General features: G+C 46.5%; 1 protein-coding gene and 1 long non-coding RNA gene across 3 annotated transcripts; one reads left to right on the top strand and one right to left on the bottom strand.

Annotated features, from left to right (window-relative positions):
- Positions 1-31,258: 31,258 nt before the first annotated feature.
- On the bottom strand, positions 31,259-108,623 carry LOC141157306 (uncharacterized). The gene is made up of 3 exons (XR_012247781.1): positions 107,773-108,623; positions 107,093-107,160; positions 31,259-32,172 (listed from the first exon to the last, which is right to left on the bottom strand). It is a non-coding gene; the product is annotated as an uncharacterized lncRNA (long non-coding RNA).
- Positions 108,624-108,738: 115 nt separating this feature from the next.
- PVALB (parvalbumin) lies at positions 108,739-132,252 on the top strand. Of its 2 annotated transcripts, none has more exons than XM_073644370.1 (5): positions 108,739-108,872; positions 117,889-117,962; positions 121,040-121,172; positions 128,491-128,600; positions 132,057-132,252. In XM_073644370.1, the coding sequence occupies exons 2-5, from the start codon at positions 117,902-117,904 to the stop codon at positions 132,083-132,085; spliced, it is 333 nt and encodes a 110-aa protein (XP_073500471.1). In that variant the 5' UTR covers positions 108,739-108,872; positions 117,889-117,901; the 3' UTR covers positions 132,086-132,252. The 2 variants fall into 2 exon arrangements, with proteins under 2 accessions (XP_073500471.1, XP_073500472.1); XM_073644371.1 differs by having other exon boundaries at positions 108,846-108,919.
- Positions 132,253-144,179: the final 11,927 nt, after the last annotated feature.

The following is a 144,179-nucleotide window of genomic DNA, read 5'->3' as shown; positions in this document are numbered from 1 at the left end:
GTTGGGAAACTGCTACACTTTCAGCTCTGTGGTCATGTTTTTAGTCACGTCTTTTAAGACACCTTATAGGAAACCTAGAAAGCATCAAATTCTTAGTAAATAGTGTAACATTTGCATTGCCACATAGCACTCCTCAATTCCCATTTTAGTTTACAGTAAGCAAGACAAAACGACGTTAAAATATTAATGTGCTAAACGGATATGATGTACAATGTCAAAAGTTACACATTGCAGGCAAATATTCCTTGGTGGTGTAATGCGAGGCAGTCCAATGGCAACTGTGGGGAAAATTCCCTAATACTACTGTTCTGGTAATGGTACCCCAGTTTATGACTTGCATAGGCATATTCACCGGGATAGGTCATGTCAATTGTGCAATGTGGCACAACTACTAGGCTACTTTTATGCACACAAAAAAGACACAAAGGCCCCTACACATTAAAGCTTTTATGCCAAAAAAGTAAAAGTTTTGAAAAGTTGTAAAAGGAAGGAAGACAAAGATATTGACTACGACCAAGACACATTTGAGATGGAAGGCGATGAACTGGAAGTTGTAAAGGACTTCAACCTACTCAGATCAATGATAACTCAAGATGAAGCAACGACACCGGAAGTTAATAGGAGAATAGCTATGGGTAAATGAACAATGAACACACTGGATAAAGTCTTCAAATTGAGGAGTATTTCAATGGCGACGAAGACACAGCTCGTACATAGTCTGATCTTTTCAGTAGTAACGTATGGATGCGAAACCTGGATGATAAAGAAACACAACAGAAGAAGAATCAACGCCTTCAAAAAGTGGTTCTGGAGAAGGATGCTATCAATACCATGGATGGCAAGAAGAACAAACAAATCAATTTTGGAACAAATCAAGCAAGACATGTCACTGAAAGCAAGGATCACCAAGCTACGACTTGCCTGCTTTTAACACATCACACGAAGAGAGCGATCACCTGAGATGGACATCATAGTCAGAAGAATAGAAGGAACAAGACAAAGAGAAGACCAGCAACTAGATGGCTTGATACTATCAAGATAACGGAGGAGAAGACCCTGGTGGATCCATCTAGGCTTGCAAAAGATCGATCTTCCTCCAGAGCGTTCATCCATCAAATCGACATGGCTGAAGATCGAGCTGAAGGCTGTTAATAATAATAATAATAATAATAATATTATATATATCCTTGTTTAGTGCAGTGTAGGGAAGGGAGGGAGAAGGAGGATGGTCCACACACAGATCTTGCACATAGGTCCTTAAACACAATGTTTTTTAATGCAAATACAAAAAATATTGGCATAAGGCTATGTGCCCACGATGCAGAAATGAAGCAGAAAATTTCTGCAGCATTTCTGCATCTCCCTGGCAGAAAAAACGCATGCAGATTGTGCATGCGTTTTTCCTGCAGAATACATGCGGATCCACGGCATGGATTTATACAGTGTGAACCGTAAAAATTAAAACAAATAAAGCTATACTCATCCCCGAGGCCCCGGCGTGGCTGCAGCGCTCATTCCTGTCTGGTTCCCGGCTCCCGGCATATCGCGAGACAGAGCGGTGGAGGGCCTGCGGTCACATGACTGTGACGTCACCGCAGGTCCTCAAGCGATGCCGGCATTCAGAGAGAAGCCGCCGGACAGGTGAATATAACTTTATTTGTTATTTTATTATTTTTTTACAGGTACAATGGTACCCAGGTCTGGAGGAGAGTCTCCTCTCCTCCAGAACTGGGTACCATCCGCACATAGAAACGCATAGAAGCCGCTTGTAGAAATGTACAGTCGCGGTTTCTATGCGTTTCAATGCAAGTCAATGGCGGGAGTTCCGCTGCGCTACCGCAAAATTAAATGACATGCTGCGGATTTTTGTACGCAGCATAGAAAAATCCGCAGCATGTGCATAGAACATGCGGAATCCCATTGGGGACCATGGGGAGTGGATTATGTAGCGTTTCACAAGCTTTTCCGCTGCGGAAATTCCGCAGCATAAATGCTTGAAAAACGCTACGTGGGCACCCAGCCTCACTGTACTGTTTTAATCTGCCCCATTCCTAAGTCTTCTAGTGATCATATTTACTTAACAATAAATGTCATATGTTAAATGTACCTGTACAGATTTTATTTAACCCTATTAGTGTCTTGTGTATTAAGTAATAATCTATATATAGCCATCCATAACCTTTCTTCTCCTTACATCTCTGAACTAATCTCCCGATATATTCCCTCACGTAATCTCCGGTCCTCCAAAGACCACCTCTTCTCCTCCAAACTTATGTATTCCTCACCCAATCGCCTCCAAGACTTCTCCCGAATATCCCCCATCTTCTGGAATTCTGTGCCTCAACACGTCCGATTAGCTTCCACATTTGGATCCTTCAGACAGAACCTGAAAATCCATCTCTTCAAGAAAGCTAGAGCCTGCAATGACCACGCTGCCTCCTCACTACCACCGCAGCTGCTGCCTCACCACCTCCGGAGCTGCCGCCTCACCAACACCGGAGCTACTGCAACCCTCCAACCTACTGTCTCCTTCCCTATCGTCCTGTAGAATGTAAGCACGCAAGGGCAGGGTCCTCTTCCCTCTGTACCAGTCTATAATTGTTAGTTCATTTACTGTAAGTGATATCTGTATTTGGTATGTAACCCCTTCTCATGTACAGCACCATGGAATCAATGGCGCTATATAAATAAATAATAATAATAATACATATGCTTATGAATACAAGACATTCGTTTCACCATGAACGTTCTTGGAAATGTGATTTCAACATCTCCATCCCTTAGTTGATACATCTTAATTTGATACATGTTACGGCAATTAGTTGAAAAATTACAGCTATTTTATTTCATCACCTAAAGGCTAGGTTCATGTGACTGTATTTTCGGACCGAGTGCTGTTCATTGCAAAACTTGGCAACACTTGTTCCAATGTTATTCAACTGGGCTGCTCCGATGACCTTTTATTGTCACGGACCAAATGTCCACATGAAAAAAAAGTCTCAGCATGCAGTAGCCTCCATATTTTGAATGAGACTCGCCTATTCAAATATATGGGTGCGCAAAACAAAAATTGTATCACATACTGATCAACTGTATAGCATCCAATTCTTATGGATACATTGCAATTATTTAACATAGCAAAGTGTATTTTATCTTGTAGATTTTTATAATTGGTCATGTACAAATACGGATGACGAGACAGAGAAGAAAATATCCATTTTGTCTGGATGAAAACCAGACAATCTTTTTATACGCTTGTATGAACTTAGCCAAAGGCAATCTGTCACCGTGTTTCTCCTTTGTAACAATATAGAATAAGTAATGGGTTGACATGTTTAGGACTGAGCCACTTTGTAGGTTAATGACCGGGCCAATTTTTTCAATTTTGACCACTGTCACTTTATGAGGTAATTAGTCTGGAAAACTTTGACGGATCCCCCTGATTCTGAGATTGTTTTTTCTTGACATATTGTACTTCATGATAGTGGTAAAATTTCGTCGTTATGATTTGTGTTTATTTGTAAAATAAAAACAGAAATTTGGAGAAAATGTTGAAAATTTTGCAATTTTTAAACTTTGAATTGTGAGATATGTCACACAAAATAGTTAATAAATAACATTTCCCCCATGTCTACTTTACATCAGCACAATTTTGGAAAAAAAAATTTTGTTAGGAAGTTATAGGGGTTAAAAAGTTGACCAGCAATTTCTCATTTTTCCAACAAAATTTTTACAAAAACATTTTTTTTAGGGACCACATCACATTTGAAGTGACTTTGAGGTGTCTATATGATAGAAAATACCCAAAAGTGACACCATTCTAAAAACTGCACCCCTCAAGGTCCTCAAAACCACATTCAAGAAGTTTATTAACCCTTTACGTGCGTCACAGGAACTGACGCAATGAGGAAGAAAAAAATTAACATTTAACTTTTTTTCAGAAAAAATTAAATTTAGACCCAATTTTTTTTATTTTCACAAGGGTAACTAGAGAAAATGGACCTCAAAATGTATTGTCAATTTCTTCTGAGCATGCTGATAACCCATATGTGGCGGAAAACCACTGTTTGGGCACATGGCAGAGCTTGGAAGGGATGGAGCGCCATTTGACTTTTTGAATTCAAAATTTGCTGGAATAATTAGTGGATGCAGTGTCACATTTGGGGAGCCCCTGATGTGCCTAAACAGTGGAAACCCTCCACAAATGACCCCATTTTGGAAACTAGACCCCTCAATGAACTTATTTAGATGTGTGGGGAGCACTGTGAACCCCCAGGTGCTTCAGAGAAGTTTATAACATAGAGGCATGAAAATAAAAAAATCACAAAAATTTTCTTTTAGCCCCAAATTTTTTATTTTCACAAGGGTAACAGGAGAAAATGTACCCCAAAAGTTGTTGTGCAATTTCTACTGAGCATGCCGATACCCTATATGTGGCGGAAAAACACTGTTTGGGCGCACGGCAGGGCTCGGAAGGGACAGAGCGCCATTTGACTTTTTGAATTCAAAATTTGCTGGACTAATCAGCGAACGCCATGTCGCATTTGGAGAGCCCCTGATGTGTCTAAACAGCAGAAACCCCCCACAATTGACACCATTTTGGAAACTATACCCCTCAATGAACTTATCTAGATGTGTTTTGAGCACTTTTAACCACCAGGTGCTTCACAGAAGTTTTATAACGTAGAGCCATGAAAATAAAAAAATCACAAAAATTTTCATTTAGCCCTAATTTTTTTATTTTCACAAGGGTAAGAGGAGAAAATGGACCCCAAAATTTGTTGTGCAATTTATCCTGAGCACGCCGATACCCTGCATGTGGATGAAAACCACCGCTTGAGCGCACAGCAGGGTTCGGAAGGGAAGGAGCGCCATTTGACTTTTTGAATGCAAAATTGGCTGGAATTTAGAGAGGATGCCGTGTCGCATTTAGAGAGTGCCTGATGTGCCTAAACAGCGGAAACCCCCCACAGTTGCCCCATTTTGGAAACTAGACCCCTCAATGAACTTATCCAGATGTGTGGTGAGCACTTTGAACCCTCAGGTGCTTCACAGAAGTTTATAACGTAGAGCCGTGAAAATAAAAAAAAAAATCACAAAATTTTCTTTTAACCCCAAATTTTTATTTTCACAAGGGTAACAGGAGAAAATTGACCTCTCATTTTGTTGTGCAATTTCTCCTGAGTGCACCAATACCCTATATGTAATTGGGAACTACTTTTGAGGCACAGTGCAAAGATCAGAAAGGAAGGAGCACCATATTATAGTACAGATTTTACTGTTATGGTTTGAGGGTGCCATAACCCACTAGGAGATCCCCTGAGGTGCCAGAGCAGCAGATTACCCCATAAATTACCCCATTTTTACAAACTACACCTCTCAATGAATTAATCTAGGGGCGCAGTGATCATACTGACACCACAGGTGTGTCACAGAATTTTATTCCATTGGGCAGTGAGGAAAAAATATTTACATTTCCACCGCAAAAAATTTGTTTTAGCCCCAGATTTTACATTTTCACACTGGGATAATGGATAAAAATAGCACCAAAATTTGTCCCATAATTTCTGCTGAATGAGGCAACACCTTACGTGTGGTTGTACAGTACTGCTTAGCCATACCGCAACACTAGGGAGGGACTGAGCGCTATTTGCCTCCTGGAGTGCAGATTTTCCTAGAATAGTTTGCAGACTCCATATACAGAGCTCCTAAGTGCTAGAAGAGCAGAATCCCCCCTCAAGTGACCCCACTTTGGAAATCATACCCGTGCCAAACACGTGGACACTAAATGTGGTTTAGACACACTGTGGGGCTTAGAAGGGAGTAGGGATTTGAATTTGGGAGCGCAAAATTTACTGAATTTCTTTTGGGTGGCGAGGAGCCATTTAGTTTTTCCAGAGCATTTGTACTACCAGTAACGTGGAAGCCCCCTATATTTCCATTAACACATGACAGACCTGAGTGGGGGCTTTTATGTGAAACTTTTATTGGGAACATTTTACATAACATTTTAGATCACATTTATCCGGCGCTCTACCTGAGCACTTACTTTGGGGTTTCCATCTAAATCTCTGAATGACGTGATTCAGATTAAACCCCTGAGGGATCCATTCACTATAATGAGATGAGGCAGCAGAGTTACGCTGGACTCCGTATGGCCTCTGTTCAGTGTTGTCATCTTTTCAGAGGTGCACAAAACTGTGGCCGACCGCGCTTTTATCTACGCCTAAAAAGAAGGACACCGCCGGATCATAGGTCAGACAGCGTCCACAGTGTCTCCATCTGTCTCATTACAGGGAATCTTCCGCCGGGGAATCACATATTTCAGAGATTTACATGGAAACCCCAGTGTAAGCGCTCAGCGTAGAGCGCAGGATAAATGTGCGCCGAGCCTTACTGCGATCTTTGGGAGGCAGAATAAACAAATCAGCAGAATTGGTTTTATTGATTTTTTACGCCGTTCCTTTTGTAGTATAAGTGATTAGACGTCTTTATTCTTCGGGTCGGTGTGATTACAGCGATACCAGATTCATATCGGGTTTTTATGATTGACAGCTGTCACACACTAAAAGACGCTTTTTTTTGCAAAAACTAATGTTTACATTGCCATATTTAGAGAGCTATAATTCATCCATATTTTTGCCGACAGAGGCATGTAAGGGCTTGTTTTTTGCAGGATGAGTTGACGTTTTTATTGGTACCATTTTCGGGCAAATTTAATTTTTTGATCGCTTTCTATTCTGATTTTTGGGAGGTAGAATGAACAAAAAACAGCAATCCAGGAATTTTTTTTGTTTTTTTTTGCTATTGTTACTTGTGTGGTAAAATTGATAAGGCAGCTTTATTCTTCGGGTCAGTACATGTACAGAGGTACCACATTTATGTAATTTTTTTATGTTTTGGCGCTTTTACATAATAAAAACTTTTATAGAAAAAATAATTATCTTTGAATTGCTGTATGCTGAGAGCTGTAACTTTTTAATTTTTCAGCTGATGGAGCTGTATGGCGGCTTCATTTTTGCGGGACAAGATGACATTTCAGCGGTACCATTTTTATTTACATCCTTCTTTTTTATCGCGTTTTATTCCACTTTTTTCCAGCGGTATGATGAAAAGGCATAGTTTCTCATGTGTTTTTTTTTTTTACGCTGGTCACTGAAAGTGTGACACGTTTATAGATTGGGTCGTTCCAGGCGCAGCGATGCCAAATATGTGTACTTTTTTTGTTTATTATAATTTTTTTTAACGAAAAATCTGTATTTATTAGTGTAATATATTTTATTATTTTTTTTATTTTTTTTTAGATTTTTACAATTCTTTTTAACTTTAGTTTAGTCCCACTATGGAACTTTCACTTTTTTCACTTTTTCCATAGGTATAATGTATTGCAATGCACTAGCATTGTGCATTGGTCTCAGGAGCTTTCCGTAGCTTGGTGACTCGGGGGTTGTTATGACAACCCCGAGTTATCATGGCCTCGGTCGGGCCCCCGCGATGTCCGATCTGAAGGCAGAGGGAGCTCCCAACCCTCTGCCTGCCCCCTGAATGCTGCGATCGAGCTCGATCGCAGCATTCAGGGGGTTAACAGCCGGGGGGGTCCTGACACCGCTCCTGGATGTTTAGTGCCGGAGCTCAGCCACTAGCAGCGCTGACCTCCGGCACTGATCGGGCAGGAGACACTGAAATTTCAGCGTCTCCTGCGCGATCATGCTGTGATCGGTCAGTCAGATTGACTAACCGATCGCAGCGATCTGGGTGCAGGGACCGTCGACATGGGTCCCTGCACCTCTGCCGCTGCCTCTCAGCTGTCACGGGCAGCTGTCATTGACGAGCCCCCTGGGCCGTGGGGTACTCGGTGCCGGGCCATTCGTTGCTAACGGAGATGTCACAGTGGCGGTGACCCGGTCCGTGACCCAGGGCGGTCAATCAAAAAGGGGAATATTTACAGGGGATTTATGTACAAAGTTCGTGACGCCACCTGTGGTATGCGGCTAAAGGGAGCCGCCGCTGCGGAGCAGTCCTCTGGAGCTGATGTTACTGCAGCAAAGCTGGTGTGGCTCTCCACGGGTAGAGCTTAGCTCCAGGGCAGTGTAGATGTATTGGGTTGTGCTGGGCGTTGTAGTGCAGGGGTGATGGCACAGTTAATAATCACAGAGACAGTGGGGTGCAGTCCTCAGGGTCTTTACTCACGGTTATTGCAGTCCAAGTTACAGGTACCAATGTAACTTCCCTCGCCGTGCTGTGCTTACTCAGGGAGGGGTTCAGTCCACCCTCAGATATCTCCAGAGTACTTAGCGGGACCCCCTTCTGTGTGTTCTCTCTCTGGCCGTTTCCCTGCACCTCATACCAAGTGTCCCAATCCGGTACCTGCGGGCCTTGTCGGGCGACGTCTGTTCCGTCCCCTGGGTCCTATGGTACTCTATGGCTACCTTCTTGATGAGACTGATAAGGACTGTTGGCTGCAGGACTTGAAATACTGCAGCCTACGGTTTCTAGTTGAGACATAAAGTGCTCTGCTAGTTGAGGGACCGGTCCCCTTTGTGTGGCCTGACCCCTCCACCTTCCAGTAGATTCGGGCGTACGGGTGGCCTCCAGCACTGCCCGTACCTCTGGGGTCCCTTCCTTCGTTCCTGGAGCCCTTCCTGCTCTTCTCTTCTCCTCGTTCAGTCCTGGGCCTCTCCTCAGGCTCTCTGCCTGAGCAGAGCTCCTGCAGAGCCCTTCCTGCTCTTCTCTTCTCCTCGTTCAGTCCTGGGCCTCTCCTCAGGCTCTCTGCCTGAGCAGAGCTCCTGCAGAGCCCTGCTCCACTCCTCGCACTGTAGACTGTTCTCACTCACTGCTCACTGTTCTGACTGGGCTCGACTCAACAAGATGGCTTCTCTATATATACCTTCCTCTCATGTGCTCCACTAACTACGTCCTCCACCCACACCCACTACATAGCTCCTCCCAACAGCTAGGGACCCAGGACTGTGCTCTCCATTAGGAGCAATCTCGCCCTACCCCCACTGCGGGTATGTGTTGGATGCAGGTGTTAGGGTCCCAAGCTGCACTCCTTCCTTACCTGAGAGTGAGATACCACACCTCTGGGTGAGATGCAGTACCTCTGTGGCGACCGAACCCTCAGGGGCGCCACATCAGCACTGAACTGTCACAGAGTGTTTACACGCTGTGACAGTTTAAAGCCATGACGGACACTGCACAGCAAGGAGCAATAACTAGCACTTGCTCATGCCGTGCAGTGTCCGTCATTGGGCATTAAGGGGTTAATGTTGTAATTACTTTGTAGTCCCATACTTCTTCGAGTGGGCATACGGACCCTGGGCGTTGATGCAGCAAGCTCAAAGGCACATGGGCAGCGAGGACTTGGTACACAGGGAGGATGAAGGGTAACCAAGCAGGGATGGATGAAAGTAAACTTAGTATGAACAGAAGGTGGATCACACCAAGCACAAAGGTCTAGACACTCAATTCCTAGATACATGTGTGTCAATGGGCCTTAAATAGGTCTGGGGAGATGATTTCATTGATCCTTGCCGGGCAACCTACAAAACCCAACATGAAGCACAACAGAGGGCAGCCGACCCAAGAGAAGCCCGGGATACCCAGGACAGGTGTGTAATATAGACCAATTTATATAATGGTAACCACTAGTATCATTCAATATGCTCTGTTTGTATCATAGAGGAGTATTGGCCCATTAAACGAGCACCAATCAACTATATATAAGGCAATTAATGTTTGTGTAAGGGCCTAATGAAATTCAGTGGCAGCAGAACGATCGTCAATACAATCCTTCTGCCCCCATAGAGCATCACGTTGTAAGCAAAACATTCCCAGACAAGGAGCGATGTGCTGCCGATAAGGATGACTTTTATGCTGGAACGTAAATGATCTGATCACCTGAAGAACGAGCGTTCTTTATTCTCCGATTATTGGATGGTCTAAATGATCCCTATGTGTGCTTGTACTCATGGGCACATATGTGATTTGTATTAATTTGATCCTTCTCCACAATTGAGACATTTCTTTTCACCCTCCCTACTTCCTGAACTCATCATCTATTCTGGAAAAAAACAACTCAAATCATTTTTGGTCAAAGCAACATTGCTTTCTCCAACACATATTTCAGCACTGCGCAGTGAGGTGTCAGGTTACACCTGCTATTATGGAGAATGGAGGGGAAGGAGTAGAGGGAGGCACTGGCTCAAGCAGAGAAAGAGATTCCTGCAGCATCTTCTCCAACAAAGTGATGTATCTCACCCCCATGCTTGATTCACAGCTACACTGCTTGGTACTGCTGTATAATATCCTCCTTGATGTTGCTGCGTTTGAGACATGAGAGTACATATTGCTGCATAGAGACTAGAGAGTGGGAATTCCTCGTGTCGGTGAGCGCTGTGTATAGAAGATATCACAGCAGACAAGTTCCACCCAATAGCTTAGAGACAACTGAAAAGTGGAGATATATCGTGCAGAGAAGAAAACTAGTGAAAATTCAGGATACAACTTATATCATGGCCAGAAATAGTGTTATTCCTCATGGACACACATGGCAGCTTATTCTGAAAAGTCACTTGGAATGACAGGTAAGCTTTATCAAATTTCTAGAAGTTATATTTGATTGTATTTTTTGTTCCAAAATCAAGAATTTGAGTCAATGATATAACCCTTGGTGACATCTGATGTGGATGTGAGCACAAACTTTATGGAGTGGGATCAGGAGTTAAGCTCAATCCATATAGTGTGGGTGCTGGCTGCTTTATACAGCTGGCACCCAAGAGTAATTGCTACATCAGTTTAAGTAATGGTACCTTGAGCAGCTCAGACTCTACCGTATTCCTCATGTATTGCTACATCAGTTTAACCTCTTAGATGCAACTGTCAATTGTGACAACAATATTTAGGAGGTTAGTAACGGGGGAAATGGATGGGGTCACTTCTGATGCCCATCGGCTGATGAGTTGTCTTGGCTGCCAGATATCTACCTAAGGCCCTCGTGTCAGCTATGTTACCAGGCTGGACTTCGTAACAGACCAGTTATTATACAATAGTGGCTCAGTGCATCATAGGGTCCTGGGTTCAAATCCCACCAAGGATTGTTTGCATGGGTTTCCTCCGGGTTCTCAAGTTTCCTCCCCCATTTAAAAAAAAAGACTTACTGATAGGGAATTTAGACTGTGAGCCCCAACAGTTGGGGACAGTGATGATAATGTCTGTAAAGTGCTGTGGACTTAATGGCGCAATATAACTGATATATAACTAATTACCCCTTTTCGCTTAGTGCAAATAGAAAAATGTAAGAAAGTATTGCCACATGCGTAATTGATTGAACTAATAAAATTTTTTTTAAAAATTACAAAAAAAATAAATGTCAGAAGAAATGTTTTTGGTTGCCTCACCTGCAAAATAAATAGAATAAAAAGAAATAAAAAAATCATATGGCCTGTGAGAGAGTCACTGCTGTTATATACAAGGGGAGGTATGTGTCACTCTGGCTGCTAGCCTGTGTAAACTGAAACCTACGAACTTTCTACCAGCATGTTATATAGTTCACTTAAAGGGCGTGTTTTTCTGTGAATGGCAAAGAGGGTGGGAAGCCATTTACACTACCTCACCTCAGGGTGTGGCTGAGCAAGTTTAAATGCTCAGTCACTGTTTTTTTTGGGCAGTGTGTGGTCTGGAGAGTGAAGTCTCCAGGCTGTGTTTGTTGAAGTCAGAGAGCAACACCGAAGAACAGGTGTTTGGTGAGTCTTCACGGTGCTACCCAGAGCGGCTGAAGCCCCGCTTGCTAATGGACTCTGTTATACTTTATCTTTTGTGTTTCCGTTACCTCGGAGAGGGTCTGTTTATTTTTGTGGAACCCTGCTGGAGCTTATGCTGTCTAAATGATCCAGCAGGAAGTTAACACAAGACGTGTGTCCTGTGTCTGCCTCTGAGAGAGCTGAGCAAGTCGCTTTACCACAGGCCCCATAAATTGTAACAATAAAAAATTATAATACACCGTGCATAACGAAAAAACTCATATAACTCTATCGGCTCAAAAATAAAATAATAAATAATTACCAGACTACGAAAATCGAAGACAATTTTTTTTCACTTGTTTCCCTTTTTTAAGTAGCAAAATAAGAAAAAATTACCTATGTAAAATTGGTATCACCATTACTGACCGACAGAATAAAGTTACTAGACATTTCACAAAGTTAAAACTAAAAAACAATGGCAGAATTGCTGTTTTGGGGGGATTTTTTTTTCTGTTTTTTTAATACATTATATGGTAAAATGAATGGTGTTATTCAAAATTACAACTTGTCCAGAAAAAAAACATGCCCTTATAGGCCTTTATTGACAGAAATATGAAAAAGTTATGTTTCTTGGAAGAAGGAGAAGAAAAAAAATACTGAAAGCGAAAAAAATGAAAAATTGCCCCAATCTACCAGGAAGATTAGGATTGACAGTGAAATGAATCACTGCAGTATTTGAATCTTTCTCATGGCAGAAAGAACTTAAAATGGTTAAAGATGCAACTGTGGATGATCTTGCAGTAAAGGATTTGTCGATTCTTTTTTATTTCTCAAAATGTGTGTTCTCACTTATCATCAAACACCTTTAATAATTTATTTCAAGCAGTTTCTGGCAGCCCTGTTCTCCTCGGCTGCTGCAGTGCTCAGACTCACCTGCAGATGGCAGTAGGGAGGTGATCCATTCTGCTGCAGACCGAGTCTGTAAACTGCTGAAAATGAGAAATTCAATCGGAGATCACACTCCCGTCTCAGAGTCAGACACATAGACATGGACTCAATGACACACACAGTATGTATTCAGACACAATGTCACCGACGTGCAAATGGAATAAAGGTAACAAACAAATATAGTCACTTATTAAAGCCAACGCAGGCAAGCTCAGGGTAAATGTGATATAGGGAAAATATATATTCTTGTACCGTGTTAGCCAGTAGATAGAAAAATATTTAGATTTGAGAGTCTTCAGTGGTTGATACCTTTTAATGGCTAACTGAAAAGATGGTAACAAATTGCAAGCTTTCGAGACCACTCAGGTCTCTTCATCAGACAGTACTACTGCGCCAGATGAAGAGACCTGAGTAGTCTCGAAAGCTTGCAATTTGTTACCATCTTTTCAGTTAGCCATTAAAGGGTAAATGTGATGGATTTGTGCAAGTTAAAGAACACATACTTTCTGACAGGCACAGTTTCCATTGGAAACCAGAGATAACCAGGATTCACCCACATAAGGATTAGATAAATGCATAAGGAGCTGGATATATAATCACAGAAAAGACAGATAAGTGCAAAAAAAACAATGCAAAGTATTCCGCATTTTATCTTAGAATATATAGGCCAATGAAGTGAACATGCCCGATATTGTTTTTTTTCATTTTGGGCTAAAAAAAATTGGGTTTTGTTACATATTTTGCACCATTTGCCTCTGTGTTGCACTGTCTGTTGCTGGCTGCAGAATGGAATAACTGAGTATCTATCAGTGAGCTCGTTCTAACAAACAATCTGATGGGATAGGAGCATTTTTAACCGTTTTATCTGTCTTTTTCTGAGCTCCTCTCAGCTGATTTATGACCCGAGACCACATCAAAGTTGCATGTGTAGGGAAGCAAAGAGCATATAATGGTTTTCGCAGCAGTAAGTGCCACTGCGGATATTGTTACGACATCTCTGCTACGAGATGTTCTCAGTGGAGATGCTACATCGGAAAGTAGCTTTAATGACACATGGGATGGAAGGGGGGATCATGTTACATATTTTGCCTTGGAGCCAAGGAGCTCCGAGTTACACATTTGGGAGTGATTAAGCCTTTATAAATCCCTTTTTATAGTCATCTGATATTTGGTTCAGCACAGAGACACCCGATTCGCTATATTTGCCCCTGTGCCCCTTTATTTGCTGCTCGGCTCAGGAGTCATCGTCTGGCACAGGCTTTAGCTGAAGTCTAGAAGAGCATGCCAAGGAATCTCTGTAACAGGCAAGCAGCTAAATAAAAAACTAAGCACCCTACAGTTACACCCACCCAAATCCAAAATCTTCTGATATCCATCTTTAGTTTGATTTGTAAGGGGGCCGAATATTTAAAGGACAGCTCAGTCCAAATACATTTCAGTTTGAGTTTAAGAAATTTGATAACTAAGGTGTTGAGGAATTTTGGTTAGTGGCATGCTGTACATCGAGAGGGGGCACTACAACAAAGATCAACATGGTCCCCTTGTTATGTTGTTGATTTTTGCCACTGGTGTTTGCTTACCTATGCCATATTCATGACCGTTGGGCCAATTTCCTGCCCTATTGTCTGCTAAAAAAAGCAGTTTTTCCTGTAGAATCCCGCAGAGGTTCTTGCACCCTATAGTAAAAATGATGGGATCAATCAAGGCTATATGGGTGCTGCACAGGTTCAACCACCCTATAGTAAAAGTGATGGGGTTCAATCAAAGCTGTAGAAGTTCTGTATAGGTTCTACCATCTTATATTAAAATTGATGGGGTCAATCAAGATTGTAGAGGTCATGTATAGGTTCTACCACCTTATAGTAAAAGTGATAGGGTCAATCAAGACTATAAAAGGTCCTGTCCAGGTTTTACCACCCTATACGGATGGGATCAATCAAGGCAGTACAAGTCCTGCAAAAGTTTTACCACCCTATATTAAAAGTGATGGGGTCAATCATGGCTGTATGGGTCCTGCACAAGTTCTACCACCTTATAGTAAAAGTGATGGGTTCAATCAAGACTATTGAGGTCCTGTATAGATTTTACCACCTTATAGTAAAAATGATGGGATCAATCATGGCTGTACAAGTCCTGTACAGGCTCTACCACCCTCTAGTAAAAAATGATATTGTCCATCAAGGTTGTATGGGTCCTGCACAGGTTCTACCACCCTACTGTAAAGTGATGGGGTTATTCAAAACTATAGAGGTCCTGTATAGGTTCTACCACCTAAAAGTAAAAGTAATGGGGTCAATCAAGATTGTAGGAGTCTTGCACAGGTTCTTCTACCTTAAAGTAAAAGTGGTGGGTCAATCAAGACTGTAGATGTACTATATAGGTTCTACCACCTTATAGTAAAAGTGATGGGATTAATCAAGGTTCTACAAGTCCTGCAAAGGTGCACCCACATGATATGAAAAATGGTGGGCTAAATTAAGGCTGTATGGGTCGTGTAAAGGTTCTACAACCTTATAGTAGAAGAGATGGGCTCAATCATGGCTGTATAGGTTCCACCACCCAATAGTAAAAGTCATGGGATCAATCAAGGTTGTAAAAGTACTGCAGAGGTCCTACCACCCTATAGTAAAAGTGATGGGACCAATCAAGGCTCTAGAAGTCCTGCACATGTTTTACCACTCAATAGTAAAAGTGAAGGGATCAATCAAGGTTGTACATGTCCTGCACAGGTTCTACTACCCTATAGTGAAACTGATTAAATCAATCACGGCTGTAGAGGTCCTGCACAGGTGCTATTACCCTGAAAGCCCCCCGAAACGCACGTTGGGGCTGGCGTCATACTGATCCAAGTGGGGAACAATGGGTAAGATTTAAATGGAGCTTTATGTGATTCTTTGCTTCCTTAAAGGGATATACTACACTCTTAAGCACAGTGGGCCCTAGTGCTGATATTTTATAGTCACTACCTTTATATGGTGGTCTAAATAGACATTGATACACTGGCATCTGAGGCCACAATAAAAAGAATGCATTGATATTACTGATGATAGGAGCACTGGCACTTTATATGTATTTTGATTTTCCATTTTTTATTCGTCCCACCCACTAAATTTGGTTTTGGACAGTATGTCTTTAACACCTGTATCCTACCATTGACTGTCTATTTTGAATGTATTTACTACATGTATGACTTACTTTCTCTTTATTCTAAATACATTTTGATATACTGTACGTACCTGTGTTTGGAGTATTACTCCATGTTTTTTGTGTGTATATTCCAATGTGGGAGTGTCCTTGTAAATTTATTTTTTGGGTCCTTAGATTTTCTGGCATAGGACCATAGTGACTATTCTTATTATGAATTCTGTTCTAGTGATTCTGTTTCTTACAGGTTCTACTGCCCTGTCATGAAATTGATTAAGTCAATCATGGCTGTAGAGGTCCTGCACAGGTTCTACTACCCTGTAGTGAACTTGATGGGGTCAATCAAGGCTGTTTGGGTCCAACACAGATTCCACCACCCAATAGTAAAAGTGATGGTGATAGAACCCGTGCAGGCCTTTCTTACTGCATGTGCCCCATAGCAGCTGCATAGGCAATCTTTATGATTTTAAGCAGTCATTGATCCACTAATAAACCTTTTAGCTTCAGTCAAAAATAAAATTTGTATTTCAATTCCTTTAGTGACTTTACATGTCCTTACAAATGTCACCAGCTTGAATCACAGTCATGGATATAAGATTACACATTACGCGCATTTCTCTCTTGTTTGTTGTGATATAAGCCAGTTAAATTAAAAGGTATAATTTACTGGTCTTATAAGGATAATCACACTAAATTACACTTCACTTATTGCTAAATCAACTGTTAACTCATTCACCGCCGCTTTGTTGTGCTATCAGCTGCCGATGTCTGCATACAGTGGAAGCAGTCAATTAGAGGCCTGAACATACATGAAAATGTCCTCTGCTCGGTCATTGGAAAAAAAAGTGACATCCCTTACATACTGCAAGACTAATAAAAGAAAAAATGACAAAGGAATGTGGTATTAGTATAAATGACGACTAGCCAAAAAGATGAGTATAAGATAGCACTTCGGAGGAATCATCCACTTGTGGACAACCTTTCTTTGATATAAGATGCCAAGCATGATCTTCTACATAGGAAATGGTCAACCCATCCATGATGCTTCAATCACTATGTGGTTTGTATATCTGATGGTGCTGTCAATCTAAGGCCAAAGAGTTTTCCAATGGTGATGTCAGTTTAAGACTATTTATAGAAGAGAACCATGCTACCCAGAGTTCTTCTTCAATGAATAGATAATAGCTAGTGAGAGTTAATAGAACTAGCAATGGCTTGGGGCTACCACCAACCACTATCCTGCAGAGAAAAGTCCTGAAGATCTCTGCAGGGATGGTGGTTGATGGTAGCCCCAATGCATGTGCCCCTTCTATTAACTGCCATTTTTTAGCTACTCCCATGACATTCACTTTTTCTACAGGTAGTGTATCTAAAGTTCATCTTGCGGACCCACACCTTTCAAGAAAATAACTGGCTGTTTCATGATCCAATCCAGCAAAAAAACGGGTGGAGAAATCATGCATGTGTGTGGGTCTTACTATTAAAGTCTAAGAGACTTTATAGCTTGGCTGCCTCAATAACTCTCACAACCTCAGTAGAAAGGTCCATGACCATTTGCGGTTTCCTCTCCTAAATGTGGCAGCCATAAAGGCCCTCACACACAACAGCAAAGATGTCCAAACCACCTATTTCAGGATAACAGGCTGACCATCTAATCTAGACACGTGGTCAAAAGTGTTGGTACCCCTCATTTAATGAAAGAAAAACCCACAATGGTAACAGAAATAACTGGAATCTGACAAAAGTAATAATAAATTAAAAATCTATGAAAATTAACAAATGAAAGTCAGACATTGCTTTTCAACCCTGCTTCCACAGAATTTAAAAAAAAATTAAACTCATGAAATAGGCCTGGACAGAAATGATGGTTTTCTTCTTAACTTAATATTTTGTTGAACAACCTTATGAGGCAATCACTGCAATCAAACGATTCCTGTAACTGTCAATGAGACTTCTGCACCTCTCGGCAGGTATTTTGGCCCACTCCTCATGAGCAAAGTGCTCCAGTTGTCTCGTGTTTGAAGGTTGCCTTTTTCAGACAGCATGTGTCAGCTCTTTCCAAAGATGTTCAATAGGATTTAGGTCAAGGCTCATAGAAGACCACTTCAGATTAGCCCAATGTTTTCCTCTTAGCCATTCTTCGGTGTTTTTAGCTGTGTGTTTTGGGTCATTATCCCATGACCTGCGACTGAGACCAAGCTTTCTGACACTGAGCAGCATATTTCTCTCTAGAATCCCTTGATAGTCTTGAGAATTCATTGCACAATGCACAGATTCAAGACACCCTGTGCCAGATGCAGCAGAGCAGCCCCAGAACATAACAGAGCCTCCTCCATGTTTCACAGTAGGGACAGTATTCTTTTCTTGATATGCTTCATTCTTCCGTCTGTGAACATAGAGCTGATGTGCCTTGCCAAAAACTTCCATTTTAGTCTCATTTGTCCATAGGACATTCTCCCAGAAGCTTTGTGGCTTGTCAACATGTATTTTGGCAAATTCCAGTCTGGCTTTTTTATGATTTTTTTTCAACAATGGTGTTCTTCTTGGTCGTTTCCCATAAAGTCCACTTTGGATCAAACAACGACGGATGGTGCGATCTGATACTGATGTTCCTTGAGCTTAAAGTTCACCTTTAATCTCTTTAGAAATTATCCTGGGTTCTTTTGTTACCATTCGTATTATCCGTCTCTTTGATTTGTCATCAATTTTCCTCCTGCGGCCACGTCCACGGAGGTTGGCTACAGTCCCATGGATCTTAAATTTCTGAATAATATGTGCAACTGTAGTCAAAGTAACATCAGGCTGCTTGGAGATGGTCTTATAACCTTTACCTTTAACATACTTGTCTATAATTTTCTCTTTCTAATCTCCTGAGACAACTCTTTCCTTTGCTTCCTCTGGTCCATGTTGAGTGTGGTACACACCATGTCACCAAACAGCACACTGAGTATCTGTAGCCCTATATACAGGCCCACTGACTGATTACAAGATTGTAGACACCTTTGATGCTAATTAGTGGACACAACTTGATTTAACATGTCCCTTTTGCCACATTCTTTTCAGGGATACCATCATTTCTGTCCAGGCCTATTTCATGAGTTTAATTTTTTTTTAAATTCTGTGGAAGCAGAAAAGCAATGTCTGACTTTCATTTGTTCATTTTCATAGATTTTTAATTTATAATTACTTTTGTCAGATACAAGTTATTTCTGTGACCTTTGTGGGTTTTTCTTTCATTAAACGAGGGGTACCAACAATTTTGACACGTGTGTATATGGGGACATCCTAACTCTCCTCCAACAGATAATGTCAGGAGACAGAAGAATTGGAAAGATTAAATTTAGACAGTTAATCCTTATGTTCCATGTGAGATAAGTCGCCTTTAGAGGTGTTTGCCAGCGAATTTCTCCCCTCACTAATGATCAGGTGTATGGGGGTCAGGAGAGATAGCAATAGGATGAGTAAGTGTTCAGCCAAAATCTATCTCATGTGTATGGGCACCTTTAAGAGGTATTTAAATTTTGAAGATATCCCCTATCAATTGGATAGGGAATATCTTCCCAATCGCTATAGTCCAACCACTGATCCTGTGAATTTGGGCACGGAAGAGCCCATGTGAATGGAGCGGTAAGCGAACATGCGCACCTCCGCTCTATATGGGACTACTAGATATACCTGAGCGCTGAGTTTGGCTGGTCTTTAGCACTCCCATAAAAATGAACTAAGTGGCAGTGCATGTGATCGACCACCGCACCACTCACATGGGGCTCTTAATTGTCCCAGTTCTTGCAAACAGTTTGGGTCCCAGTGGTCGGACATCAAGAGATGTTGAAGTTATTCCTTATCCAATGAATAAGGGATAACTTCCAAACTTGAAAATACCCATACACGGTGTTTAGTGGATAGTGTCTGGTGTGCCCCAAAGATGGGATGAGGGATGCGACTACAAGTCTGGTGTGCCCAAGAGGTGAGATGATGGATGCCACTACAAGTCTGGTGTGCCCCAGAGGTGGGATGACGGATGCCACTATAAGTCTGTTGTTCCCTAGAGTTGGGATGAGGGATGCCACTATAAGTCTGGTGTTTCCCAGAGGTGGGATGAGGGATGCCACTATAAGTCTGGTGTTCCCCAGAGGTGGGATGAGGGATGCCACTATAAGTCTGGTGTTTCCCAGAGTTGGGATGTGGGATGCCACTATAAGTCTTATGTTCCCCAGAGGTGGGATGATGGATGCCACTATAAGTCTGGTGTTCCCCAGAGGTGAGATGAGGGATGCCACTATAAGTCTGGTGTTCCCCAGAGGTGAGATGATGGATACCACTGTAAGTCTGCTGTGCCCCAGAGGTGGAATGATGGATGCCACTATAAGTCTGGTGTTCCCCAGAGGTGGGATGAGGGATGCCACTATAAGTCTGGTGTTTCCCAGAGTTGGGATGTGGGATGCCACTATAAGTCTTATGTTCCCCAGAGGTGGGATGATGGATGCCACTATAAGTCTGGTGTTCCCCAGAGGTGAGATGAGGGATGCCACTATAAGTCTGGTGTTCCCCAGAGGTGAGATGATGGATACCACTGTAAGTCTGCTGTGCCCCAGAGGTGGAATGATGGATGCCACTATAAGTCTGGTGTTTCCCAGAGGTGGGATGAGGGATGCCACTATAAGTCTGGTGTTCCCCAGAGGTGGGATGAGGGATGCCACTATATGTATGGTGTTCCCCAGAGGTGGGATGAGAGATGCCACTATAAGTCTGGTGTTTCCCAGAGGTGGGATGAGGGATGCCACTATAAGTCTGGTGTTTCCCAGAGGTGGGATGAGGGATGCCACTATATGTCTGATGTTCCCCAGAGGTGGGATGAGGGATGCCACTATAAGTCTGGTGTTCCCCAGAGGTGGTGACGCACCCCTGGGCCTGTGTCGCGCAGCGTTGCGCACGCGGGAGCTTACCCGGAGCCGGATCTGTTGAGGGTTGTAGTCTCGTGGCGGTGACCCGGTCCGTGCCCAGGGAGTCAGACTAAGTGGCGCTGTATTAGTGGTAGATGTTGTACGACTACGCCACCCGTTGAATGCAGCGAAGGAGCTGCCGCTGCAGGGCAGACCGCTGAGGCCGGTGGTAGGATTGTGCAGCGTGATAGTATCACCCCCAACGGGAGGGGTATGGCCTCAGGGCAGCCGACGTGGATGATGGGGGTAGCAGGAACCACTCGGAGACGGTACGGTGTAGTTCAGGGTCTTTACTGGTGACAAAGATAGACCCTCCCGGAGTACTGGCTAGCGATTGGGGCCTGGTCAGTCCTTGAGCAGATGGGATCTCCCCTAGCCAGGCGGAGTTGTAGGCCTCCCAAACTAACTGTACTCTTCTGGCTACCTTGCTAGAGGCGGGTATAAGTAGCCCACGTCCCTGAGTGTACCGTGTGGTGCTCACCCGTATGGCCGGTGACTCGGGGCCTTCTAGTAGCTTCCGCTCCACGACGGCGGTGCTGGTCCCACGCGTGTGACCGTGCCTTCGGGTTTCTTGGCCAGAGGACCTGAAATCCCCTGCCGGTCGGTTTCTGCTGCTGGATAGGAGTTAGTCCCCACAGCCTCGGACTCCGGGTCCGGTGATAGCTTCTCAGTCAGGGCGAGCTCTGCAGCTACCAGCCCCTGACTCTTTGTAGTACTGCTCCCACAGAGCTCCTGTTGTTTCTTCCTATGCTGCTTCTCTTCTCTGTCTCTACTTCTTCTCTACTCACTAACCCTGCCTCAGCCCTAGGTTTATATAGGGGAAGTTCTTCCCCTCCCAGGACTGGGCAGGAGGTGTGGCATGCACAGGATCCCTGACCAAGAGACCTCCCACCTGCTCTCAGACATAACATTGCCGTTACTGTGGAAACCAGACCCCTGGGGTGCCACATTCCCCCCTAGTGAAATTTAGTACTCCGGGACTAAACATATTTTTAGAAAAACATAACAAGGTATAAACAATAATAATACAATAAGAAAAACACATAAAGATGGTTACGGCGTGTCCGCAACCGGGTGCAGTCTTTGAAGAAAAGCAAGGTGTCCATTTCACCAAAACAGGGAGACGTAACCAGGTAGGGGTCTGTCCTGCCCCGAGTCCTTAACAGTCTTTAGTCCATTCCTAGGTTACGCTCCAACCATGTACAAGGATTCCCGGTAAATCCACCAAGGACTCCTATAAATAACTAGAAACACATAATTATACACAAGCAACAAGAAAAACAGGTAACCACAAATAAAACAATTTATACACTTCAAATCCTCCAACGTGCGGGTAACTGGCCTCTAGTGGCCCTAGTGGACCTACGGAGCTGACTGTCTAGCCCTGAACTACAGGGTGTAGGAGCTGTCAAGGGTAAACTGGGCAGCTGTCTACCGGCTCTTTGGCTCACTAGGGGTACGGCAGGCTCACTATAAGCAGAGGGTTGATCCTCCTGTTCTGCTTGTGTGGAGTCTTCTGCCTCCTGGACCGGCTGCTCTTCCAGCTCTACCTGTTGCTCCGTAGGCACTTGGGATGCTGGTTGGAGGAACGTGAGGACGGGTACCACAACTGCACCATTGACTTGAGTCCAGGACCGAGGGAAGTCTCCGAGCACAGTACTAACCATATCCTCCCTTTCCTCTACGGGTCGATGATCTTCTTGTTCCTCTTCAGGGTTCCGTAGCTGTTCAGGACACTTCTTCAGGTGATCCCGGGATTCAATGGCTATGGTCTCCCCTCCGTCTTTACTGATGGTACAGACTTTCGGGTTCTCGTGGCTTGAGGGCAGTACGGTGTACGGGTCCTTCTCCCACTGGTCGTCCAACTTGTGGAGCCGTCTTTTCCTCTTCAAGACCTGCTCTCCGGGTACCAGGGGAACAGCGGGAGCATACTGGTTGTAAGTTTTCTCTTGTCTTTCCCTAGCCTGACAGAGACTTCGCTCCACGCTCTCCTGTACTTTCCGGTACTGCTGCTGCCTCTCTGTGTCCCAGTCTGCTTCTGGTGAAGTGTCCTCGGGTGTCAGGACTCCCATTTCCAGGTCAACAGGTAACTTACCAGGTCTCGCCCTCATTAGGTAAGCCGGGGTACAGTTGGTGGAACCTACCGGGATGTGGTTGTATAGGTCCACCAGATCGGGCAGCTTCTCAGGCCACAGACTGCGTTCTTCCAGGGGCAACGTTTTCAGGAGATCCATTACCACCTGGTTCATTTTCTCACAAAGTCCATTAGTTTGCGGATGATAGGGTGTCGTCCTTATCTTCCGGCAGCCATACAGATTGCAGAATTCCTGGAAGACCTCCGCTTCAAAGGCAGGTCCCTGGTCCGTCAGCACTTGGTCCGGGTACCCGTGTGGACGGCAGAAGTGCTGCTGGAAGGCTCTAGCTGCTGTTTGAGCCGTTAAGTCCTTAACGGGGACGACAACCAAGAACCGGGAGTAATGATCCACAATGGTTAACGCGTAGACGTAGCCACTTCTGCTTGGGGTCAGTTTTACATGATCCAAGGCTACCAGTTCCAACGGCTGCCGGGTGACGATGGACTGCAGGGGAGACTTCTGGCTGGCACGGTCCTTCCTTCTTAGGTTGCACGGGCCACAGTCTCTGCACCACCTCTCGATGGTTCCCCTCATGCCTACCCAGTGGACCCGCCCACGCAGCAGGAACTCCAGCTTCTTCCATCCGAAGTGTCCAGCCCCGTCGTGGTATGCCTCCATCACCATGGCTGCGTCTCTCCGTGGCACCACTACTTGCCAGATTAGTTCATGCGTCCGGGAGTTAACCATTCTGCGGCACAACTTCCCTTTGTAAAGGAACAGTCGACTCTTCTCAGCCCACAGTTGCTTGGCTTCCTCCGGAGCGTCTGGGTCAAGGCGAGCCTCTGGCCGAGTCAGCATCTCCTTCACCAGCCGGACGGCAGGGTCACTGTCTTGCGTTTCCTCCCAGTTGTAGTGAGGCAAGGGGTTAAACGTAGCGGCTTGCTTACTCCTTACCCGATGGGAATACTGGATAGTCCCATGACGGTGGAACGCGGGGAGTTCGACTTCTTCCAGTCCCTCTGGATCTTCTCCTACGTCCGGTAGGTTTGGCATCCTGGACAGGGCGTCCGCGTTGGTATTGGAGCATCCTGCCTGGTATTTGATTGTGAACTCGTAGTTGGACAGACGGGCCATCCATCTCTGCTCTAGGGCACCGAGTCTTGCCGTGTCCAGGTGTGTCAACGGGTTGTTATCCGTGTACACGGTGAACCGGGAAGAAGCGAGGTAGTGCTTAAAGCGTTCGGTGACTGCCCACACCACTGCCAGGAACTCTAGCTTAAATGAGCTGTAATTCTCAGGGTTTCTTTCGGTGGGTCGCAGTTTTCGGCTAGCGTAAGCGATTACTCGTTCTTTCCCCTGCTGGATCTGGGACAGTACGGCTCCTAGCCCGATGTTACTTGCGTCGGTGTAGAGGATAAAGGGCTGGCTGTAATCAGGGTACGCCAGGATTTCATCCCCCGTGAGGGCCATCTTCAGCTGGCGGAAGGACTCTTCTTCTAACTTCTCCCATTTGAAGGGCGGCTTCTGGTTCTTGGCCTTCCGGGACTGGCCTATCAGGAGGTCCTGCATAGGAGCTGCCTTTTTGGTGAAACCGGGGATGAATCTGCGGTAATAGCCTACCAACCCGAGGAACTGCCGCACTTCCTTTACACTGGAGGGACTTGGCCATTCCTTAATTGCGGTGATCTTATCAGGGTCAGGAGCCACTCCGTCAGCGCTCACCACGTGTCCCAGGTACTGCACCTTTGGTTTCAAGAGGTGACACTTGCAGGGTTTTACCTTTAAGCCGCAGCTTGCCAGAGTTTCGAACACTTCCGCCAGGTGTTTCAGGTGGTCCTCATAAGTCTTGGAATATACGATGACATCGTCCAGGTACAACAGGACCGTCTCGAAGTTTCTGTGGCCCAGACAGCACTCCATTAATCGTTGGAAGGTTCCCGGTGCGTTGCAGAGTCCGAACGGCATACAGGTAAACTCGCTAAGTCCCATCGGGGTGGTGAATGCGGTCTTCTCCCGGTCCGCCTCTGCTACAGGAACCTGCCAGTACCCGCTAGTGAGATCCAAGGTAGAGAAGAAGTTAGCAGATCTTAAAGCAGCCAAAGACTCCTCTATCCTTGGTAAGGGGTACGCATCCTTGTGTGTGATACGGTTAATTTTCCGGTAATCTACACACATCCTCATGGTGTTGTCTTTCTTTTTGACTAAGACTAGTGGAGCTGCCCAGGGGCTACAGCTATCCCTGATCACCCCAGCCTCCTTCATGTCCCTAAGCATCCCCTTGGCGTGTTGGTAGTGTGCAGGGGGTACGGGTCGATACCTCTCTTTTATGGGAAGATGGTCTCCCGTGGGGATGTGGTGTTCTACCCCCTTGACTCGCCCGAAGTCTAACGGGTGTTTACTAAACACTCTCTCGTACTCTTGAACCACCCGATAGACTCCCTGTTTCTGGTGTGAGGGAGTGGAGTCAGTACCCAAATGTAGTTGCTGACACCAGTCCTCCATTGTTTCTTTAGAGCCGTTACCTTCCTCCGGGGAAGATGGAGGCAAGGGTTCTACGGACTGTATGGAATTTTGATTGATGGTATACAATTTGGCTAGCGTGGCATACCGGGGCAGGTACACTTCCCTCTTCCCGATATTTATTATGCGAACGGGCACCCTCCCATGGCGTACATTGACCACCCCCCGTGCTGTCAAAATGGTGGGCCTACTGTCTGAGTAAACTGGTTCTACCATTGCCTGGTAATCTCTACCTCTCAGACCAATAGCTGCCCGGCACCAAATCATCATTTCACTTTTTGGGGGCATGGCAATAGGGAAAGGGTCACACATTCTTACGCTACCAATCTCACCACCGGAGAGTTCTATCTGTTGCCGTCGCATCAGTGCCCGGATCTCTTGCTGGAGCACTCGCTGCTGGCCGGAGCTGGCGTTCTTGGCAACCTGTTGTAAAAGGAAAATCACCTCTGCAAGACAATTTTCAATTACATTAGTTCCTAGAGTTATCTTTGGGTGACTCTTGTGTTTGTCAATGTCTACAATGATCAGTCCCTGTGCTGCCAGTTCGACTCTACCGATTTTAATGGTCACCTCTTTAAATCCAATCTGTGGCACGGGCTGACCATTGCTGGCGATGATACTCAAGTCGTCGTCAGGGTAGCGGGTGATATCCGAGTCATTCCAGTACTGCTTGAAGAGCACGTACGGGATAGTGGTGACCTGTGACCCGGTGTCCAATAGGGCACTCATAGGGATGCCATCCAGTACTACAGGCAAGACTGGACGTCCTCCCACATATCTGTCGCGCCAGTTCGATGGGCCTGATGATCTTTTTCCTGGGGTTTGGCCCTCTACCCCAGGTTGTGCCAGTTTAAAGGACAGTACCTTGCTATATGTCCGGGTTGATTGCAGCGGCGGCAGATGGGTTGTCCGTCCTCGTTGTATCGGTCGCTGGGTCTTCCTCTGGCCGGTGGGGTCCTCCTTGGTCGACGCCACGGGATGTCCTCCGGTCCGGATGCCAGCTGGATCTTCCCTGGAGTGGAAACCTGTAAAGACTGCACAGTTCGGGTTAGCGCGGCAACGCTTTTAGCTAGCTCTTGGACCTGATGGTGCAGGTCTGGAGCCGGGTCATTGTTCAAAGCCTGCGCATCAGCTCCCACAGGCCCTGCCGACAAGGGTGCCGCCTCCTGGTGGTAAGTGGTAGTGGGGCGTCTGTGGGTCACAAAGCCACCTGGTGCCGGTTCTCGGAGCACCCGGATGGCTCTGTCCTTGAACTGTGCAAATCCCAGATGAGGGTCCTGTAAGGCCATTGCCCGCAACTGAGTTCGGTGGGCATTGCAATATAAACCCTCTATAAATTGTTCAGTCAACAGCCTGTCCTCGTCTCCCACGCCGTCAGGGTCGGTCTGCTTAATGGCTCTCAGGGCCTCTTGTAGGTTCAGGGCATAGTCCCTTATACTCTCATGTGCCCGCTGTTTGCACCCGTAGAATCTAAGCTTGATCTCGGCTGAGGTGCGGGTATCAAAGGTGTCTCTCAGCCGGGTTAGTATCTCTGCGACAGTCCTCCTCCCAGGTGGCCAGGACTTTACCTCCCTTTGGGCTGCCCCGGTTAATTGGGCCACCAGGATGCTCACTTTTTGCTCCTCTGTGAGGGGATACACCTGGAAGAGGCTATCCAGCTTTTCTCTAAAGTCATGCAGGGTATGTGACTCCCCTGAGTACTGGGGTAGCCAGGCTGCCCCCGGGATATAGGGCATGGTGAAAGGCATGACCGCAACGGCGGTGGCGCTGGCGGGGGTTGAAGCGGTGAAGCTCTCCTCCGTATCCGACATCCTTCTCCCCCCTAGTGGACCGTGGCCTACCTTGCGATGATCCTCTTCCGTAGGCCGCGGCTCCGCAGTGGATCGTCAGGGTTGAGGACCTTCCGTCGCGCTCCTGTGACGTCAGCGTCTGCTGGGCTCCTTCCAGGACCTTACGCGACGTCTGGACGTGAGGCGGGGCTTCAGTTCTCGCGCGCTTTTGGAGTCCACGCCCCTCTTCTTCCCGCGCGGCGTCTTCAAGATGGCGTCCAACGGCGGGAAAACTCCACGGAAGGCGGGAAGAAGGCTGAAAATGGCGCCGGATAGTGGGAATCTTCACCGATGGCGGGAAGAAGGCTGAAGATGGCGCCGGATGGCGGGAATCTTCACCACTGGTAAGTTTGAACAGTCTTTTTCAGGCACGCAGTACCCGGTGGTTGCGGGCACGAGATCCTGCCGACTACGCCAAAAGTTGACGCACCCCTGGGCCTGTGTCGCGCAGCGTTGCGCACGCGGGAGCTTACCCGGAGCCGGATCTGTTGAGGGTTGTAGTCTCGTGGCGGTGACCCGGTCCGTGCCCAGGGAGTCAGACTAAGTGGCGCTGTATTAGTGGTAGATGTTGTACGACTACGCCACCTGTTGAATGTAGCGAAGGAGCTGCCGCTGCAGGGCAGACCGCTGAGGCCGGTGGTAGGATTGTGCAGCGTGATAGTATCACCCCCAACGGGAGGGGTATGGCCTCAGGGCAGCCGACGTGGATGATGGGGGTAGCAGGAACCACTCGGAGACGGTACGGTGTAGTTCAGGGTCTTTACTGGTGACAAAGATAGACCCTCCCGGAGTACTGGCTAGCGATTGGGGCCTGGTCAGTCCTTGAGCAGATGGGATCTCCCCTAGCCAGGCGGAGTTGTAGGCCTCCCAAACTAACTGTACTCTTCTGGCTACCTTGCTAGAGGCGGGTATAAGTAGCCCACGTCTCTGAGTGTACCGTGTGGTGCTCACCCGTATGGCCGGTGACTCGGGGCCTTCTAGTAGCTTCCGCTCCACGACGGCGGTGCTGGTCCCACGCGTGTGACCGTGCCTTCGGGTTTCTTGGCCAGAGGACCTGAAATCCCCTGCCGGTCGGTTTCTGCTGCTGGATAGGAGTTAGTCCCCACAGCCTCGGACTCCGGGTCCGGTGATAGCTTCTCAGTCAGGGCGAGCTCTGCAGCTACCAGCCCCTGACTCTTTGTAGTACTGCTCCCACAGAGCTCCTGTTGTTTCTTTCTATGCTGCTTCTCTTCTCTGTCTCTACTTCTTCTCTACTCACTAACCCTGCCTCAGCCCTAGGTTTATATAGGGGAAGTTCTTCCCCTCCCAGGACTGGGCAGGAGGTGTGGCATGCACAGGATCCCTGACCAAGAGACCTCCCACCTGCTCTCAGACATAACATTGCCGTTACTGTGGAAACCAGACCCCTGGGGTGCCACAGTGGGATGAGGGATGCCACTATATGTCTGGTGTTCCCCATAGGTGGGATGAGGGATGCCACTATAAGTCTGGTGTTCCCCAGAGGTGGGATGAGGGATGCCACTATAAGTCTGGGTGTGCCCCAGAGATGGGATGAGGGATACCACTATAAGTGATAGTGTGGCGCCCCTGAGGGTTCAGTCGCCACAGAGGTACTGCATCTCACCCAGAGGTGTGGTATCTCACCCTCAGGTAAGGAAGGAGTACAGCTCAAGATTGCAAGTCTTAGCTAGAAACCGGAGGCTGCAGTACTTTAAGTCCTGTAGCCACAAGTCCACGCCAGTCTCACCGAGAAGGTAGCCACATAGGATCCAGGGGACGGAACATACGTCGCCCGCCAAGGCCCACGGGTATCGGATTGGAGTCACTAGGTGTGAGGTGCAGGGAAGAGGCCAGAGAAAGGACACAGAAAGGGGTCCTGCTAAGTACTCCGGAGCTATCTGGGGGTGGACTGAGCCCCTCACTGAGTACGCACAGCACGATGGGGGAGATTGCTCTGGTACCTGTAATCTGGACTGCAACAACCGTGAGTAAAGACCCTGGGACTGCACTCTCTTGCCTGTGTTCCTCGCCTTCCATCACTGCACTACAATGCCCAGCACAACCTGCACAACCACCATCATCCACACTCACTGCCCTGAAGCTAACTCTTCCTGTGGGGAGTTGTACCACCCTTGCTGCAAAACCACCAGCTTCAGAGGACTGTTCCGCAGCGGCGGTCTCCACTGGCCGCATTCCACAGGTGGCGTAGTCGGACATTATAAACTCTATACACAATTTCCCCTTGGATTGACCGCCCTGGGTCACGGACCGGGTCACCGCCACTGTGACTACAACCCCCAGCATCTACCAGCCCGGCACCGGGTGCCCCACGGCCCAGGGGGCGCGTCAATAGGTCCTCACGGCCCTTACTATTGCTACAAATCTTGGTGGTTTATAACCCGACAAAAAACACAATTTTCTTAAGAAAATTAAAGATCTAGTTCTACTTAAGTAAAGATACATACATTATGAGATAGTAGTTGAGGGGCAGATGAAAGAGAAGCATTTCTCACTTGCAATTCATTAATTACACTTCTACAATGCAAGTTACTACATCATCTGTCACAACAAAATCTGTGACATCCATCAGCAGGAGGCTGTATCGTATGCTTCAGCTTTATAACTGTTGTGTGGGGCCTTATGTGTGCGGCAGATGAGAATCTTGTAGACAGGATAGTTGTGTTTTTAATTAGAAGCATTTTATGACATGCTGCAAAATTCATTACTCTTAGAAGCAGCAGCCAATTAGCAGTCTGCCATCAAACCTCCCGGCTCCTTAGCAGATGCTGTACTAGCACAATGCCATGCCAGGTTTGTCAGATGAAAAAAATAATGAACAAAAATAACTGGAGGTGTTTGTATGGAGAAAATATATTGATTAGAATAATGAAGGTGTAGTGAAATAAAAGCATACGGCACTGCTCACATACTTGTCTCCAAATGTCACCAATAGACAGGGGATATAATACACGGCTCTTTCAATGTTTTCCATAATTATAGATACTTTTTTTTAGAATAAGGGGTTATTTGACCCAAAATGGATATTTGTACTGGGCAATGTGCACCAGAATTTTTTTAAAGGGGATGTTCACTAGTTTTTATTAATTTAAAAACAGGCCCATTATGATTCTAAAATAAAAAATAAAAAAATACTCACCTCCCTGACTCCCCCTGCTCACCTAAACTGCTGCTGGTGTTCCCTGTTGGTCTTCTGGCTTTCTCCTCCAATGCTGGGCGTCAGGTGATCTCTGATTGGCTGCAGTGGTCACAAGCTCACAAAATACTGGATAAGAGCAGACTAGTCATACAAAAATAGTGAATGTAATCAGGCTCGGACTGGCCCACAGGAGGACAGGAGAATCCTCCGGTAGGCCCCTGTGAAGGAGTGCTGATGAGCAGCGCTATTACACTTGATTTGCAATTTTCAGAAAAAATGTATCATCTTATCATTTACTAAACAAGCTAGCCAAATTATCACTACATAGAAGTAAAAGTAAATTTGTGTACTAGGGTCAGATTATTTTTGCATGTAGAGGGCCCCAAGAATCAATGTTATTGGTGGGCCTTTGCCAACCCAGTCCGACACTGAATATAATGAGGTTATGAGTTGTCCACTGGAATCCAATTTGGGCTCCAATTAGCTAGTCAGCAGGTGTCAGCTGTATTTAAGGGGTGATAAAAATCCCACCCAGGATCCATCACTGCGACTTGACACTGACTTTTTAAGTGTTTGTCAACAACTTGATAAAAAGAACACTAAATGCAAAAATATAAAAAATTGGAAGGGATACACTTGTAGTCACAAGATAGTAGGAACCCAAATAGTCCACTTATGCCTGTATCTAATAATAGTTAATGTGGTTGTAAAGAAATCCAGCAAGGTTGGGTTATTGCTGGCCCAACAGTCTGGTTGTGGTCACTGCAACTTTTAGGTAAAAATGTGAATATCACTATTTGCAATGTAGTAGCGTGCAATCTTATGTCATACAACTACATGCCTAAAATAATTTGGTATTTTTTGATATTTGGTATATTTGACTCAGATCTTTCCTTCACTCTCCACATCCAATCCCTCGCTTGCTCATGTCTCCTACACCTCAAAACATCTCTAGAATTCGACCTTTTCTTACCTTTGACTTTACAAAAACTCTTACTGTTGCACTTATTCATTCTCGTCTGGACTACTGCAACTCTCTATTCAGCGGTCTCTCTTTTACTAAACTCTCCCCTCTCCAATCCATCCTGAATGCAGCAGCCAGGATCATATTCCTCTCCAACTGCTACACCAATACCTCTACCCTATGACAGTCATTGCACTAGTTGCCCATCTGCTACAGAGTTCAATATAAACTTATCACTCTTACCCACAAAGCTCTCCAGAGTTCTGCACCACCCTACATCTCTGTCTATCACCCTACCCGTGCCCTCTGTTCTGCTAATGACCTAAAACTAACATGCTCAATAATTAGAACCTTCAACTCTTGTCTCCAAGACTTCTTGCTTGCTGCGCCATTTCTCTGGAACGTACTACCCTGAACAATTCAATTGATTCCCAATAATCTCAGTTTTAAGTGTGCCTTAAAAACACACTTCTTTAGACTGGCCTATCACCTTACCTCCCTTATGTAATTATTCCAGTTTTGTCCTTTAAAAATTTCCTTCCAAATCTGGCCCCTCATAGCATCTGTTCACACACCCTCCATGCACTTGATAGCCCTCTGTATCTGTACTGTACACATACTGGCTGGTGAGCGGTTCATTCAGAATTATTTGAATGCCCTATTAATTATATTGATGGATGGACCATACAGTACAAGCACTTTTTACCATTCACCTTTCGTGTCTCCCATATTTCCTTATAGATTGTAAGCTTGTGAGCAGGGTCTTCACTCCTCTTGGTATCTGCTGAATTATGTGTTTACTCGGTCTTTATTGTCTGTATATGTCCAAAGTGCAGTGGAATATGTTGACGCTGTAGAAATAAAAATGATTACTATTGTTATTATTTGGCACATAATGTTTCTTATGGACAGCTCACCTACAGTATGTGCTATTCAGTGTATTTTTATGGACATGTGAAGTGGAGGAGACGTAGGTGGATGGATGGTTGGGTGAATGCTTGGATCTGGTGGTGAAGGAGAAAGTTCGTCCTGCTGCCTTTCATTGCATCACCACTAACTTCAATGACGCAAAAACACTGGTCCCCCTGCCATTTATGTAGTGGTGTGCCATACCAATATCACCAATCATATTTCTCAAGAACAGCAGGCTCCTTTATCACACAGTGTGGCTTCAGACACATCCCTCTGTTTCCTGCTGCAAGTGTTTTCTAAGTTATATAACAGAGAAGCATATGGGGCGATTCATTAAGATTAACGCTGCGCATGCCAATCTTTAAGAAGTTGTCCACTACTTTTTAAGATTCCCCCAATGTATTAACCCAGTGATTATAAGACGTTTTGTAAATACCTTGCTGTGTCCTTCTTGCCTGTGAGCGGCGCTATCCTTGGCCGCTCACAGGCATCACGTGACCCCCGGCTGCAGCCGGCTCTGACAGACGCAGAACACAATTCACACAATAAAACTTGTTTATTCAAGGGGAAAATGCAGTCAGCCTGTCCATAACCTTACATGCCACTTAAATAATTTGCTGCATCTTCTTAGTCGCGTGCGTGTCCATGTGCCTCATGAGAAATGCTACTCCAGTGAAAGACACAACACAAAGCCCCGATACCCTGGGTGGTGAAACCTGACACAACTGAGGCCTCTTTAGATGTGTAATGTGAACTGTGAAATGCATTAATGGTGTTAAAGATGTGTGTTGTTTGACAGTAGGGAAGGTAAAAGTTAATGGTTGGGACCAGCCCAGAGTGGGAGGGGATAAGCTGAAGGGACAGATGTAGTTTCCTTTCAGAAAGGGCCCAGAATGTGTAAAAAGAAGACCTAAGATCTGATGTGAGCAGTGCTGCATGATGTGGGTGTCCCTAACGAGAGAGGAGACAGAAACAAAAGATAGCAAGATACTAGGGGAGAGCAAGTGAGAGAAGTGACCGAAAGAACAGAGTGATCGATCAGAGATGGGTTCTTGGTCTGGACGCCTAGCAGAACCGCCTAGAGTTTATAACTCACAGAGGTAACGGGCCTAAGTACGTAAGACGAATAGAGCGCCCAGGGCAGGAGTTCCAAGGTGTCCGTGACAGAGAAGATAAGTACCGGCCATTCGGCCATTCTGGCAATATACTTCCCTAGAGGGTAAGGAAGATGCAGAAGGGTGGGTTGAGAATTGGACTCTTGCTAATTGGAGTTTAGTACTGAGCTGGGATGTTGTGAAGTAGAGAGGAATGGTAAAGATAGAGAACAAGCGAGTAATGAGGAAGGAATAGAAACTGTGTGGAAAATGCTCCGTATTGTAAAGGAAACATTCATCGAGATGGGTACTCACTATCTACTGTATATAATCCCATCAAAGTTATCGTTGAGTAAAAAGTTTATTTTTGACTGCTGTTCTCCCTCACTGAACTGTCAAACACCTGGTCCTGGTCAACCAGCAACATCGGTTACATGCGGCCTGCAAGGGCGTAGCGCCCCCACACCACAAGTCCACACACCCAGCCAGGAACCCCACCTTCATGTAACGTACCAGGGCGTAAGACATAAGTACCTCGCCCACGGCTACCGCCCTGCACCACGTGACACTGTGCACACAGAGATATCTGCGCACAGAACAGGTGGCAATCTTTCAATTATAGTTTTTCTTTGTAAGTTCCACTCCTGGTTTTGCCATACAAAATACTGATGCAAAATACTGACCAAATACTGAAGTGTGAATTAGCTCTAAGAATGTATCCATGATTACAGATCATACTCATTTGTCAGAAAAATCTCAAGCTGCATCTTCTCTGTATCCCAGGTCTGCAACACCATTCAAGGCAAGTCAGGATGCTTTCCTTGTCACTCTCTGTCTCCCGCCCTGAGGCTCCTTTTAAGGCCCTCTCATGTCTTTTGGGCTTCTTAATCCCCCACTAAATTTATCAGCATTCAAAACATGGCCAAGCCTGAAGCTAAATTAGAACTTGGAGCCATTGGGAAGTAGGATCAGGTATAATTGTATGTCTAGTGGCCAGAGAGCTGTCCAGCACCACAGTCGAAGTGTACTGGAGTCTGCAATCATTGGGCTGCCAAATGTCATTCCAGTCCACACACACGGTACATTAGTGTTATATCATAGGGCATGCAGACGAGACACCCTGCATTTGTTCTGAAGCATACAGTACGGTCTAGCCAAGAATTATATACACAGAATTACTATAGATATTCCACACACGGTTGTCCAGCTTATGATTCAATGAGTAAGTCACGCAACTTCCTAAATATAATTCTTGTCTGAAAGGTGCCTGATCTTTAGCTACAAGATCTGGTCCCAGAAGGTCTATTTCCAATATGTGTCCGACACAGGGCAGCTTTTCCTGTTCCGGAACGTGACCAGTGCTGTGTGTAAAGGGGGCTGGCTAAGCCAGCCCCGTTCTTTGTCACATCTGATGTATAGACTAAGAAAGGGCTGGCCTTATTTCTGAAATGTGCAGTCAGCCATCCCCTCTTCTCACAGAGCACTGGTCATGTGCCGAAATAGAAAAAGCTGCCCTGTGTTGGACACAAACCAGAAGAGGACTCGCTGGGAGCAAGTGCCAGAGCTTGTAGCTGAAGACCAAGCACATTTTAGATGTGACCTATATTAGAAAGTTGGATCATTTTCTAATTTAAACACACTTTTTTTTTAGCTGGACAATCCTTTTAAACACACATTAATTTATTAAAGGCTTTATACTAGGTTGTGCAATAGTTAAAGAACAAATTGCAATCTGCTCTTGTCGCTTTTAAAAAGTTGACACATAGGTGAGATGGTCCACCGATGGTGAGAAAAATGTATTGTGATTTATGCCAGAAATTGGGAAATTTATAGTGCAAATCTACACCTGTTCAATAAAGGTGTTGATTTCAGTTTCTGCCACGGACAACCCAAGGTCCGCCTATTGAGTAGGAGGTTCACCTATTGAGTAGGAGGTCCACCTATTGAGTAGGAGGTCTGCCTATTGAGTAGGAGGTCTGCCTATTGAGTAGGAGGTCTGCCTATTGAGAAGGAGGTCTGCCTATTGAGTAGGAGCTCCGCCTATTGAGTAGGAGGTCCGCCTATTGAGAAGGAGGTCCGCCTATTGAGTTGAAGGTCCGCCTATTGAGCAGGAGGTCCGCCTATTGAGAAGGAGAGCCAACTATTGAGAAGGAGGTCCACCTAATGAGAAGGAGTCCGACTATTGAATATGAGGTCCGCCTATTGAGTAGGAGCTCCGCCTATTGAGTAGGAGGTCCGCTTATTGAGTAGGAGGTCTGCCTATTGAGAAGGAGGTCCGCCTATTGAGAAGGAGCTCCGCCTATTGAGTAGGAGCTCCGCCTATTGAGTAGGAGGTGCGCCTATTGAGAAGGAGGTCCGCCTATTGAGAAAGAGGTCTGCCTATTGAGAAGGAGGTCCGCCTATTGAGTAGGAGCTCCGCCTATTGAGTAGGAGGTCCACCTATTGAGAAGGAGGTCCGCCTATTGAGAAGGAGGTCCGCCTATTGAGTTGAAGGTCCGCCTATTGAGCAGGAAGTCCACCTATTGAGAAGGAGGTGCAACTATTGAGAAGGAGGTCCACCTGTTCAATAAAGGTGTTGATTTCAGTTTCTGCCACGGACAACCCAAGGTCCGCCTATTGAGTAGGAGGTCTACCTATTGAGAAGGAGGTCTGCCTATTGAGAAGGAGGTCCGCCTATTGAGTAGGAGCTCGATCTATTGAGTAGGAGGTCCGCCTATTGAGAAGGAGGTCCGCCTATTGAGTTGAAGGTCCGCCTATTGAGCAGGAGGTCCGCCTATTGAGAAGGAGGTCCAACTATTGAGAAGGAGGTCCGCCTATTGAATATGAGGTCCGCCTATTGAGAAGGAGGTCCGCCTATTGAGAAGGAGGCCGCCTATTGAATATGAGGTCCGCCTATTGAGTAGAAGCCGCGTCGATTGAGAAGGAGCTCCACCTATTGAGTAGGAGGTCCGACTATTGAGAAGGAGGTCTGCCTATTGAGAAGAAAGAAGCCTATTGAGTAGGAGCTTCGCCTATTGAATAGGAGCTCCACCACTAAACAGTGAATGGAGCTGTGGTCTTCTGCACCTTACACTGCTTACATCCAGCTGCCACTGATTCCAGCTAATCACTGGGGGTGATGGGTGTCAGACCCCCAGTGATCTGATATTGATGAACTATCCTAGAGATTGTTGACGCGCCCCCTGGGCCTGTGCTGCTGCTGCTGTGCAGGGGGAATACCCGGAGCCGGATCTGATAGGGGTAGTAGTCCTCGTGGCGGTGACCCGGTCCGTGCCCAGGGTGTCAAACCAAGTGGCAGAACTTAGAATAAGATGTTATATTGTTCGACTACGCCACCCGTTGATTGCGGCTATGAAGCCGCCGCTGCAGGGCAGACCGCTGAGGCCGGTGGTACGGGTGTGCAGCGTGGATAGTATAACCCCCAACGGGAGGGGTATGGCCTCAGGGCAGCGGACGTGGATGATGGGGATAGCAGAATTGCACGCAGGCACTAGGAACCACTCAGAGACGGTGCGGTGTAGTTCAGGGTCTTTACTGGTGGCAAAGGTAGACCCTCCCGGGAGTACTGGCTAGCGATCGGGGCCTGGTCAGTCTGTGAGCAGATAGGATCTCCCCCGGCCAGGCGGAGTTGTAGGCCTCCCCGACTTATTGTACTCTCCCTGGCTACCTTGCTAGAAGCGGGTAAAAGTAGCCCACGTCCCTGAGTGTACCGTGTGGTGCTCACCCGTATGGCCGGTGACTCGGGGCCTTCTGGTAGCCTCCGCTCCACGCCGGCGGTGCTGGTCCCTTGCGTTTGACCGTGCCTTCGGGTTTCTTGGCCAGAGGACCTGAAATCCCCTGCCGGTCGGTTTCTGCTGCTGGGTATGGATCAGTCCCCACAGCCTCGGACTCCGTGTCCGGTGAGATCTCTTCAGTCAGGACGAGCTCTACAGCTTCCAGTCTCTGACCCCTTTTATCACTGCTCCCACAGAGCTCCTGATCTTGCTCTCCCTGTATCTGCTCCACTCCAGACCAGACTGTGTCTCTGTCTGGGACTCCTCTTCTTCTCCTCTAACCCCGCCTCAGCCCCAGTTTATATAGGGGAAGTTCTTCCCCTCCCAGGACTGGGCAGGAAGTGTTGCATGCTTAGGGTTCCTGACCAGGAGACCTCCCACCTGCTCTCAGACGTAATATTGCTATTACTGTGGTAACCAGACCCCTGGGGTGCCACATTCCCCCCTAGTAAAATTTAGTACTCCGGGACTAAACATATTTTTGAAAACATAACAGGGTATAAACAGGAACAATACAATAAGGGAAAACACGTTAGGGCGGTCACAGCGTGTCCGCAACCGGGTGCAGTTTTTGAAGCAATAAGGGTGTCCATTTCACCAAAGAACAGGGAGCCGTAACCAGGTGGGGGTCTGTCCTACCCCGAGTCTTTAGCAGTCTTAGTCCATTCCTGGGTTACGCTCCAAACATATATACAAAGAATTCCGGTTAATCCACAAAAGACACCTATAAAATAACTGGAAAAACATAATTATTTACAAGCAACAGTAAACAGGTAAATACCAATAAAAAAGTCTGAACACTTTAGATCCTCCAACGTACTGGCAACTGGCCTCTAGTGGCCCTAGTAGACCTACGGAGCTTACTGACCGGTCCTAAGCTACAGGGTGTAGGAGCTGCCAAAGGTAATCTGGGCAGCTGTCTACGGGTTCTTTGGCTCACTAGGGGCACGGCAGGCTCACTATAAGCAGAGGGTCGATTCTCCTGGTCTGCATGTGTGGGGTCTTCTGCCTCCTGGACCGGCTGCTCTTCCAGCTCTACCTGTTTTTCCGTAGGCACTTGGGATGCTGGCTGGAGGAAGGTGAGGACGGGTACCACAACAGCGCCATTTACTTGTGTCCAAGACCGAGGGAAGTCTCCGAGTACAGTACTGACCATTTCTTCCCTTTCCTCTGCAGGTCGAGGGTTCTCTTGATCTTCTTCAGGGTTTCGTAGCTGCTCGGGACACTTCTTCAGGTGATCTCGGGAGATAATGGCTGTGGTTTCTCCTCCATCCTTACTGATTGTGCAGATTTTTGGGTTTTCATGGCTTGATGGCAGTACGTTGTACGGGTCCTTCTCCCACTGGTCGTCCAACTTGTGGAGCCGTCTCTTCCTTTTCAAGACCTGCTCTCCAGGTACCAGGGGAACAGCGGGAGCATACTGGTTGTAAGTCTTCTCCTGTCTTTCTCTTGCTTGACAGAGACTTCGCTCAACGCTCTCCTGTACTTTCCGGTACTGCTGCTGCCTCTCTGTGTCCCAGTCTGCTTCTGGTGAAGTGTCCTCGGGTGTCAGGACTCCCATATCCAGATCAACAGGCAGCTTACCAGGTCTTGCTCTCATTAGGTAAGCCGGGGTACAGTTGGTGGAACCTACAGGGATGTGGTTGTATAGGTCCACCAGATCAGGCAGTTTCTCAGGCCACAGACTGCGTTCTTCCAGGGGCAACATTTTCAGAAGGTCTATCACCACCTGGTTCATCTTCTCGCAGAGTCCATTGGTTTGCGGATGATAGGGTGTTGTTCTTATCTTCCGGCAGCCATACAGAGTGCAGAACTCCTGGAAGACTTCCGTTTCAAAGGCAGGTCCCTGGTCCGTCAGCACCTGCTCTGGGTATCCGTGTGGACGGCAGAAGTGCTGCTGAAAGGCTCTAGCTGCTGTTTGAGCCGTTAAGTCCTTGACGGGGACTACAACCAAGAACCGGGAGTAGTGATCCACGATGGTTAACGCATAGACGTAGCCACTTCTGCTGGGGGTCAGTTTTACATGATTCAAGGCTACCAGTTCCAACGGCTGCCTGGTGACGATGGACTGCAGGGGAGTCTTCTGACTGGCACGGTCCTTCCTTCTTAGGTTGCATGGGCCACAGTCTCTGCACCACCTCTCGATGGTTCCTCTCATGCCTACCCAGTGGAACCGCCCGCGCAGCAGGAACTCCAGCTTCTTCCATCCGAAGTGCCCAGCTCCGTCGTGGTATGCCTCCAGTACCATAGCCGCGTCTCTTCTTGGCACCACTACTTGCCAGATCAGTTCATGCGTCCGGGAGTTAACCATTCTACGGCACAACTTCCCCTTGTAAAGGAACAGTCGACTCTTCTCAGCCCACAGTTGCTTGGTTTCCTCCGGAGCGTCTGGGTCAAGGCGAGCATCTGGCTGAGTCAGCATCTCCTTCACCAGTCGGACGGCGGGGTCACTGTCTTGCGTTTCCGCCCAGTTGTAATGAGGTAAGGGGTTGAACGTAGTGGATTGCTTACCCCTTACACGGTGGGAATACTGGATAGTCCCATGACGGTGGAACGCGGGGAGTTCAACTTCTTCCAGTTCCTCTGGATCTTCCCCTACGTCCGGTAGGTTTGGCATTCTGGACAAGGCATCCGCGTTGGTATTGGAGCGTCCTGCCCGGTATTTGATCGTGAATTCATAGTTGGACAGGCGGGCCATCCATCTCTGCTCCAGGGCACCGAGTCTTGCAGTGTCCAGGTGTGTCAACGGGTTGTTATCCGTGTACACGGTGAACCGGGAAGAGGCGAGGTAGTGCTTAAAGCGTTCGGTGACTGCCCACACCACTGCCAGGAACTCTAGCTTGAATGAGCTGTAATTCTCAGGGTTTCTTTCGGTGGGTCGCAGTTTTCGGCTGGCGTAAGCAATAACCCGTTCTCTCCCCTGCTGGATCTGGGACAGTACGGCTCCTAGCCCGATGTTACTTGCGTCGGTGTAGAGGATAAAGGGCTGGCTGTAATCAGGGTATGCCAGGATTTCATCCCCCGTGAGGGCCATCTTCAGCTGGCGGAAGGACTCTTCTTCCAGCTTCTCCCATCTGAAGGGCAGCTTCTGGTTCTTGGCCTTCCTGGACTGGCCTATCAGGAGGTCCTGCATAGGAGCTGCCTTTTTGGTGAAACCGGGAATGAATCTTCGGTAGTAGCCTACCAACCCGAGGAACTGCCGTACTTCCCTTACGCTGGAGGGTCTTGGCCATTCCTTAATCGCGGTGATCTTATCAGGGTCGGGAGCCACTCCGTCAGCACTCACCACGTGTCCCAGGTACTGCACTTTTGGTTTTAGCAGGTGACATTTCGACGGTTTCACCTTCAGACCGTAGTTTGCCAGGGCTTCAAACACTTCCGCCAGGTGTTTCAGGTGGTCCTCGTAGGTTTTGGAATAAACTATAACATCGTCCAGGTACAGCAGGACCGTCTCAAAGTTCCGGTGTCCCAGACAGCATTCCATCAATCGTTGGAAGGTTCCTGGTGCGTTGCAGAGTCCGAACGGCATGCAGGTAAACTCGCTAAGTCCCATCGGGGTGGTGAATGCGGTCTTCTCCCGGTCCGCCTCTGCTACAGGAACCTGCCAGTACCCGCTAGTGAGATCCAAAGTGGAGAAGAAGTTAGCAGATTTTAAAGCAGCCAAAGACTCCTCTATCCTTGGTAAGGGGTACGCATCTTTGTGTGTGATACGGTTGATTTTCCGGTAGTCTACACACATTCTCATGGTGTTGTCTTTTTTTTTAACCAAGACTAGTGGAGCTGCCCAGGGGCTACAGCTATCCCTGATTACCCCAGCCTCCTTCATGTCTCTAAGCATCCCCTTGGCGTGTTGGTAGTGTGCAGGGGGTACGGGTCGGTATCTCTCCTTTATGGGAGGATGGTCTCCCGTGGGGATGTGGTGTTCTACCCCCTTTACTCGCCCGAAGTCTAACGGGTGTTTACTAAACACTCTCTCGTACTCTTGAACCACCCGATAGACTCCTTGTTTCTGGTGTGAGGGAGTGGAGTCAGTACCCAAATGTAGTTGCTGACACCAGTCCTCCATTTGTTGCTTAGAGCCGTTACCTTCCTCTGGTTGAGATGGAGGCAAGGGTTCCACGGCCTGTACAGAATTCTGGTTTATGGTGAACAATTTGGCTAGCGTGGCATACCGGGGCAGGTGTACTTCTCTCTCCCCGATATTTATGATGCGAACGGGCACCCTCCCATGGCGTACATCGACCACCCCCCATGCTGTCAAAATGGTGGGCCTACTGTCTGAGTAGACTGGTTCCACCATTGCCTGGTAATCTCTACCTCTCAGACCAATAGCTGCCCGGCACCAAATCATCATTTCACTTTTCGGGGGCATGGCAATAGGGAAAGGGTCACACATTCTCACGCTACCAATCTCACCACCGGAGAGTTCCACCTGTTGCCGTCGCATCAGTGCCCGGATCTCTTTTTGGAGCACTCGCTGCTGGCCGGAACTGGCGTTCTTGGCAACCTGCTGTAAAATGAGAATCACCTCTGCAAGACAATTTTCAATCACATTAGTTCCTAGAGTTATCTTTGGGTGACTCTCGCGCTTGTCAATGTCCACAATGATCAGTCCCTGTGCTGCCAGTTCGACTTTACCGATTTTAATGGTCACCTCTTTAAATCCGATCTGTGGCACGGGCTGACCATTGCTGGCGATGATACTCAAGTCGTCGTCAGGGTAGCGGGTTATATCCGAGTCATTCCAGTACTGCTTGAAGAGCACGTACAGGATGGTGGTGACCTGTGACCCGGTGTCCAGTAGGGCATTCATAGGAATGCCATCCAGTACCACAGGCAAGACTGGACGTCCTCCCACGTATTTGTCACGCCAGTTCGATGGGCCTGGTGATCTTATTCCTAGGGGTTGGCCCTCTACCCCAGGTTGTGCCAGTTTAAAGGACAGTACCTTGCCATATGTCCGGGTTGATTGCAGCGGCGGCAGATGGGTTGTCCGTCCTCGTTGTATCGGTCGCTGGGTTTTCCTCTGGCCGGTGGGGTCCTCCTTGGTCGGCGCCACGGGATGTCCTCCGGTCCGGATGCCAGCTGGATCTTCCCTGGAGTAGAAACCTGTAAAGACTGCACAGTTCGGGTTAGCGCAGCAACGCTTTTAGTTAGCTCTTGGACCTGATGGTGCAGGTCTGTAGCCGGGTCATTGTTTAAAGCCTGCGCATCAGCTCCCACAGGCCCTGCCGACAAGGGCGCCGTCTCCTGGTGGTAAGTGGTAGTAGGGCGTCTGTGGGTCACAGCGCCACCTGGTGCCGGTTCTCGGAGCACCCGGATGGCTCTGTCCTTGAACTGTGCAAAGTCCAGATGAGGGTCCTGTAAGGCCATTGCCCGCAACTGGGTTCGGTGGGCATTGCAATGTAGACCCTCTATAAATTGTTCAGTCAACAGCTTGTCTTCGTTTCCCACGCCGTCAGGGTCGGCCTGCTTAATGGCTCTCAGGGCCTCTTGTAGGTTTAGTGCATAGTCCCTTATATTCTCATGTGCTCGCTGCTTGCACCCGTAGAATCTAAGCTTGATCTCGGCTGAGGTACGGGTATCAAAGGTGTCCTTCAGCCGGGCTAGTATCTCTGCGACAGTCCTCCTCCTCCCGAGTGGCCAGGACTTTACCTCCCTTTGGGCTGCCCCTGTTAATTGAGCCACCAGGATGCTCACTTTTTGCTCCTCTGTGAGGAGGTACACCTGGAAGAGGCTATCCAGCCTTTCTCTGAAGTCATTTAGGGTATGTGACTCCCCTGAGTACTGGGGTAGCCAGGCTGCCCCCAGGATATAGGGCATAGTGAAAGGCATGACCGCAGCAGCGGTGGCGCTGGCGGTGGCTGTGGCAGTGAAGCTCTCCTCTGTATCCGACATCCTCCTCCCCCCTAGTGGACCGTGGCCTACCTTGCGATGATCCTCTTCCGTAGGCCGCGGCTCCGCAGTGGATCGTCAGGGTTGAGGACCTTCCATCGCGCTCCTGTGACGTCGGCGTCTGCTGGGCTCCTTCCAGGACCTTACGCAACGTCCGGACGTGAGGCGGAGCTTCAGTTCTCGCGCGCTTTCGGAGTCCACGCCCCTCTTCTTCCCGCGTGGCGTCCTCAAGATGGCGTCCAATGGCGAGAAAACTCCACGGATGGCGGGAAGAAGGCAGAAGATGGCGTCGGATGGCGGGAAAACTCCACGGATGGCGGGAAGAAGGCAGAAGACGGCGTCGGATGGCGGGAATCCTCACCACAGGTAAGTTTAAAAGTCTCTTTTTCAGGCATGCAGTACCCGGTGGTTGCGGGCACGAGATCCTGCCGACTACGCCAAAGTTGACGCGCCCCCTGGGCCTGTGCTGCTGCTGCTGTGCAGGGGGAATACCCGGAGCCGGATCTGATAGGGGTAGTAGTCCTCGTGGCGGTGACCCGGTCCGTGCCCAGGGTGTCAAACCAAGTGGCAGAACTTAGAATAAGATGTTATATTGTTCGACTACGCCACCCGTTGATTGCGGCTATGACGCCGCCGCTGCAGGGCAGACCGCTGAGGCCGGTGGTACGGGTGTGCAGCGTGGATAGTATAACCCCCAACGGGAGGGGTATGGCCTCAGGGCAGCGGACGTGGATGATGGGGATAGCAGAATTGCACGCAGGCACTAGGAACCACTCAGAGACGGTGCGGTGTAGTTCAGGGTCTTTACTGGTGGCAAAGGTAGACCCTCCCGGGAGTACTGGCTAGCGATCGGGGCCTGGTCAGTCTGTGAGCAGATAGGATCTCCCCTGGCCAGGCGGAGTTGTAGGCCTCCCCGACTTATTGTACTCTCCCTGGCTACCTTGCTAGAAGCGGGTAAAAGTAGCCCACGTCCCTGAGTGTACCGTGTGGTGCTCACCCGTATGGCCGGTGACTCGGGGCCTTCTGGTAGCCTCCGCTCCACGCCGGCGGTGCTGGTCCCTTGCGTGTTGACGCGCCCCCTGGGCCATGTTGTTAGGGATACCCGGAGCCGGATCAGATGGGGGTTGTAGTCTCCGAGTGGCTGTGACCCGGTCCGTGCCCAGGGTGTCAAACTCAGTGTGCGGCAGTCCTTACAGATGTTCTAGTGTCGACTACGCCACCCGTTGATTTGCGGTCAAAAGGCCGCCGCTGCAGGATGGTCCGCTGAGGCTGGTGGTGTGTGTGCAGCTGTGGTAGTATAACCCCCAACGGGAGGGGTATAGCCTCAGGGGGTCAGACGTGGAGGATGGTGGTTGTGAAGGTGCAGCAAGGAGACTCAGAGGCATGAAATGCAGTTCAGGGTTTTTACTCACTGGTGTTGCTCGGGTCACTCTGTACAGCAGTGACCACCCGAGCCGTGCTGCGTCCACCAGGTCCTGGACTCGGCCAACTCCCGGGCAATTCTTGAGTATGGTCCTGAGCTCCTTTCTGACTCTCCCTTCTTCTGGCCGTTCCCACCAGGGATCCACCTGTGTCCGGCTCCCTCGGGTCTCTTGGTGGTTGAACCTTCTCTGGCTTCCCTGACCCTATGCTCGGTGTGCCATTCTGGTGGATTTGGTGAGGGTCGTGGCAGATCCTGCCCACGACCTCCGGTTCCTGGCTAAGGTGTGCTTTAGCCTCTGCCAGCTTGGGATCCGGTACCCTTTTGCCGACCCTTCACCCTTATCAGCTCTCATACGGGCTCTTGGGGTCCCCTCTCGTCCTGCGCCTCTGGGTCCCTCTTCCTTCTTCTCTCCTGGAGTACTGCTGACTCACTGACTGGCTGACTGACCCTGTCCTAAGATGGTGCCCACCTTATATACTCCCTCTATGTGTGAGCTCAGGTGACCAGCACCCAATGAGCTCCTACATTTACCCAGACTACTCCCCCTATCTGCCCCTACACTACTGGGATGTTCCACCCCCCTCCCACTCCAGCCAGGGACAGACACTGTCGCACCTGCACATATACTGGTGGGAGTGCCGTTGTTCTGTCCCCCGGAAATGGGATGTATGTAGTGCATGCAGCCTACTAGCTCAGTTACATACTCCATCCTTACCCGGGAGTGGAATACCACACCTCTGGGTTGAGGTGCAATACCCCTGTAGCAGCCGAATCCTCAGGGTGCTACATTCCCCCCTGGTAAATCACAGCACGTCCTCGGGCTGTAAAAGAATAAACATCCAAAAACATACAATTTTTTTTTTTTCAAAACATCAACATATAAAACATTTAAACACTTTCAGCAGCATAAACTTTTTCTTGTTCCTCCGGCCACGGTGCAACTTGTGACCGGGTAAAGTGCCACAGTCTCTGGTAGAAAAAACAACAGTTTCCTATAAAACCGGTAGGGGGCGCCTTAAAAAGCGCAACTATATACAAGGGGAGGTATGGCCGCTCTCAGTCCTCGACCAGTGGGGAACAGGAATGGCTGTTCACAGTCCTCAGCCTGTTAGGGGATAGGGACACACGGGTACAATTCACACTTGTCCCAACGGGGAACATATTTAATTTAGCAGCAGTTCTTATACCCACACGTGTAACTATCTACATATTCTATTTACAGTTCATCAGTGGCGGTGTGCTCTTGGCTGAGGGTAATCTTTAGACCCGTCCGGGTCCTCTTGATCCTCCTCACCCCGTAGCTCCTCCTCAGTCAGTCTATGCACATGCAGGGCATACGGGCCCTTGGCGCACTGATGCCGGGTGAAGGTGACCTCATCACCCAGGTATAGGTCACGACCTCTGTGTCCCTCCGGCAGATGACTTTCAACGTCTCTGCGGGTGACAAAGACGTCGCCGGGGGTCTTGTGGTCCCGGATGAAACCCCACCCGTGCTCCAACTGGAATTTTATTACAGTCCCGCTGGCATGGGGACCGTGGGCAGCACGGGGGTTTCTGCGGGCTCGGCTCTTCTGCTCGGCGCTCTTCACTTGGAGCCGCTCCTCGCGGACCCGCCTCTCTCGTCGCTCCTTAGCAAAGACCTCCAACTGTTGCCGGCAGCACTCCGCACGCTGGGCTGCGGCTGCCCGGGTCTCCTCGGTGAATCCCATCAGGTCCTCACCGGTAAAGTCCCACTCGAACTGGGCTTCCTCCAACGAGAGTGGGGTGATCTTGGCGGGCGCCGGAGCCGGGATCAGGGGCTCATTCAGGGGTCTTTCTTTCCGGAGTCGGGGATGGTGGTACTCCGGTGGCCACACAGGGGGCTGCCCAACCGGGAAAGTCTGCTGGGCAAACAGGTCTTCACCCAGGTGTGGCGCTGTGGACGTTGAGGGCGAGGTGGTGGTAGCGGCGCCAGGGTTTACCAGGCCTTGCGACCAGGCCTGGGGCACCCTGAAGGTGAAGGGCACCGTGAAGACGGCGGCGCCCGGGGTTACTTGGCCCAGCGACCAGGCCGGTGGCTCGGCTGTGGTATAGGGCGCTGTTGGTACTGCTGCGCCCGGGGGTACTCGGCCCTGCGACCAGGCCGGGGGCGCTTCTTGCTTGGCCACGCTCTGAGTCGAGGCGCATGACGTCACAGGGAGCGCGGACGCGGCTCCGGCCGCTTGAGGCCTAGCTTGGAGCGATGACGCAGCGGTTACGGGAACGGTGAGTGGGGCTTCGGGCTCTGCGACTGGGAGCTGGGGCAGGTTTACGGCTTCTGGGCACGGGATGCTGTCGTCCCCATTACCTGCCTTCATCTCTTCGGCTCCCTCCGCGGCGTCGTCTCCGGCCGTCGTCCTTCCTTCGCCGTCCTCAGAGGTGGACTTGCTCCTCGCTGCGGGTGGCATGCTTCGCTGGCGGGCTCCGGCCTGCCGGGCCATCTCTCGACTCCACTCCGCCAGTGTTTCCTGCTGCACCCGGGCCATCCTTCGTGCTAGGCCCTCCAGCGCGGTCTGTGCACGCTCCCGATCTCCGAGGAGCTGCGCCAGGATCTCCAGCAGGCCTTCTGGAGTGGCGACCTGCAACAGGCTCCTGACCACTGGGTCGGTGCTGCCTGACTCTCCCTCCATCTCCGGGTGTGTTCTCTCTGGACTCTCCTCCAGACTCCCCCAAGCTGCTCCCATCTTCTTTCTTTTGTTCTGTATACGCCCATCCTGAGGGAGGTCCTGGGGCAACTTTGTGATTGCCAGTCCCAGGGGCAGTTCTCTCACGCTGATGGACATATCAATCATCACAGTCTCTGCTGGTGGGGGCGGTTTCCACTTTTGGCGCCATTTTCGGTCCTGGCCCATGATGGGAGGTGGCCTCTTGCCATCCTTTGGCACGCCCATAATGGCGTCCGCTCTGCCAAGGTGGGAAATCTTCTCAGATGGCGGGAAAAGACTGCAGATGACGGGCAAATGGCGGGAACTGATCCGAGATGGCGTCCGATGGCGGGGACCCTCTGGAACCGGCGGAAGACTTCTTTTTACGGTAATTATGAACTTTTCTTCAGGCACGCAGTACCCGGTGGTTGCGGGCACGTGATCCTGCCGACTACGCCAAAGTTGACGCGCCCCCTGGGCCATGTTGTTAGGGATACCCGGAGCCGGATCAGATGGGGGTTGTAGTCTCCGAGTGGCTGTGACCCGGTCCGTGCCCAGGGTGTCAAACTCAGTGTGCGGCAGTCCTTACAGATGTTCTAGTGTCGACTACGCCACCCGTTGATTTGCGGTCAAAAGGCCGCCGCTGCAGGATGGTCCGCTGAGGCTGGTGGTGTGTGTGCAGCTGTGGTAGTATAACCCCCAACGGGAGGGGTATAGCCTCAGGGGGTCAGACGTGGAGGATGGTGGTTGTGAAGGTGCAGCAAGGAGACTCAGAGGCATGAAATGCAGTTCAGGGTTTTTACTCACTGGTGTTGCTCGGGTCACTCTGTACAGCAGTGACCACCCGAGCCGTGCTGCGTCCACCAGGTCCTGGACTCGGCCAACTCCCGGGCAATTCTTGAGTATGGTCCTGAGCTCCTTTCTGACTCTCCCTTCTTCTGGCCGTTCCCACCAGGGATCCACCTGTGTCCGGCTCCCTCGGGTCTCTTGGTGGTTGAACCTTCTCTGGCTTCCCTGACCCTATGCTCGGTGTGCCATTCTGGTGGATTTGGTGAGGGTCGTGGCAGATCCTGCCCACGACCTCCGGTTCCTGGCTAAGGTGTGCTTTAGCCTCTGCCAGCTTGGGATCCGGTACCCTTTTGCCGACCCTTCACCCTTATCAGCTCTCATACGGGCTCTTGGGGTCCCCTCTCGTCCTGCGCCTCTGGGTCCCTCTTCCTTCTTCTCTCCTGGAGTACTGCTGACTCACTGACTGGCTGACTGACCCTGTCCTAAGATGGTGCCCACCTTATATACTCCCTCTATGTGTGAGCTCAGGTGACCAGCACCCAATGAGCTCCTACATTTACCCAGACTACTCCCCCTATCTGCCCCTACACTACTGGGATGTTCCACCCCCCTCCCACTCCAGCCAGGGACAGACACTGTCGCACCTGCACATATACTGGTGGGAGTGCCGTTGTTCTGTCCCCCGGAAATGGGATGTATGTAGTGCATGCAGCCTACTAGCTCAGTTCCATACTCCATCCTTACCCGGGAGTGGAATACCACACCTCTGGGTTGAGGTGCAATACCCCTGTAGCAGCCGAATCCTCAGGGTGCTACATTCCCCCCTGGTAAATCACAGCACGTCCTCGGGCTGTAAAAGAATAAACATCCAAAAACATACAATTTTTTTTTTTTCAAAACATCAACATATAAAACATTTAAACACTTTCAGCAGCATAAACTTTTTCTTGTTCCTCCGGCCACGGTGCAACTTGTGACCGGGTAAAGTGCCACAGTCTCTGGTAGAAAAAACAACAGTTTCCTATAAAACCGGTAGGGGGCGCCTTAAAAAGCGCAACTATATACAAGGGGAGGTATGGCCGCTCTCAGTCCTCGACCAGTGGGGAACAGGAATGGCTGTTCACAGTCCTCAGCCTGTTAGGGGATAGGGACACACGGGTACAATTCACACTTGTCCCAACGGGGAACATATTTAATTTAGCAGCAGTTCTTATACCCACACGTGTAACTATCTACATATTCTATTTACAGTTCATCAGTGGCGGTGTGCTCTTGGCTGAGGGTAATCTTTAGACCCGTCCGGGTCCTCTTGATCCTCCTCACCCCGTAGCTCCTCCTCAGTCAGTCTATGCACATGCAGGGCATACGGGCCCTTGGCGCACTGATGCCGGGTGAAGGTGACCTCATCACCCAGGTATAGGTCACGACCTCTGTGTCCCTCCGGCAGATGACTTTCAACGTCTCTGCGGGTGACAAAGACGTCGCCGGGGGTCTTGTGGTCCCGGATGAAACCCCACCCGTGCTCCAACTGGAATTTTATTACAGTCCCGCTGGCATGGGGACCGTGGGCAGCACGGGGGTTTCTGCGGGCTCGGCTCTTCTGCTCGGCGCTCTTCACTTGGAGCCGCTCCTCGCGGACCCGCCTCTCTCGTCGCTCCTTAGCAAAGACCTCCAACTGTTGCCGGCAGCACTCCGCACGCTGGGCTGCGGCTGCCCGGGTCTCCTCGGTGAATCCCATCAGGTCCTCACCGGTAAAGTCCCACTCGAACTGGGCTTCCTCCAACGAGAGTGGGGTGATCTTGGCGGGCGCCGGAGCCGGGATCAGGGGCTCATTCAGGGGTCTTTCTTTCCGGAGTCGGGGATGGTGGTACTCCGGTGGCCACACAGGGGGCTGCCCAACCGGGAAAGTCTGCTGGGCAAACAGGTCTTCACCCAGGTGTGGCGCTGTGGACGTTGAGGGCGAGGTGGTGGTAGCGGCGCCAGGGTTTACCAGGCCTTGCGACCAGGCCTGGGGCACCCTGAAGGTGAAGGGCACCGTGAAGACGGCGGCGCCCGGGGTTACTTGGCCCAGCGACCAGGCCGGTGGCTCGGCTGTGGTATAGGGCGCTGTTGGTACTGCTGCGCCCGGGGGTACTCGGCCCTGCGACCAGGCCGGGGGCGCTTCTTGCTTGGCCACGCTCTGAGTCGAGGCGCATGACGTCACAGGGAGCGCGGACGCGGCTCCGGCCGCTTGAGGCCTAGCTTGGAGCGATGACGCAGCGGTTACGGGAACGGTGAGTGGGGCTTCGGGCTCTGCGACTGGGAGCTGGGGCAGGTTTACGGCTTCTGGGCACGGGATGCTGTCGTCCCCATTACCTGCCTTCATCTCTTCGGCTCCCTCCGCGGCGTCGTCTCCGGCCGTCGTCCTTCCTTCGCCGTCCTCAGAGGTGGACTTGCTCCTCGCTGCGGGTGGCATGCTTCGCTGGCGGGCTCCGGCCTGCCGGGCCATCTCTCGACTCCACTCCGCCAGTGTTTCCTGCTGCACCCGGGCCATCCTTCGTGCTAGGCCCTCCAGCGCGGTCTGTGCACGCTCCCGATCTCCGAGGAGCTGCGCCAGGATCTCCAGCAGGCCTTCTGGAGTGGCGACCTGCAACAGGCTCCTGACCACTGGGTCGGTGCTGCCTGACTCTCCCTCCATCTCCGGGTGTGTTCTCTCTGGACTCTCCTCCAGACTCCCCCAAGCTGCTCCCATCTTCTTTCTTTTGTTCTGTATACGCCCATCCTGAGGGAGGTCCTGGGGCAACTTTGTGATTGCCAGTCCCAGGGGCAGTTCTCTCACGCTGATGGACATATCAATCATCACAGTCTCTGCTGGTGGGGGCGGTTTCCACTTTTGGCGCCATTTTCGGTCCTGGCCCATGATGGGAGGTGGCCTCTTGCCATCCTTTGGCACGCCCATAATGGCGTCCGCTCTGCCAAGGTGGGAAATCTTCTCAGATGGCGGGAAAAGACTGCAGATGACGGGCAAATGGCGGGAACTGATCCGAGATGGCGTCCGATGGCGGGAACCCTCTGGAACCGGCGGAAGACTTCTTTTTACGGTAATTATGAACTTTTCTTCAGGCACGCAGTACCCGGTGGTTGCGGGCACGTGATCCTGCCGACTACGCCAAAGTTGACGCGCCCCCTGGGCCATGTTGTTAGGGATACCCGGAGCCGGATCAGATGGGGGTTGTAGTCTCCGAGTGGCTGTGACCCGGTCCGTGCCCAGGGTGTCAAACTCAGTGTGCGGCAGTCCTTACAGATGTTCTAGTGTCGACTACGCCACCCGTTGATTTGCGGTCAAAAGGCCGCCGCTGCAGGATGGTCCGCTGAGGCTGGTGGTGTGTGTGCAGCTGTGGTAGTATAACCCCCAACGGGAGGGGTATAGCCTCAGGGGGTCAGACGTGGAGGATGGTGGTTGTGAAGGTGCAGCAAGGAGACTCAGAGGCATGAAATGCAGTTCAGGGTTTTTACTCACTGGTGTTGCTCGGGTCACTCTGTACAGCAGTGACCACCCGAGCCGTGCTGCGTCCACCAGGTCCTGGACTCGGGCAATTCTTGAGTATGGTCCTGAGCTCCTTTCTGACTCTCCCTTCTTCTGGCCGTTCCCACCAGGGATCCACCTGTGTCCGGCTCCCTCGGGTCTCTTGGTGGTTGAACCTTCTCTGGCTTCCCTGACCCTATGCTCGGTGTGCCATTCTGGTGGATTTGGTGAGGGTCGTGGCAGATCCTGCCCACGACCTCCGGTTCCTGGCTAAGGTGTGCTTTAGCCTCTGCCAGCTTGGGATCCGGTACCCTTTTGCCGACCCTTCACCCTTATCAGCTCTCATACGGGCTCTTGGGGTCCCCTCTCGTCCTGCGCCTCTGGGTCCCTCTTCCTTCTCCTCTCCTGGAGTACTGCTGACTCACTGACTGGCTGACTGACCCTGTCCTAAGATGGTGCCCACCTTATATACTCCCTCTATGTGTGAGCTCAGGTGACCAGCACCCAATGAGCTCCTACATTTACCCAGACTACTCCCCCTATCTGCCCCTACACTACTGGGATGTTCCACCCCCCTCCCACTCCAGCCAGGGACAGACGCTGTCGCACCTGCACATATACTGGTGGGAGTGCCGTTGTTCTGTCCCCCGGAAATGGGATGTATGTAGTGCATGCAGCCTACTAGCTCAGTTCCATACTCCATCCTTACCCGGGAGTGGAATACCACACCTCTGGGTTGAGGTGCAATACCCCTGTAGCAGCCGAATCCTCAGGGTGCTACACGTGTGACCGTGCCTTCGGGTTTCTTGGCCAGAGGACCTGAAATCCCCTGCCGGTCGGTTTCTGCTGCTGGGTATGGATCAGTCCCCACAGCCTCGGACTCCGTGTCCGGTGAGATCTCTTCAGTCAGGACGAGCTCTACAGCTTCCAGTCTCTGACCCCTTTTATCACTGCTCCCACAGAGCTCCTGATCTTGCTCTCCCTGTATCTGCTCCACTCCAGACCAGACTGTGTCTCTGTCTGGGACTCCTCTTCTTCTCCTCTAACCCCGCCTCAGCCCCAGTTTATATAGGGGAAGTTCTTCCCCTCCCAGGACTGGGCAGGAAGTGTTGCATGCTTAGGGTTCCTGACCAGGAGACCTCCCACCTGCTCTCAGACGTAATATTGCTATTACTGTGGTAACCAGACCCCTGGGGTGCCACATTGTCGTTAATATCAAAGTATTGAAAAACCCCTGTAGACCAGAGCTGAATTCAGAATTCTTCTAGTTTTTATTCAAAATAGCTTGTTGGCCAACACATCCCTTACTGTTGAGCTGAACTCCTGTGACACAGTTATATTTTTTTCAGATTACTGTACAGTGAGAGGTAAAAAGAGGACTCCATCCAGATTGTATATCACCAAAACAATTTCTGAGCAAGTAAGAAATGCTTACAGATTTCAGCTCTGAAGCCTGGTAAACTGTAAAGGCAGCTGTGGAATAAAGTACAAGCTGTAACTTAGGGTCAGTACAGGACAAGCAATGCAATGTGGTTAACGTTTACTCATCTTTTACTTTAGATTAAACTGTAATAATTTGTTAAAAGATGAATTTATTCTATAAATCATATATTAACGTTGTCTAAAAAGCCGCACATTGAACAGGTGCAGATGTCCAAGTTTATTTCTGGCTTGTACCGACATAAATAATCCTTCTTGTATGGCAATCACAAGTACTAAGAATCATGGACACCTCTCTCCTAGTAAATATTTGGACAGTGCTGTCAGACAGTGATGTTACCCTTTAAATTGATCTCCGTGATGTCACCACAATTTTGCTTTATTTCATGTCTGTTACTGGCAAAGCAGACATCTTTACATCTGTACTTACTGATATGACATGATGTATTAAGAAAGCTGTCCTTCATGGATAGATACTAAAATGCTCATACATTGAGCAATATGCACTCTAATAATACTGTTATCATAGGACAGAGTGATGACATCATTCATACTGTTATCATAGGACAGAGTGATGACATCATTCATACTGTTATCATAGGACAGAGTGATGACATCATTCATAGTGTTCTCATAGGACACAGAGTGATGACATCATTCATACTGTTATCCTATGACAGAGAGTGATGACATCATTCATACTGTAATCATATGACAGAGAATGATGACATCATTCATACCGTTATCATAGGACAGAGAGTGATGGCATCATTCATACTGTTATCATAGGACAGAGTAATGACATCATTCATACTGTTATCATAGGACAGAGTGATGACATCATTCATACTGTTATCATAGGACAGAGTGATGACATCATTCATACTGTTATCATAGGACACAGAGTGATGACATCATTCATACTGTTATAGGACAGAGAGTGATGGCATCATTCATACTGTTATCATAGGAAATAGAGTGATGACATCATTCATACTGTTATTATAGGAGAGAGAGTGATGACATCATTCATACTGTTATCATAGGAGAGACTGATGACCTCATTCCTACTGTTATCATATGACAGAGAGTGATGACATCATTCATACTGTTACCATAGGAAATAGAGTGATGACATCATTCATACTGTTATCATAGGACACAGAGTGATGACATCATTCATACTGTTATAGGACAGAGAGTGATGGCATCATTCATACTGTTATCATAGGAAATAGAGTGATGACATCATTCATACTGTTATCATAGGACACAGAGTGATGACATCATTCATACTGTTATCATAGGAGAGACTGATGACCTCATTCCTACTGTTATCATATGTCAGAAAGTGATGACACCATTCATACTGTTATCATAGGACAGAGAATGATGATATCATACATGATGCATCAAACTCAACAGATCACATTTTACTATGATACAGTATGTATGATTGCCAAGAAAAAAAAGTTTCTTCTAGTTAGCAAAAATGAGTGTGTGCAGAATAAGAGATGACAGCAGCATCAGACTATACAGGGTTTGTGGAGACACATAGTTCTGCATGAAAGCTATACACAGAAAACGGTAATCATTAGTATTTCTGATATTCCTGCTGCACAAATCTTTCTATGATGTAATATAAAAATAGGAAAAACAGATAGCAGCACAAACTTGAGCAGATTTTGGGTGCAATACTTTCTGAGTAATGCGGTTGTCCAAATCAAAATATATAAATGGAAAAAATCAGGCAGCACTCCAGTTCAAGGAAAAATTGTGGACTTTAATCCAGCACCAAGTGGTGGAACGATTCGACCTCATAACACCGGTGCTTGACAATGACCGTGTTGTGAGGTCAAAACGTTGCACCACTTGGTGCTGTTAAAAGTCCATAATTTTTCCTTGAACTGGAGTGCTGCCTGATTTTTTCCATTCATGATGTAATATAGCTTAATAGAGAAATAGTGGGGACAACGGCGCAATAGGGTCTTATCTTGTATAAAAGTAAAAGGTGAAGCAACAAGCAACTTCTCACCTTTCAGGGTTGTGCAACACAACTGAGGAATCCAGACACGATCAGCAGCAACAGCACCCTAAGCTAAGGACAGGAAAACCTTCCGTGTATGGCATGTGCTTGGAGGATAGGAGTGGTGATCTACGCTGCCGATGAGGTATTCGCAATAAAAATCCAAAGGACGTGGTATAAGAAGACAACATTGTTCATTCTCAACGCGTTTCGAAGTTGGAGTAACTTCTTCATCAAGAGAACCATAATAATAATACCGAATTTTACATAACAATCAGATCATAATCAGAGATATCATAAAATGTATATTATTAACTTAAAATAATGTGTAATCTGAGTGAAGAAGTGTAATTTGATTACACATTATTTTATTATTATAGCCAAAAATCTTTTTTTTTTTTCCTGTACTTTTTCACTCTGTCCAACTTTATTAACATTGCACAAGCCATCAGTCACATGTACCACACAGGGGCAGTCTCCACTTCGATTGGTGCCTTTTTAAAAATTATTAAAATTATTTAAGTTATGTCTGTCAAATTCTGTATTATTATGGTGGTTCCCTGATGAAGAAGTTAGTCCATCTTGTAAACATGTTAAGAATAAACCGCATTGTCCTTCTTATGCTACATCCTTTGGATTTCGTATTGGGAATGCCTCCTATCCTCCAAACACATGCTAGTAGAGAAATCAGTCAAGAAGGAGAAAAAAGCTGATCTTTCACTTTCAATTCACAGGTAAAATCTGTTTTCAGTGAATATAGATTTTACCATTACTGAGATAGGAGATGACAGTTGGTGCTCATAAAGTTCTATGGAGAAATAGCAGCAGAATGTCTCTGTCTGCTTGTAGCTCCTCCCTCCATAGATTTTTAAAAGCACCAACTGTCATTTCTTATCTAAGTAATGGGAAAATCTGCCTCCTCTCACTTCAGTTTTTACCAGTGAATTGAGAGTAAAAGATCAGTCCAGGATGAGATAGAAGTAGATTTCTCTAATAAGATATATTACAAAGTTGCTTATTTTCATGTGTATTATTGATGTCTGAAATAAAAATTAAAATTACGGTTACTCTTTAAACACAATCTCCATAAACACATCTCCTAATCTTCTAAGTTACAGGGTTCCAGAACTTTGATCTGTATGGTGATTTTTGGCAAGATCTTCACACTGGTGGGCTGTTTGAGCTGACCCTGTGCACGCAGATCTGATGGTCACTGGTGAAGTTAAATCCCTGGCAACTCATTCTCTAGTTACCCTTACAGAACTTACAAAGTAATAGGCAGCCAAAAAAAATCTGCAGTGCAAAGAAAGCAACATGTTCTAAGCCATTTTCACAGGTTGTGGAAAATTCCACTGCAGAACATGCCAGCAAATCAGATATTTTCAGTCCTTTTTTTGGTGTATGAATGAACTTTTCACCCTCTTTTAACCATTTTTGTTTTGGGGTTTATTCTTTGCACTGCAAAATGCACATCTATTGTTTGATATTATGGGTTCACTGCAAATGAGATGCAAAATTCATAGCGGAAAATCCAACTGATCACTCCCTCGATCCCCGTCCATTCTCCCCTCCAGAGAAGAAAGCAAGGTACGCTCCTCCATACCTTGGTCCGGCCGTAGGCTGCAGACGCTAAGGGATGTCCCACTGGCTGTTATCGCTGCCATCCTCATACTGCTTTCTGTTGCTGTCACTTGTTCCTTTAGGTTGCTCTGTTCCCTGTGTGATCCTTGGCCCACTGGCCCCAAGCTGGCCCTTACTCCCTATGGTTTCCCTTCACTCTCTCTTCCACCTGGAAATGCCCCTCTGTCCCTATAACTATTAACCCCTATCTTACTCTAACTTACTTCTCCCTGGACTACAGTGGAATACTAAACACTTCAATAAAGTATACTTGAATCATTCTATGCCTGTCAATCAAATGGAGCTCTGAGAGGCCAAGTCTTCCGGGGACTGCATTAGACTTGTCACGTCTCTCCCTATAGTCTCCAGTCGGATCTTCAAACGATGTTTTCAGAGTTAAAGATACCTGGTTGCACTGCTGCAGCCAGACTTGTGATCTGGGAAGCATGACTCTAAAGTCAGGTTCCTTTTAAATTCTGAACATTGGAACATATGTTATGTTCCAAGTTGCATCATCGTTATGCTCCATCTATTGAGAGATTGGCAGCTACACATAGGAATTGTACCAAGCACCGACTATGAATATGGTACAATAAAGATGTTATTCTACATAACATACAATGACACAATTTGCTGATTCGCAGACAAGGAGGAGGCTGCTATTTCAACCACTTGGACACGCTCTGTCTATATATAAGTCTCTGAGCAGGTGTTTTTATCTGTACCCTGCCAACAGACAACTACTATTGGCAGTGGTCAAATCACAGCGGCTCATGTGAGCAGCGCGTCCTACCGAGCATACAAAAAAAATCGGAAAAAGCCAGGAGCATCAATAGATTTTACAGGTCCAAGATATTACAACCTCGTAAAATTACTGTTGTAAAAAATGAGTTATGCACTCGGCATGCCAAAATAATTATTTGTTGCCTTGTCTCAAAGATAGTGTTGAGCATTCCGATACTGTAATATCGGGTATCGGCCGATATTCGCGGTATCGGAATTCCGATACTTAATTCCGATACTTTTACAATATCGGATACCGGAATCGGAAGTTCCCATAATGCCTGCGCTCTGTAGTGTCTGTGAAGGATGACAAGTTGGATGGCAGCGCGATCCAGCCTGTCATCAGAATGCCATCCCAGCGGGGGAGAATTCTCCTGATTGTTTAAAAGCCGGCGGGCGGTATAAAGCCGCCGGCTTTTAAACAATCACACAGCCCCATACTGCTTCCCCGCAGCCTCCCACCCCGCTCCTCCGCTCCCCTCGCCACCTCCCATCCCGATCGTAAGTTAGGACCGGGCGGGGAGCGCAGCTCCAAGGAGCGGGGAGTGAAGGACCCGGGCGGGGAAGCCGGCAGTGAAAAGACTTCACCGCCGGCTTTCCCGTTCTGTGCTGCGCTTTCCCGCCGGTTATTTCAAATGAACAGCTGAGGTATCAGGTGATGCCGATCAGCTGTTCATTTGAAGTCGCCGCGGTGCCCTCAGAGGGTTCATGTGAGTTCATGCTTGACTGCATGAACTCACATGAACTTTCCCACGGCCGCACAGGTCAGCCTCACCTCCCAGACCCGTCATGATTAGTGTGTGTGCGGGGTGTGTGTGCGGGGTGTGTGCGCGATGTTTGTGCGGGTGTGCGCGGTGTCTGTGCGATGTGTGCGGGGTGTGTGTGCGGGGTGTGTGTGCGGGGTGTCTGTGCGATGTGTGCGGGTGTGTGCGGTGTGTGTGCGTGCAGGCAGACATAGGCCGATGTGACACTACTACTCCCATCGGCCTATGTCTGTCCCCCGTCCACTCCTGCCAGCAGGATCAGCTCGATGGGAGCAGTAGTTCCCATCAGACTGATCCTGCTATTTAAATTGCCCTACTGTGTCCCCAATAAATGTTAAATACATGTCATTGGTGGCCAGTGGTTACCTACAATAAATTAGTTTATACATTACCTGTCCCCGCCGATCGCCACCTAAAATAAAGTAAAAAATAAAAAACGACACCTATACTCACCAAGACACCTAATTCCCCGAAGCCATCGATCTCCTGTAATAAAATATAAAATAATAAACCACAACCTTATCCTTACCCCTCCGTAGTAGTCCACGAGTGTCCCACGAAGATCTCCAGTTCAGAGCAGCCACATAGAATGTGACCGCTCTGAACCGCTGCCGCCGCTAGAATGACAGCATAAGCGGGTTCACCGGAGTTCAGGCAGCGCTGCTCCGGTTAGCTGCTTTACGGCCCTGCTGTATAGTGAGAAATTCCCACGGTACAGCAGTGCCGTAAAGGAGGTCTCCGGAGCTGCGCTGACTGAATGCACTCCGGTGACCTCAGTCAGTGGCTCCCGCTGCCGGGAGCGGACGTGTTCCCGGCAGCGTGAGCTTACAGCAGCCATGACAGTTGTCACCATCTCCAGATGTGACAGCTGTGCATGGGAGATCAGCGCAGGAACGTGGACAGGTAACTATTATTTTTAGTAAACTAAGAATTAAATAAAATTGTGTGTTTTATTTCAAATAAATTATTTTTTTCTGGGTGTAGTGTGTGTTTTTTCTTTTTAACACTTTGTAGGTTAGTAATGGGGGTGTCTTATAGACGCCCATCATTACTAACCTGGGCTTCATGGCAGCTGGCGCTGACATGAACCCCACCACTATTACCCCCTGCCACCGCACCAGGGCAGCGTGGAAGAGCGAGGCTAAGTGCCAGAGTTGGCGCATCCTATGGATGCGCCATTTCTGGGGCGGCTGACGACTGGTGTTTCTAGCCTGGGAGGGGGCCAATATTCATGGCACCCTTCCTGGGCTATTAATATCAGCCCCCAGCTGTCTGCCTAGCCTTTGCTAGCTATTAAAATAGGGGGGACCCCACGTCATTTTTTTTGGGGGGGTCCCCCATTTTAATAGCTAGTAAAGGCTAGGTATTCAGCTGGGGGCTGATATTAGTAGCCTGGGAAGCTCCGTGGGTTTTACCCCCTTCCCAGGCTTCAAACATCTGCCCCAGCCGTCTGCTTAACCTCCGCTAGAGACTAAAATTATGGGGGATCCCACGCCATTTTTTTTTTAAATAAATCCATTATTTTAACACTAAATGACATTTGAGGAGTTAATAAAGATGCAGTCCCTAAATTATTATTTATTTTTTAATTAATTTTTCCCAAAACTTTTGACGTGGGCTTCGCCATATTTTTGTATGCCAGCCAGGTACAGCATCCAGCTTCTATGAATGCGCCATTTTCCGGGGCGGCTGCGGACTGCAATTTTCAGCGGGGGGCAGAAAGCTTGGGCCTCCCTGCGCTGCAGATTCCATCCCCCAGCTGCCTAGTTGTACCTGGCTGGACACAAAAATAGGGAGAAGCTCCACGTTTTTTTTTTTTTAATTATTTCATGAAATTCATGGAATAATTAAGAAAAAAAGGGCTTCCCTATATTGTTGTGTCCAACCAGGTACAAATAGGCAGCTGGTGGTTGGGGGCAGCCCGTTCCTGCCTGCTGTACCTGGCTGGACCCAAATATAGTGCAAAGCCCCACGTCAATTTTTTTTTAATTATTTCAGGAAATTCATGAAATAATTAAAAAAAAATTATGTGGGGCTTCGCCCTATATTTGTGTCCAGTCAGGTACAGCAGGCAGGAACGGGCTGCCCCCAACCACCAGCTGCCTATTTGTACCTGGCCGGACACAACAATATAGGGAAGCCCTTTTTTTCTTAATTATTCCATGAATTTCATGAAATAATTTAAAAAAAAAATGCGTGGGGCTTCGCCCTATTTTTGTGCCCAGCCAGATACAACTAGGCAGCTGGGGGCTGGAATCCGCAGCGCAGGGAGGCCCAAGCTTTCTGGGCCACCCCCGCTGCAAATTGCAGTCCGCAGCCGCCCCAGAAAATGGCGTGTTCATAGAAGCGCCATCTTCTGGCGCTGTACCCAACTCATCCAGGGCCCTGGTGCGGTGGCTCACTGGGTAATAAAGGGGTTAAGGCCAGCTTGGCATTATCAGCTGGCCCTAAGCCCGAAATTCATGGGGTCACGCCAATATTAGACATGACCACCATGAATTTCTAGTAAAGTATTTAAAAAAACACAACACCCAGAAAAAAGTCCTTTAATTGAAATAAACACACAATTCTTTATTGTTCTAAATTAAACCATACTTACCATCACGCCCATTCCAGCTGAAGCCAACGATCTCCTGCAATAAAAGTAAAATAATAAAGCAACATCATCCTTACCTTTCCATGGCTCCCACGACAGCTTCAGCTCTGCTACATCGAGATGACAGGCTGGACCGCAGCAGAACGCTGCCATCCATCCTGTCATCCCGCAGACACTGAGAAGCGCAGGCATACTTCCACTCCTCAGTGTCTGGCTGTGACGGCATCCAGATGAGCCGAGGTCATGTCCAATGAACTCAGCTCACCTCATGTACGTCACTGACAGCGTGGGAAAATTCTCCTGCACTCAGCACTTCAGCGTGAGAATTTTCCCACGCTGTCAGTGACGTGCATGAGGTGAGCTGAGTTCATTGGACATGAACTCGGCTCATCTGGATGACGTCACAGAGAGACACTGAGGAGCGCAAGCATGCCTGCGCTTCTCAGTGTCTGCGGGATGACAGGCTGGATGGCAGCGTTCTGCTGCGGTCCAGCCTGTCATCTCGATGTAGCAGAGCTGAAGCTGTCGTGGGAACCATGGAAAGGTAAGGATGAGGTTGCTTTATTATTTTACTTTTATTGCAGGAGATCGTTGGCTTCAGCTGGAATGGGCGTGATGGTAAGTATGGTTTAATTTAGAACAATAAAGGATTGTGTCTTTATTTCAATTAAAGGACTTTATTCTGGGTGTTTGTGTTTTTCTTTAACTTTGACTATGGGGTTAGTAATGGGGGTGTCTTATAGACGCCTCTCCATTACTAACCTGGGCTTGATGTCAGCTGGCATTATAAGCTGACATCAACCCCAACCCTATTACCCCACTGCCACCGCACCAGGGCAGCGTGGAAGAGCGAGGCTAAGTGCCAGAATTGGCGCATCCTATGGATGCGCCATTTCTGGAGCGGCTGACGGCTGGTGTTTCTAGCCTGGGAGGGGGCCAATATTCATGGCACCCTTCCTGGGCTATTAATATCAGCCCCCAGCTGTCTGCCTAGCCTGTGCTAGCTATTAAATTAGGGGGGACCCCACGTTATTTTTTTTGGGGGGTTCCCCCATTTTAATAGCTAGTAAAGGCTAGGTATTCAGCTGGGGGCTGATATTAGTAGCCTGGGAAGCTCCGTGGGTATTACCCCCTTCCCAGGCTTCAAACATTTGCCCCAGCCGTCTGCTTAACCTCCGCTAGAGCCTAAAATTAAGGGGAACCCCACGCCAATTTTTTTTTAAATAAATCCTTTATTTTAACACTAAATGACAAGTACAGTAATCAACACTATCACTGTACTTCATATATATGTGACTGACATGTTTCTATCTATCTAATCTATGTGTGATTCTCTATTCTTTCTATTCTAAATTGTCGGGTACAGATGCTGAATTGCCGGCCGGCTTTCTTAAAGAGACGGTGCATGAAAACACTATTATTTTTTTAAATAAATCCTTTACACTAAATGACAAGTACAGTAAGCAACACTGTCACTGTACTTCTTATATATGTGGCTGACATGTTTCTATCTATCTAATCTATGTGTGAAGCTCTATTCTGTCTGTTATAAATTGTCGGGTACCGCTGCTGAATTGCCGGCCGGCTTTTTTAAAGAGACGGTGCACGAAAACACTAATATTTTTTTTAATAAATCCTTTACACTAAATGACAAGTACAGTAAGCAACACTGTCACTGTACTTCATATATATGTGACTGACATGTTTCTATCTATCTAATCTATGTGTGATGCTCTATTCTTTCTGTTGTAAATTGTCGGGTACCGGTGAATGCCGCTGCTGAATTGCCGGCTTTTCATGTCATTCTACATTATTCTTAGTTGTTTTACTTCATGTAGAATTAACCTACAAGGAAAGAAAGGGTTTATTTTCATTCCGATATTTGTGTCCCATTGACTTGCATTGGTTTCCGGTATCGGAATCGGCGATATCCGATACTTTTTGGGTATCGGCCCGATCCAATCCGATACGATATTTCCTGATATCGGAAGGTATCGCTCAACACTACTCAAAGACAAAGGTACTCTATTAAAAATGTGAAATAACTAGTGATGGGCAAGCACTAAATTGCTCGGGTACTCGTTGCTCGGGTCGAGCACATTGGAATACTCGGGTGCTCGACCCGAGCAACGAGCCCAATTTAAGTCTATGGGAAACTCGAGCATTTTTCAGGTGGCTCCCCCCGGTGGTCTGCAGAGGGCCTAAAAATTGCCCAAATCGATGGGAACAGTGCTCAGATAACATGGGGACAGTATGGGGAAGACCCCTGGAAGCATTTCTGACTCCCAGGTCACTGCTGTCAGCAACGTGGTCAGAGGTATTACGCCACTTTTACGGACTCACAATAAAACATACAAAAACGAAACCAAAATGTATTTTCCTGGGAAATATGTTAAGGAACATCCTTTCCAGGGTAATGACTTGTATATAAGGCAAAATAAATAACCAAAAGCAAAAATACTCCTCCACACCTTGAGCTATGTTCACACTTAGCGTTTTTGATAAGTTTTTGCACTTTTGCATTGCTTTCAAACAAGACAAATGCATTCACCAGGAAATGTCATTTTAACATTTTACAACCATATCTGGCCATGTGGTGTGTGAGATATCATCAGACACATCGTGTTTCATTTATGATGGAGGGATTCTGAAAGTCACAAAGCCTATTTTTATAGGGCCATCAGGCGGCCTTTACTATTCTTAAAGGGCCAGCAGTCGGCCTTCACTATTCTTAGAGAGCCATCAGCTGGCTATGTTTTATTGTTCCCATTACTAAAGAGTGGGTCTCCTATACTGTTATTGCGTATGCAATGAGTGGCAGTGCCCAAAATTTGGACGCACCCCAATACCCCTTTGAAGAGACTTAGAGGAGGTCCTCCTGAAAACAATGTTCCCATTATTAGAAAGTGGGTCTCCCATTGTGTTTGACTATGTAGTGAATGCAAGGGTTGCCAAAAATTTGGAGGCACTCCAATGCGCCTTGGAAGAGACATAGAGGAGGGTCTCCTGGAAAAAAATGTTCCCATTGTTAGGAAGTGGGTCTCCCATTGTGTTTGCCTATGCAGTGATTGCAAGGGCTGCCAAAAATTGGGAGGCACTCCAATGCCCCTTGGAAGAGACATGGAGGAGGGCCTCATAAAAAATGTTCCCATTAGAAAGGAGAGGGTCTCCTATACTTGTAATGCCCATGCACTAAGTGTATGGGCTGACAAACATTTACCCCTGGGGGGGGGGTATACATGAACACACTGTATAAATTTTTTTTTTTACGGACATCATAAACACCCTTTAAAAAAATTATGTGGGTGTTGCATCACGGACCACGGTCACCCTGGTGATATGGTGGTGGAGGATGAGGATGAGGAGAAGGAGGAGGACAAGAGCAAATAGCTAAAATCAGGAAGCGTATACCCATGTGTGGGTGTGAAGAGGTGAATGGGAATACACCTCCCAAGAAAAGACACTGGATTTGAGTTTATGTTACGCTGCTATCATTCGGTGGTGTTGAGAAGTCTGGCCCAATCCAGCCCTTGTTCATTCTTACAAGAGTCAGCCTGTCAGCATTTTCAGTTGACAGGCGGATGCGCTTATCAGTTATAATTCCACCTGCGGCACTAAAAACCTGCTCTGATAAAACGCTGGCGGCAGGGCAGGCCAGGACCTCCAAGGCATAGAGAGCCAGTTCATTCCACTTATCCAGCTTGGATACCCAATAATTATAAGGCACAGAGGAATCACGGAGGACGTTGGTACGGTCGGCAAGGTACTCCCTCAGCATCTTCCCAAACTTTGCACTCCTTGTGAGAGTACCCCATGCCTCAGGGCCTGTGCGATGGGAGGGGCTGAGAAAATTCTCCCAGAACTTTGACAGTGTTCCCCTGCCTCTACTGGATTGAAGTTGTGTCTCTCTCGCCTGTACTCCTTGTTTGTTCAATGAACTGTGACCTCTGCCGCCAGCGTTTTCAGATGGGCATTTTTTTAATAGTTCAGCAGCAAGGGCCTTCTGGTACTGCTCCATTTTTGTAGACCTGTCCGCCTCAGGAATAAGAAATATAAAGTTCTCCTTGAGAAGCTCTGGAGAGGGACAAAAGCGCACACAAAATAGGGCAATACCGTCTGGCAAGGGGTAGGCATAATCAATAGTATCACTCACCTAAAGGTGTTGTGTGCAGGCACAACACCTATAAATGCATCAAAAGCCGCTTCTGCTGCCCTTTTGCTTTTTATACCTTGAGAAAGGCGCCGGTCCGACGCAGAAACGCGTTGGTATTAATAAAAAACGTCTTGGAATCCCTAGCCTCTCCATTCCTGCAGCGCAACCCGCCTAAACGTGCCAGCTTCCAATTTTTGCCATCAAGTTCTCCTTGTAGCGTGGGTCTAGAAGTGTCACCAACCAGGAATGACTGTCACCCAAAATTTTGAGAACGCGAGGGTCATGGGAAAGGGAGCGTAACATAAACTCAGCCATGCGTGCCAGACTGCTAACAGGCAATACTTCCGTGTCCTCACCAAGAGGATGACTGACCATGCTCTCCTCCTCCTCCTCTCAGACCTCTGGCCATCCACGCTGAATAGACGGTGTGACAGTTGTGCAGGTCGTACCGTCTATAGCACATGAAACTAGCTCCTGTTCTTCCTCCTCCTCCTCTTCCTCATTGTCACCCAATCCACGTTGGAATGAGATGAGGCTTGGCTATGTCTAATCACCCTGTATGGTTCCTTTTTCCAGCTCATCGTGCTCCGCCTGCAATGCATCCGCTTTGATTGTGAGCAGAGAGCATTTCAGAAGACAGAGAAGCATGATGGTGACGCTAATTATGGCATCATTGCCACTCACCATCTTGGTGGAGTCCTCAAAGTTTTCGAGGATGGTACATATATCTGACATCCATGTCCACGCCTGAGGTCTTATGTGTGGAGTCTGAACTGAATACCAACGGCCTTGTTGATGCTGGTACTCAACAACTGCCCTCTTCTGCTCACAAATCCTTCCCAACATCTGCAGTGTAGAGTTCCAACGCATGGGGACATCACACACCAGTCCGTGAGCCGGAAGCTGCAAACGCTGCTGAAACACGGCAAGGGCGGCGGAAGCTGTAGGTGACTTTCTAAAATGGGCACACAGGCGGCGTACTTTAACAAGCAGATCCGGCAGCTCCGGGTAGGATTTGAGAAACCGCTGAACCACGAGGTTAAGCACATGGGCCAGGAATGGTACGTGTATGAGCTCGCCTCGCCTCAGAGCCGCCACCAGGTTCCGGCCATTGTCACCATGCCTGGCTGTAGGTTCAGCAGTGTGAGCCACATATCTGCCTGCTCTTTCAGAGCTGTCCACAACTCTTCAGCATTGTGCGGTTTGTCACCTAAGCATATTAGCTTCAGCACAGCCTGCTGCTGCCGGGCCGAGGCAGTGCTGCAGTGCTTCCAGCTTGTGACTAATGTGGTCATTTCGGAGATGGAGGCTGAAGAGGAGGAGGAGGCTGAGGAGGAGGAGGTGCAGCAGCTGTAGTCTGTGGGGGCAACCCTGATTGACCTAGGGCCCGCAATCCTTGGTGTCGGGAGGACGTGTTCCCTCCCAAGGTCCGACTGGGTCCCGACTTCCACTATGTTAACCCAGTGTGCCGTCAGCGAGATGTACCGTCCCTGCCCACAAGCACTTGTCCACGTGTCCGTTGTTAGGTGGACTTTACCGGTAACTGCCTTGTTGAGGGCACGGCCAATGTTTTGGGACACGTGCTTATGTAATGCGGGGACGGCACACCGGGAGAAATAGTGGCGGCTGGGGACCGAGTACCGAGGGATGGCCGCCACCATCAGGTTCCGGAATGCTTCCATCTCCACGAACCTAAAAGGCAACATTTCGAGCACAAGCAGTCGTTAAATGTGGGAATTTAGTAGTGCGGCCTGTGGGGCGTTGGCTGCGTATTTGCATTCCAAGGACTGGGGTATGGACAACTGAACACTGCACTGGGACAAGGACGTGGACGTGCTTCCTGATGCTGCAACTTGAGAGTGTGCAACGACAGGTGCAGGGCAGGATGCATCTTCGCATTCACCATGGACAGGGGATTGGCTTGCATGCACAACAGCGGAAGAAGCAGTGGTGCCACCCGCAGACACTGTTCCTGGACCCTGGGATTCGGCCCACAAAGTTGGGTGCTTTGCTGCCATGTGCCTGATCATGCTGGTGGTGGTCAGGCTGCTAGTTTTGCCACCCCTGCTGATGCTGGCCTGGCAGGTGGTGCAAATGGCCTTTTTGGGGTTATCTGCAGAGTCTTTAAAAAACAGCCAGACTCGGGAAGACCTAACAGTTCTATGTGCGTCCACCACAATGCTTCTTCCTGCCTGTTGGGGTGCTCTGCCTCCCTCCCCCTGTGTGCTGCTGTCCTCGCTCTGCATATCCTCCTGCCAGGTTGGGTCAGTTACTATATCATCCACTACCTCGTCTTCCACTTCCGCACCCTGGTCCTCCTTCTGACTTTCTGGCAATTGTGTCTCATCATCGTCCATCCTCTCCACACTTTCCCACCATCACCTTCGTGTGACCGTGGCTGCTCAAATATTTGGGCATCGCTACATGCGATCTCCTCTTGCCCTGATTCAAGTGGACCGGGCGAGAGGCCCGAATCTATAAATGGAAAAGTGAACAGCTCTTCGGAGTGTCCAAGTGTGGGATCAGTTGTCTCCGGGCATTCGTCATAGTGGGAGGAAGGAGGATCATGGTGAGGAATATGCAGTCCAGACTCATGGCTACTGAGACTTGACCGTGTGGAAGACAGGGTGGTGGTAGTGGTGGTGGCAAACTGACTGGAAGCATTATCCGCTATCCAACCAACAACTTTTTGACACTGCTCTGGATTCAATAGTAGTGTGCTGCGGTCCCCTAGGAATTGGGACAGGAAGGTTGGGCGAAAAGATGTGGGAGTTTGTTGTGGCACAATTTCAGCTTGCCCACGGCCTCAGCCTCGGCCTCTGCATGCACCATCACCATCACATCCAGTTCCCCGCCCCTAGCCACGCGCCTTGCCCATTTTAAATGGAGGACAATATCTTCCACGCTCACTACAAATGGCTGAATTTGGAGCGAAGTTATATGTAATCTGTGTGACGGAGAAACCACAGTTTTAAATACCTGGCCTGTAGGTAACTATTTTGAACAGAAAACTGGTGTCAACAACGTTGCTGACACACTGAAAAAAAAATTTAATGGAGGCCAGAAATGGCAGTATTTTCTGAAAACGTATATGTGATCCGTGTGACGGAGAAAACACAGTTTTAAATACCAGGCCTGTAGGTAACTATTTTGAACAGCAAACTGGTGTCAATTGCTTCACTGACACACTGAAACAAATTTTTAATGGATGCCAGAAATGGCAGTATTTTCAGCGCAATTATATGTGATGCGTGTGACGGACAAACCACAGTTTTAAATAGCTGGATTTTTAGCACTGTAATATGGAAAGGACCTTGCTGTATTCTGCAGTGCCAACAAGCAAATGTCGCAGAACAACGGTGTTCTCTGGATTGCTTTTTAAGAAAATAATGAGGATTAAGATCCAAAAATAAATAATTTCTGGCCCCGAGACCTGGGCCTATTTCTAGAAATATCTAACAGCAGCAGCAGACAAAACTGGAATGGAGCCTCTTGTGCTATGTGCACTGCAGTCTGCTACATACACTGCCTGCCTGACTATATACACTGCTTGCCTGATATCTCTGCAGATGGATTAGTCCTCAGAAGGACTGTTTGTTGAGATGGATATGTGTCTCTAATATATTTCGGTATACCTACACTAACTAGAAACAAGCAAATCTCTCCCTGACGCAGCAGCACCTCTCCCTACACTGTCTGATTCCGGAGTGACTGTGACGAGCATGGCGGCACCAGGTCTGATATAGACCTGATGACGCTGTGCGGCCATCCAATCACTGTAATGCCCACAACCAACATGGCTACAGCATTACAGTGAGTGCCAGGCAATCCCTGCATGTTCATTGGCTCTGTAAAGAGCGCCAAACATGCAGGGAGGAGATCCGAGCTCCTGACTCGCCCCCTGGGCCGTGGGGCACTCGGGACCGGGCTTCAGGGCAATGCTGGGAGTAGTAGTGGCGACCCGGTCCCGTGGCTCAGGGTGGTCAAACCAGTGGCAGTCTATTTATGGGGTTTTTATGGTTTAATGTCCGACTACGCCACCCGTGCAGGGCAGTCCACTGAGGCTGATGGGATGTGCAGCAGAGATAGTATAACTCCCCACGGGAGGAGTGTAGCCTCAGGGCAGTGTAGAGCGATGATGGTGGTTGTGGTGCGGGGCGTCCCAGTACTAGTAGTGCTGTACACGGTGAGAAAGCACAGAGACAAGGTGTTGCAGTTCAGGTTCTTTACTCACAGTTTTCATCCAGGTCACTTGTGCACAGGTAGGACCGCCTGAGCCGTGCTGCGTCCACCAGGCAGGGGGCTCGATCAACCCCCAGGCAATTCTGGAGTGTGGCACAGGACTCTCTTCTATCCTTTCGTCAGCCGTGCCCCACCAGTGACACCACCTCTGTCCAGCTGCCTCGGGTCTTCTCCTGGGAGGGCTGGGTGCCCACTTCCCTGACCCTATGTGGTGTGCCTTCCTAGTAGGTGTAGTGAGGGGGTCGCACCAGTAAATGGTCACGACCACCGGTTCTTGGCTAAGGATTAGTCACCTCCACCAACTTGGGATCCGGTACCCTGTTCTGCCAACCCGTCACCCGCAATCTCCTGGGTCCTTAGGGTTCCTTCTGCCTTCGTGTCTCCGGTCCTCTCCTGGTTCCTTCTAACTTTCCTTTCTGTTCTCTTCTCTTCTCTCAGGCCCCGGCCTTCACCCTAGGCCTGTCTCGTGGAGCTGAGCTCAGGCTGAGCCACAGCTCCCTGTCAGCCCTCTCTGGCTGAACTCCTTCTCTCTCTCCACTCACACTGAACTCCCTCCTAAGATGGCCCCCACCTTTTATCTGCTTCACTGTGTCTGAGCTCAGGTGACCTGCAACCAATGAGCTCCTTCCTATGCCCAGAAACCAGCCCCTATCTGCTCCCACATCACTAGGTTCCCCCCCTCCCCACTCCAGGCAGGGAACAAGGTCACTCGTGCCTGCATTTATATTCATGGGAGCACCATCGAGCTGTCCCCCCCCCCTGAATGAGGAGTATAATGTGTGCAGCTACCTGAGCCCTGGTCCACACTCCATCCTTACCCGGAAGTGGAATATCACACCTCTGGCAGAGGTGCAATACCCCTGTAGCGGCCGAACCCTCGGGGTGCTACACTCCCGCCGAACAACCCTGGAAATACTCGGCGAGCGCCAAGCATCTAGAGCAGTGAGATGCTCGGGCGAGCACCGAGCAGTAGCAAGCATGTTCGCTCATCACTAATAATAACCACAGCCTGACGAAGGGACCAGTGTGACTTAGGGCTCACTCACACAAGCCTATAACTCGGACCAATGTTATATAATGGGGCAGTGCAGATCTGCGTTTTTTTCCACCGACTGAATCTGGTGGCGGTCACACGAGTGTTGATCTTCTATTGTGAGAGAATCGGATCAATTATGTAAATGACACGCGGCTCAAACTCTGATCAGAGTGACAGTTTACTGTGATCTGATTCTCTCGCATTCTCTCACATGTGAAAATTGTATCACAGGTGCAAAGAAGATGGAGAACTTAATTTCTCCATCTTCTCCACCATCTGTGTCCACGTAGATCAGACTGCACTCGGATGACATCCGAATGCAGTCCAATGTTTTATCCGCCCCCATAGCCTTGTATGGGTGTGCATGATCTGATCTGTGGAGCCACTCGCAGCATGCTGCGATTTTTTTCAGCAGACCGGATCGGCATGTGAAAAAAATGCAGATCTGCACTGCTCCATAGTACTCTATAATATAAGTCCGAGAGATATGCGATAAAACATCGGATAGCACTCGTCTGAGTTGGACTTGTGTGAGCGAGCCCTCTGTCTGTTGATAAAAATTGCAGCATGTTGCGATTTTCTCCACAAATTGGATGACACGCACCCATTCACGTCTATGGGTGCGTGGAAAACATTGGACTGCACTCGGATTTGATCCGAGTGCAGTCCAACATCCATGGATTCAGACAATGGAGAAGATGGAGAAATTAAGTTCTCCATCTTCTCACCTGTGCTTCAATTCTCTATTCGGATCACAGATGATACTTGATCAGAGTTTGATCAGAGTGTCATTAGCATAATCAACCCAATTCTCTCGGAAGAGAGAAACAATGTTGATGTTACTCCGGCCTAATAGGGGTTATCTCATTTACAAAAATTTGTCAAAGCCAGGAAATTCTTAAATAACAAATGAGCCAATACGCATTGGTTTAATGCTCCGTCACCCCAGAGCCACTGCTCCAGTTGTCTCCGTCTTGACTAAAAGTGATGAAGTTCTATTTTTATGACTGGAGGGATCAAATTGCTTATTTTCTTTTTTTAAAGTCAGAAAACCCCTTTAACTTCTCTCATGCTTCTTTTACCCACCTCTGATGCCCGTGTTAATTCAGATGGAAACTGCTGAGTCATAGGAGACAGTTAATTGGGACTCGTCCGTAATATGAGACACATCCTATGGTCAAGAAGTGGGAGAAAAATTAGACCCTTTTTTCTCATCTTGTGAAACACCTTTGAGATATGAACATCCTAAATATAGGAGGTACGGAGTTATGGACCATTTAGATGAGCCAATAATTAGGAAACGCGCTTTCGTAGGAACGCTCATTCACCACTATCAGCCCATCCAAACAGGGTGGCAATCACCCAATGAACAAGCAAAAGGATCGTTGTTCAGGTGCAATGATTTTTAATGACCCTTTAGAAAGACCAATCTAAGCCGTTAATGACCGCTGACCGGCTTTATGCGTGGCAATCAGTGTTCACTTATTGGCATGTTTAGACAGACCAATGAATATTCTGCACAGAACAATCTTTAATATGACGAATATGTGTTTTTCTCTTTGTTGGATGATTGCCAGCCATTTTAGATGCACCATAGTCAGGCCCATCAAAGACCAATTTAAAATGAGCATATCATTAGTGCATTTTTTTGTGTTCATATAAGTGTAAATGCCTGCTTCATGTCATGGGTGTGTCAGGTGTGACAGTCAGTCATTCTGGATCCCGCTGTAGAATGTCACTGGACTAGGCCTTGCAGACACCTTCCTGATCCTTTCATCATCTCTCCCTCTCTAGGACCCAGCAGTGATCTCCACCTTCTGCTGCTAATTAACACACCCTTGCTGGATCTTTAAATTGACGCGCCCCCTGGGACATATTCCTTTTTGAGGGGAATACCCGGCACCGGATCAGATGGGGGGTTGTAGTCTCCGAGCGGCTGTGACCCGGTCCCGTGCCCAGGGCGTCAAGCTCAGTGTGATGTGGCAGTTCTACAGATGTTACTAAAGTTCTTTTGTGTCGACTACGCCACCCGTTGTGATGCGGTCACTGTGGCCGCCGCTGCAGCAGGGTCCACTGAGGCTGATGGTGGGTGCGCAGCTTGTGATGGTAACCCCCAACGGGAGGGGTATAGCCTCAGAGGGGACAGGCGCAGAGGATGGGGGTTGTGGTGGTGTAGTGCAGACGGCAGTGAAGACAGAGTCGGGTTGTGCAGTTAAGGGTGTTTACTTACTGCAGATGTTGTACTGGTCACTCCAGCTGCTAGTGACCACCCGAGCCGTGCTGCGTCCACCAGGTCCTGGATCCAGCCAACCCCCAAACAAGTCCGGAGCGTGGCCCTGAGCTCTCCCTCTGTCCTTTCTTCAGCCGTCCCCACCAGTGATCCACCTAGGTCCAGCTCCCTCGGGCCTTCTGTTGGGACACCCTTGGCCCTGGGTTCCCTGACCCTTCATGTGGTGTGCCTTCGGGGTGAATGTGGTGGGTGACCGTGGCAGACACTGCCCACGGTCTCCGGTCTCTGGCTGGGGATTGTTTTTACCCCCACCAGCTTGGGTTCCGGTACCCTGATGCTGACTCCTCACCCGGTGCTCTGATTTGGGTTCTTGGGTCCCTTCTCTTCTGTGCTCTGGGTCTTTCTCTTTTCTCCTCTCTCACTCTGGGTCTTGGTCTTTCTTCTCTCCTCTCCTGACTTGTTTTCTGCAGCTGATCCTCTCTGCATCTGACTCTCTGCGTCTGACCCTGATTCTAGTTGGTGCCCACCTTATATACACCCTCTATGTGTGAGCTCAGGTGACCAGCACCCAATGAGCTCCTAACTTTACCCAGGCTGCTCCCCCTATCTGCCCCTACACTACATGGGATGTACCACCCCCCTCCCACTCCAGCCAGGAACAGACTCGGTCGTACCTGCACATTTCTAAGTGGGAGTACCGTCGGCCTGTTCCTCGGAAATGGGATGTGTGTAGTGCATGCAGCCTACCGAGCTCAGATCCACACTCCTTCCTTACCCGGGAGTGGAATATCACACCTCTGGATTGAGGTGCAATACCCCTGTAGCAGCCGAATCCTCAGGGTGCTACATTCCCCCCTGGTAAATCACAGCACGTCCTCGGGCTGTAAAGACAAAAACACCAAAACATACAAAATTTTTCATATAAACATATTAAAACATATAAAAACATTATATATATAAAACTTTTCATGTAAACATTCTCGTCGTCGTTTCTTGTTTCAGGTTCCTCCTCCGGACACTGTGCAACGTGTGTCCGGGAAAAGTGCGACAGTCTCTTAGAAAAACTGGTTTTCTATAAAACCGGTAGGGGGCGCTTTAGGACGCGCAACTATTTACAGGGGAAGTTGGCCGCTCTCAGTCCTCGGCCAGGTAGAGGGAAGGGAATGGCTGCTCACAGTCCTCAGCCTGTAGGATGAAGGGGTTAACGGGTAAACAGTTCACTGGTCCCAACGGGGACTATTTTTGCAGTAACAGTTTCACTGTGCCCCGACGGGCAACTATATACAGTCTCTACTCCCGTCCTCAACGACGGCTCCCTCCTGCTTTTTCTTGGTGATATGGTGTTGCTTCAGACCCGTCCGGGTCCTCTGGCTCCTCCTCCCCGTACCGCAACTCCTCCTCCGTCAAGCGGTGTACGTGGAGGGCATAAGGTCCTTTGGCACACTTGTGCCGGGTGAAAGTGACTTCGTCTCCGACGTAGAGGTCACGGCCTTTGTGACCTTCCGGCAGGTGGGACTCGACGTCTCTGCGGGTCACAAAAACGTCACCGCGGTTGTTACGGTCCCGAATAAAGCCCCACCCATGCTGCGGGTTGAACTTTATCACCGTCCCGATGGTGCGGGGACAGTGCGCTGCACGGGGGTTCCTCCTAGTCCGGCTCTTCTGCTCCGCGCTCCGGATTTGGGCCTGTTGTTCTCTGACCCGCCTCTCCTCCCGTTCTCTCGCAAACTCTGCTAGCTGCTGACGACAACACTCAGTACGCTCAGCTGCGACTGCCCGAGTTTCTCCGGTGAACCCCATCAAATCTTCTCCCGTGGGGTCCCACACGAATTGGGCTTCTTCTAAAGGAGGCGAGACCCGAGTCACGGGCTTCGGAGCCGGGATCAGGGGCTCACACAAGGGCCCTAGTCTTTGTTGCCGCTCCAGCTCATGGTATCCTTCGGGCCAGATGAAGGGCCGCCCGTCCGGCCATGTGAGCTGGCTGAACAAGTCCTCCCCCAGGTGTGGCACCCTTGGTTTTACGGGCGCGGGCGCGGTGGTGGTGGCGCCCGGATTGCCCAGGCCTTGCGGCCAGGCCTGGGGCACCTGGAAGGTGAAGGGCACCGTTAGGACGGCGGCGCCCTGGGCTACCTGGCCTTGCGGCCAGGCCGGAGGCTCCGCAGAGGTAGGGGGCGCTGTTGGTGATGCAGCGCCCGGGGGTACTAGGCCTTGCGACCAGGCTGGTGGTATTTCCTGCTTTGTCACGCTCCGGATCGAGGCGCGTGACGTCACAGGGGTCGCTGCGGCGGCTTCCGGTCGGGGCCTAGTCCATAGCGGTGACATGGCGGCTACGGGCACAGCAGGGGGACTTTCGGGCTCTGCGACGGGGAGCTGGGGCAGGTAAGCGGTGTCACGGCTTGGGGTATAGGCGTCCCCTTTACCTGCCTCCATGCGTTCGGCTCCCTCCTCGGCGCCGTCTCCGGCCTTTGGTCCTCCCGCGCCATCCTCAGAGGCGGTCTGCTTCCTCTTCCAGGGTAGCGTGCTCCGTTGACTGGTCTCAGCCTGCTGGGCCATCTCCCGGCTCCACTCCGCCAGTATCTCACGCTGTACCCGGGCCATCCTCCGTGCGAGGCCCTCCAGGGCAGTTTGTGCACACTCCCGGTCTCGGGGGAGCTGCGCTAAGATCTCCGCTAGACCTAGCGGGGTTGTGGACTCTAGCAGGCTCCTGACCATCGGGTCGGTGCTGCTCTGCTCTTCTTCCGGCAGGCTCCTGGCCAGCGGGCCGGTGCTGCTCTGCCCTCCTTCCTCGGTCTCTAGCAGACTCCTGGCCAGCGGGCCGGTGCTGTTCTGCTTTCTCTCCATCTCCGGGTGAGCTCCTCCGCTACTCCTCGTTAGACCTCTTGCCTCCGGGTGCGCTCGCTCCAGACTGCTCCAAGCGACACCCATCTTTTCTCTTCTCTTTCGTCTCCTCCCACCTCGAGGGCGGTCCCGGGGCAACTCGGTGACTGTCAGCTCCAGGGGTAGTTCTTTCACGCTGACAGACACCTCCAGCATCACAGTCTCTGTTGGTGGGGGCGGTTTCCACTTTTGGCGCCATTTTCTGTCCCGGCCCACGATGGGAGGTGGCCTCTTGCCCTCCTTTGGCACGCCCATAATGGCGTCCGCTGCTCTTCCAAGGCGGGAAATCTGCGGTTTTGGCGGGAAGCGTCGCCCAGTGGCGGGAAACTCTGCAGATGGCGGGAACAAGTTAGAAATGGCGGACAATCGGCGGGAAACGACTGGTGATGGAGTCCGATGGCGTGGACCCTCCGGAACCGGCGGGAGACTTCTTTCTGAGGTAAACTTGCACTTTTCTTCAGGCACGCAGTACCCGGGTGTTGCGGGCACGTAATCCTGCCGACTACGCCAAAGTTGACGCGCCCCCTGGGACATATTCCTTTTTGAGGGGAATACCCGGCACCGGATCAGATGGGGGGTTGTAGTCTCCGAGCGGCTGTGACCCGGTCCCGTGCCCAGGGCGTCAAGCTCAGTGTGATGTGGCAGTTCTACAGATGTTACTAAAGTTCTTTTGTGTCGACTACGCCACCCGTTGTGATGCGGTCACTGTGGCCGCCGCTGCAGCAGGGTCCACTGAGGCTGATGGTGGGTGCGCAGCTTGTGATGGTAACCCCCAACGGGAGGGGTATAGCCTCAGAGGGGACAGGCGCAGAGGATGGGGGTTGTGGTGGTGTAGTGCAGACGGCAGTGAAGACAGAGTCGGGTTGTGCAGTTAAGGGTGTTTACTTACTGCAGATGTTGTACTGGTCACTCCAGCTGCTAGTGACCACCCGAGCCGTGCTGCGTCCACCAGGTCCTGGATCCAGCCAACCCCCAAACAAGTCCGGAGCGTGGCCCTGAGCTCTCCCTCTGTCCTTTCTTCAGCCGTCCCCACCAGTGATCCACCTAGGTCCAGCTCCCTCGGGCCTTCTGTTGGGACACCCTTGGCCCTGGGTTCCCTGACCCTTCATGTGGTGTGCCTTCGGGGTGAATGTGGTGGGTGACCGTGGCAGACACTGCCCACGGTCTCCGGTCTCTGGCTGGGGATTGTTTTTACCCCCACCAGCTTGGGTTCCGGTACCCTGATGCTGACTCCTCACCCGGTGCTCTGATTTGGGTTCTTGGGTCCCTTCTCTTCTGTGCTCTGGGTCTTTCTCTTTTCTCCTCTCTCACTCTGGGTCTTGGTCTTTCTTCTCTCCTCTCCTGACTTGTTTTCTGCAGCTGATCCTCTCTGCATCTGACTCTCTGCGTCTGACCCTGATTCTAGTTGGTGCCCACCTTATATACACCCTCTATGTGTGAGCTCAGGTGACCAGCACCCAATGAGCTCCTAACTTTACCCAGGCTGCTCCCCCTATCTGCCCCTACACTACATGGGATGTACCACCCCCCTCCCACTCCAGCCAGGAACAGACTCGGTCGTACCTGCACATTTCTAAGTGGGAGTACCGTCGGCCTGTTCCTCGGAAATGGGATGTGTGTAGTGCATGCAGCCTACCGAGCTCAGATCCACACTCCTTCCTTACCCGGGAGTGGAATATCACACCTCTGGATTGAGGTGCAATACCCCTGTAGCAGCCGAATCCTCAGGGTGCTACAAAATACCCTCAGTTTATCCAGAGCAGAGAATCGCTGGTGATAGAGTAAATTCCTCTGTTCAGGCCTGGAGTTCTAGCAGTCGGCTAGATTCTTCTTGGAGTTCCTTTGTGGATTGTAGTCGTGATCTCTCTGGTGTCTTCTCAAAGCTAAGTGTATCCCCTTGTTTGTTTTTTTGGTTTGTCTTTAGTTGCAGTGGGGCTGACTAGTGCTCACCCCTCCCCCTCCCTTCCTTGGGCCTAGCTCTAGGGTCAGCCAGGGCTAAGGTATCCTGCTCGGTAATAGGTGCGTAACCTATTTAAGGACAATAGGGGAGTCAGGGTGTTGTTAGATCTGCCTAGGGGTCTCCACTCTCCCTTTCCCTAGTTGCTGGGCTTCTCCCCTTTTCCCATTGTCATACGCTGGGCCCTTCCCATACCTAGCATGAGACTTCACTTCTGGTCTGAACATCCAAACTAACAGCACCATAGTTTGGATAATTGGCTTTAAGTCTGACTTATTTTATGGTGTTTAAGAACCATTTCCTAAAATGACTTGATAAGAGAATAAAAGGCACATCGGCCACATATTCCCCTTTTTCTTTTCTACATGAGCTCTGATCCTCTGGTTAAGGTTCGCATAGAATTTTGCAATTTTATTATTTGACAATTTTTATTGTATTCTACTTGACCATGGAGGAATTGGGATCCTTTACTGCTAGAAGCCAAAGTATTCTCCTACTCCATTATTTGGTACCTAATGGCCTGGTGTCAGAAATTCTCTCCTTCCTCTTTTTGTCTTCCACTTCTATTTTAAAATTAATGGTCCCTGGTATTGCAGTTTGTTGTAGCATCGTCCCATCCGACATGGGATATTCATTGTGGTGTGTTTCCCTTCTTCCTCCTCAGCTCTGTATAACGTCTTCGAGGCTTCCACCCACATTCCCTCTTTTTGCTTAGCTTCTTTTGGATTTTTATATACCGTATTTTTGGGACCATAAGACATACCGGACCATAAGACGCACAAAAATTTTCAGGAGGAAAATAGGGAAAAAAAATGTAATGCATCAAATGAGGGTCCGTCTTAGGCCACGACCCCACTATCAGTATTTGGTCAGTATTTGGTCAGTATTTTTTCTCAGGAGTGGGAGCCAAAACCAGGTGAGGAACAATCAGAGAAAAGGTATAATAGAAACAAGTCACCAATTCTGCATTTATCACCCACTCCTGGTTTTGGCTCCTGAGAAAAAATACTGACGGAATAATGACAAAATACTGATAGTGGGGCCGTGGCCTTACATTCTGAATTCAGCTTACCGGCATGGGGGGGGCGGCGGCGGTGGTGGAGCGGGGTCACAGGAGGTGCGATGCTGCAGGATGATGCTGCGAGGCCCATCCAAGGCTGGTAGAAAGGGGTGTTCGGCAGTGCACGGCAGTACTCGGCAGTGCGGGGGCTCTGCCGACATTTTGTGAAAGCCCCGAACCCCCACACTTATGTGGCAGTCTCCGGGAAAATGGCCACTGGAGTTGGCTCATTCACAGATTGAGATCTCGGGAGATGAGATCTTGGTGCCGAGATCTCAATCTGCACATGCGTTGCCTCCAGTGGCCATTTTCCCGGAGATTGCCACATTGAAACCACGTAAGTGTGGGGGTTCGGGGCTTTCACAAAATGTCAGCGGAGCCCCCGCACTGCTGATCACCACTAAACGCCTCCTTCTACCCTTCTACCAGCCTGGGATGGGACTCGCAGCATCACCCCTGCAGCCCATAGGCCAAAACCAGCCTCTTTGGCTGTTCCTGTCCAGCCCAAAGCTTAGGACAGCCAAAGAGATGGAAACAGTGGGGTACTGCCCATGAATTGGGGAACCCCAGTACCTAACAGCTCCGCTATTTCCCCACCAGGTCTCACAATTTCAATGGTATCTAAATCCTCAGAATACAGATACCATTAAATACAATGGTAGAGGAGGGAAACATTCGATCCCTCTTCCACCATTCAATCCGTGCGACTAAGATTCAGCCTAAGGTCATGGCCCCACTATCAGTATTCGGTCAGTATTTTTTCTCAGGAGTGGGAGCCAAAACCAGAAGTGGGTGATAAATGCAGAATTGGTGCACTTGTTTCTATTATTGATTCTCACCTGGTTTTAGCTCCCACTCCTGAGAAAAAATACTGACCAAATAGTGACCAAATACTCATAGTGGGGCCATGGCCTAAAAAGAATGATAACGTCATTAGAGTTCATCAGGCAGGTGGGAGAGTAAGATATTGCTCAGAAAGTAGCAGAATTCTCTGGTAAGATATATTATTACAGAGTTTCTTATATTGGGAATAAATAACATTTAAGAGTTAAATATGCAAATTGCCTCTTTAGAAGGAAGATGACCTGATCTCTGGCACAACCTATTGGATGTAGCACTCCTAAAAATCAATATCAACCCTTTCACGAGTTTTGCCACATGATTTACAATAAGAAGCCAAATCAGACACTCCATTTGCAGAAACGTGTTTCGGGATGTTGCCCCTCTTCAGTGCAAAGCAGGAGATCTGATTTGGGTAGGTGAGAGGCCTCTGACTGGGGTTCTAAGATGGAACGTTTCTCCTTGCAGAGACTACCACATTGGCGTAAGAAGACTTATAGGCCAAGCAATGCTCCTCTGGGAATTAAAATAATCAAATAGCTTCTTTAGCCAAATCAGATCTTCTGCTTTGCACTGAGAAGGGGCAACACCCCGAAACACGTGTTTGCAAATGAAGTTTCTGGTTTGGTTTCTTATCCTATGTCATGTGGCAAGGCTAATTAAAAGGTCGATATTGACTTTTAGGATTGCTACATCCAATAAGTGGCGCCAGAGGTCAAGTCCTCTTTCTTCTGAAAAGGCTATTTGCATATTTAAATTCCCAGAGCAGCGTTGCATGGCCTATAAGTCTCTTTACGCCAGCTTGGCACTCAAGGAGAAACGTTCCCTGTTAGGCCCTTATTTAAGAGTTCTAAATTGACAAATGAAAGGCTTTGCAAAATATAGTCGATTTCCACCTACAACATATAAATGGAGGTGTGTATGGGAACGCAAGAAGCCATGCAGACTAGGGGATGATATGACTCCGTGCAATACCATACAAACAGCAGACATGCAGCTCTTCCACGTGCCTGAGTCTTTAGGAAGATCTTTACCTGTCAACTAAATTGAGCTATTACATGTATGAATAAATCTAAGCTGAGGAGTTCTTCTGCACCCATTATATGCAAAGCTCCTCTTCTATTATGATAGTATATACGATTTACAGGTTTATATAGGATATGATGCAAATTACTATCTCATACATCAGAGATCTAACACACTCATATTGGAGATGACTTGGATCTTTTCATAAAGACCCTATTTTTGCATTCTCATTGCAAAACCCCATCATCTGTTACAAACTTATTCCCATCCCATAACAGGTTTTTTTTTTCCATTACTACTTATTAATCTCGTTTTCTACAAGTGCACATCACTGCTAAAATCTCAGGGTGAAAGGCTCGGTCTATGATAATAACATGTGAGCCTCCACGCTTCGTGCAGGACTGAGGTTAATACTGTCAATAAATTCTGCCATACTGCTGTATGCACAATTACTATGTAAGAGCTGAGTACTTTTACTAATCCTCTAAGTGCCTTACAATCAATATAATAATAATGGGGATAAAAAAATGATAGATGTTCAGTAAATAGTCATTTATAGCCAATTAATTAAGTGAGCAATTCATAAATATGTTTCCCTGTCAAATGATTTGTGAATTTACATGCTGTTTTCAGAGTGATACTATTATTTTCTGACTACTGTACATCAACTCTACATCCAACGTATTAGAGAGATGGCTTGGGCTCAGGAGTTGTGCCTGTACCATCTGCAGAAGGTGCCGGCTGTTATACACAGCCAGGTTCCTGCTGTGTGTGGTGGATCTGGGACATAGCTCTGATCCCAGCACATTACCCCTCACATGATGCTGTCAGTTGTAACAGCGGAAAGTTAGGAGTTTGACAAGGGAAGATCAATCCCTTTTTGAGCCCATGAGCACCCCGCAGCGCAATTGCTGGGTGATAATGGTTGCTATGGCAAAAAGAATGCCTAACAATGGCTTCCGTGTCTGCCATATCCTTCAGCCAATCAGATTGTGCTGGAGGTGGGGTCAGATGGGCTAACTGTCAGTCAAATACTGACAGGTTAAATAGTACACTGTACTACATAGGTTGCAAACTGTAGTCACTGTACTGTCAATGTGATTAAAGGATCACAGGTCCAAGTCCCCTTGTGGGATCAGTAGTCAGGGTCTATACTGTTTAGTTAGCGCCTGGACAACTCTAGGGATTTATGTTTAGGATTTTTTTGTGCTTTGCAACCTGTGGAAATAAACATTATTCCGTTTATGACATCAAAACCATGCGCCTGCGTAAACGCTACCGACTGCCAGAGAGATTGATCCCCTACAATTGGTGGATGAAATGCGGGTGTGAAATCCCAGAGAGCACAGGCGATTGCAAAGTGTAATGATTGAATGTCCTGAGTAAAGGCAGCTACAGCATTGCAATCACAGTCTAAAAGCATTGAGAAGCTGGTTAAGCAACTAGTCCAGGTCAATCTGCAGTTGCAGCAGCAGCAGACCCAACAGGAGACTAACAAACTCCTGATCCAGCAGTTTCAACAAGAGGTGCAGGAGTTCAAACAGCAGCAACAGTTTCAGCAGCAGTTAGGCTGTGTGCCCACTATGCGTTATTCAAGCGTTTTTGCCACGGAATTTCCGCAGCGAAAACGCTTAAAAAACACTTGGTAATACGTGCCCCATGGTCCCCAATGATAATCCGCATGTGCTGTGCACATGCTGTGGAAATTTCCGCTGCGGATTATCATTGCGGAAAAATACGCAGCATGTCCATTAATTTTGCAGACACGCAGCGTAATCGCCGCCATTGACTTGCATTGGACCGTGTGACATCCGCATCACTGCATCTGCACATGCTGATATCATACGGTTCAATGTGTGGATGGTACCCGGGTTTGGAGAAGAGGAGACTCTCCTCCAGACCCAGGGACCATTGAACCTGTTAAAAAAAGAATTTAAAATAAAAAATAAAGATTATACTTACCTTCTGATGGCCCCCGGTCTCCTCAGCGATGCGTCCGGTCTGTTGTATGGGTCGCGGTGGTGTGAAAGGACCTGCCATGACGTCATTTAGTCATGTGACAGCCGACGTCAGCGGTCGCGTGACCTGCACGCCTCTTAAAGGGGCAGCGCGCGCTTCTGAAAATAACTCCAGCCAATGGCTGAGAGACATCATGTATTTAAGACACTTAAGTCACACTCCCCTATCGGGAGGTGCCTTAGCAACTTCAGCCTCTAGTTTGTTACAAGTGTGCCACTGCCTAGTTGTAGGGTCCCTGTATCCGTGCTCCCTGATCCTGTTTCAGTACGACCTGTCTGCATCTGTTCCTGTTTATCCTCTTGATCCTGAGTCTGTCTGTCCTGTCTGAGCCTGTTCCTGATTCCGTCCTGCCTATACCAAGTCCTGATCCACCTATACCGCACCTATACTGCTTTCCTTACCTGTTCAGTTTGAACCTGCTCACGTGATCCTGCACCTGTTCATCCTGTGTTCCTGACATCTTCTCTGTCTGTTCCTGTGTTCCAGTACCATTCTGTTAGCCAGCCGTGCAATATCCGCCCTACAGTTATCCAGTTCCTGGCCGTCCTGACTCTCTGAGTCCATTACTGCTTCCCTACACCACTTAGGGGGTCAGCTGCTGCTGCTCCGGGGCCTGTCCTGGAGTGGTACCTGGCCTCCACCTGGTTTCAAGTCTAACCACACCATCAGGGGCTCTAGTGAAGAACCAGGTGGTTGCTTAGTTACGCCCCTTCAGGTTCTCCCCGGACTGTGGCACAGTGGTTCCACAACCACGTACGTGACACAAAGCTTACCAATCTCAGATGTTTGACCTGTTACACCTGGGGCAAAAATGAGTACTGCCGGAGACCTACTCTCCAGCACAGATGGTGGAAAGAGTGGTGGTGGTCCGATTTATCCACTCACTAAATCCATGCAAAGCTGGGTTGCCCACGGAGATGCCCAGAATGCAGATGACCTTTTGAGCCTCGTGGAAAGAAACTTGGCCATGGAGAACTCCATGAGCAATCAAGGAAGCTTGAGGTAAATTTTCTGGGATATCCAAAAGAAGGGGAGCACAAAAACCCAGGGGGGGTCAGAACTGGGTTCAAAGTGTATATCTCGTACCATTGTCTGTTAAGGGTGTTGAGTCCCAGGGCATATATCAGCCAATTGTCCCTTGATGGACTGCAGCATAGGCCTGCGTTATTCATATTTTGCCTACCCTGCCTGCAGTGCTGTCCCTCATCCTGGCGAGGGGCCTCAGGAATACCAGGTGACTGTGAATGATGTCAAAGTGGCAGGTACTTTGCTGCCTTCCATAAATCAGCATGACCGAAAATCGGTACCCAAAAATAGGGACAGGTTCTTGGAGGTACTATGTCACCCTCGTGTCATCAAGCATGAGCCTCATGTTCGGGTCAATTTAAAGCCCTGTAGGCTCTGTATGTTAGCAGATGATGCCCAGCACCTGGATTTGGACAGAGAGGAAGGGTATGTAGCAATGCCAGGTAAGCTAGGGTTAATTCCCACCTCTGCAGGATCTAATTAGATGCACCTGGCTGGCTCTGCATGTAAACAGGCTAGGTGATCATCTAAGTCAGTCTGCTGGGAGACTGAGCAGACTGGATGTGTGCTGAAGTTAAAGAGAGAAACAAGCCAGAATCTCTTTGAGGAGAGACTGCACAGGCCGTGTGCACCAAACTGCAGGTATCAGTGGTTGCTATGAACTATAGCAGTTTTGTTTGACCGAACTGGGGCTAGCTCAGTAGTGTCTGAAGTAGTCAGGGTCTACACTGTTTAGTTAGTGCCTGAACAAGGCTAGGGATTTATGTTTATGAATTTGTTTTGGTGCTGTGCAACCTGTGAAAATAAACATTATTCTGTTTATGACATCAAAACCCTGGGCTTACGTGAACGCTATCAACTACCAGAGACAGTGAACCCCTACAATATACAGTTGTGCTCAAAAGTTTACATACCCCGGCAGAATTTTTCCTTTCTTGGCCTTGTTTCAGAGAATATGAATGATAACAAAAAAAAATTTCTCCACTTATGCTTATTGGTTGGGTGAAGGCATTTATTGTCAAACTACTGTGTTTTCTCTTTTTAAATCTTAAGGACAACTAAAAACATCCAAATGACCCTGAACAAAAGTTCACATACCCCAGTTCTTAATACTGTGTATTGCCCCCTCTAACATCAATGACAGATGGAAGTCTTTTGTGGTAGTTGTGGATGAGGTTCTTTATTTTCTCAGATGGTAAAGCTGCCTATTCTTCTTGGCAAAAAGCCTCCAGTTCCTGTAAATTCCTGGGCTGTCTATCATGACCTGCGGCCTTGAAATCTCCCCATAGAGATCTATTGAGGTCAGGAGAGTGAGATGAGGTCAGGAGACTGAGATGGCCACTCAAGAACCTTCACTTTGTTCTGCTGTAGCCAATGACAGGTCGACTTGGCCTTGTGTTTTGGATCATTGTCATGTTGGAACGTCCAAGTACGTCCCATGCGCAGCTTCCAGGCTGATTTGCCTCCAGCATTTGCTGATAATGTGCTGCATTCATCTTTCCTTCAACTTTTACCAAGTTTCCGGTGCCTTTGTAGCTCACACATCCCCAAAACATCAGCGATCCACCTCCGTGCTTTACTGTAGGAATGGTGTTCCTTTCATCATAGGCCTTGTTGACCTCTCTCCAAATATAACGTTTAAGGTTGTAGCCAAAAAGTTCAATTTTGGTCTCATCACTCCAAATTACCTTGTTCCAGAAGTTTTGAGGCTTGTCTCTGTGCTGTTTGGCGTATTGTAGGCAAGATACTTTGTGGCATTTGCGCAGTAATGGCTTTCTTCTGGCGACTCAACCATGCAGCCCATTTTTCTTCAAGTGCCTCCTTATTGTGCATCTTGAAACTGCCACACCGCTAGTTTTCAGAGAGTTCTGAATTTTAGCTGATGTTATTTGTGGGTTTTTCTTTGCATCCCGAACAATTTTCCTGGCAGTTGTGGCTGAAATTCTTGATGGTCTACCTGACCGTGGTTTAGTTTTTACAGAGCCCCTGACTTTCCATTTGTTAATCACAGTTTGAACTCTGCTGACTGGCATTATCAATTCCTTGGATATTTTTTGTATCCCTTTTCTGTGTTATACAGTTCAACTACCTTTTCCCGTAGATCTGTTGACAATTCTTTTTCTTTCCCCATGACTCACAATCCAGAAACGTCAGTGGCTGGATGAAAGATGCACTCCGCTTTTATGCACACACACTGATTACAAGCAAACAGGTCACAGGTGAGGATGTTACCTTTAGTAGCCATTCAAATCCATTTGTGTCAAATTCTGTACATGTTATCAGGTCAAAATCACCAGGGTAAGTGAACTTTTGATCAGGGTCATTTGGATGTTTTTGGTGGTAATTAAGATTTAAAAAGAGAAAACACAATAGTTTGACAATAAATGGCTTCACCCAACCAATAACCATGAGTAGAGAAAAAGTTTTTTTGTTATCATTCATATTCTCTGAAACGAGGCCAAGAAAGGAAAAATTCTGCCGGGGTATGTAAACTTTTGAGCACAACTGTATACAGTGGCTTGAAAAAGTATTCATACCCTGTGAACTTTTCTACATTTTTTCACGTTACACCAACAAACTAAAATGAATTTTATTGGGATATACCAACACAAAGTAGCAAGCATTTGTGAAGTGTAAAGGAAATGGTACATGGTTTTCTAATTATTTTCAAAATATAAATATGAAAATTGGGATGTGCATTTGCATTCAACTCCCATGAGTCAATACTTTTTAGGACCACCTTTCACTGTGATTACTGCTGTAAGTCTATTGGGGTATGTCTCTACCACCTTTGCACATCTAGAGGCTGAAATTTTCACCCATTCTTCTTTGCAAACTAGCTGTAGCTGAGTGAGGTTGGATGGAGTCGTCTGTGAACAGCAATTTTCAAGTCTTACCACAGATTATCAATGGGATTTAGGTCTGGACTTTGATTGGGCCATTCACACACATGAATATGTGCATACATGGAGCACCTACATACAGACGCATGCATACACAGAGCACCTGCATACAGACCCATAGATAAATGGAGCACCTACATACAGACTTGTGCATACATGGGGCATCTACAAATAGATGAATGCATACACAGAGCACCCACATACAGACACATGCATATGACGCGCCCCCTGGGCCGTGGGGTACCCGGTGCCGGGCCGGTAGATGCTGGGGGTTGTAGTCACAGTGGCGGTGACCCGGTCCGTGACCCAGGGCGGTCAATCCAAGGGGAATTTATATGTATAGGTTTTAATGTCCGACTACGCCACCTGTGGAATGCGGCTAAAGGGGGCCGCCGCTGCGGAACAGTCCTCTGAAGCTGTTGGTATTGCAGCAAGGGTATTATTACTCCCCACAGGAAGAGTTAGCTTCAGGGCAGTGCGTGGATGTTGGTGGTTGTGCTGGGCGTTGTAGTGAAGTGAGTGATGGCGCAGCAAGGAACACAGAGACAAGATATTGCAGTCCCAGGGTCTTTACTCACGGTTATTGCAGTTCAAGTTACAGGTACCAGTGCAACTTCCCTCGGCGTGCTGCGCTTACTCAGTGAGGGGCTCAGTCCATCCCCAGATAGCTCTGGAGTACTTAGCAGGACCCCCTTCTGTGTTCTTCCTCTGGCCTTTTCCCTGCACCTCACACCTAGTGACTCCAATCTGGTACCCGCGGGCCTTGGCGGGCGACGTATGTTCCGTCCCCTGGGTCCTATATGGCTACCTTCTCGGTGAGACTGGCGTGGACTTGTGGCTACAGGACATAAAGTTCGGCAGCCTCCGGTTTCTAGCTGAGACTTGCAATCTTCTACTAGTTGAGGGACCCGGTTCCCTTTCTGTGGCCTGACCCCTCCACCTCCCGGTAGATTCGGGCATACGGGTGGCCTCCAGCACTGCCCGTACCCCTGGGATCCCTTCTGTTCCTGGAGCCTTCCTGCTCCCTCTCCTCTCCTCTTCTCCTCCCAGACTTGGGCCTCACTGTCCAGGCCCGCCTCTGGAGCAGAGCTCGTACAGAGCCTCTGCTCCTGTCACTTCTCCTCCTCTGACTAAACTGTCTTTCCAAGATGGCTCCCCCTTTTATACGGCTACTGAAGTACTCCCCTGATCTACGTCCTCCACCCACACCCACTACATGGGTCCCCCCTCTCTGGGTTCCCCCCCACTCCAGCCAGGAAAGGGGCTCAGCAAGTACGTGGGAGGCATCTTGCCCCTCCTGCTGGCCTGGAGTGGTGTGTTGGATGCAGGTGTTAGGGTCCTGAGCTGTACTCCTTCCTTACCTGAGAGTGAGATACCACACCTCTGGGTGAGATGCAGTACCTCTGTGGCGACCGAACCCTCAGGGGCGCCACATACCCCCCTGGTAAAGCACAGCACGTCCGCGGGCTGGAACAGAGTAAAAACAATTTTAAAGACATGCAAAATTTTTGAATGCATTCGCTTAGAAGATTATAAACTTAACATTTCTTCTTCCCTTTATGGGAGGCTCTTTTTCTTTAACGTTACTGGTTACGTTTCTATCACGACATTATAAAACTTTCTTCACATATATAAAACATTATAAAACTCTTTTCATTTATATAGACACATCTTTCGCATATAAAACATTTTTTCCCCATAAACATTCTTCATATTAAGCATTTGTCATATCAAAACAATTTTCTTGGCAACACATTTTTCATATAAAACTTTTGTCAACCGGTCACAGTGCGATCTGCAACCAGATGTCCATTTTCTTTAATAAGGTGCTAACTGGCAAACACGAACATGAGGGACCCGTCCGAAAACCCTCAACGTAGGCCCTGGGCGTGGCTGCAGGGCATAGGTGATCCGGCGGTGGACCACGTCTTGGCCCACGCCAAACGTGTTTTTGTTCTGAGGTCATTTGTAGTACAATTCTAAAACCAATAGGGGCACCTTAAGAAGTGCAACTATTTACAAGGGAAAGTTCTTTGGTTATTCACCGTCCATAACCTGACAGTTTTTGGTACCCTTACCGGGTAAGTATGCACACACAACTTTTTAACTTAAGGCTGTACCCTTCCGGGCAACTGGGTAAACATAAAACTCTTTTAACTTGCAGTGTCTCTGCTATACCCTGATGGGTAACTTATTTACAGTTAAAGTTCCAGCTACTGTGCTCAGTAGTGGTGCTCCCTCCGGGGAAGCTCTTGTCCACTGTAGGCTGACCCAGCCGGGTCTTCAGCGCTGTAGGGTAGAAAGTTGCTCTTTGTCTCCACCCGGTGGACGTTCAGGGCATACCAGCCCCTTTCGCCTCGATGCCTTGTATAGGACACGGTGTCCCCTGGATACAGGTCCCGATTGTTAGAACCTTGTTCTTAGGTTTTTTCCTTTGCTGGTCACATGACCTTGTTGGCCTATTTAATCCTGCTCCGCCCTTCTGGCTTTGCTGGACTTCATTGTTTAACTACTTTCTAGCTAGCCTGTGCTCTGTATCTAACTCTGTTAGTTTGCTTGGTCTACGGACCTCTATGTTCTATATATTTTGTTTGTTCGTCTGTCTGCTACTATTTCTGTTAGGAGGTGTCCCATTTTCCTCCCAGTCCTTAGTACTTGTAGGGATTCCTTCCCCACATCTATAGGTCTCCGTACAGACTAGCTTAGGACTTTAGCAGGTCTGATCGCAGGATCAGGTCCCCTGTTACATCGTAGGGATTAAGCTGAGTTCTATCGTAGGGACAGATCTCCTCTCTTTCCTTAGCTCTGGTAGCAGAACATAACAGTAAGTCCAGCCCAGCAAATGCTCTAAGGAAAGATTTTTTTTCTGTTCCATCATGGTGTCGGTTCTGGATTTGGCTAAACACCTGCAGGGACTCTCTTTGGAGGTGACTGAGCTCCGTCAGCACGTGAGTAACTGTCCTGGAGCACATTTCTTGGAGCCTAAGGTACGTTTGCCGGATTTATTTTTTGGTGAACACCGAGAATTTTTTTCATTTAAAAATGCTTGCTTATTGTATTTTCGTTTGAGACCCAAGTCCTCTGGGGATGATTCCCAGCGCATAGGGTTTATAATGTCACTTTTGCGCAAAGAGCCTCAGGAGTGGGCCTTTTCTTTGCAACCTAGTGATACATGCTTCAGTTCAGTGGATAGTTTTTTTTCTGCTTTGGGACTATTATATGATGATCCTGACCGTGTCTCATCAGCTGAGACTGAGTTAAGACGTTTGAGACAGGGATCAGATAATGTGGAAAAATATTGTACTCATTTCCGTTGATGGTCTACTCAAACAGGGTGGAACGATTCTGCTCTGAAAAGTCTATTTCATGCTGGGGTCAGTGAAAGGGTTAAAGACCTGCTAATTGCTTATCCTACACCTGAAGATTTGCAACAGGCTATGCAATTAGCTATACGGGTGGATAGGAGACTGCGTGCAAGGGTTAATGAGAGCAAATCCTCTGCTATGTCAGTTTCTGGTTATGAGAATGTGTGTACTAACAGTGGTGAATCGATGGAGATTGGAGCGATGGCACCTCGCTCTCAAGAAAAAGATCGCAGATTTTCTGAAGGCTTCTGTTTCTATTGCGGAAAATCTGGTCATTTAATTAAAGACTGTGAGCTTCGTATCAAGAAAGAAAAAAAAATGGTCAGTCATGCCCGTATTGCCTGTTTAAATTCCAAGGGTGTATTTTTAGCTGCTTCCACGATTGCTCAGGAAAAATTAATGGAATTTCGGGTGTTTGTTGATTGTGGGTCTACTCTGAATGTTATTGATGGGGGATTCTTGGAAAGACTCAATTTAAAACCCGAACCTTTATCATCCCCCATTGCTGTGGTTTCTGTGGATGGTTCCCCTTTGAAGAATATTACTCTCAAGGTCTGTGAATTTCCTCTCACTATTAATAGTGTTCACCATGAGAAATTGGATTTGGTAGTGTTGAATAACTTGCCTTCTCCAGTAATATTGGGATTGCCCTGGTTAAAATTTCACAATCCTGTACTGGATTGGTCTACCAGTGAAATTAAATCCTGGAGCCATAAATGTTATGACAAGTGTTGTAACGGGCGTATTGCAGCTTTGGATAGGGGAGAATTGCCTGTTCCTATTCAGGAATTTTGGAGAGTTTTTTCTGAGAAGGAATCGCAGGTTTTGCCTCCCCATAGAGACTATGATTGTTCTATTGAATTTGTCCCTGGAGCGACTCTTCCTAAAAGTCGTTTATTTAACCTTACTATTCCTGAGAGAAAGGCTTTGGAGGAATACATACAGACAAGTTTGGCCGCCGGTCACATTAGGCCCTCTAAGTCTCCTGTGGCGGTTGGATTTTTTTTTGTAAAAAAAAAGGATGGCGGTTTACGTCCTTGTCTGAATTTTCGTGAGATTAACAAAATTACTGTACGCAATCCTTACCCACTGCCATTGATTCCTGATCTGTTTAACCAGTTAATGGGGGCCAAGTGGTTCTCTAAAATTGACCTTAAGGGGGCATACAATCTGTTGCGCATGAAGGAGGGTGACGAATGGAAGACTGCTTTTAACACTCCTGTGGGTCATTTTGAGAATCTGGTTATGCCTTTTGGTCTTACTAATGCTCCTGCATTTTTTCAGAATCTTATTAATGACATCCTTAGACCTTTGATCGGCAAAAATGTGGTTGTGTATTTGGATGACATTTTGATTTATTCGCCGGATCTGGAGTCTCATTGGCGGAGCGTACGTGAGGTATTACAGTTATTAATGGACAATTCGCTTTTTGCTAAGCTGGAGAAATGTGAGTTCGCTGTACAGAGAATTAGTTTTTTGGGCTACATTATCTCCAGCGAAGGTTTTGAGATGGACCCGGTTAAAGTTCAAGCTGTACAGGAATGGCCTAGGCCTATTGGTTTGAAATCGATACAGAGGTTTTTGGGTTTCGCCAATTATTACAGAAAATTCATAAAAAATTTTTCTAGTATTGTCAAACCTCTGACCGATCTCACCAGGAAAGGTGCTGATGCGGTTCAGTGGTCTTCTGAGGCCATTGAAGCTTTTGTGTATCTCAAGGAGAGGTTCACCTCTGCTCCCATCCTTATGCAGCCTGATGTGACTAAGCCGTTTTTGGTTGAGGTTGATGCTTCCTCTGTGGGGGTTGGCGCAGTATTGTCTCAGGATAACGGGGATGGATTACATCCCTGTGCCTTTTTTTCAAAAAAATTTTCGGAGACTGAACTGAATTACGATATTGGTAATCGGGAATTATTGGCTATTAAACTCGCATTTGAACACTGGCGCCACTTCTTGGAAGGTGCGGAATTTCCCGTTCAGGTTCTTACGGATCATAAAAATCTGATATATCTTGATGCTGCCAAGCGCCTGAATGCCCGTCAGGCTAGGTGGGCACTGTTTTTCTCGCGGTTTAATTTCTCCGTTACTTACATCCCTGGTACTAAGAATGTTAAGGCGGATGCCTTGTCTCGCAGTTTTTCTCCCATAGTCGGTGCTGAGAAAGAGGAGAACATTTTACAAGAAGGTGTTGTGATAGCTGCTTTGGACTCCGTTTTGGAAGATGAGATTCTTAAAGCACAGGAGAATGCCCCATCTAACACTCCTCATGGGAGGTTGTTTGTGCCTGGGACCTTTAGGAGAGATTTGTTTATTGAGTGTCACGAATCTCGGTTGGCAGGTCATCCCGGAATCTCTGAGACCAAGAGACTGGTGGGTCGCAGTTTTTGGTGGCCTGGATGGCAGAAGGAAGTCATTAAGTGGGTGCGCCAATGTACTATTTGTGCTAGATCTAAGTCCTCACATACTCCTGCTGCGGGGTTGCTTTGTCCTTTGGAGGTTCCCAGTGCTCCTTGGACACATTTGGCTATGGACTTTATAACTGACCTTCCCCCCTCTGAGGGTTTTACTGTCATCTGGGTGGTCGTGGACCGTTTTAGCAAGATGTGTCACTTGGTTCCCTTCGTCAAACTGCCCTGCGCTAAAACTCTCGCTAAGGCCTTTGTCAAGGAAATTGTCAGACTTCATGGCGTTCCTACTGACATTGTTTCTGATAGGGGTCCTCAGTTCGTGGCTCGTTTTTGGCGTGCCTTTTGTGACAGGTTGGGAGTTCATTTGTCGTTCTCGTCCGGATATCATCCTGAATCTAATGGCCAGACAGAAAGGAAAAACCAGGATGTTGAGCAGTTCTTGCGTTGTTTTGTGGCAGACAATCAAGAGGGGTGGTCTGAGTTTCTGCCACTTGCTGAATTTGCTCTGAACAATCATACATCTTCTTCTGCTGGTTGTTCGCCTTTTTTTTGTTGTTCTGGGAGACATCCGTCGTTTGGGTCGTTCTCCAAGTTGGGATCTGCCGTGCCTGAGGAGGAGAATTTTTCCGGTGATTTGGAGAGAGTTTGGACGGATGTGCGTGGTAATCTTCAGGAGGCCAACAGAAAATCTAAAGACTACTTTGATAGGAAACGACAGGAGGTTTTGTTCGCTGTTGGTGACATGGTTTGGTTGTCCTCTAGGAATCTGCGGTTGAGGATTACTTCTAAGAAATTGGGTCCCAAGTTTGTAGGGCCCTTTAAGGTGCTTCAGGTTGTCAACCAATCTGCTGTTAGGTTGGAGGTTCCTACCTCCTGGAGAATTAATCCGGTATTTCATGTCTCTCTGTTGAAAAAAGCTGTTGTATCGGATTGTGACGCCTCTGCCTCTGTTCCTCCGGTGGTGGAGGACGGGGAATATGAAATTTCTCGCATCCTTAACTCTAGACAGTATAGAGGTAGTTTGCAGTATCTTGTGGCCTGGAAAGGTTTCGGACCCGAGGATAACTCTTGGGTGAGGTCGGATGATGTTTCCGCGTCCAGACTTATCAGAGCGTTTCACAGGAGATTTCCTGATAAGCCTGGTCCTAGGGGATCCGGAGGATCCTCTTAGAAGGGGGGGTACTGTTAGAACCTTGTTCTTAGGTTTTTTCCTTTGCTGGTCACATGACCTTGTTGGCCTATTTAATCCTGCTCCGCCCTTCTGGCTTTGCTGGACTTCATTGTTTAACTACTTTCTAGCTAGCCTGTGCTCTGTATCTAACTCTGTTAGTTTGCTTGGTCTACGGACCTCTATGTTCTATATATTTTGTTTGTTCGTCTGTCTGCTACTATTTCTGTTAGGAGGTGTCCCATTTTCCTCCCAGTCCTTAGTACTTGTAGGGATTCCTTCCCCACATCTATAGGTCTCCGTACAGACTAGCTTAGGACTTTAGCAGGTCTGATCGCAGGATCAGGTCCCCTGTTACATCGTAGGGATTAAGCTGAGTTCTATCGTAGGGACAGATCTCCTCTCTTTCCTTAGCTCTGGTAGCAGAACATAACACCGATCTGGGTGTCCTTCTTGCAAGCGGGACTCCACATCTCTCCTATTTACAAATAGATCCGTGTCAGACAGCGGGTCCCGGATGAACCCCCATCCTGCTTCAAGATTAAATTTTACTATAGTCCCGGTGACTCTGGGACCACAAGCTGCTTGTTTGTCCTTGTGGGTCCGGGTCTTCTACTCCATATTTCTGGCCTCTAGCTTCTCCCACCACACCCGCCGTAGTTGTCTCTCCTTCTCTAGCTGGGCCAGCTCTCTGCGGCAGTACTCCCTCCTGCGAGCCGCCGCTGCCCTAGACTCCTGGGTAAACCCCATCAGGTCTTCCCCAGAGTGATCCCATTCAAACTGGGCTTCGTCTTCCGGCTGCGGGTAGACGGCGGCGGGCTGCGGAGCGGGTAGGAGCGAGGGCCGCTGGTCCGCCACTTCTGCGGACCAGTCCCATGGATGACGCCCATACACCCATGCGGGTGTCGGAGGAGGCAGTTCCTGGAGAGGGCCTAGGAGCGGGCCAGTGTCGCAAGCGCCTGGAGGTAACGGTTCCGGGGCCTGGAGGGCGTCTAGGACGGACGCGCTTGGAGGTACAGGGCTGCTCTGGTGTGAGTGGGGTGGGCTGGCAGCGGTTTCGCCCGGGGTTGGAAGGCTTTGCTGGGGCATTAGGAGTGGGGTGGCTTCAGCGGCGCCCGGGGTTAGCGGTTCCACTAGGGGGCTCAGGAGCAGGTCGACGCTTGCAGCGCCCGGGACAGGGAAACTCCTCCTACCTGCTCCTGCGGCCGCTCCTGCATCACACGCTGCCTCCTGACGCTGGTCTCGGTCCTCAGAGGCTGGGGTGCTGCCGGTGTTTGGCGTCGCTGGCTGCCGGGTCACCATCCTCTGCTCCATCTCTCTTTTCCATTCCTTGATGGCGTCCCACTGGGCCCTTGCCACTCTCTGGCCCAGGTCTTCCATGCCAGAGCGGAGGAATTCTGTGTCCTCCCGGGGAAGCTTGGCCACCAGCTCCTCCAGGGTGTAGGGTGCTGCTGCCTGTAGTAGGCCGCTGGCAGGGACTCCCGGTGCCTCTATCCTCCATGTCCTTTTCCGGGTGCGGTCGGCCTAGACTGGTCCAGACCACACCCTGTCTCCCAGTTTTCTTCTCTCCTCTCCCCTTTTGGGGGCGGTTCCATGGCAGCCTGCTGTCGGTCACTCCTGGGGGCGTCTCTTCCAGACTGATGGACAGGTCCAGGGTCATGGCCACTGTTGCAGTGGGTGGGTGACGCTTTTGGCGCCATTCTGGGACCCGGCCCACGATGGGAGGTGATCTTTTGTTGTTGTTTGGCTCACACATAATGGCGCCCGTTCTTCAGGGGCGGGCGCCGCATTTAGTAGAAAACACAGTCTTTTAGGCGCACAATACCTGGTGATAACGGGTGGGTTACATATCCTGCCGATTACGCCAAAGTTGACGCGCCCCCTGGGCCGTGGGGTACCCGGTGCCGGGCCGGTAGATGTTGGTGGTTGTAGTCACAGTGGCGGTGACCCGGTCCGTGACCCAGGGCGGTCAATCCAAGGGGAATTTATATGTATAGGTTTTAATGTCCGACTACGTCGCCTGTGGAATGCGGCTAAAGGGGGCCGCCGCTGCGGAACAGTCCTCTGAAGCTGTTGGTATTGCAGCAAGGGTATTATTACTCCCCACAGGAAGAGTTAGCTTCAGTGCAGTGCGTGGATGTTGGTGGTTGTGCTGGGCGTTGTAGTGCAGTGAGTGATGGTGCAGCAAGGAACACAGAGGCAAGATATTGCAGTCCCAGGGTCTTTACTCACGGTTGTTGCAGTCCAGATTACAGAGCTCAATGTAACTGCCCACGTCGTTCTGTGCTTACTCAGTGAGGGGCTCAGTCCACCCCCAGATAGCTCCGGAGTACTTAGCAGGACCCCCTTCTGTGTTCTTCCTCTGGCCTTTTCCCTGCACCTCACACCTAGTGACCCAATCTGGTACCCGCGGGCCTTGGCGGGCGACGTATGTTCCGTCCCCTGGGTCCTATATGGCTACCTTCTCGGTGAGACTGGCGTGGACTTGTGGCTACAGGACATAAAGTTCGGCAGCCTCCGGTTTCTAGCTGAGACTTGCAATCTTCTACTAGTTGAGGGACCCGGTTCCCTTTCTGTGGCCTGACCCCTCCACCTCCCGGTAGATTCGGGCATATGGGTGGCCTCCAGCACTGCCTGTACCCCTGGGATCCCTTCTGTTCCTGGAGCCTTCCTGCTCCCTCTCCTCTCCTCTTCTCCTCCCAGACTTGGGCCTCACTGTCCAGGCCCGCCTCTGGAGCAGAGCTCGTACAGAGCCTCTGCTCCTGTCACTTCTCCTCCTCTGACTGAACTGTCTTTCCAAGATGGCTCCCCCTTTTATACAGCTACTGAAGTACTCCCCTGATCTACGTCCTCCACCCACACCCACTACATGGGTCCCCCCTCTCTGGGTTCCCCCCCACTCCAGCCAGGAAAGGGGCTCAGCAAGTACGTGGGAGGCATCTTGCCCCTCCTGCTGGCCTGGAGTGGTGTGTTGGATGCAGGTGTTAGGGTCCTGAGCTGTATTCCTTCCTTACCTGAGAGTGAGATACCACACCTCTGGGTGAGATGCAGTACCTCTGTGGCGACCGAACCCTCAGGGGCGCCACACATACATTGAGAACCTATATACAGATTCATGAATACACAGAGCACATACATACAGAGACATGCATACACACAGAACATACATGTAAAGTTAAAACCAGAAGTTTACATACACTATATAAAAAGACACATATGCATATTTTTCTCAGTCTCTGACATGAAATCAGAATAAACCTTTCCCGTTTTGGGTCAACTAGGATTACCATAATTTGTAATATTTGCCAAATGCCAGAATAATGAGAGAGAGAATGTTTTAAGACATTTTTATTACTTACTGCAAAGTCAAAAGTTTGAATAAAATACCAATTTTTATTAAATAATTCATGTAAAAATATATATAGAAAGAAAAAAGGGGGAACAAGAAATGGTAAAAATGGGAAAGGCCAATCAGACCACACACAAAAAGGACACCATAAATAGAAAGGTAAACCCATCAATATGAATATATGCCTACCAAAATGTATATGTTTCCACAAATAACAGATAAAGTGCACTGTGCAAAAGAGTACAAAAATTATTATTAAATTCATCCATATAACACAATTATATATATATAGTAAATAAATCCAAGTGGATATGTATTATTGGATGAATCCATAGATATGCGTACATATAATAAGTATTGCACTCCACCAATAAATATAATGAGACCATATACATTAAAATGCAAAAGAATAAATACACAGATAGGTACTAACCCTCAAGGTAAGTAGTGTCACATGTGTGAGTCCTGCATATATATGATTATTTTTGTCTGTATTGTACAATTTTATTTTTATATATATTTTTTTAGTGACATCATTTCCGGTTCCGTTCCCAGCGTTCCACGGTGGAGCGCATTTCCGGCCCCTATGCGTTCCACTGTGGAACGCACTCCGGTTTATCGTCTCCCTGGGTGGTTGCGCTCTTCTGAGACGCACCTGCTGTTGGGGGACGCCACTCCGGATGTTACCATGCATGGTACTAATTTTTCTTTCCCTGCTCCACCTGGTTATAATCATTTATGGCGGATCCAGACTCTTATATATATACACTCTCTCCCATGTTCACCTCAGTATCCTTGAGAAAGCGACAGCGAAACGTGCGTTGGATGCAGGACTCACACATGTGACACTACTTACCTTGAGGGTTAGTACCTATCTGTGTATTTATTCTTTTGCATTTTAATGTATATGGTCTCATTATATTTATTGGTGGAGTGCAATACTTATTATATGTACGCATATCTATGGATTCATCCAATAATACATATCCACTTGGATTTATTTACTATATATATATAATTGTGTTATATGGATGAATTTAATAATAATTTTTGTACTCTTTTGCACAGTGCACTTTATCTGTTATTTGTGGAAAAATATACATTTTGGTAGGCATATATTCATATTGATGGGTTTACCTTTCTATTTATGGTGTCCTTTTTGTGTGTGGTCTGATTGACCTTTCCCATTTTTACCATTTCTTGTTCCCCCTTTTTTCTTTCTATATATATTTTTACATGAATTATTTAATAAAAATTGGTATTTTATTCATCTTTTTGTGGTTATGTGTCTATTTGTCGGTTACATGTTAGTTATTGACACATTATCATACTTACTTGTATGTATTTGTTGTGAAAGTCAAAAGTTTACATACACTAAGATTACTATGCCTTTAAACAATTTTGAACTGCCCATATGATGATGTCATGTGTTTGGAAGCTTCTGATAGGTTTTTTGGCAACATCTGAGTTAATTACAGACACCTGTGGATGTATTTTAGTGGACACCTTAAACACACTGCTTCTTTGTGTAGCATCATGGGAAAGTCTAAAGAAATCAGCCAAGATATCAGGAAGAGAATTGTGGACTTGCACAAGTCTGGCTCATCCTTGGGTACAATTTCAAGAAACTTAAAGGTGCCTCATTCATCTGTACAAACAATTACACGCAAGTACAAACAAGATGGGAATGTCCAGCCATCATACTGCTTAGGAAGGAGACAGGTTCTGTGTCCCAGAGGTGAACGTGCTTTGGTCTGACATGTGCATATCAACCCAAGGACAAAAGCAAAAGACTTTGTGAAGATGATGGCGGAAGCTGGTAAGACTGTGTCAATATCCACAGTGAAAAGATTACTGTATCAACATGGGCTGAAAGGCCACTCTGCCAGGAAGAAGCCATTACTCCAAAAGAAACATAAAAAGCCAGATTAATGTTTGCAAATGCACACAGGAAAAAATACCTTAATTTTTTGAGACATGTCCTGCGGTCTGATGAAACTAAAATTGAACATTTTGGGCATAATGACCATCGTTATGTTTGGAGGAAAAAGGGAGAAGCTTGGAAGCCTAAGAACAACATCCAAACTGTGAAACACGGGGGTGGCAGCATCATGTTGTGGGGTTGTTTTGCTGCAGGAGGGACTGGTGCACTTCACGAAATAGATGGCATCATGAGAAAAGAAGATTATGTGGCAATACTGAAGCAACATCTCAAAACATCAGCCAGGAAGTTAAAGCTTGGGCGGAAATGGGTCTTTCAAATGGACAATGACCACAAGCATACTGCCAAAATGGTAACAAAGTGGCTTAAGGATAACAAAGTCAATGTTTTAGAGTGGCCATCACAAAGCCCTGATCAATCCTATTGAAAATTTATGGGCAAAACTGAAACGGCAGGTGTGAGCAAGGTGACCTACAAACCTGGATCAGTTACACCAGTTTCGTCAGGAGGAATGGGCCCAAATCCCGACCAACTATTGTGAGAAGCTTGTGGAAGGATATCCCAAATGTTTGACCCAAGTCATTCCGTTTAAGGGCAATGGTACAAAATACTAATAAAATGTATGTAAACTTTTGACTTTGCAGTAACTAATAAAAATGCCTTAAAACATTCTCTCTCTCTCATTATTCTGGCATTTGGCAAATATTGAAAATTATGGTAATCCTAATTGACCTAAAACGGGAAAGTTTTATTCTGATTTCATGTCAGATATTGAGAAAAACATGGATATGTGTCTTTTTATATAGTGTATGTAAACTTCTGGTTTCAACTGTATATATATGCACACGCACTATACAATACTTACCAATTTTCTGTTCTCCCACCCAGTACAGGACCTGTGATGGCATCACGGTCAAATGACAGTGATGTCACCAAAGGTCCTTAAAAGGGGTATTCGCATCTCCAAGATCCTATCCCAAAGTGTAGTAGGCGTAATAATAATAATATTATCAAATACCTCCAATTAGAAATATCGCATAGTTTTTCTGATTCTCTATACAGCTTTCAAAAAAGGTCTGGATGACTTCCTCAATACACATAACATTGTGGATTACAGTTAAATTAGGCAAAATGTTACACCTATAGTAGTACATTTAGTACGGTAATAGTAATTACATGTCATAATAGTAATTACATAACTAGTATCATAATTATGTTTGATCCAGGGATCTAGGACTGATCGCCTTTTCTCGGGTTCAAGAGGGAATTTTTCCCCTGTGACACAAATTGGCTGAATGTGTCCTGGGGTTTTTGCCTTCTTCTAGATCAACAGATTTAGACATAAGGATTAGTAAATTAGTGTAGGGAGTACAATTGGGGGAGAAAGGTTGAACTTGATAGACCTAGGTCTTTATTCAACCTACGTTACTATGTTACTACTATGTTACTATGTCTCTTTCCTCATGTGCAGGCATTGCTGGACCTTAGGTATCCATGATTACTACCACTGATATTGTGGCGCCTGTGTCTATAGCGTCACAAAATGCCTGCATGTGTGATATAATTCATAGGTATTGCTAGCAATGGTGAGGGATAAGTTCTCTGCTGTTATCATTACATACACACATTGTTACCCGATCCCTTACTGGAGGATTGTGAACTTTTGGCCAAACTAGGAAGTTGTGCACGATCCCTCAGAGAGGGGAGGAGGGGCTTCAAAAGTTTTAGTTTTGGTGAGGAAAGATGTAGCATCATGGAGGGTCCTGGTGCAAGGGAGAGAAGCGTGCTCCCTCTGCAAGGACAAGCTGCACAAGGCCGGTTTTCAGTCCCGAGAGCACAGAGACTTCCAGGGTCCATGCTAAACTGGAAGACTGCTCAGTCTTTATGACTGGCAGAAGAGTGCTTTTTCCTAGGGGCTCAGTGGTGCATAGAATCAGGGACACTACTACAGGAGAAAGTAGGTGTTTCCCACAGGATTCAAGCTGCCTGCTCGCTGGAAGGGATCACGGATCCAGTAACTGTTTACCTTGGACCCCTGGGGATTGAAAGAATTGTCTACCAGAGGTATAATTAGCAGCAGGAAGGCTACACAACCTCACAACAGAGAATCTGAACCTTCACCATGCAGGTCTGTCCAAAACCCTGTATGTGAACTGTTTAGAAGCTTCTGGAACTGTTTGCAGAACTCCAGTACAAGGTACAAAATGGTTATACACCAGTACAAGGTACAAAATGGTTATACCCTGTCTCAAGCTGATTATTCCCTGCTGTGCCATTCCTGCTCCAACTTCCCTGGGAGCCAGCCCTGGTTGGGAAGGGTTAATCATCTGGCACTGCTCATAATCACCTAACTCCCAGGGGCCCTCATTAGCGCCCGGCCATACCAGACCGAACATCCCAACTGGCGTCACAAACCTTTTTATTATTTTATTATTAACCCCCATAATTGACAAAGACTGGCGCGCGTCCCTGGTCAGACCATAACAGTACTCGGACCGCCGTGCACACGTACCATGACCACAGCGGCCGGGGCGGCACAATATAGTGAGAGTTAGTTTACTAATTGGTAGTGGTTGTAACCATGGATACCTAAGGTCCTGAAATGCCTGCACATGAGGAAAGAGACATCAGAAAATCTATACATTTCTAATTGGAAGTTTTTGCTAATTATTATTACACCTACTACATATTAGGATAGGATCTTGGAGATGGGAATACCCCTTTAAAAAGTCAACATTAGTTCTATATTAATCTATATTGATGGTGATTTATAATAGCATTTATTTGGTTATCATTATGATTCCGGAGCTGGGTTCGCTCTTGGCTTGAGGCACCTTTTTATATTATTTTACATGATGGAACATCAGTGCCATAGACCAGGATCAGCGTCACAGACTCGCTGGTGGACCCAGGAATGATGATACAGTGCGGTTTGTTTTTTTTATACCAAACTGCCTAGGAATGAAAATTAACTGAAATGGAACAATCCCTTTAATATACATAATACGTAAAAGCTATTTTTGTTCTTATACTGTGTGTTATTTACAACCATTTTGGTTGACATTTTCACCAGTTCATGACCATGCACAATGTATTTTTTTTTTCATACATGAAGTTTTAAGAGCCCTAATATTTTATTTTATTCTGATATTCAAATGTTTTTTGGCACTTTTTTTGTGATATGTGGGGCCTTATTTATATGTAATTTTGTTCTATGGCTGAAATCGGGGGAAAATGTAGGAAAAAAAAGAAATATGTGTCTATTTTTTATTGACCACAAAGGAACACTAAAATATATTTTAAATTGTTTTCCCCGTTATGTAACTATTATTTTTATGAATCGGACACAGCGACTGGAACTGGCAATGGCTTTTTTTTTGCTTTTGTTTTATTTTTTCATTTTTGCTTTTTTATATATTTTTTTATTTATTTCACACATTGTACCCACCATTTATTTATTTATTTATTTATTTTATTCACTTATATAGCGCCATTACTTCCACAGCGCTTTACAGACATTGCCATAATGTTATAAAAGACCTTTGGGCAGCAATTCAACATCTAAATACAGCTTCATTATTGTTGATTTCCCCTGTAACTGGGGCTAGCATATTAGCTCAAGTTACAGGGCAAGTTAAACCTCTTGAGCCAACTATGGAACTGATCTGGATCTGCTAAGCAGCAACTGGCAATCACATGATCACTTGGACCGAAGGAAGAAGCACTGCTGGTGCTTCCTAATCTGTATACACAGCACTCATTCAGTGATCAGGAAGGCAGAGATGGTAATGAACCATCTTTGCCTTCTCTATGAGGAATCCAGTCATTTCTGACATCCTGCTCCCCACTTCTGACTCTGCAATGATGTTTTAAAATGTCATTGCACAGTTATATGCATCCAGCCCAATGTTTTAAGACATTGGTTGATCCACAAGCAGTTAAATGTTTTGATGGCCAATATAAAGTATGTACAGTGACGAGCAAAAGGGTAACAATGTTTTGAACTTTTGAATTTCAGGCTCGATATCTCACCATCCACTACTGATTTGAACATGAGACTACCATCATTTTATAGACCTTCATCTTGGCTATCTCATATATAAATTTGACTTACAACTATTTAGCATATGATTAGTTATGCAGATTCTTTTCATGTCACTGCATTGTTACTGTTTTGCTCCTGGTGGTGGAAAAATCTTTTTCTTCCTGTACACTACAAAATACAGTCTGTTCTCACATTCCCTAATATCTCAGTGTGTTATTAGGTTGATTCCCAAGCAAAAGGTCACTGGTTCAAATTGAGGAGCAGCTATGAAGAAGATTTCCCAAGAAAAGAGAAACAGCATCATCCAGCTCATCAATAGCAGTCTCTCGGGCAAGAAAATTGCCAAACTGTATCATGTGAGTGCTATGACAGTTGAAAGAACACGAAATGAAGTCCATCCATCCATTCAAAAACCAAGAGGTGGACGCCCAGACAAAATATTGGAGTCAACAAGTTGGCTCATCACAAGGTCTATTAGATCTGGTGCGACAAACACAGCAGTGGAGGTGACTCGTATGCTTCATAATAGTGAGACCACAGACGTCCATGCAAGGGCCGTGCAACGCACGTTACACAAGTCTGGAATGTTGGCTCAAAAGGTGAAGAAGCCTCCACTTCAATATCGTCATGAGAAGCGTCGGCTTGAGTTTGCAAAAATAGTACAAAAAGTGAAAAGGAGAAGATTGGAAATGGGTGATTTGGAGCGATGAGACAAAATTCAATAGTCTAGGCTCTGATGGGTGCAAATGGGTCTGGGAGAAACAAGGGAAAATGGGGCTAGCGGATCGAGAAATTGAATGAACTGTCAAGTTTGGTGAAGGAAGCCTGATGATATGGGGTTATTTCACAGACAAAGGCATTGGATATTTGACCAAGATCAATGGTGGTCTCAATGCTGAGCTATATGTGAGTATCCTACAAGATGAATTACTTCATACACTCGGGCACTATGGGTATAAAAATGATGACATAGTGTTCCAGCAGGACAATGACCTAAACCATACGTCAGGATTGGCGAAGAAATGTTTCAATGACAATGAAGTAGAGGTGCTGGATTGGCCCCCACAGTCCCCAGACCTCAATCCAATTGAACACTTGTTTGTAGAGTTGAAGAAAAAACTGTATACATACCCAAGTGAATCAACCAGTATGCACCAACTTTGGGAACATGTGGAAGAGACTTGGGATCAGATTTCGGTCAAGAAATGCTTGAATCTGGTCGAGAGCATGCCCAGAAGGATTGAGGCAGTGTTGAATGCCAAAGGTGGATTTACAAAATACCAACAAAATAATAAAAATTAAAATTTTGATTTTTAGGAGCAAAACAGTAACAATGCAGTGACATGACAATAATTTGCATAACTAATTATATGCTAAATAGTTGCAAGCCAAATTTATGTATGAGATAGCCAAGATGATTATCTATAAAATGATTGTAGTCTTACGTTCAAAGCAGCAGTGGATGGCGAGATATGGAGCCTGGAAGTCAAAAGTTCAAAACATTGTTACCCTTTTGCTCATCACTGTAAGTTGTTTGATATACAGCTGGTACGGAAAGTATTCAGACCCCTTTAAATTTTTAACTCTTTGTTTCATTGCAGCCATTTGGTAAATTCTATAATGTTCATTTTTTTTCTCATTAAAGTACACTCTGCACCCCATCTTGACTGAAAAAAAAACAGAAATGTAGAAATTTTTGCAAATTTATTAAAAAAGAAAAACTGAAATATCACATGGTCATAAGTATTCAGACCCTTTGCTCAGACACTCATATTTAAGTTACATGCTGTCCATTTCCTTGTGATCCTCCTTGAGATGGTTCTACTCCTTCATTGGAGTCCAGCTATGTTTAATTAACCTGATAGGACTTGATTTGGAAAGGCACACACCTGTCTATATAAGACCGCACAGCTCACAGTGCATGTCAGACCAAATGAGAATCATGAGTTCAAAGGAACTGCCCAAGGAGCTCAGAGACAGAATTGTGGCAAGGCACAGATCTGGCCAAGGTTATAAATTTCTGCATTACTCAATGTTCCTAAGAGCACAGTGGGCTTCATAATCCTTAAATGGAAGACGTTTGGGACCACCAGAAGTCTTCCTAGACCTGGCCGTCGAGCCAAACTGAGCAATCGTAGGAGAAGAGCCTTGGTGAGAGAGGTAAAGAAGAACCCCAAGATCACTGTTGCTGAGCTCCAGAGATGCAGTAGGAAGATGGGAGAAAGTTCCACAAGGTCAACTGACGCGACCCCTGGGCCGTGGGGTACTCTGTGCCGGGCCGGTGGATGCAGGGGGGTGATATCACAGTGGCGGTGACCCGGTCCATGACCCAGGGCGGACAATAAAAAGGGGGCTTTCTATTTATAGGGGATTTATAGAGTTCGTGACGCCACCTATGGTTTCTGGTAATTTGTACCAGCGCTGCTGCAGACCTCTGAGGCAGTTGATAGGCAGCTAGGATGGAACAGCTCCCCACAGGTGGAGCGGGCCTCAGGGCAGTGTAGAGTTTGATGGTGGGTGGTGATGCTGGGACTTCTAGTGCAGAGGGAGAGATGGCGCAGCTGAAATAATTGATGGAGGCAGTGCAGTGCCGTCATCCGAGTTTTTACTCACAGTTCTTATGTAAGTTCCACAGATGCACTGTACGGGTGTCAGCCTCCCACGTCGCGCTGCGTTCACCAGACCGGGGGTTCAGCTCTTCCTCAGATGTGTCAGGAGTGCTTGACAGAACCCCGCTTTCTAATGTTCCTTTCCTTGACCGACTTCACGCTGGGTCTTCTCCCTCCTGCCCTGCACTTCCCCACTCACAGTCCCGCTCGGGTGCTCTGAAGTCCCTCTGGGCAACCTGGAGTTCCCGGACCTACTTGACCCTCACGGTGACTAGGATGAGGCTGTGGCAACTGCACTATAAAAGTCAGAAGCCTCCGGTTTTTCCAGCCGAGACCTGGAGTAACACGGCTGGTCCAGGGGCCGGTCCCCTTCTTGCGGCCTGATCCCTCTGACACCTGGCAGATTCGGGGCGTACGGATGCCGTCCTGCACTCGCCGTACCCCCTGGGATCCCTTCTATAGAACGGAGCCTTTCTCCTCTGCTCCCCTCCTGGACCTCTATCACTAGGCCCCAACTTGTGGAGCAGAGCTCCTGACGAGACTCTGCTCCCTGACTGACTGTCCTACTGTCTGACCTGCCACCCTAAGATGGCTTCCCTTTTTATATACCGCCTACTATGGTGCTCCCCTACTCTACTTCCTCCACCCACACCCACTACTGGTTCCCCCTACCTTTGGTTCGCCCCACTCCAGCCAGGGACAGGGCTCAGCAGGAAACACATTGCATCTTGCCCTTCCAGCCGGCCTGGAGCAGTGTAGTGTTGAATGTGGGTGTTGGGGTTCCGGGCAGCACTCCCTCCTTACCTGAGAGAAGGAGATACCACACCTCTGGGTGAGGTGCAGTACCTCTGTGGCGACTGAACCCTCAGGGGCTCAACACAACTATCACTGCAGCCCTCCACCAGTCGGGCCTTATGGCAAAGTGGCCAGACGGAAGCCCCTCATTAGTGCAAGACATATGAAAGCCCGCATAGAGTTTGCTCAAAAACACATGAAGGTCTCCCAGACTATGAGAAATAAGATTCTCTGGTCTGATGAGATGAAGATAGAACTTTTTGGTGATAATTCTAAGCAGTATGTGTGGAGAAAACCAGGCACTGCTCATCACCTGCCCAATACAATCATACAATCCCAAAAGTGAAACATGGTGATGCTATGGGGGTGTTTTTCAGCTGCAGGGACAGGACGACTGGTGGCAATTGACGGAAACATGAATGCGGCCAAGTACAGAGATATCTGGATGAAAACCTCTTCCAGAGTGCTCTGGACCTCAGATTTGGCCAAAGGTTCACCTTCCCACAAGACAATGACCCTAAGCACACAGCTAAAATAACAAAGGAGTGGCTTCAGAACAACTCTGTGACCATTCTTGACTGGCCCAGCCAGAGCCCTGACCTAAACCCAATTGAGCATCTCTGGGGAGACCTGAAAATGGCTGTCCACCAACGTTCACCATCCAACCTGATGGAACTGGAGAGGATCTGCAAGGAAGAATGGCAGAGGATCCCCAAATCCAGGTGTGAAAAACTTGTTTCATCATTCCCAAGAAGACTCATGGCTGTACTAGCTCAAAAGGGTGCTTCTTCTCAATGCTGAGCAAAGGGTCTGAATACCTATGACCATGTGATATTTCAGTTTTTCTTTCTTAATAAATTTGCAAACATTTCTACATTTCTGATTTTTTTCAGTCAAGATGGGGTGTAGAGTGTACATTAATGAGAAAAAAAATGAACTTTTTAGAATTTACCAAATGGCTGCAAGGAAACAAAGAGTGAAACATTTAAAGGGGTCTGAATACTTTCTGTACCCACTGTATTATCATTAATCAGTGTGTTATCCGCATTAAAACAGTATTTTCTCTAAATTTGTAGCTAGGTGTTAATTAAAGGACATAGCATTGTATTTAGATCCATAAAACTGCCTGCATGGAAATCATGTATTCATAGATATCAATGTACCAGCATATACATATCAAATGTTAGCTGTTATATGTACAGTATATGAAGCCTTTTGGCATATTATAATATTCATATACATAATGCTCCATATGATCATCATACATAATGTTTGTGTTCGTTTTACATACTAAATCCCCACAAATAAACGTTGCGGTAAAAACAATCACCCCAATCCATTCCAAACAAATGACCCCATAGAATGACACCGTAATGATTTCTTGATTATTTTTTATTACATCCCTGCCATTTTCACTATTATTTTTTTTTTTACTTACATTTAAGATTGTTACCGATATAATGCATTCAATGCATTTTCTTTGAAATTTTTCTTTTTGGAATCTTCCTGTTTTGAAACATAAAAGAACAATATTAGCCTCCATTATAAATAATGACAAGGATGAATATTACATTAAGAGTAATGCATTGATAAAATGCCAGGACTTCGGAGCAGACTGCACAGCAAGATGCAACATACAGTGGACTGTTACATGTACAATCTGCATTAAAAACTAGGAAGTAAAAAAATAATAAATTAATAATACTAAAAGAAGTAATACTAGGAAAATACAATTACAACGATAGGGCTTGCAAAAAGCTGTAGACAACTGCATTTATGAAACAGCGTGACAGCAGGCAAAGAAATGCCAAATTAGTTCAATCCTAAGCATGGCATAGTTGGCATATCAAACTTTTTGTTTGATAACTGAAAAAAGTTCATTATTTATGATTACAAGTCACTATATCAATCAAAATATGACACGTGCCATAAGATTTCCTCATGCTAGTCATTACTAATATTTATAATATTGAGCGGACACTTCTGAGATCCATGCATTGTTGAAATTCCTAGTTATTAATTATGAATGGCGAGCTCCTCTCTGAATCTCAGTAATCTCTAGCTGAGATCCCGGGCACAAAAGACACATACTGTGACTCTTGGCTGTGTATTTCATACCTGCAGCTACAAACAAACTATGAGCATGTATCCAAGTTTATTCATTCAGTAGTCCTGGCACACTGCAAATAACAGGAGGGGGGCGTAGAATGACTTGTGGCTAATACATGGCATTCCCATTCCAGAAGAGCTTCCCAACTGTGAAACCACAGGCTTAATCCAAACTCCAGTAATATTTGGAGGCTACTCATTGGAATGGAGTCCACAAATATAAGGATCCAAATTGAAAGAGTCGATATCCATAAGTAAAGGGAGCAAAGCACACCATGGTCCAAAATATTTTGAGAAAAGTTTTAATCCACTAATGGATTGTTTTCGCTCTACAGACTTCCCAGTCTGGCATCTTCCCTGGTTGTCCAAAGTTGAAAATGGCAATAGATCCCATTTATGGGAGTATCTTCTCTTACTCTGCCAGGACGTACTCATCGTGCACATTAAATTCGGCACAATTGCCAACTTCAGCATCCCATCATCCAATAAAGTAATTAGATAAATATAGATTTGAGAAAATTTCTGCTTATACATTATACAGTCCATTTGTTCAGACGTCAACAAGGCCCAGACTTTTCCTCCACCTCTCTTGGATCTTGAAGGCATCTGACCTATTCGCTGGCACACTTACCAAGCATTTAGATTTTACTTGGAAAAGAGCCCTTAAATCTTCTGACTTTTTCAAGTCTGGTAGAAAAGTCTTGTAAATGTAGCTCAGGCAGCAGGAGCAGTAGAAAGAAGGCGAATGTATTCAATATAGGGGTGCACTTAAATAAATGGAGAATCCCTACCCCCACTCTTTAGATTTCAGATGGATTGTCTCTTTACCAGTCCTCCTTCCTCCTTTGGCTTCAAAGCCCAAGTCCAGGACCTGAGCCCTTGCCAGGCGTATTAATAGAGTTTCTTGATGAGTTACTTGTCAATAAACATGATCCCTATCCTGCTGTCTCAGGGTATCTGACACCAAGCAATCTAGATGCTGAGGAGGAGGGGATGGACTTTCCCGAAATAGAACAGATGGAGAAAGTATTTAAGAGGGAATCCCTTCTTAGGGGCACCTCACCGTTGCCTTATCTCAGCCCTTCCCACGGATCCTGATCCATCCCCAAGTGAGTACAAGGGGAGGAGGCTCTGGGTAGAAGAGACTGGATCTACAGTAAGAGAGGATGCAAGGCACTGATACATGCTAAGTGCCAGTGCACATTTGTCAGGACTAGCCTTGAGGCCATTGGCATTGTTGGATAGTATAGCTATACACATCTGATTGTGCATTGGGAATGAGTTACCATTAAGGTACTAGCATTAATTCATTATATTAAAAGGCTTTACAGCCTGATATTTTTCATTTGCAAGCTGTGCATGGTCAGCAGAGAACTTTGGATGATCAGACGTGATCAATGGTTCACTGCTGTACTGGTAGTTCGTCCATGGCAGCAGGTGTCTACAAACCATGAGATAAAATCAGAGGGGTCAAATCTAAGTGTGTATGGCTAGCTTTAGTATATATTTTTATTAGTATATCTTGGGTGAACATTGGACCAGTAAAGAGGTATTCCCATCTTAGACATTTGTTCTCAAAATTTTTTGGAAGCGAACGGAGAAGCTGTGCATGTGCAGCCACCTCTCCATCCCTGTTCTCGAAACTGGTGCGGGTCGCAGACCTGGGAACCCTCATTTTCAATGTCAGAAATGGGAATACCACTTCAGCGATGCAAGGAATAGGAAACAAGGAATAGGAATTGTCTTTTAAAGAGGAACTTTCACTGCAAATTTTAATTGCAACTGTTCCACTGATTCTGGAACAGTTTTTTTCTTTTTTTTATGTTCCTCTCCATTCAAAAGTTATGCCCCCTCTATTAAATAAGATGAAAATGTTCCCTTCAGCCAACTGGGCATATACCACAGAACTTCTCTGTGTGCGTTTGCTTTATTCTCTATGACAGAAGTTCTATGGTTTAAGCCGAGTTGGCTGAAACAAAAATTTGCATCTTTATTACCGGAGGGCATAATTTTGGAACATAAAAATAATAAGGAAAACCGTTCCAGAATCAGTGGAAGAGCGCCAATTGGATGAGGTACTTAGTTTATATTATAAAAAATCCAGTGAAAGGTCCTCTTTAATATATGATCGAGTACAAGAGTGAAGGAATGATCAATTTGTAAGATACATAAGAGGATATACTGCTCTGTATGTTCAGAATGCATAAAATGTTCAGTTGGGAAAAGTCATGATGAGATTTTTCACTTGCCGTATTTTATGAAATATTTTGCACTTATATTAGGTAGATTGAAGTCTCTGCAAATGTGTAAGTCGTATTGCAAATGCTTTTATGCATAAATAGCCGTAAAAGCAGGAGCAAATATCAAACTTCTATTAATCTTCATATGTCCAAAATGCAGATGATGAGCAAGCGGGCATGTAAAGCTGGGCACAGTACCATTACATAAGCAAATACAGACCGTACTCGAGTTCATGGTCCTAAATGTCACCATGTTCCATTCTCTAAGCCAAGGGTAATGGATCCTTACGGGGGCACAAATATGTAGACTCAGCAAATGTATTCAATTATTGAATTGAAGCCTTAACTAGCTCTCAAAGATCATTTGAAATAAGAGTATGTGTCTACTCGTTTCGTTTGATGCAGATGTGGTCTGAAACTGTTGGGCGTAAATGTGAGTGACAGATTTACGAGGATGTGTCGGAGGAGTATCAGTAAGGATCTGCAATAGGCTAGCATTGTAAGCCTGGCCTAAATATGGGCACAAGTAGTGGCGGTCCAGTTGGCAGCTTCAGAGTTTTGGAAATTCAAGAAGTTTTTTTGGCTGCCAAAAAACTGAGGAACATTATAGTAAGAACATTTTATTGACTAGCTTATTAAAGAAAAACTCTACCTTTTTGGGAGACTACTAATCCTTCAAGAGAACTAATGTGAAAGTGCCAATCATTGATTTATATAGATCATTAGAAATGTAATATATTTGCATTGTCAGTAGGAAACGTGGACTTTCCAAACATCAGAGAAGACCTAGTATAGTGTAGTTTATTTATTTTTTTATTTTCTTATATAGCACCATTAATTTCACAGCACTTTACAGATATTATCATCACTGTCCCCATTGGGGCTCAAAATCTAAATTCCCTATCAGTATGTCTTTGGAGTGTAGGAGGAAACTGGAGAACCCGGAGGAAACCCTCACAAGCACGGGGAGAACATACAAACTCCTTGCAGATGTGGTACTTGGATGGATTAGATCTCAAGCCCCAAGTACTGCAAGAATACAGTGCTAACCACTGAGCCACCCTGCTTATGTGGTATGGGATTAGTTAGAGATGTGAACCGTTTCATAAGATACATGGCATAAGAAATATATATTAGTATTTCTCAACATAGATACCTGTTAAGAAATCAATGATAAACCCAAGCTTTATAAAGTAGAAGAGCAGATAACTTCTACATGAGCTCAAGCAACACTTGGCGTTAAGTAATATCAGATTATTTTAATCATAATTATCTAATCTATATAATCATTAGTGAATTGATTATTAAAGGTAAACTGATTTCTAACAATTTTATTTTAGTTTTGTATAATGTATTGTACTATTATATCATGTACTTAAGCTAATACTCCCATTTTGCTAATACTGACCATACACATGAGATCTGTTGGTCAAACTGTTCTTTCACCAGACAGCTATCTCTCCTGAATCCCTCAAAAAAATCAGCCCTTGTTTTGGCAAAGCATGTATTTTCAGTGGAGGAAAAAAAGCTCCTGCCAGACACCTCTGGCAGTGGCTTTTTTCCCCTGAAAACAGAAGAACTAGCAATTAAAAAATTCTAAGAGTCCTATCCTTCTCTCGCTTGTCATCATCTGTCCTCAGCTAGTCATCCCTCTTTAATCTCACCTGCTGGAAGCCTTAAGTCTTAATTATAGAGGTCCATGAAGCTGTTATACATGGAGTTGTTTGATCAGATCTTCACACTAGGGACATGACATGCAGAAATAAAGTTAGCTATACACTTTAGATACAGTTGCACTTGATTAAATAATTATTATCCTTCTTGACCCCCTCCATACACATGAATGAAACTGTCAAACATCTAAGACAGTAGATTATATCCCGTCTGAGAACAAAAGGATTGGGCATGTTGAAATCCAACTGACTAATCCTTTTCTCCCCTGAAATCTGTTGTAAGGGAATAGTCGAGAGGCTCCGATACCAGACCTGATAAAATTGATGTTTGGCCCCATTAATATATAAGACAGAGTGGTCATTAAAATAGTTCGGTCCCTTGCTAGCAAGAGTTAAGATAGCAATTAGTTTTGATCCTACACAGACACCATTTTTTTTACATAATGCAAATAACAAGTTATAACATTTTGTCTATGTGCATTCTCCAGGCAAAGGGGCGCACTATCCTCATTATAAAGCAGTGCAACTATAATAAAAGTATCCAATTTTTGCTCCTATTTTATTCCTGCTCTTCTCTTGAGTTTTCCATTTTTTGTACTTTTTAAATCCTTCATACGGTTCCAGAGATATGGGCCTTTTTACTTGGTGCTGATCTTTACTAAGGGGGCGGTGCTTACAGGGTAGAGCAGCCCAAAGACACGCCCCTAGAGCAACCTGTAAGCCACACCCCCTTAGTACTGGCCAAAATATGTAGCACCAAATAAAAAAGACCCATATCTCTGGAACCGTATGGTGGATTTAAAAAATACAAAATATTAAATAATCAGAGGACCAACGGGAATAATATAAGAGCAAAAATGGCCACTTTTAAGCTAGTGCCAGATCCTCCTTAAAGTAGAGAATTAACAGAAATGGAATGATGTTATTAAAAGACTGAGTGTAATTGGCAAAGAGTTAATGAAGATTTGCTTGCGATGCAGAAGTGATGCGGTATTATTTCATAAAGATAGTTAAGTTGCCCTCTAGCTGTCATAGTCAAATGCTGAAAAAAAAGGAACAGGCACTGAAATTGTGTGAAATTGTGCAACATTGGCCCCAACTCCCTAGTAGATGCTGGTGTATCTGCTCCATGTAAGCGTTGGCCAATGCACAATATATCAGGAGACAGATGCTGAAGTGTAATAACTGTCACGTCCATGTATTTATCAATAGGATTAATGAGCACTGCATTGTACATTATATACCGTCACCAAATGCTGCGCCAGATACAACCCCTGCAGCACCGCTCCTACATTCATGTCATTTATATTTATGATGATTGTGATGGGACTAAAAGCCGTCGCCTTTATTGCTCGCAAAGACTGAAGAATCAGACAAGTGGATGTTAATAATCGTTAACCCTTCACTGCAGAAATGCTGACGACACGCAGAAGGCATCAAATTGAGAGTGCAAATCTATGGAGGCTTCAGTCGGCTCTCGAAATAGTGAGAAGTGATTTAATTTTACCCCATGTTTTAACGAGAACATATTTACGGGTGCAGCTTGTTCTCAGGATGTGGTATTAGGGCAATGCTATTAACCCTTTTACAAATGTCAAAGCTGCTCAGCGTGCTAATGAACTACTTGTCGTGTGAGTCTCATATCCTAGATCTTATAGTGGGGGATTAACTGAGGACCGCTCTAAGGTATCACGTAGCTGGAACAGGTGGCAATGTTCGGTTATGTAAGGCCAGTCAGCAGCCCGGAGTGTTATATGGTTTCCTTCAGACTGTCTCATATTTTAATTACTGTCTGATCATTATATTTTTTCCAAGATAATAAAGTATGAGAGGTCCATGACCATTCTGGGAATATGAGCTTGGTCGGGTGATGTTACGTTGTCCGGCCACATAAGACATTAGTATTTTAATGGATTAATGTAACGACCGTATGACTCGGGCACGCGCTCTACTTTGTTTTGATGGATGGCTCTTGTCCCCATGGTTTTCAATGAAGCCGTGAACATATCTGATTTTTTTCAAGGACCAAGTGGTCAAAGGAAGAAAGTCTCAACACACGATTATCAGATCGCGCTCGGTCATTCATGTCTACGGGTCTGTGGAAAAAGTCATCATCAGAGTACGCTCTGGTTTTCACGGACTGACAGAATGGAGAAATTTTTTTTTTTTTTTTTCATAATCGAGAAAATCTGATCACACTCTGATCAAACTCAGAGTGTGACTAGCATTATCAAACTGATTTTCTCGGAGGAGAGAAAAATTGTTGTGTGACCTTAGCCTGAAAGACAATCTGTTCTACTGACGGTTCCAGGTGGAGGGCCACTACTGGACTCTTCCTTTTTTTGGGCCCCCCTTTATGGGCATAACGTGAAACTCAAGGGCCCCCACTGTCTTTAATAGGATTTGTCTTCTCATATGGACGAAAAGGACCTTTTGGACCTTCCAAGGCTCCAGGTTCTTGGTGCAACTGCAACCCCTGTACCCACTATAGTTGCACTCCGGTTGTATGTTTCTATGGAGTACCTGTTTAAAGATTTGGGGTGAAATTTAATAAGACTGGATTTTGTACACTTGTCTTTGTCCAGAGTAGAGGGGAAAATGTGATAAATCTATTAAATGGCATAGACAAAAATGTGTCGTATTTTTGACTGTGCACTACAATGGCAAAAAATTGTGCATTATTATTTTTGGCATATTCAGGAGTAAATTATATTAAATCTGTTGGGTGGTTGAAGACCTCACAACTCCGCTAAGCACAGCTCACTTTTTGGAAAAGGGACTTTCATACCAGAATTTTGCCTCTGCTTTTTTGGAAAAGCCATGAGAGCGTCATAAAAAATGATAAATTCTTTGCATAAAATCAGCGACTTTCACACCAGAATTTGTCCCCTAACCGCTTTAATAAATTTATTGTGCTGAAATATCTTAAATGTAATCGAGAAGGTTCTAAAATACTTTCCCTTTTAATTCTTGCCAAGTATTACCCATTAGAGATATTCGGCATAATAGGACACATGAGATGGAGCAGAGGGTTAGATCGGGTCTATATTACTGCTACTACTCCATAAATACACAGCTAACGCCCCAGGTGCCAGTTGCTTCAGCCAGAAAAAGAGTGATGCCAACACAGAATATGGGAGGGGGTAGCAGGATACAGTTACTATTAAACCGGGGATGCATAACACCCTGCACTGTCAGCAAGTAGGAGAAAATGTAGCTTGGCAGACACAATGAGACCCTCGGCATCGCTCCCTGGTGTGAATCATATTTTGCCACAAAGAAATGGGTCGTTTCTCATCCAGGCACTTGTATATCTCATGGACAATCCTGACATTTCCCACTATGTGCGTCACACTTTCTTAGTAATCCGATCAGTGTCTCCACTAGTCAGGAAAATGTCACTAAGGCTATAATGTCCTTCGCCTTTTTTTTTTCCTCTTCTTTCTCATCCAGAAGAAGCAACACTCAAATGTACCACCAATGCCAACGTCGGGAAACCAACGAATGCATTTTTTGTTAAAGGGCACAGGGCCACAGTTATGGAAACCCTTTTGCTTTGAGGTGTTGAGGCTAAAAGTGTACCTTGGTATTCTCGATGTGGCATAGTGCTCGGGGCTTGAGAGATGCATCCATCAAATGGTCTTAAAGTGACCTCAGTGCTCTCCCCTTACACCGAGGCTAGAAAAACATTTTATCATGTCTGTGTTGCATCTATAATGTTAAGGTATGGAATTTGTTCACATACCTTTGTGTCTGACCTGAGATGACCAGAACAATAAAAAAAAGTTGTGCAAAAGTCTGGCATCAACAATCGGACTGAAAAACTCTGCGGTCAACTTTATGATCCGGCTCGTTGACCAGTCCAATTACTGATCCCATAGAGATCACTGGAATAAGAAAACGATGGGACCAGTCACCTATGTTGACGCACCCTTATAGGGATTTTTTCACTAGTATGTTATAAATAGATCATCACTTTCAGATTGGTGGGGGTCCGACACTGCCACAAATCAGCTGTTACCAGCTATGGCAGGGGGAGGATGTAAACACTATATATGGATCGAAGCTGATCTGCAGAACCAGGCAGCGGCCACTAAAAAGTTTGGAGCAGTGGTTCAACTCTGTACACGGTTTACATTGGGCCACTGCCGCAACTGGTAACAGCTCATGGGTGGGGGGTTCCCAGGTGCCGGACCACCACTAATCTGATATTGATGAACCATCCTAAGGATAGGTAATCAGTATCAATATAACGGATAGCCCTTATAAATACCAGCGGATTTGGGCTACCATTGACCTAAGGAGTATGATGGAACGTGTGGTCTGTATTGTCTACATTGACTTCTAGGGACTGATTGGCTGTAATCATCTAACTACAATACAATAAACGCAAGGATAATTCCATGGGTAAAGATTATCTCCGTTAGTAAGTCCCTCAAAAATCTACTCATTCCATGACTGATCCTGCTTGGCTTTGTGAATAAATATTACTTCTAGTCTTGAAAAGTCATCATTAAAAGTTTACACTCGCAGTTTGTAAAAGATATAATTGCCGATTCTCCACCGTAGTCCCTTTGCTATGCAGGTACTTTCATCTGCCACTTAGTTCTTGAAATGTCGAGTTTTGTAATGATATTCTTTAAATAAACAGGTTGCCAACTCACACCCAATTGTTTCCCTATTGATTGAAAACACCAGACTTTTGTCACTGACAGATATGTAATATTGGATCATTTTTCTTAATTCAAAGCTCCACTCCAGCGTTTTTCTCTTCAATTCCACAGCTGGAGTGGTATCACTAATGTTTCCTGCCCCTAGTATTATACTTACCAGCCGCAGTCTTCTTCTGTTCTCAGTGCCTCTCCGGTCTTTGGTGTTTGCTGGACAAACCGGAAGTCAACTCAATGTAAGTCTATGACCACAAAGAGGCCAGAACGAGACCCTCATAGACTTCCATTGAGAGCTTGTGATTGTTACCTCTGACTTCCGGTCAGTCAGAAGTTGCAGTCACAAGATGGCAGCTGTTGACCGGAGCGGCTTTAAGAAAGAAATTACAAAGTCTTATATTTTTGACTTGTTTGATTTGGTTCTCTTTATCTACGTTTAGGACTTGTGTGAAAATCCAATGTAGTTTTAGGTCAAATTTATGCAGTAGTAACGAAAGTTCTGAGGGGTTCACAAACTTTTAAACACCACAATGAAGAGTTTCTATGCATGTAGGAAGGAAAGTATAGTGACTGCTAGCAGCTAAGACTTAGGGCACGAAGTCTATCATCAAGGGCAATGGGCCTTGGTGCCCAAGTCTATTGATGCCAGCGTCCTGGTACTGGAATAAAAAGAGTAATTAATGCCAAGGTCAAGCCGTTCTGCTCCTGCTCTATACAAAATACATGTCTTTTCTGGCTTTATTGGTATATTCCTCTGCATTCAGGGATGCCCCATAGTTTCTGACTGCAGGGTATTCATCTCACCTGGCACCAGCCCTGATCTGCAATGCAGGTACTGCTATAATGCACAATACATCGTCCTTTATAATTATGACCTATAACGATACGCTGTGTGCAGGATAGGAAGGGTTGGCATGATTGACAGAAGGGTGTTAACTATTTAAAAGTTACTTCTAATTGCTATTTTTCCATTATTAAAGCCCAGCACCCTACATGAGTTAATTCCCACGTCATTTTTGCTGCAGGCATGCAGCGTTTAGGAGGAATATCAGCAAACTGGGGAATGGCTTTGCCAGTGGCGGATTATATGCAGTATGATAAAGCACAGTCATGCCAGTAAAGCCTTTACTGCAAAATTAAGCAGCAAGTAAGACTAATCAATGAAAAAAGAAAAAAATCTTTGCTGCGCTTTGATGTAACTGCAGGAAGAAAATGATTTATGCTAAGAGCATGCAAAGCTTATCAGTGAAACTATAGGAGGCTGAAAGAGCATTAACCCTCTCGGTAAGATGGCTATATAGTGGGGAACCTGGCTCGGTGATTATACGCAGAGGATAATGTGACATTGGTAAATTCTCAGGTGACTGGCATATTGCCCCGTGGCTTAGTGCCAGCAGTTTCACCCTCAGCTAGCCACCCCCCTTAATATACTGTCACCGGAGTTTGCGTGCCTGCAAGCAGCCGCAGTCAGGTCGGCTGCCCCCTTGGAAGTGATGAGTCCAGCAGAACATACCCTGCCTCTCAGTCTGTCCCATTCTCTTGCAGATCCAGAGCCGCAATGTCTATGACTGATGTACTCGCTGCTGCTGACATCTCAAAGGCTGTGGGGGCCTTTGCAGGTAAGGGAAGTTATGCTTTATGTCTATGCTTTTGGGAGAAATTAAAACTTATTTTGCCTAGAAAAATTTTTTTTTCTAAAATCTATCAATTTTACAGGATGGGCCAATGTCCTACTTTTCCCGGAAAGTCGAAAAAGTGCTGATATATGGAGGTCTATTCTGAACTCCAAGCCGGCACTCAATTTTGTATGACTTTTCTATATCCCTTATATACAAAAAAACTTGAAAACTCACTTTTAGCAGAGGAGTGACCTTGATCAACCCATGCAAAGCTTTATTGCCCAAGCTGCATCTTCATTTCCCCGGTCCCCTCCCATCCCCGGTCTTTACTTCTTATCTGCTCTACGCTCTTTCCTGCTGACTTGTGCATCCGATCCCCCATCCTCCCATCTCATCCCTTATTCTTTTGTGACGATCTCGCCGTCTGTCCTTCACAACTGGTTATGTCTGTATAAATCTGCAAAAAAAAAAGAAAAAAAGTGAGTCGTTAGAGCGTGTTCACTCTAAAGGAACATCTGATTAACATCTTTATATCACGGCAAAAATTGCAGCCTGAGGGACACCGAAGCCGTATTGTTCCCTGAAAGCGATTAAAGATGAAATGATGCCGGCGTCATATCCAGCCTGGATTATGATATGCTGTAAATTGTGTCATATAAAAAAAAAACCTTCTTCATCGTGTAATCTAGAGCATGACATTTAAAGAGATACTTTATTAACTACATCTGGTAATAACTCCTATAGAGAAAATGTGGAATTACTGTAGTATGACAAAATAATACATCAAAAATTCACTCTGCATTGCTCGGGACCTCCAAGATCCTATTCCAATATGTAGTAGGTTCGATAATATTAGCAAATACCTCCAATTAGAAATGTAGTATAGTTCTTCTGATTAGCTATGTTGCTTACCCCATATACAGGGCATTGCAGTAGCTTAGGTATTCATGGTTATGACCACTCATATAGTGACAGTTAACTGTTAGTGACCATAACTATGGATACCTAAGCTACTGCAATGCTCTGCACATGGGGAAAGCAACATAGGCAATCAGTAAAACTATACTACGTTTCTAATTGTAGGAATTTGCTAATATTATTATTAGCAAATAATAATAGCCCTTTAAAGCAACTCTGGTTAAAGGAACGACTCTTTTTGTTTGTCCTGTTAGAGTATAAAGATCTACCCTCCTCTTCTTCTAGCAGAGCTGCATTGGCATAAAGGGGTATTCCCATATCCAAGATCCTATCCCAATATGTAATAGGTAATAATAATAATATTAGAAAATACCTCTAATTAGAAATATAGTATAGTTCTTCTGATTAGCTACATTGCTTACCCCATGTGCAGGGCAGTAGCTAGGTATTCATGGTTATGACCACTAATATAGTGACAGTGAGTTGCTAGTGGTCATAACTATGGATATCTAACCTACTGCAATGCCCTTCGCATGGGGTAAGTGATATAGCTAATCAGAAAAACTATACTGCATTTGTAGTTGGAGGTATTTGCTATTATTATTATTATACCTACTACATATTGGGATAGGTTCTTAGAGATGGGAATAGCCCTTTAAAGCAACTCCAGTTAAAGGAATGACCCCTTTTGTTTGTCCTGTTAGAGTATAAAGATCTACCCTCCTCTTCTTCTAGCAGAGCTGCATTGGCATACATTGGGACCAATGGACTCCCATTGACTCTTCTTCCCAAAGTGTGCACGCAGTGATTCCTTTGCTCAAAAAAAGAGGATCCCAAAGTTAGTAACCCTTTTAAAATATTTACAGTTTTGTCATTTCCATCCGTCATGATGACCAAAGCTCTTAGTAACAGATATATGATGATTATCCCAAAAGCCTGCCAAAGAATAATTAGCTATTCTCATTATGTGTATGGGCATATTTATTATTGAAGGGCATTAAATGGAAAATTAAAGGCTCTTTTTACATAGACTTTATAGATTCGGTTAAATAGAAACCTTGACGCAATGCAGGATCCATTGAGCAATGGACACCAGGGTCAAACCATTGACTTATGCGCATACAATGGGGGTATATCCATTGACTAAGCACATGTATATATTCCATCTTACGTTCATGGGACATGTGCTGACTAACATATTTAATATGAACTAGCTTCCTATCACACTAGAGAGGACTTTTTTAACCTCTTAAAGGCCCAACACCATTTTTTGACAATGGGCCTTTCGAGTCCCAAGTCTGCAGCTTTGTCTTTTGATGTAACTGAATTAAAGAAGAATTCCTATCTCCAAGATCCTATCCCCATACGCAGTTGCTGTAATAATAATAAAATGAGCAAATACCTTCAATTAGAAATGTAGTTCAGTTCTTCTGATTCGCTATGTCGTTTACCGCATGTGCAGGTCATTGCAGTTGCTTAGGTATTCATGGTTATGAACACTCATGTAGTGACAGTTAGTTAGTAAGCTGTTAGTGGTCATAAACTTGGATATCTAAGTTACTGCAATGCCCTGAACATGGGGTAAGCGACACAGTGAATCGGAAGAACTATACTACATTTCTAATTGGAGGTATTTGCTAAAATAATTATTATCACATCTACTACATATTGGGATACGATCTTGGAGATGAGAATAATGATACCCCTTTAAAGCTCCTGCAATCTAGCACGAGCAGGTCAGATGCTGCGCTGTCAGAGGAGGAGACAAATCTGGGTTATACTTCTTCTGTCTTCTCTCTTTAAGGCTACATAGCATTCAATAAGTGCTATGGAGTGAGAAGAAGCATAAATAATGCCGATGCTTCTTTTAGACCCGGCAATCGCTTGATTGCTGGGTGTCTCCCCAGCGCAGCAGAGCGGATTACCTAGATTAGCTCTGCTGTCACTTGCGTCATGACATTTGGCTGTTTTCACTTGGAATCTGGGCTCCTATGGATGCCCCCAAAGTCTTTTATGACATCTTGGTGGTTGCTTAATGACCTGCATGATAAAACTCTAGGAGCAGAAGAGAAACATTTTGGCCATATCAGTGTATTGCTCACTTTGTAATTACTAAATATAGTAATTAAATATTTGACATTTCTTATATTTCCATCCAGCTGCTGACTCTTTTAACTACAAGAAATTCTTCGAGTTGGTTGGCTTGAAGTCCAAGAGTAAAGACGTCATGAAGAAAGTATTCGGAATCCTGGATCAAGATGCCAGTGGATTCATAGAGGAGGAGGAGCTGTGGTGAGTAAATGGACAGGTATCTGGTGGAAGAAGAAAAACTACATTTTTCCATTTTCGGAAACCATAAATTTTACATATCATTCCTTAACAAAGGCAAATGGAACATAAAGTATGCTTGTATGTCTAACTATGTGTGCAGACCAACTGATATGCTGGGTTACTTTCATTGGTTCATTAAATTAAAATAATACATAGGAAATATTATAAAAAACGCTGAGCATTGGGCGCTAACGGTTGGGGATATCTCGGCTAAGAGAATCCAGCGGAATGTATAATCAATAGATACTTTATTAAAGTAATATTTAAAAATAAGTAATTAAATAAAACAGTAGGGGCATATATAGAAATTATGGGGCCATATAGCAAAATTCCTAATTACCTCCCTCCAAAAAAAAATCAAAAATATTAAGCAGAGTCACTGAGCATAGATATAGTCACAGAAGAACTTTCAAAGAATGAGAGAGGGACAGGTATTGCGGTACAAACACTAAAATTGTGCCCCTATTGAAGCACCTTAGTTTTCTTACCAACTACTATGATACTCCTTTCATGCCACTCATAGAGTATGATGCTCCTAAAAATGCCCCCCACAGTATGATATTCCCACAGTGAATTCCCCTACACAATTTTCCCCAACTACACTGCACAGTATGATGACCCCACAAGACCCCTACTAAAGTTTTATGCCCCCAGAGTGCCTGCAACATAGTATGATGCTGCCACAGTGCCCCAAACAAAGTATGATGCCCCCACTGTGACCTCCATGCATTATAATGCTTTCTACAGTGCCCCTCAACACAGTATAATGCCCCCCCACATGCATCCTACCCAGTGTGATGGCCCTAAAGTGCCTCCACACACGGTATGATGTCCCCACAGTTCCTCCACACAATGTGATACCCTCACAGCTCCCCACACGATATGATGCCCCCACACAGTATGATATCCCCCCCCACACACACACACAGTATGATGTCTCCACACAAAGTATAATGGCTGTCACAGTTTTCCCACACGCACAGTATGATGACCCCCACATCCACCCAACACAGTATGATGCCCCCCCATATCCACCCAACATAGTATGATGGCCCCCCCACATCCACCCAACACAGTATGATGCCCCCCCACATCCACTCAACACAGTATGATGCCCCCCACATCCACCCAGCACAGTATGATGCCCCCAAAAACATCCACCCAACATAGTATGATGGCCCCCCACATCCACCCAACACAGTATGATGGCCCCTCACATCCACCCAACACCGTATGATGCCCCCCCACATCCACCCAACACAGTATGATGGCCCCCCACATCCACCCAATACAGTATGATGCCCCCCACATCCACCCAACACAGTATGATGCCCCCCACATTCACCCAACACAGTGTGATGCCCCTAAAGTGCCTCCACACATGGTATGCTGTCTCCACAGTTCTCCCACATGGTGTGATGCCCTCACAGCCACCCACACAATATGATGCTCCCACACAGTATGATCCCTCCCACAAAAACACACAGTATGATGTCTCCACACAAAGTATAATGACTGTCACAGTTTTTCCACACACACACAGTATGATGGCCCAAACACCCCCTCTCACAGTATAATAGCCCAAACCATCTCCTCCCAGCTCAGTATGATAGCCTCCACCCTTCAAGCACTGACTGACAAAATAAAAAAAAAAAACAACCTAGCCCCATTGTCCCGATGCCCTGCTCCAGTCCGTGCAGTGTCTGTACTGAGGCCTCACATAGCAGGCACGATCTAGTGACATCACCGCTCCTGCTGTGCTGAGATGAGGCACACAGAAAAGGGTTGTCTTTAGTAGACAATCCCATTAAAAGGAACCGGTCACCGAATGAAAAATACACAGGCTGAACAGTGGTACAGGGAGCCATTGAATTGGAGACACTGAACCATTGAACTCAACTGTATGTGGATCCCTATGATGCAGATATTGAAATTGTCACACTGGGAGTGGAGGGAGGGAGTTCAGCTCTGCACTGAGCCCCCCTGGTCATGGTGTTCATGTGGTCTTCCTCTGCCACTACAAAACAGCAAATGTCATGGAAAAAATAGAGGATAAAAGTATCTAAATAATGACATTTCTTAGACACGTTTCAGCCCCCTACCTTCCAAAAAGAGTGACCATTCTCCCCAACACTATCCAAATGAAATCTAGATGAAAAAAATAGCTTATACCGGCCATACTCAATATAATAATGCTAGACGAACCTGAGGATTTTGGCAGTGTACGGTGGCCTCCACACTGTACCCTGATGGCAGATGTCACCGAAGAGATGGACGGTAGTGTCAAACTCCCCTCTCCACACACACACTAGATGCTGGTCATCTGAGTGTTCAGCCATTAACTAAGGTATAGAGCTAGCTTTAGATACTACGCAGTGTATAAATACTAGCAATAGCTATACTACAACAAAAAGATACGTAATAAATTAAACCACTCAAAAGCAAACTCTTCTAAAACACCATAAGCAAGAAATATTTACCACCAGAAGACAACACATGCCCACAACTTATATTGACATGTATACTACATATTACCTTAGCAAAAATGCTAAAAACATGTTAAATTTTCCTTCCTTTTACTTAACCATTTCTATCGAGAACTATCGATATAGAACAGTATATTCTATGATATTAAAACCACAATCTCAGGAAAACCTTTCGAGGAAACATGAACATTCCACCAGGAATTCTATAAACCTCATTAAAATCAATACACACAATATATATATGGCAAAACAACAGCCCTCCACATAATAATGACCAGGCCAGGGTACAAGTCACATGTGACTAGACCATAGCCAAAGAAAATGCCAACTCAAAAGGACATGATGAAAAGGAGGAAAGCATGAGTATATAGGCATTAAACAATTTTATTTATAAAAGGTAAGAATCATGAAACATTCATTGAGTAGTTTTAAATTTATCCTCGATGCACGTTCTGCCTGTTCTTTATCAAGAGGTGCCTCTTGATAAAGAACAGGCAAAATGCGCGTCGAGGCGCACGCCTTACAATCCTCCCTGCTTCTGTGACGCCCTTGGAGGCAGAGATCCTTCTCTTACACCCCCGGTGAGTATCTAAGTTGATAGGGGCCAGTAGAGTCCTGATATTGCAGCCTATTATGGCTTTTAGGACCTTTTTTCACAGATAAATTTAAAATGCTGACTGCTTTTTTCCCTTGAACATTGCCACCAATATATGAATTTTACCTGGTTTCTCTGTGGCACTGCAGTGTTTGGCACATTGCACCTTAAGCCCTATTGAATTTATTGTTTGATGCCTATATACTCATGCTTTCCTGCATTTCACCATGCAATATATATATAGATATATATATAGAGATATACATATATATCTCACATATATAGATGTGTCATGTGTGAGGTCACCTTGAGCACCATCAGCGTCACTATACATACATCTTATGCCTCTTTCGATTCAGTGACAATATCGAGAAAGACCCAGAGGGTTGAAACGTCACTGTCTGAATTCTTGATTATCTTTGAAGGCAAGAAAACACTTGCTAATCACTGGTGAAACATCTGACATTCCTATGCATTAGGAATCACAATAAGGCTATGTTCACACGTTGCGTTTTTGCAACCTTTTTTTTTTCTGCAGACAAAACCTGCTCTTCTTAGCAGTAAAGAAGCTGCTAACAAAGAAAAGCAGTTTTACTATGTTTTCGCTGCTTTTTTTGGTATGTTTTTTGCTGCATTTTTTTTTGTAATTATGTGTCATTTGTCTACAGTACTTTTAATTAAGTCAGTTTTATTCACCAAACACGCTGCAAAAACAGATGGCTGGACTTTTTTTGAAGCATTTCTGCCCTATTTTATTGCTTTTTATGGGTGAAAAAAATGCTGCAACAACGCTGAAAGAATTGACAGGCTGCACATTTAAAAAAAACGTTGCAATTTTCCAATTCAGCCAGGAAAAAAATAAGCAAGCGTGTGCATGAGATTTCTGAAATCTCATAGCTTTTGCTGGCACTGTAAAAAGCAGCTTTTTATTTGCATTAAAACTGCTGAAAAAAACCGCAACGTGTGAACATAGCTTACACGTCTGTTTGGTCACCTTACAGCCTTCAAAAAGGAGTGTGCCGCAAATTTCTTCAATAATTAGTGAGTGGCCACATAATCCCACTCTACCGGCACCTCCTGTTCAGACTTTGAGTACAATCCAATTTTGCTTACAAGTGTGATCCGTTAGGTATCAGCTTTCAGAACACAAAAGTTCTGCATGCTACAATTTTTCTAAAAAACACACAAAGGAACCCAGAAAGATCCCATAATAATCATCAGATCCATTTTGGACATTTACTCCATTCATCTCTTCCCAAAAAATGGAACAGACAGAACGTCCAATTGCAAGTGCGATATCTGAAGTATAGAAAATACTCTCTAAAGGAAACCTAACAAGGACTGGACTTTCATTTCAATGGATTTACCAGGACTTTAAGGATTTATTCACACTTACAGTGGTCAAAACTGCCTGTTTTCCAGGCAGAGGATGCTTTAGGAAACTCCTCATTTCTCTGGAGTTTTGTAAATCGTAAGAATCTTTTTCTAGCGTTTTTGGGGGTTTTTTGTGGTAATTTTTTTCTGCCACCGTATTTTTTTTTTTTTTTACAGTCCAGTGGGCGGTCCTATTCAGTGATTGACAGTCTTCCTTGTACAATGCAGGCAGAGATAGCTGTCAATCACTAGTAGGACCGCCCACATGACTTTCAATCTCTCCACCTATTTGTACAGTGAGGAGGATCAGCAGGGAAAACGTTTTAAAGGGGTTTTTGAGCTTACAAAAAAATTACATGTTGAAGGCATCTAGATAAAGAAGAAAAGAAGCTGCACTCATCATGGGAATCTGAGCACTGCAGCTCTGACAGCCTCCATAGGACTAGAAGCAATGACATCCCGACCAGCACTTTCCTGACTCTGCAGCCAATCAGTGGCCGCAGCGTTCAACTGACCAGTGGTCATGGCGTCATCTATAGCGGTCTGGGTTGGAGATTGTCAGTGCAGCAGCGGGGCTCGATTTTCTCAAGGCGATTATGGATTTTCTTCATCTTTTATTATTTCTTTTAAGAAGTCAAAAAATTAAACTGTTTCCATTGTAAATTAGATCTACAGGAAGGAAGATGAGCCAAAGAACTGATCGATGGATCACCACATTTTTTCTATTTTTTTTTTTTAAAACCGTGTGTTCATCAGTGTAAATGAGGCTTAAGCCACTCATGTTAATATTACATACTTCATAAAAGCTTTCAAATTTGCAAACACTTATTTCCTACTTTACACAAATAAACCTCTTAATATCTTCAAACTTGACTGATATTTTTTTTAGCGATGCAAATATTTAAGTTTCAGTGTTGAGTAATAGAGCATAATCCCATGGGGAATGAGTCTGCACATATATGTGTGTTTATATATATATATATATATATATATATATATATTTATATATATATATATATATATATATATATACATACACATATATACACTGCTCAAAAAAATAAAGGGAACACTCAATAACACATCCTAGATCTGAATGAATGAAATATTCTCATTGAATACTTTGTACAAAGCTGAATGTGCTGACAACAAAATCACACAAAAATCATCAATGGAAATCAAATTTATTAACCAATGGAGGCCTGGATTTGGAGTCACCCCCAAAATTAAAGTGGAAAAACACACTACAGGCTGATCCAACTTTGATGTAATGTCCTTAAAACAAGTCAAAATGAGGCTCAGTGTTGTGTGCGGCCTCCACGTGCCTGTATGACCTCCCTATAATGCCTGGGCATGCTCCTGATGAGGTTGCGGATGGTCTCCTGTGGGATCTCCTCCCAGAGCTGGACTAAAGCATCCGCCAACTCCTGAACAGTCTGTGGTGCAACGTGATGTTGGTGGATGGAGCGAGACATGATATCCCAGATGTGCTCAATCGGATTCAGGTCTGGGGAACGGGCGGGCCAGTCCATAGCTTCAATGCCTTCATCTTGCAGGAACTGCTGACACACTCCAGCCACATGAGGTCTGGCATTGTTCTGCATTAGGAGGAACCCAGGGCCAACCGCACCAGCATATGGTCTCACAAGTGGTCTGAGGATCTCATCTCGGTACCTAATGGCAGTCAGGCTACCTCTGGCGAGCACATGGAGGGCTGTGTGGCCCTACACAGAAATGCCACCCCACACCATTACTGACCCACTGCCAAACCGGTCATGCTGAAGGATGTTGCAGGCAGAAGATCGCTCTCCACGGCGTCTCCAGACTCTGTCACGTCTGTCACATGTGCTCAGTGTGAACCTGCTTTCATCTGTGAAAAGCACAGGGCGCCAGTGGCGACTTTGCCACTCCTGGTGTTCTGTGGCAAATGCAAAGCGTCCTCACGGTGTTGGGCTGTGAGCACAACCCCCATCTGTGGATGTCGGGCCCTCATACCACCCTCATGGAGTCGGTTTCTAACCGTTTGTGCAGACACATGCACATTTGTGGCCTGCTGGAGGTCATTTTGCAGGGCTCTGGCAGTGTTCCTCCTGTTCCTCCTTGCACAAAGGAGGAGGTAACGGTCCAGCTGCTGGGTTGTTGCCCTCCTATGGCTCCCTCCACATCTCCTGGTATCTGCTTCATGCTCTGGACACTGTGCTGACAGACACAGCTACCCTTCTTGCCACAGCTCGCACTGATGTGCCATCCTGGATGAGCTGCACTACCTGAGCAACTTCTGTGGGTTGTACTGTAGACACCGCCTCATGCTACTGTACCTCTAGGGTTGAGAGCAATGGCAAAATGAAAAAGTGACCAAAACAACAGCCAAAAAGGATGAGAACAGAGAAATGGTCTGTGCTCACCACCTGCAGAACCACTCCTTTTTAGGGAGTATCTTGCTAATTGTCTATCATTTCTACCGGTTGTCTGTTCCATTTGCACAACAGCAGGAGCAATTGATTCACAATCAGTGTTGCTTCATAACTGGACGGGATGATTTCACAGAAGTGTGATTGACTTGGAGTTACATTGTGTTGTTTAAGTGTTCCCTTTATTTTTTTGAGCAGTGTATATATACAGACACATTATATAGATATATCTATATAATGTACAGTATATACATGTACACATACTGCGCATAGATGCAATATAAATTTATGAGAATTTTTCAATAATAATAATGTAATAATAAAAACTTCTTTTAGTGCACAATGTAGCAAACATGAAATTATGAAATTGCACAATAGTACAATAATTCCTAATGACTTTCCCCATTCTCCAGTCTTATATTGAAGGGCTTCACCCCTAATGGCAGAACTCTCTCTGCCAAGGAAACTAAGGAACTTCTGAACGCCGGTGACAAAGATGGAGATGGTAAAATCGGCGTGGATGGTAAGTGTGTGGTAAAATAAGAAAGTGTCTACAGGGGTAGAGGAGCTACCTGTGTATTTTCTAAGTATCACAGTGATCCAGGATTGTAATGCACAACAGGACCACAACTCACTAAGGACACATCCTTATAATCGGCACATACACTGCATTTAATGTGGCCATATTTTGGTAGGTCTGGCCAATTTATGTGGGTTCTCCCAAAGAACATCAAAGAAGGCTACCAGACCCTTACCAGAATCCTAAAACAAAATAATTGTAGACTTCTGAATTTTTGCCTGTCTAATTATATGGGGCTTTTTTATTGGGATTTTTATCTTATATTATTAAAAGTAATGTATACTGATCTCCCACCACTATTTTCCTAGTGCTCCCTGAATCTTGTGTTTTCTTGTCTGGCCAGGTCAGACATATGACCACTGCTTTCAATCACTGGCCGCAGCAATCACATAACAGTATAACCAGTACAGGCTGTATAGAGACTAGCTCTAAACATATAGTTCCAATGATTGGTTGCAGTGGTCACATGCCTGTCCCAGCAGGAAGAGGAACCATAAAGATCAGCAGACGGCCTAGGCAGGGATAGGAAAGGAGCAGTGGGGGATTTAGTTAAGCAAAAAAATTTGGAAGACCCTGTCATGCTGGTAGTCCATGGCCGATGAACCAGAGCCCTGTGAACCTACGTCTACCTGCTGGCATCTCCGGCACCTCTTATGGTTAGTAGGCCTGGTGCGATGTCATCATTGTGGCACTACACACACATTACAATTGTGCATGGCCAGGCCGGCCAGGAGAAAATACCAGCATGTAGGAGGAGGTTTCCAGCAGCCATAGACTACCGATATCGCCATTGGACCACAAACCTAGAATATTTTTGCACAACTCTATAAAGTTAATATACATTATATTACTTTTTTTAGACCATGCTGCATGTTTTTAAGGAAACTAGGGTTAAAAAATCCCAATAATAATGGCAAAAAATAACCAAAAAATATATACTTACACTATATACACTACACTAATTACATGTTGGACAAAAGTATTGAGACACCTTGCTTAATCATTGAATTCAGGCTTTTTATTCAGTCCTATCACCACAGGCGTATAATATCCAGCAACGAGCCATGCCGTCTGCCTTTACTAATATTAGACAATTGCTCATTCTAAAAAGCTCATTGATATCGGCGCGGTCCTGTAAAAGGTGCCACCGATGTCACAAGTCAGGTCATGACATTTCTTTCATAATTAGTTGTGAGTGGCATTATGAAAAGGTATAAGAAACCGCAGCAACTCAACCATGAAGTGGAGACCATGTAAAGTTATAGAGCGGGGTCACCGAGTGCTGAGGATCAGAGGACAGAAAAGTCACCAGCGCTCTGCTGACTCCATAACTGCAGAGCTTCAAACATTAACATCAGTGCAAAAACTGTGCACCAGGAGCTTCATGGCATGGGTTTTTATAGTTAACCACCTCCATACAAGCCTTACATTACCAACCACAATGTTGTATGGAGTGGTGTAAAGCACGGGATTACTGGACTGTAGAGCATTGAAAACGTGTTTTGTCAAGCGACAAACCACACGTCTCGATCTGGCATTCTGATGGATGAGTCTAGGTTTGGCCAACATTAAAGTTTGATGGAAGAAGGATAAGGCTATGGGCTTGTTTTTTAAGGGTTGGCTTCTGCTCCTTAGTTCCAGTGAAAGGAAATCTTATTGCTTCAGCATGCAAGACAATTGGAGCTTCCAAATTAATGGGATCAGTTTGGGGAAGGCCTTCTTCTTTTCCCCATTACTATAACCAGTGCACAAAGCAAGGTCCCTAAAGACATGGTTGGGCGAGTTTGGTGTAGAAGAACATGACTGAACCCCGACCTCTACTCCATCCAATACCTTTAAGACGGATTAGAATAGAGATTGTGAGCCCAGCCATCCAATCAGTATCTGACCTCATAAATTCTCTTCTCTATGAATGAGCAAAAAATTCCCACAGATACCTCCAAAATCTTATAGTAAGCCTTCCAAGAAGAGTAGCAGCTGTTTTTGATGCAATGGAGGGGTAGCAACTCCATATTAAAGCCTATGGATTTAGAATGGGATGTCATAAAAGCTCCTGTAGGGATCCCAATATTTTCGGCCATATAATGTAACCCAACACGTGACCATGACCACAATGAGGTCCACAACAACCTCACTCATATAGCCACTGATTGCAGTGGTGAGGTATCAAAATAAGATGTCATCACTGCTGCAGAATATGCTAGGACCAGCGAGGAACCAGGAAAGTGTCATTCATCATCTTTACTTATTGTAGGCCATATTCAGATTATTTACATTTCAAATGTCTAGAAACCCCTTTAGTAAATTATGAAGTCTCCAAAACACTTTCAAAAATATATACTAACATACACCATGGAAGAAGTTTATATTATTGAACAATTTACAAAGATTGCCGATTGCCCGGAAGTGAATTAGTAAACCGGTAAGCAAGCATTTACCGGCTCCAACAACAAAACATTATTCAGTGTGAGATACGTCCTCTGGTGGGCTTTAAATCACTCTCTCAGATTCTAATTCCAATAATTCTTTGAAATGTACTTGATCTGCATTATATGCTTTAATCGATCAACATTCATTACAAATGTAATTTATTTAGTTACGGGAGAAGACATACAGAGATAATTCCAGATGCAGCATTAAATACCATTTAGCATAGTAAACATTTGGGCTATAAATCTTTCCCTCTCCATATATGTAGCAATAAAAAATAGCCAATTTATTCTAAAGACCCCCCCCCCATCATCCAACAATGTGCCTGACATCCTTGATGTTTGCATGTTGACGTTCATCAGTTTGATTGCCTTCGTATTTATGTATTTTATGATTGTTTTAACCTATATCAGAAACAGGGCCAATTTAAAGGGAATCTGTCATCAGGTTTTTGCTATGTAATCTTAGAGCAGCATGATGTAGGGTCTAAGACCCTGATTCCAATGATGTGTCACTTACTGGTCTGCATGCTGTTATTTTGATTACAATCTTAGTTTTCTCTGCTGCAGATCTAGCAGAGCTCTAAATGCTGAGCTCTGTATAACCCCGCCCACACTCCTGATTGGCTGCTTTCTGTGTACACTGTATATTGACAGAAAGCTGCTAATCAGTGGTGGGGGCGGGGTTAGACTGGGAGGCAGGAGACACCTAGCCCCCTGGTGATAATCTCCTGCTGACAAAAAACACATTTTATTGAAACAGTAGTACACAGCCCTGTAAGTGACACATCACTGTAATAAGGACCTCTGCCTCTACATCATGCTGCTCTCAGATTACATAGCAAAAAAGCTGCTGACATATTCCCTTTAAGATGGTAGTAAAAGACAAAAACACATTATTTTAGCACCATATTTGCATTTGCTTTGTGTCCTTTTCCTCAGAATGACATACTCTTATCTGTGTTCACAGAGTTTGTAACCTTGGTGAGCGAATCCTAAGCAAGAGAAGCTCTGTTGTTATTATAGCAAAGCCTTTCCCCTCCTTGGACACCAATTTATTTATTGCTCCCGTTTTATACTCCACCTCTGGTCCCTGCCTCCTGGATCGCCGTGCTGGAACAAAGCGTAACACAATGCAATAAAGGGCAAAAACATCTCAGAAACTAGACTCTGTTTGTGTTCATTCATTTATTTTTCATTATTATAATTTATTTTTTATTATTATTTTCCTTGGTTTACATCACTTTGACAATTGTGTGGTTTTAGGATTTAGTGAGGGCACACTTAGGGTGTGCACCTAACACATCTTTTTCAGGCGGTTCTGTCCGACACCTGAAAACGGCTAAGTAAACTCTTGAAAAAATAATGAACATATGCATTTATATTCAAATGTCCGTATGTTCAGTCTTTTGAGCTTCTTTTAAACGCTTCTGGTAACCAAAGATGCAAAGTGACCCCACCATTCTTCAGGTGGGTTTCGCTTGGAAGCTCCTCACGGGTTCATACAAGTAGACAAAAAACCACTGGCAATCAAAGACATTGCAAAAAGAGCTCAGGACAACCGAAAACAAGCAAAATTAAAGGAGCTTTCGAACAAAAGACATGGCTGTGTTCTGACGCATCTTCCTCCAGAAAACCTCAGTGGGTTCACGCAAGTCATGTTCTTATCGGGGTTATCCAACCAACAACAATTATCACTAAGAATGAGGATCCCATGCCTCCATTTGAATGGAAAGGTAATGAGTGACCATCGCTCCATTCACTACTATGGGTCTATGGATGTGATATTGTGCATGTGTGACTACTGCTCCCATAGAAAATGCACTGCACGAACACTGGACCCCAGAGGCGCAGCTAGGGGTTCAGCTCAGAGAGGGGACGAACATCTGAGTGGGCCCCTAACCAGTAACCCTGATAACAACTATGGTGGCACACAGATATTACTGCCATATGGTGACATATAATGACAGATACCAGTCCTGCAGAACATATAAGAGATTACAGCACAGTTATACATAGTAACTTACAGCTAACGCTCTTTCTAATGGAGTCATTTTTCCGGCGTCTTTTCCTTCTGGCCCAGACCGACATGACAACTTCTTCAAGCCATGACTTGTCAACAGAGATTACAACAAAGACACATCTGACTTCTCACATTTCCAGCACCGTTCCATCTATTCAAAATCTGCAAAAAGTACTCATCCTACTGACTGATACCCCAATACTGTGCCTGCTGCTGCCGTATGTGTCCCTATTACTGCACCTGCTGTTTGGTACAAAAACAGCTCTCCTCTTAGTGCCCCACATAATAATACCCACCACTGTGCACCTTACATAATAATAATGCCTTCTTTGTGCCCTCTAGATAGTAAAATTGCCCCCCTAGAAAATATTAATGCCCTGTGCAAATTCTCTGGAAAACAGCGTGCACATTTTGCCCCTTTGATGGCTACAATACTCTGATCACCCTTATAGCAATAATGCTTCTTAAGTGCCAACATAACATTTAATAATGTCCACTGAGTCCCCAAATGTACAGCTCCTCTATACACAGTATGGTGGGCCCACAGCACCACTATATACAGTATGATGGGCCCCGCCTCCCATGTACACAGTATGATACCCCTACAGCTCCTCTATGCATAGTATAATGTCCCCACTATAATGTCCCCACTGTTCACAAAACACAGTATAATGACCCCCACAGATGCCCTCACATTGTATAATGGCCCCACACTGTATAAGGGCCTCAAAAGTAGTCCTCGCACTAGCCTTCAAACTGTATAATGGCCCCCACAGAAGAACCCACACTGTATAATGGCCCCCACACTGTATAATGGCCTCCACAGTAGTGCCCACGATAGCCCTCAAACTGTATAATGGACCACACAGTAAGCCCCAAACTGTATAATCACCTTCACATTATCTCCAATGCTGTATAATGGCTTCCACACTTTATGACGACTCCCCACAGATGTCCCTACAATGTATAAATGTTATGATCTGCTACAAGCACTAAGGAAAGACAGGAGATCTGTCCCTACAATAGAACTAAACTGGATCCCTACGATGTAACGGGGAACCTGATCCTGCGATCAGACCCGCTAAAGTCCTCAGCTAGTCTGTACGAAGACCTATAGATGCAAGGAAGGGATCCCTACAAGAACTAGGGACTGGGATAAAGTTGGACACCTCCTAGCAGAAATTGTAAAAGTAAAAGACAAACACACAACATAGAACATAGAGGTCAGAAGATCTAGCAAAACCAACAGAGAAAGGTAACAGAGCACCAAGCTAGCTCAAGAGTAGTAAATACAATGAAGTCCAGCAAGGCCAGGAGGGCGGAGCCGGATTAAATAGGCAAAAAAGGTCATGTGACCAGCAAACTAGAAAAAAACCAACAGGAGAGTTCTAACAGTACCCCCTCTTCTAAGAGGATCCTCCGGATCCCCTAGGTCCGGGCTTATCAGGAAACCTCCTGTGAAACGCTCTGACAAGTCTGGAAGCAGAAACATCATCCGCCCTCACCCATGAGTTATCCTCGGTTCCGAAACCCTTCCAAGCGACGAGATACTGCAAACTCCCTCTATACCGTCTAGAATTTAGGATGCGGGAAATTTCATATTCCCCGTCCTCCACCACCGGAGGAACAGTGGCAGAGGCGTCACCAACCGACACATCAGCTCTTTTCAACAGAGAAACATGAAACACCGGATTAATCTTCCAGGAGGTAGGAACCTCCAACCTAACAGCAGATTGGTTAACTATCTGAAGCACCTTAAAGGGCCCTACAAACTTGGGACCCAATTTTTTAGAAGGAATCCTCAATCGCAGATTCTTAGAGGACAACCAAACCATGTCACCAATAGCAAATGAAACCTCTTGCCGTTTCCTATCAAAGTACCTCTTAGATTTTTTGTTAGCCTCCTGAAGATTATCACGCACATTCATCCAAACTCTCTCCAAATCACCGGAAAAACTCTCCTCCTCAGGCACAGCCGATACCAATTTGGAGAATGACCCAAAAGACGGATGTCTCCCAGAACAACAAAAAAAAGCGAACACCCAGCAGAAGAGGATGTATGGTTGTTAAGAGCAAATTCAGCAAGTGGCAGAAACTCAGACCACCCCTCTTGATTGTCTGCCACAAAGCAACGCAAGAACTGCTCAACATCCTGGTTCTTTCTTTCTGTCTGGCCATTAGACTCAGGATGATATCCGGATGAAAACGACAAATGAACTCCCAACCTGTCACAAAAGGCACGCCAAAAACGAGCCACAAACTGAGGTCCCCTATCAGAAACAATGTCAGTAGGAACGCCATGTAGTCTGACAATTTCCTTGACAAAGGCCTTAGCGAGTGTCTTAGCGCAAGGCAGTTTGATGAAGGGAACCTAGTGACACATCTTGCTAAAACGGTCCACGACCACCCAGATGACCGTGAAACCTTCAGAGGGGGGAAGGTCAGTAATAAAGTCCATAGCCAGATGTGTCCAAGGTGCACTAGGAACCGCCAGAGGGCAAAGCAACCCCGCAGCAGGAGCATGCGAAGACTTAGATCTAGCACACACAGTACATTGACGCACCCACTTAATGACTTCCTTCTGCCATCCAGGCCACCAAAAACTGCGACCCACAAGTCTCTTGGTCTCAGAAATTCCTGGATGACCTGCCAACCGAGACTCATGACAGTCAACAAACAAATCTCTCCTAAAGGTCCTAGGCACAAACAACCTCCCATGGGGAGTGTTAGATGGGGCATTCTCCTGAGCTTTAAGAATCTCATCCTCCAAAACGGAGTCCAAAGCAGCAATCACAACACCTTCTTGTAAAATGCTCTCCTCCTCCTCCTCAGCACCGACCATGGGAGAAAAGCTGCGAGACAAAGCATCCGCTTTAACATTCTTGGTACCCGGGATGTAAGTAACGGAAAAATTAAACCGCGAGAAAAAAAGTGCCCACCTAGCCTGACGGGCATTCAAGCGCTTGGCAGCATCAAGATAGATCAGATATTTATGATCAGTGAAAACCTGAATGGGAAATTCAGCACCTTCCAAGAGATGACGCCAGTGTTCAAATGCGAGTTTAATAGCCAGCAATTCCCGATTACTAATATCGTAATTAAATTCAGTCTCAGAAATTTTTTTTGAAAAAAAGGCATAGGGATGTACTCCATCCTTGCTTTCCTGAGACAACACCGCACCGACCCCCACAGAAGAAGCATCAACCTCAACCAAAAACGGCTTAGTCACATCAGGTTGCATAAGGATGGGAGCAGAGGTGAACCTCTCCTTTAGAAACACAAAAGCTTCAATGGCCTCAGAAGTCCACTGAACCGCATTAGCACCTTTCCTGGTGAGATCGGTCAGCGGTTTGACAATAATAGAATTTTTTTTTATGAATTTTCTGTAATAATTGGCGAAACCCAAAAACCTCTGTATCGATTTCAAACCAATAGGCCTAGGCCATTCCTGCACAGCTTGAACTTTAACCGGGTCCATCTCAAAACCTTCACTGGAGATAATGTAACCCAAAAAACTAATTCTCTGTACAGCGAACTCACATTTCTCTAGCTTAGCAAAAAGCGAATTGTCCATTAATAACTGTAAAACCTCACGTACGCTCCACCAATGAGACTCCAGATCAGGCGAATAAATCAGAATGTCATCCAAATACACAACCACATTTTTGCCGATCAAGGTCTAAGGATGTCATTAATAAGATTCTGAAAAAATCCTGGAGCATTGGTAAGACCAAAAGGCATAACCAGATTCTCAAAATGACCCACAGGAGTGTTAAAAGCAGTCTTCCATTCATCACCCTCCTTCATGCGCAACAAATTGTATGCCCCCCGGAGATCAATTTTAGAGAACCACTTGGCCCCCACTAACTGGTTAAACAAATCAGGAATCAATGGCAGTGGGTAAGGATTGCGTACAGTAATTTTATTAATCTCACGAAAGTCCAGACAAGGACGTAAACCGCCATCTTTTTTTTTTACAAAAAAAAATCCAACAGCCACAGGAGACTTGGAAGGCCTAATGTGACCGGCGGCCAAGCTTGTCTGTATGTATTCCTCCAAAGCCTTTCTCTCAGGAATAGTAAGATTAAATAAACGACTTTTAGGAAGAGTCGCTCCAGGGACAAATTCAATGGTACAATCATAGTCTCTATGGGGAGGCAAAATTTGTGACTCCTCCTCAGAAAAAACTCTCCAAAAATCCTGAATAGGTACAGGTAATTCCCCTTTTTCCACTGCAGCAATACGTCCGTTACAACACTTGTCATAACATTTAGGGCTCCAGGACTTAATTTCATTGGTAGACCAATCCAGTACAGGATTGTGCAATTTTAACCAGGGCAACCCCAAAATTACTGGAGAAGGCAAATTATTTAATACTACCAAATCTAAATTCTCTTGATGAATACCATTAATAGTGAGGGGAAATTCACAGACCTTGTGAGTAACACTCTTCAAGGGAGAGCCATCAACAGAAACCACAGCAATAGGGGATGACAAAGGTTTAGGTTTTAATTTAAGTTTTTCCAAGAATCCCCCATCAATCACATTCAGAGTAGAACCACAATCCACAAATACCCGAAATTCAATTAATTCTTCCTGAGCAGCGGTAGTAGAAGATAGGAATACTCCCTCAGTATTTAAACAGGCTATACGTGCATGACTGACCTTTTTTTTTTCTTTGTTGATACGAAGCACACAGTTCTTAATAAAATTACCAGAATTTCCGCAATAAAAGCACAAACCTCCAGAAAGCCTGCGGTCTTTTTCCTGAGAGCGGGGTGCCATCGCCCCAATCTCCATCGGCTCTCCTTTGTCAGCACAGACCCTCTCAAAACTCGGAGCTGACATGGCAGAGGATTTACTCTCATTAACCCTTGCACGCAGTCTCCTGTCCACCCGTATAGCTAATTGCATTGCCTCCTGCAAGTTTCCAGGTGTGGGATAAGCAATCAGCAAATCCTTAACCCTTTCACCTAGCCCTGTAAGAAACAAACTTTTCAAAGCTGAATCGTTCCACCCCACCTGGGCAGACCACCGACGGAAGTGAGAACAATATTTTTCCACATTACCTGATCCCTGCCTCAGACGTCTCAATTCAGACTCAGCAGATGAGACACGATCAGGATCATCGTACAACAAACCCAAAGCAGAAAAAAAACTATCCACTGATCTAAAGCACGGGTCACTAGGTTGGAGAGAAAAGGCCCATCCCTGAGGATCTTTGCGCAAAAGTGACATTATGAACCCTATGCGCTGTGATTCATCACCAGAGGATCTGGGTCTTAAACGAAAATACAATAAACAAGCTTTTTTAAAAGAAAAAAAATCTTTTTGTTCACCAAAAAATAGATCAGGCAGAGGTACCTTTGGCTCCACAAAATGTGCTCCAGAACAGCTACTCACGTGTTGTTGGAGCTCAGCCACCTCCAGAGAGAGTCCCTGCAAGCGTTGAGCCAAATCTTGAACCGAGACCATGATGGAAACTGGAGGTCTTTCCTTAGAGAAATTTTTTTTTTTTGGGCTGGATATACTGTTATGATCTGCTACAAGCACTAAGGAAAGACAGGAGATCTGTCCCTACAATAGAACTAAACTGGATCCCTACGATGTAACGGGGAACCTGATCCTGCGATCAGACCCGCTAAAGTCCTCAGCTAGTCTGTACGAAGACCTATAGATGCAAGGAAGGGATCCCTACAAGAACTAGGGACTGGGATAAAGTTGGACACCTCCTAGCAGAAATTGTAACAGTAAAAGACAAACACACAACATAGAACATAGAGGTCAGAAGATCTAGCAAAACCAACAGAGAAAGGTAACAGAGCACCAAGCTAGCTCAAGAGTAGTAATTACAATGAAGTCCAGCAAGGCCAGGAGGGCGGAGCCGGATTAAATAGGCAAAAAAGGTCATGTGACCAGCAAACTAGAAAAAAACCAACAGGAGAGTTCTAACAATAAAAGTCCCCCACACTGTATGAGGGCCTTCTCAGTAGTCCCCATACTGTATGATTTCCTCCACGGTAGGCCCCAAACTGTATAATGGCCACTGCATTAGCCCCCAAACTGTATAAAGGCCCTGCATTACTCCCCAAACTGTATAATGGCCCCTGCATTAGTTCCCAAACTGTATAATTGTCCCCGCATTAGCTCCCACTAGTGATGAGCGTGCGTGCTTGCTACTGCTCGGTACTCGCCAGAGCATCTCACTGTTCGAGATGCTCAGCGCTCGGTGAGTACTTCCTGGATGCTCGGGCGGGAGCTCGAGTCCCCGCCCCGCATGTTTGGCGCTGTTTAGACAGCGAATAAACATGTGGGCATTGCCTGCCACTCACTGAAATGCCGCAGCCATGTTGGTTGTGGCATTACAGTGATTGGCTGGCCGCATAGCGTCATCGGGTCTATATAAGACCTGGTGACCCTATGCTCGTCACAGTCTACCCTTCAGGCAGGCAGAGAAGGGAGAGCTGCTGCAAAGCTAGGAAGAGAATTGGTTGTTTATTTAGTTAGGTAATAGGTATTCCAGAGCAATATACATCTCAACTAACAGTCCTTCTAAGGACTAATCCAGATGCATATTATTAATCCTGGTGATAGCAGGAGTTAGGCAGGCAGAGTTTGTGGAGAGTGTATATAGTTTAATAGGGTCTATTGTACTTTCTGTCTGCTGCTGTTACTGATATCCATAGCCCTAGATATCAGAGCTAATATTATTTTTGCTCTTAATCCTTATTATTTGCTTGAAAAGCAATATAATACACCATTTTTACTACTCCATTTGCTTGTTAGCAGCATACAGCCAGCTTTGTTTCATTTTATTCGCATTGCTGTATTGTGGAAGCAGAGAAACTTGACCATCATCAGACGTGATCCGATATTACTGCGGTAATAATCATTTTGGGGAGCATGCCGAATATTATACTCTATTTAAAGTCTGCCAGTTGTGTGTTGTTTAACCATTCACACTTGGTCGCTGACCAACACCATACTACAAGGGCACTGCCTAAAACCGTGGTCATCAGACGTGATCCGATATTACTGAGGTAATAAATAGTGACATTTCGAGTGTGCAAAATATTATACTCCATTTAAAATGGGCAATGCATGTGGCAAGGGAAAGGGAAGTGAACATGATGGTGATGGTGCACGCAGAGGCCGAGGCCATGGGCAAGATGAAACTGTGCATGCTGAGGGAGCACAATAAACAACCAGATCATGTCGAACTACTACCTGTTCCAATTTTTAGGGGGCAGAAGAACACCACTATTGAAGCCAGAGAAGCGTGAAAAGGTTGTTGGTTGAATAGCAGATGATGCTTCCAGTCAGTTTGCACCACCACCACCCTATCTTCCACATGGTCCAGTCTCTATAATCATGAGTCTGGAACACATATTACACACCCTGATCCTCCTTCCTCCCACCATGCCAAGTGGCCGGAGACAAGTGATCCCACACTTGGACACTCCGAAGAGCTCTTCACTTTTCCATTTATAGATTCGGACCTCTCGCCCGGCGCTTCAAGCAGGGCAAGAGGAGATCGCATGTAGCGATGCCCAAATATTTGAGCAGCCACGGTCACATGAAGGTGACGGTAGGAAAGTGCAATTATTGTCACAAGAGGTGGATGATGATGATGAAACACAATTGCCAGCAAGTCAGGAGGAGGCCCAGGGTGCGTACGTAGAAGACGAGGTGGTGGACGATGAAGTCACTCACCTAACCTGGCAAGGTGACATGCAAAGCGAGGACAGCAGCAAAGAGGGGGAGGGAGGCATAGCACCACAACAGACAGGAACAAGCAGTGGGGTGGCCACAGACACAAGGCGGGCAACCGTTCCCCGTAACACCAACACGAGGGAAGTTGCCAGTCCAACTGTTAGGTCCTCCCGAGTCTGGCTTTTTTTTAAAGACTGTCCAGTTAAACCCAAAAAGGCCATTTGCAACATCTGCCATGCCAGCATCGTAAGAGGCAGCAAAACTACCAGCCTGACCACCACCAGCATGCTCAGGCACATGACAGCAAAGTCTACCCCAGTCCTTTGAATGCAAAGGTTGACCTTATGTTCCGCTGACTTTCCTATGACCCTCGCGTTGTACACATTTTGGGCGACAGTAATTATTAGTTGGTCACACTTCTAGACCCGCGCTACAAGGAGAACTTTCTGACTCGCCCCCTGGGCCGTGGGGCACGCGGATCCGGGCAATAGGGAGACGTTGGGGGTAGTAGTGGCGGCTCAGGGTGGTCAGACCAATGGTAGTCTGCTGCGTGCTTCAGATAATGTCCGACTACGCCACCCGTGGATTGCGGTTATTAGGAACCGCCGCTGCAAGGCAGTCCGCTGGGGCTGATGATGAATGCAGCTGGGATGGTGTGACTCCCCACGGGAAGAGTGCGGCCCCAGGGCAGTGTAGTGGATGGTGGGAGTGATGGTGGTGAGAGTCCCAGTACCGGTAGTGCTGGAGGCACGAAGGAGCACACAGACAACAAGTTACAGTCCAGGGTCTTTACTCACAGTTCATTTGTTCCGGGTCACTTCTGTCAGCAGTGACCGCCCGAGCCGTGCTGCGTCCACCAGGTGTGGGGCTCGGTCAACTCCCAAGCAGTTCAGGAGCATGGCACAGGACCCCCTTTAGTCCTTTCTCTGGCCTGCCTCACCAGTGACCCATTTTTGTCCAGCTGCCGCGGACTTGTGCGGTTAAACGTGGGCCCCGTCCTCCGCTGTCCTATATGGTGCCTTCCTAGCAGGTTTGATGAGGTGTCGCATCAATAGATGATCACGACGACCGGTCTTTGGCTGAGGGTTGTTTCTCCTCCACCAACTTGGGATCCGGTACCCTTAATCTGCCTGACCCTGCACCCTGGATTCTCGTGGGTTCTTAGGGTCCCTTCCACCTTCTTGTTCCTGAGCCCTTCTGTTTCTCTGTCTCTCCTTCTCTTTCTTTCCTGTTCTGTTCCTTTCTGTTCCTTTCTCTTGGAGCTGAGATGAGCCAAAATCTCAGCTCCCGTTCACCTCCTCCTCGGCCTCTCACTAGGCCCTTCTGGAGTAGAGCTCCTACAGAGCCTCTACTCCCTGTCTTCTCCTCTGGCTGAACGAACCTAGAACTAAGATGGTGCCCACCTTTTATACCACCCTCTAGCCATGAGCCCAGGTGACCAGCAACCAATGGGCTCCTACCTACGCTCAGGAACCGCCCCCTATCTGCCCCTACAGCACTGGGTGTTCCACCCCTCCCTCCCCACTCCAGCAGGGACATGGTCGGTCGTGCCTGCACTTCTGTCTACTGGGAGCACCGTTGAGCTGTCCCTCGGAAATGGGGTGTGTGTGCTGTATGCAGCTAACTGAGCCCTGGTCCACACTCCATCCTTACCTGGGAGTGGAATATCACACCTCTGGGCTGAGGTGCAATACCCCTGTAGCGGCCGAACCCTCGGGGCGCTACATTCCCCCCTGGTAAAGCACAGCACGTCCTCGGGCTGGAAAAGAGCAAAAACAGATAATTACAGGACATGCAAAACTTTTTCAATAACTTTTCACATCAGAAAACAGGTAATACGGTTCAATTCCCTTTATGGGAAACACTCTTCTTCTCTTGCCACTACCACAAAACACTTTGCTAATGCCTCTGGAGCTCTTTTGTCATATAAAACATCTTGTAAAACATTTGCATTATCACCTAGCAGCATATAAAACTTTCTCATGTAACACATTTTTAAGTAAAGCACATTCTTGGATTCTTGGATCATGGCCGCGGTGCAACTTGCGACCAGGTAAAGGTGCAACAGTCCAGTAAATCTTGAGGTAGACGTTGCGGTTTTTGTATAAAACCAGTAGGGGGCGCTTTAGGAAGTGCAACTATATACAAGGGGTTGACCGCTCTCAGTCCTCGGCCAGTTTTGGGAAGGGAATGGCTGCTCACAGTCCTCAGCCTGGTAGGGGATGAGGGGCACACAGGTAACAGTTCAATATTTGTCCCAACGGGGACCACACTTTCAAGACGGGAACAGTCCCAAAAACAGTTCTGATACGCTGACGGGTAACTATGTACACAGGTACTTTGCTACTTACTAGTAGCGGTGTCCTCCATATGCTCCTTCTTCCTCCTCATATGGTTCTTCAGACCCGTCCGGGTCCTCTTGGCTCTCCTCATAGCCGCGGTATTGTAGCTCCTCCTCGGTGAGCCGATGGACATGTAGGGCGTATGGTCCTTTTGCACCTACGTGGCGGGTAAAGGCGACCACATCACCAGGGTACAGGTCACGGCCACGATGTCCCTCCGGTAGATGACTCTCCACGTCCCTGCGGGTCACAAAGACGTCGCCTGCGGTTTCTGGGCCCCTGATGAAGCCCCAGCCGTTCTCCATGTGGAACTTGACTACGGTCCCGGTGATTCGGGGACCACGGGCTGCTTGGGGGTCTTGGCGGGCCTTGCGCTTTTGTTCAGCACTCTGGGCTTGGAGCCGTTCCTCCCTGACGCGCCTCTCTCGTCGCTCCCGCTCAAAGGTCGCCAGTTGCTGGTGACAGGCCTCCAGACGACGGACCGCGTCTGCCCGGGTCTCTTGAGAGAACCCCATCAAGTTCTCGCCGGTGGAGTCCCACGCAAATTGGACGTCCTCTAGTGGGGGTAGGGTGACCTCGACGGGTTCAGGAGCCGGTATCAGAGGCTCGCGCGGGGGCTGGGCCTTCCATGGCTGATTGCCGGTCACTTCAGCCGGCCACTCCAGCGGCAGTCCATCCGGACCGGTATGATGGGCAAACAGGTCCACGCCCAGCGATGGTATAGTGGGGGGACCTGATCTGGGAGCAGCGCCCGGGGGCACTCGGCCTTGCGACCAGGCCGGGGGTCTTGTGGCTGCGCTAGGTGGCAGTCCCATCCGGGACAGGGGCGCAGGCTTGGCGATGGCACCCGGGTCATCCAGGCCTTGCGACCGGGCCGATGATGCTTCCTGCTTTACGGCGCCCGGGGTCAAGGGGCGTGGCGCTGGGCGGGGCGTGGCGCTGGGCGGGGCGTGGCCGCGGCGCTCGCCGCTTGAGGCCTAGCCGGGAGCAGTGGCGGCGAGGCAACAGGTGCGGT

This window comes from Phyllobates terribilis, unplaced genomic scaffold (assembly GCF_046119375.1).
Source record: "Phyllobates terribilis strain yellow unplaced genomic scaffold, ASM4611937v1 Scaffold_8__6_contigs__length_399053987, whole genome shotgun sequence".
NCBI classification, from domain to species: domain Eukaryota; kingdom Metazoa; phylum Chordata; class Amphibia; order Anura; family Dendrobatidae; genus Phyllobates; species Phyllobates terribilis.
The sequence above is the reverse complement of the archived record's forward strand: the minus strand, read 5'-3'. Positions and strand labels throughout refer to the sequence as shown.

Coding starts and splice junctions, on each gene's coding strand:
- PVALB (XM_073644370.1), top strand. CDS start 117,902: ATGTCTATGACTGATGTACTCGCTGCTGCTGACATCTCAAAGGCTGTG. Junction 117,963..121,039: donor GGCTGTGGGGGCCTTTGCAG/GTAAGGGAAGTT, acceptor ATTTCCATCCAG/CTGCTGACTCTTTTAACTAC. Junction 121,173..128,490: donor ATAGAGGAGGAGGAGCTGTG/GTGAGTAAATGG, acceptor CCCATTCTCCAG/TCTTATATTGAAGGGCTTCA.